General features: G+C 41.0%; 7 protein-coding genes across 9 annotated transcripts in view; all 7 read left to right on the top strand.

The window, feature by feature from the left end:
• Window positions 1–44809, top strand: part of LOC119730165 (unconventional myosin-VI-like) — a 47708-nt gene extending 2899 nt beyond the window's left edge. The window contains exons 3-27 of one of the 2 annotated variants that reach the window (XM_038202946.1): window positions 58–127; window positions 3175–3248; window positions 5714–5843; window positions 7401–7506; window positions 8350–8506; window positions 9988–10152; window positions 10725–10805; window positions 14812–14992; window positions 16832–16976; window positions 18249–18498; window positions 19663–19735; window positions 21246–21373; window positions 21516–21611; window positions 22829–22987; window positions 23700–23832; window positions 26697–26827; window positions 27799–28006; window positions 29452–29604; window positions 37346–37428; window positions 38354–38601; window positions 38866–39024; window positions 41375–41473; window positions 42061–42176; window positions 42664–42795; window positions 44555–44809. In XM_038202946.1, coding sequence (XP_038058874.1) covers window positions 58–127; window positions 3175–3248; window positions 5714–5843; window positions 7401–7506; window positions 8350–8506; window positions 9988–10152; window positions 10725–10805; window positions 14812–14992; window positions 16832–16976; window positions 18249–18498; window positions 19663–19735; window positions 21246–21373; window positions 21516–21611; window positions 22829–22987; window positions 23700–23832; window positions 26697–26827; window positions 27799–28006; window positions 29452–29604; window positions 37346–37428; window positions 38354–38601; window positions 38866–39024; window positions 41375–41473; window positions 42061–42176; window positions 42664–42795; window positions 44555–44808 — 3531 coding nt within the window. In that variant the 3' untranslated portion in view covers window position 44809. Of the gene's footprint in view, window positions 1–57; window positions 128–3174; window positions 3249–4143; window positions 4335–5713; window positions 5844–7400; window positions 7507–8349; window positions 8507–9987; window positions 10153–10724; window positions 10806–14811; window positions 14993–16831; window positions 16977–18248; window positions 18499–19662; window positions 19736–21245; window positions 21374–21515; window positions 21612–22828; window positions 22988–23699; window positions 23833–26696; window positions 26828–27798; window positions 28007–29451; window positions 29605–37345; window positions 37429–38353; window positions 38602–38865; window positions 39025–41374; window positions 41474–42060; window positions 42177–42663; window positions 42796–44554 lie in introns of those variants that run through there. The other variant, XM_038202948.1, reaches the window with a different exon arrangement.
• A 13509-nt stretch (window positions 44810–58318) lies between these two features.
• Window positions 58319–60374, top strand: LOC119730164. The gene has a single exon (XM_038202945.1). The coding sequence runs from the start codon at window positions 58514–58516 to the stop codon at window positions 59369–59371; it is 858 nt and encodes a 285-aa protein (XP_038058873.1). The 5' UTR covers window positions 58319–58513; the 3' UTR covers window positions 59372–60374.
• Window positions 60375–62622: 2248 nt separating this feature from the next.
• LOC119730163 lies at window positions 62623–64697 on the top strand. The gene has a single exon (XM_038202944.1). The coding sequence runs from the start codon at window positions 62836–62838 to the stop codon at window positions 64453–64455; it is 1620 nt and encodes a 539-aa protein (XP_038058872.1). The 5' UTR covers window positions 62623–62835; the 3' UTR covers window positions 64456–64697.
• A 3328-nt stretch (window positions 64698–68025) lies between these two features.
• Window positions 68026–70499, top strand: LOC119730641. Its single transcript, XM_038203631.1, has one exon. It carries the CDS (start codon window positions 68646–68648, stop codon window positions 70497–70499), a length of 1854 nt encoding a protein of 617 aa, XP_038059559.1. The 5' UTR covers window positions 68026–68645.
• A 10090-nt stretch (window positions 70500–80589) lies between these two features.
• On the top strand, window positions 80590–83113 carry LOC119730640. The gene has a single exon (XM_038203630.1). It carries the CDS (start codon window positions 81239–81241, stop codon window positions 83111–83113), a length of 1875 nt encoding a protein of 624 aa, XP_038059558.1. The 5' UTR covers window positions 80590–81238.
• Window positions 83114–93518: 10405 nt separating this feature from the next.
• Window positions 93519–135787, top strand: LOC119729986 (sestrin-1-like). Of its 2 annotated transcripts, XM_038202777.1 has the most exons (12): window positions 93519–93677; window positions 95059–95437; window positions 107458–107523; window positions 117629–117661; window positions 119688–119858; window positions 123724–123906; window positions 125517–125717; window positions 126220–126355; window positions 127120–127250; window positions 128952–129061; window positions 129455–129680; window positions 131976–135787. In XM_038202777.1, the coding sequence occupies exons 2-12, from the start codon at window positions 95120–95122 to the stop codon at window positions 132063–132065; spliced, it is 1665 nt and encodes a 554-aa protein (XP_038058705.1). In that variant the 5' UTR covers window positions 93519–93677; window positions 95059–95119; the 3' UTR covers window positions 132066–135787. The 2 variants fall into 2 exon arrangements, with proteins under 2 accessions (XP_038058705.1, XP_038058706.1); XM_038202778.1 differs by lacking the exons at window positions 93519–93677; window positions 95059–95437 and adding an exon at window positions 104966–105337.
• Window positions 135788–137319: 1532 nt separating this feature from the next.
• On the top strand, window positions 137320–142058 carry LOC119730638. The gene is made up of 6 exons (XM_038203626.1): window positions 137320–138157; window positions 138886–138982; window positions 139232–139528; window positions 140050–140178; window positions 140448–140653; window positions 141188–142058. The coding sequence occupies exons 1-6, from the start codon at window positions 137813–137815 to the stop codon at window positions 141356–141358; spliced, it is 1245 nt and encodes a 414-aa protein (XP_038059554.1). The 5' UTR covers window positions 137320–137812; the 3' UTR covers window positions 141359–142058.
• Window positions 142059–144179: the final 2121 nt, after the last annotated feature.

Here is a 144179-nt window from a genome sequence, read left to right as displayed (position 1 = left end):
TGGTTTGCAAATTGTTACATACATTTTAAAATTTGTATTCCTTTTTTTAACATATAGCCTGTGGTCGCTCCATATGCTCGTGTTTTCCCGGCTGAGGAAGACGAAGAAAAAACAGTGGACGACAACTGTGAGTACATGTACATATTGCAGTGTACACTTTGGAAAGAATGTTGCAACCTGACAACACTTCAGCAGTTGTGGAAAAAGTTTATAGAGAGTCAAGAAAATTGTCTGAGTAGTTCTTAACAAAACTGGGAATGTTTTTCAGTCCCAGATTCATGTCTTATCATCATTTTTGCAACGAATGTCCTGTATTGAGATGATATATGAAGAAAAAAGTGGCATCAGGTTGCAACATTCTTTCCCAGTGTTCTCCAACTTTGAAAATTAAAGGTCGGTGCACTGTCAAAAAGTGGAGGGGCGCTATAATTATGTTAGGGGCGCTATTTGCAGTCATACATTTCTTTTTTAACACATCAGTGACCAGGGACTCTGAGGCAGTTTGGCCTTGAGACTTTTGACCTGATGGATTGCTACAATGGGCAGGCTTGTCAGTTTGACAAGTGTTGCATGTTACTGCTTTTGGCAGAGTTTCTGGCCAAAATATACCCTGGAGGGTAAGGGTAGTCCCACTTGTTTGTCTTTTTTATTATTTTATTTTTTATTAAACGCATAAACATGTACATGTACACCACTGATCTCTATATAGACTGGATAGCGGATATCCATACACCAGTCACACAGTAGACTTTACATATTGACCAATTCGCCCCCGGTCTCACGAAGATGGCCGCGTATAATACGAACGTTCTACGCGTATATACAGCGCGCGTTGTATCAAGAGTTGACGCGCATTTTGGTCACGTACACATATTATGATGTTCTAAAAACGACACATTTCCGTAGTGATTATTATTTCCAAAACGCCGAAAAAGTGAATTGCGGCATTAAAAATGTAAACCAGACATTAGAAAAATAGTAAACCTTGGTCAGTGGTGGTGGTCAAAATATAAGTCAAGTGAACTGCAATGTTACAAAAGTATTCATGATGCCTATAAAGACGGCAACTTGTCCTTTGTAGATCACCAGCCGGTCTCACCAGTCTCACCAATATGGCGTCAAATTCATTCATTGTGCGGCTCTTTATCCGCTATCCAGTCTTTATAATAGAGATCAGTGGTGTACACGCATTACACATCATACATTATACAATTATATGTATACCCTATGTATGCATGTATGCATTTACAGCAGAATGCACATACTTTTATTTATCTACACTGTAGTTGTTTGACATTTTTGAAACAAAAATATCTTACACGTACATTTAACATGCCATTGAAATTGTCATTTATTTGTAAAAAAGGAATGTATAAATGTAAGATATGCACATGTGCTTTGCACTTTATGATTACGTTTACATGTACCCCCGTGTTTTAGTGAACAATTTAATGGTCTTAGCTAATTAACATATTTAATTGTAAATTTACAGAATACATACAATCACTCATGCATATTGCATATAACGTTACTGCTTGTACTGTTTCCTTAGATAAACCAAATGGTCGGCCAGATTTTCATAAATGTAGTATTTTTTTTTTACATGAATACATATTTAAGATGATGTTTAGTATCAGTACAATTGATACCGGTATTTACTGTCGTCCTTATTTGAATGATAAAATATTTTCATTTTAAACATACAGCTCGATCTGCAAAAAGATTAGCTTGATATGATTCAATGCTAGTTATTGTTAATATAATTGCATACGTAGTTGAATTGGTATGTATGTATATTTACTAAACAAATTGAATTGGTACATATGTTGTACATACAACCATACATTTATAAGACTGTGCTTATATTGTATCTATTTTTTTTTTCATTTTCATAAATTTATAAAAATATGAAAGGATCATGAACATATCTCAGTACTAAGTTGCCTTTGGAAAATCATTTCTGGCAAAATTTAATCCTCATTGAAAACAAATTTAAAAATTACCACCACCCAAAAAAAAAAAAAATACCTAAAAATATCTGATGCTGATTATTTGAAAAGAGCGCAAATCAGAAAGTAGATTTGGTAGGTTTCTGAAATTGATATTGTGCATACAATAATTAATTTTTTGGGTTTGGAAATTGTACCAGGTTGACAGATTTGCATATTGTTCATGTTGTTCACTTATTTGCCATACGGAACTTTGTAACTGGATGGCCAGTTGCCATAGCGATGTCAGATTATGCGTTGCATAAACTGCTGCGCACTCGAGCTGCCATAATATAGCGTACTGTAAAAAATTGATGTATATAAAAAAATTACGTAGAAAGTCTCGAGTAGGGAATTTTATATCGAATTGTGTCTGATTTGCTTTTCATGCGTACATAAGTAGTTAAGTTGTTAAAAAAAAGGGAAAATACAAGAAATGCTTTGATGTTTACTCTTCTGGTTAAAACCAAGTTTACTGGCTGGGACATTGTAAAACAATATTCTATTGAAATTTATTAATCAACTACAAATTTAAATATGGTCTGAAAGCTTTCATTATCATTTTTAAATCTCGTCAAAAGTTGACAGTTTTTCAAATTCCGTTGTCATTTCACAAATATTTACATGTACATTGTATGCAACACCAGACAATAAAATAAATGCATCGAATACAGTGTGGTTATACATGTAAAATGCATACACGTATATAGGATCAACATAATTAAAGTCATCAAGTAGTTGACGTCAAACATTTTTAAAAGCATGTATCCCCAGTACTTGCACAAATTTTCATAAGAAATAAAAACTGTATTTAACCCTAAAACTTACCAACTCCATCAAAATCCATCCCCTATTTTGGGGATTTTGGCAGATAAGCCATGTGTACCAAGTCCATCAAAATCCACCAGCACTAGTGGTGGATTTCAATGGATTTAGTCCTAAAGCATTATGTGAAGCAGAGTCAGTGATGGATTTTGACAGACATGGTCTTCAGCTTAGTAAACTAAGTAGGGAGTGACGGTTAATTTTGTAAATTTTTATTTTGTGATTTGGTTTGGAAACAAGTGTTTGACTGAATTAGATTTGGGCATAAATGTTGTTTCAATCCTACATATTGCCTATTCTTGGATAATTCTTCTTGTCTGCACTCAAAAACCATTTTCAATTACTTTGTTTATCCCTCCAGGTGCGTTGATGTATTTGAATGAGGCGACCTTACTCAACAATCTCCGACTGCGCTACAAGAGAGGCAAAATCTACGTGAGTACACCCACTTGATATCATGCATATTTTATTATTGGGACTAGAATATCTCATTATTCGGCAAGGTCGCTAGATTCTAGAAGGAAATATGGCTGGAGTTATTCAATATGCAGATGCTGCCCCCTGGCCATATGGGGATATGTTGCATAATACAATATAAATAGATTTATACTTTACATGTAATTTACTAAAATTGTTAAAAAGAAATTTTTAACTTGCGTTTATTAAAGTCAGAGTGAACCATTTGCAGTTTTTCAAAAAGTAACCGACCAAATTATTGTTGGAAGTCTCACTCAGTTTAAAGATAGTAATGGCAAAACTGAAATTATCCCTTGAAAAAAAATAATAAAAAGAAGGTAATTTCCGTAAGATGTGTGGCACATTTTTGGAAATTCAGGTTTAGGAATTGCCATTAGGCCCAAAAAAATAATAGTTCTGCTTCCGGTTTCCCTACCCACCCTATTCTGACAGCCCCTACCCTAATTTTTTTATTGGAAAAATGAGGAAAAAACACCCAAAACCATCACTTTATACCTTTCACCCTTGACTACACGCAGATGCCTCCATATGATCGTACACAAAAAAAATTGGCCAAAAAAAAAAATCCCTACCTACCTACCCTATTTTCGAATGCCATTTAATCGGAGGCAGAGCTATTTTTTTTTTGGCCTTATGAAAAGGATTTTCAATGTTTACTGGAAAACAGGTTAGTATAGTAATAACATTTTGGAGGGACACGATCAAGATTCAATTTTAGGTCGGCTGAAAGTTGTTCATGAAGAAAACTGCTCAGCCTAAAAACGGCAATATGAATATTAGAAATAAAGTTCCATGGAACACAAGGTACATATCTAGGATTGCATTTAAAATACCATCCATTGCGTGGCCGTTTCAATTTGTTAGATGTTTGTCCTGTATTGTCATATTTCTTCATCCGCAGTGCACATGCACCATCAAGAGAAATGTCTTTTGTATCCGTTTCTAAGCCATTCGGCAAACGTTTGGCATTTCGTTTTGTTTACAGGAGCACACACGCACATCATGAGCTGCAGACATTTCACAATGTAATTTCAGAACGTCAACGTACGTTGTCCCACATTTCACGTTCTTACCTGGCATGAGATTTGTTTTTGAAACAAATAATGCAAAAAACTGTCATTTATTATTTTTGCATGACAACTTAAAACAGAGCATTTTGATTTGTTTTGTATAAGAAACTAACAACTGTTTCTTTGTTTTGTTTTTGATATATTTATTTTCCTTTTGTTTGTTTGTTTGTTTGTTTTTGTTTGTTTTGCTGTTAAACTGTCATTGAATGTTCTTCATTGGCGTGATTGACATGCCTATTAAGTATGCATTTCTTTTTGTTAATCACATGTGGAACAGTTTGCATCCCCAAAACCGTTACCAGCATTCATGTCTTGAAGAAGCCGACAGTTAAAACCAAAATTTAGGAAGACAGCTTCCTAGATTTGATTTGATGTTAAGCATGTTTGTCTTTTAACCCTCCCGTTCTGGCTGGCAAATTCAGCCGCGCCATCATAGCAGTCAAAATCAATCAGGTCACTGTTTTTAACAGTTAAGAATTCTCTTCTTATTTGGATATAGCCGTGCTCGGACTGGAGATAATTGATATGCCAGCTGAAACTACCAGTGACCTCTTTTGTCCGTTGATGGAATTTGACTAGTCACAGTGTTTACACAAATGTGATCTGACTGTTTATTTTTACTAGCCTGTACATACAATTGCATGGCAAGGGAAGTGGAAGACATTTTTTTTACTGTCTGTGAATGATCAAACAACAGTGTACATGCAACAGTGTAACAAATATGACAAAATCTTTTTGCGTTATGACCTACATTGTACAATAATGTTTTTTTAAGATCCATTGTTCCCTCCCGTAGTTGAGTTTGTACAAGTAACTGCATGTTCAATTGCCCGATGGTCAGACTAACTCTTGGTTAATATGATTATTTGATTAAGTATAACAAATAAATCTGATAATGATTCAATTAAAGAGGTTGTGGAATGCTCGAAGATATTTCTGTCATTTTTCAGGGGGCAGCAAACAAAACATAGTAAATCGTGACGTAATAAACAGGACTCGTTTATACTACGCTGCATCGGGAGTCTTGTTTATTACGTCACGATTTACTATGTTTTGTTTGCTGCCCCCAACGCCGACTTTTACACAAATCGCACGTTCGGGTCGAAACATGACCTGAAAAACAGCTCTCAAAAGTACCTTTTGTACTCATTTCATGACAGACACAATAGTCGTTTTTATTTCATCACACCTTAGGCTACATATACCCGAAAAAATGACGGAAATGTCTTCGAGCATTCCACAACCTCTTTAACAGAAGTTTAGTTTATACATTAAAGTGCCATGCATGTTTTGGAGGATTGAGAAGTATTAGGCTTAATAATTTATTTGGTTGCGTTTTTTTTTTTTGGACAGACGTACGTGGCCAACATACTGATTGCAGTCAACCCATACAAAGAACTCCAAAACCTGTATGACAACGATACCATCAGGCGCTACAACGGCAAATCGCTGGGTGTGCTACCGCCGCATGTGTTTGCTATCGGTAAGAGAAACTTGTAAGGTTTTACACACCTTACAAGAAGACACATTGAAGTTGTAACAGCGGAGAATTGTGAATTTCGTTTGTAATTTCTAATTCTCCTGTCTCAAACATTTCAGCCCTAGTATTTCATACATGTACAGGGTGAGTAAAAAAAAGCGGAACCCAAACAATATATTTCATATTTAAAAAAATATGTAGCACCAAAAATAATAATGACTGGAAAGCCAATTTCAAAAGCTACTTTTAGATAAAAAAAAATACTGAAATTGCTTAATCCCTACAAAGAATATCTCCATTTAAACGCAACGACCCTAAAACCTGTCTCGTCAAAAAAAAAAATTTCTGTGTGTTTTGACTGTTTGGAACAACAAAGAAAATGACATAGAATACTTGTTTCAACAACTGTCACAAACTGTAGTACACAATATTTTGATTAACAACCCTGGTTAGGCAAACAATATGATTTATAAAATCTACTTTTTGAAAAGACCGGCCTTCAAAAGGACATTGTTGCATATTCTTAACGTTTAAACTAAGATTTCATCGCTGGTGATGTTTGAAGACAATTGTGACGACTATTGTTGAAATCGCATTTTTTTTGGACGAGACAGGTTTTGGGGTCATTGGGTTTAAAAGGTGATATTCTTTGAACAGATTGACCAATTTCAGTAATTTTTCCATCTAAAAGTAGCTTATGAAATTGGCTTTCCAGTCATTATTATTTTTGGTGCTACATATTTTTTTAAACATGAAATATAATGTTTGGGGTTTGGGTTTGGCTTTTTTGACTCACCCTGTATTATTGTAACGAAATGCAACATTATGACATTATGACGAAACAGTAACGGCAAGGTTAAAGTTTGTTTAATTTTTTTCAAGTGAAAAATTAAAACAAAAACCGACCAGAGATTTCAAGATTTTTGGGTTGGCCTTACTTTTAACACTTTAAAGGGTCCATGAAATGAATTTTTTGAGGATTTTTATGACTTAAATACATTTAAAACTGCTTTCTTGCCATGAAACTATGGCTTTCCACCTCCTTTGTAGCAGTAAAAGGGAGAAATTTCAACATTTTAGTTTTTATGCTAATGAAAATTGCCATATTCATGAGCCAAAGCGTGATGTCATTCAAGGCAGAATAGTAGTGTCTGCATAGCTTTGTGTACAAATTTGTGTTAAAACTTTTCTTCATTTTCTTGGAGTAGGTTCCACTTTTTACTTGTTTATCAATCGGCTCAGTGAGAACGTGTCTCGGGCGCCGAATTCAGGCCCAATTCAAAACATGATTCAGCAACTTTTGATTTGAAATCGAGATCCTAGAATGTTGTTTTTCTCAAAATATACAGCTGAAGCTGAGCTGAAACTTCATCAGGTTAGTTGTTCAGCACCCTTCTTTAGATTTTGAGCACTTTTGTTGCTTCAAACAAACAAAATGCAGAAATTACAAATGATGGACTATATCTTTAAAGGAATTTAAATATTACTCTGAATATTGCCTTCCCCTAGGAGTGGTTATGATTTCTGGTAATATGACTTAGTGAATGTTTTCTTTATCAGCGGACAAGGCCTTCCGTGACATGAAAGTGACTAAACTCAGCCAGTCAATCATTGTGAGCGGAGAGTCTGGTGCCGGCAAGACAGAGTCAACCAAATATATCCTGAGGTATGGCGTCTGTACTTCACGCAGTTAACACTTCAATACTCCTCTATTTACCTTTATTTATTACATTTTTTTTTTCATTTCTTCCAATTGAAATCCAATGCCAGTAATGATAAACAGAAACGAAAAAGCAGTGTATTGTGCGGAAGTACTGCAATATTATGCTAATTTATGCAAATTATTGACAGGTACATGGGCGTCGTGGGGGGGGGGGGGAGGTTGGGGGCAAGGGGGGCCTGTAAAAGCAAAAAAAAAGGAAAAGAAAAAAAAGAGGGTGAAGTCATATTTGCTATTAACTTATGCAGGTGTGTCAGTAGGGGTGGGGTGGGCAAATGCCCCCCACCCACCCTGGAAAAAAATGATAAATTAAGAATATGTTAGAGAAAGTACAAGGATTTGGGGGGGGGGGGAATGTGCTTTGCCCCACCTCCCCCCCCCCCCCAGAAAAAATCCTGGCGACGCCCATGGACAGGTTCACAGGGCGATGTGATGGCCAGCTTCATAACATTATATCTACCAATGGCCAGAAAGCAGACTTATTGTGCTGACTTTTAAACGAATCACTCAGGTTTCTAACATTTGACAAATAAGGAAACCCCTGTTATATGTTTTTCATCATCTCCTCGAGACTGGTCAAACTTTTTTTCGAATATTTGAATTGAAAAAATGCTATTCAGAAAAAAAAGGAAAAGAAAAAAAAGAGGGTGAAGTCATCTTTGTCTATCTGAATAGCATTTTTTTCAATTCAAATATTCGATGATATTTGTCGCAGCCCATTGAGACCAGCACGCTCTTATTGTTTGTCTTGGTTCTAGCAGTGTTCCTTTTTCTTGTACTTCCTACCAGGTACCTGACAGAAAGCCATGGGCAGGGAGCAGGCACCATCGAGCAGCGCATCGTGGAGGCCAATCCCCTCCTAGAAGCCTTTGGTAACGCCAAGACCATGCGAAACAACAACAGCAGTCGCTTCGGCAAGTTTGTGGAGATGCACTTTGGGGAGAAGGTAAGGCTGTGACTACGGCTGATAGCAACACACGTGTCTATGGGAAATGGCTTCAGCCATATCCATAGCCATGTAGTGTGGACACAGCCTAAGAGATAGACTTTAGTAGTATGAGTGGAGCATTTTGCACCCCAAATATGGAGTGTGGCTGTTCCTGCAAGCTTCAAAGCAAATAGAATTGGGAGCAATTCAGGGCCCAATTTCACAGCTCTGCTTACTATTAGCGAAAAAATCCTGTTTAACTCTTTCAGTGCCCGGGACATTTCAAAAGTTTAACCCTAAAGTGCTCAACTTCGAGCTTTTTTTCTAATTATTCAAAATTCTGTTAAAAAAAGAAGTAAATAAGTTGTAATCACCAAACTTGTATCTTGCTCTCAGGTATATTCTTGTTACTTTCAAAAGTCAATAGTAGGAAAGAACCTAGTGATACACCCTGAAACACTCTACTGAACACAGGGGAATTCTGCACTTTTTGTAGAATATACATCTGTCGTGTCTGATACCCCTCCTCATACAAACTCTGTTCATTAGCATCAATATCGTCATGATTGTCACTATTGACACTAACGTAAGCACCATCATTATCATTTGTATCGGTATCCCTATTTTCCTCTTCTGACTCACCATCCTGTTCTGAAATATCCATAGATGATTCTGAATCAGAAAAGTAATCCCTTTCGCTGTCCGAATCGGCAAAAATTTCATTGATTTCCTCTGGAGATAACACGTGAGCCTGTTTCTGGGCGCCGCCATTTTTGTCAACAAGTCGAAACTCAGAGACGGGCTGTCAGTGTTATGCCCTCTCGCAAGAACTCGAATAAAAAAATAAATACAGGTCGTACATGCATGAAAATGGTACCATTAGAAAGAGCGAGAGCGCCCCCTTTTGATAACATGTTTACCTCGTACATGTACGAGGTTTGGCGATTTTAAGCACGAACATTACCTCGTATATGTACGAGGTTGGCACTTTTGTACTAACAAATATACCTCCTACATGTACGAGTTTGGCACTGAAAGAGTTAATGCAGCAGAAAATACCGTGCTTACTGTAAGCAATTTTCACAGGTTAACTAAGAATTTCGGCTTCTGCGCATAACTACATCCCGTAACCAAGGATTCTGTGCTTAGAGGGTTAGCGCAGAGTTTTTCTGTTAGCACTGTTAGCACTAAATGGTTATCGTAAGCGTGGAATTCTGTGGTTGGCAATGTTTTCCTTCAACTAGACTCTTAGAGTCATTCCAAACAAATTCAACAGTCGATCTTACGACATAGCTGTTCGTAACTGTTTCAAAACCTCAAACCTTTCATGTACTTAAATAAAATCTATGAAAAAAATGGTTTGGTGCAAATGTCTGAAATATGTCTAAAAAGCATTCAAATGTCTGCTAACATTATGTACCATGAACATCATTTTGAGAATTTCAATTTCCCCAAGTCTCGATCCTGTGATAATTACCGTTACTATTTTTTCGTCCCAGAATGCTGTGGTGGGTGGCTACGTGTCTCATTACCTTCTTGAGAAACCCCGCGTCATCTGGCAGAACGGTGAAGAACGCAACTACCACATCTTCTACTACCTGTGTGCTGGGGCACCAGACAATGTACGCAAGGAACTCGGCATAAAGACGCCTGATGACTTTCAGGTAGGTTTTCATTTATGCAGATCTTTAAACTTCACCAGCCACTAGCCTGCAGACTTAAAGGCATATAGGATCATTTGCATTTATCCCAAAAGTAACCTACGGAATTATTAAAGATCGTTCTGGTTCTAGACTTCTCTTGAAATTATTCCATCTGGCTTGCTGTCATTTAGAAGAAAGCAAGGAACGTATAGGTGATTTCCAACGATCGGTCAATTTAATTGACTGATTTTTTTAAACATAAAAAGTACTATAGATGAAATTGTGTTTCGTGATCAATCATTTGTGCATTGTTTTTCACTGTTTTCTCAAAATGTGTAATATTCACTGAGCTGGAACTTCAACAGGTTAGGTTTTTAACACTCTTCTTTTGAGTGGTGTTATTTTTTAAACGAACAAAGTACATGAAAAGCAAATGTCATAAATAGTTTTGATGAAAATGAAAATAGAAAAAAAAATTGATTATAAATGTATACACTTTGCAAATTGCTTACTGAACAGTAGTTGTAAGTTTGGTTACTTTTTTACCCCCCCCCAAAAAATATGTTTTAATGATAAATCTTTTCCCCCCCCAGTACCTTAAGAATGGCAACACCCTGTTCTTCACTACCAAGGAAACGCACAAGAGCCTGCCTGACGACAGGAAGAGTAAAATGGTAGGTTGCCATGGTAACACATTTACATAAAGTTATCTTCTTTCTCTCGTAAACAGTGTTTAGTTTGCATCATTCATTAAAGTATGGAAATGAATAAATTGAAATGAATAAATTTTGCATCTTATACTTTTCTTAATAAATCTTTTCTGTTGCTAGTTTTTTCAATCATGTTCATGATCTGCTTTTTCAATTTCAGTTTTTATGAAAGTTGAAGTAAAGATATTTTTGTGTAAAATTTGGTTTTGTGAGTAAACAAAAATGCTTTTGTGACTAATCTCTTTCATTATATTTATGTTATTTAAACCTTTTGCCGTTTTGTCGTTTTGAAACATTTCTCTGCCGTTCGTTTGTGGTAAGGACTGAAGTTATGTTACATGCATGTCTGTGTACAAACTTTTTATTTGTTGTAAACCTAAGAACAACATTCATTTTGTGTGCACATGTTGTTAGCCCTACACGTATCCACAAAAATCTAACACAAAGTTTTGCAGTATTTTGGTGATTTCAGGACATTCTCAGTTACTGTATTAGTGGGCTGTGTTCAAAGAGTGTGACATGCAGGCCATCAGCCTCGGTCCAAAATTTTGGCCACCGGTATCAAATGAGGGGAATAATCGTCATAGCGATTTTTGGCAAGGTATGCACATCCAGAGTTGGAAAATATGTGATAGCATTGCAACGGTGGCAGCTTTTTGGGTGTTATCGCCCTTTTTTTTTTTAAATGTCCATCAAAATGCTTGTTACCACTCTAGGGGCGGTATACCTTGCGCATGCGCACTATAATCATTTATGCCGTAATTTGATACTGACCAAACCCCCAGGCTGATGGCCTAATTGTTTAATTGCACTCAGTTAAGCCGTCCTCGAGTCGACCGTGCGATGACACAGAACAGTCAGCGACTGATTTGACAGAACCAAGCTGTGCCTGAGCTGCCACTGTCGGGAACATATTACTCACTGATATTTTTTGCAACCTGAGTGTAAATGTGTCGATATTAAGATGATCGGCATCAGTTGGTGCTATACAAAAATATCAAGAGTCACAAGAAGAGTAGCAAAATGTCAACTTCTGCGCTGCGAGGGAATGTGTTCCGAACAGGCGGGTATCAATCGCAGTCGACCTGCGTGAAGTCATGTGCGCATCCAGCACCCGATTTCACGAAGCACTGCGACGCGTCGCAACTCGAGTTACGACGTTGCGACGCGTCGTATTATCCATTCCACGAAAGTTGCGATGTGTTGAATGCTTCGTAAGTTCCTTGACGACGGCTTAAAACACGTCGCAAGATACGACATGTCTAGTGGTCGTCGCAAAATAAGAACAGTCTGTTTTTAGCCAGTTTTGTGCCATAAACATTACATTAACGAGATTATATTACCGAGGCAATGTGTGTAAAGTTGTAAATTTATAGAAAATTCATTGAATAATTATGAATTAGCCTGGAATATTGCAGTTGAAATTTCAAAGTAGCTACACAGTCCACTGAGAGCTCATTTTCCTTTAAAATTGCATTGCACGGCCGCCATTTTGTCCTACGTTTTAACAAATTTCGAGCGGAGATCTGACGACTCTTTGTTGAATATCAAATGACTATTTACTGTACGCTGACTAAATACATAAAACAGTCACCGAGTTGTCCAATGTAAATACACATACGACGCGTCGCACTTACACTTACAACGCAGCTGCGACGCATCGTAGGGATAATGATGCGTCGCAGTGCTGCGATGCATCGTAAGTTACGAAGAGTTTGATGAAATCGGGTCCAGATCATCCAATTTTATTGTGAATCGTCGTCGCATTGTGGGTGATGTGAGCATGGTTGCGATTACTCTGTGTCGAGATTCCGCTTGTTCCACGATTTTAATCGCACGATTTCTCAGTTTTTGTGACCTGAGCCATGACTTTTGTGCTTGATACCGACGGTTCTGTCACAGCGCAAGCAGATCGCAAGTCGACCTGAGGCCAGGTTTAGATTTCTGAGGTTTTAGAACAGGTTCCAGGCATAAATTATGGGAGAGTTACAAATGTGCAGTTAAATATTATATAGCTGTCAAATTATCATTTACACACATAATTTTTTTTCACAGATTAAATATGGAAAACATATTTCTCCTCTTATAATTGGTTTACATAGTAACTGGTTTCCAAATAATTGGTTATTTTTTATCAAATGCACAAACACCTTGGAACATACACGTACACTCATACATTTTGCATGGAGTTGTTACTGCTGTATTCAACACAGATGTCTGTATATTATGGTTTAAAACTATGCACTGGAATTGAGTTGGTTTTTTGTCGGCTTGGGGTCACTATTTAAGTTGGTAGTCTACAAGTTGGTATTTATTGTCGGGCAGAAAACCTTTAAATTTACAGATTTTCTATGAATTTTTATTTTTCACTATTGTGATAAATGCAGTAGGGATTTTTAATCAACATTTTCTTTTTTTTAATGGAGAGGAAACGTTAATTTTCATTTCATTTGTTCAACGGAATCTTTTTGAAAGAGTGAACCTAGCTAGTTTCTTTTGTGGTTCATTTCATCATTTGAATGGGAAACAGTTACAAGATTGTAAAATGTAGCATCGATGTCTTTTCCCCTCATTTTGATAGAGTGGTGCACAATTGTCTTGTGGCACATGTGCATGGCGTTTTGCAAAGTATTGATACACCAAAACGGGGAATGAATGGTTCACCAAGTTAGCCAATAAGCCAGTTCGGTATCTCGATGAGGTAGTCCAGGTCAAAGGTCATTTTTCATGTAACGTCACATCAACAACTTTATCCCGAATGTCTTTTTCCCTCATTTTGATAGAGTGGTTCGCAATTGTCTTGTGGTACATGTGCATGGCGTTTTGCAACGTATTGATACACCAAAACGGGGAATGAATGGCTCACCAAGTTAGCCAATAAGCCAGTTCGGTATCTTGATGAAGTAGTCCAGGTCAAGGTCATTTTTCACCTAACGTCACATCAACAACTTTATCCCGAATGTCTTTTTCCCTCATTTTGATAGAGTGGTTCACAATTGTCTTGTGGTACATGTGCATGGCGTTTTGCAAAGTATTGATACACCAAAACGGGGAATGAATGGCTCACTTAGCCAATAAGGCAGTTCGGTATCTCGAATGAAGTAGTCCAGGTCAAAGGTCATTTTTCACGTAACGTCACATCAACAACTTTATCCCGAATGTCTTTTTCCCTCATTTTGATAGAGTGGTTCACAATTGTCTTGTGGTACATGTGCATGGCGTTTTGCAACGTATTGATACACCAAAATGGGGAATGAATGGCTCACTTAGCCAATAAGCCAGTTCGGTATCTCGAATGAAGTAGTCCAGGTCAAAAGTTATTCGGGATAAAGTCGTAAACATGATGTTACGCGATGTTATGTGAATGCCCATTCTGCGCGTAATTAAGGCATGAGCATATTCCGCCAGTCTCCCTGCGCATTCACGCGCTGTCGATTAGTGTTGGATTATCCTGAATGACCCATGACCCCTGGGGTGCTTGTGGTCCAATGGTTACGGTGTTCGACTCGTGTGCCGTGGTACATGGGTTCGAACCCTGACCGTGGGAACATGGTGCTTGTGCTCTTGAGCAAGGCACTTTACCACTATTGCTTCGTCCTCCGGATGGGACGTAAACCCGTAGTTCCCGTGTGATGTGTAATGCACGTTAAAGAATCAGCAACACTTGTCGCTAAGAGAAGGGGTTCGCCCCGGTGTTTCTGGCAGTGGCCGCAGCACCTTGTGAACCCTGGTGCCACATAATGGGTCTCATATCTCTCATGTACTTCATTCATCTAACAGTAGACATAACTCCCAGTGCCTTGAGTACCTCAGTACTCTGTTGCGCTAATGCCTGAATAGGTTTCTGCAACATAGCCATACAGATACAGACAGATACAGATGACCCATATCATTATGCGCATGCACAGTTGAAATAACGAACTGTTTTACTCCAAATTCCTGATTTGTACACCACACTTTTTACTCCCAGTACAAGAAACACGGAGGCCTGTATGACATCGCGCTGGACGACTACAAAGGCTACGCGCGGGTTGAGGGCGCTATGAAGAAAATCGGCCTGGAGGACAAAGAGAAGTTAAATATCTTCCGCGTGGTTGCCGGGGTGATGCATCTTGGGAACGTCAGCTTTCAAACGTCGGACGGAACGCAAGGTATGTCAACAAGTACACCTTTTGAACAATCCTATTTTTAAAGGCTTAAGGATCATTTGCATTTATCCCATAAGTATCCTACCGAATTATTATCAAAAAGCTTACTTGGATTAAAGATCGTACTGGTACTAAACACCCCGTGAAATTATTCCATCTGGCTTGCTGTCATTTCGACGGTGTTTTCACGAAGTGACAAAAACCTCAATATCATGCAAAAAGGTCATTCCGAGATAATCGCCTTTGAAGTTAATCATTTTTTCAAAACACCTTTTCGACTAGTTTTTAGTTATGGATTGAGGAAATTCTTGCATCGTCAAGTAACATATGCTTTGTTCTTTGCTTATTCAAAGTTGTTTATTAGAGAATTAAACTGTTATTCATTAATTAAGATCAATAAAGATTTTGTTCACTTTGTGAAAACAGCAAAACACAGAGGCCTCACTATTTTGTCCCATTAAGTTGTACACACGCTTCGTCACTTCGTGAAAACATAAAACGTTCTAAGAAATTGTTACATTTGCACGTCTGACGTCACTGCAGCGTGCGCGCGTCTGTTCTTTATCGACATCGTTCACGGTGTGCACGTCCAATCCCATCCTAACGTGTGTGTAGAGAAGTGCACTATTCGTCTGGCCCTGCTAACGAGGCAAGTTTTTGTCACTTCGTGAAAACAGAAAAACACGGATTTCAGGCATTTTGTCAAATGTTTGTTTACGATAATTACAAAAGTAAACAATATTTCGCTTTGAAACTCGGCCAAATTCTTCTTTTTGTCAAGTGCAATAAATTGGGCGGCAAAACTCAAAATCAAGGTTTTTGTCACTTCGTGAAAACATCGTCGATTTAGAAGAAATCAAGAAATGTAGGTGGTTTCCAAGAATCTGTCAATTGACTGATTTTTGGAAATAAAGAGTGCTATGGACAAAATTGTGTTTTGTGATCAAAAGGTTGTTCAAGGTTTTTTCGCTGTTTTCTCAAAAAGTGTGATATCCACCGAGCTTAAACCATTGCTGTGACGTCACACTATTGTTAAAATTGTGGATTCGGAACTACGAATCTCTTACACTGGTCACAAAGTGTGGATTCGGAATGACGAATCTTTAGTAAAGTGTGGCACGTCGGACAATTGTTCTTCATAATGAACCTGAATAGGACCGTCTGCGTGAAAATTTGCTTTCCGAAAATTACCGAAAATTCACTGTCAGATTCTCTGCCGTCACTGCAAAATCTACTTTTAGTCAGAAAGAAATCATCGTCTGAACTATCCATTTTGACGTAAGGAGCCTATACACACAAAATGACTTGGTTGTACGGGTGTGGCGATGCACATGCTAAACACACCAGGAAAAAATGTGGCAACCTGACGCCACTTCCGCGCTTGTGTACAAAGTCTATGGAGAGTCATTTCAAGTATTTCCTAACAAAATTGGAAACATTTCTCAGGCCCAGATTCATGTCTTATCGTCATCATGTCTTATCGTCATTTTTGCAACAAATGACCTTCATTGAGATGATTATGAAGAAAAAAGTGGCGTCAGGTTGCAACATTCTTTCCAATACTTCTGTTGACGCAATGGTTTAAGTCGAAGAATACACTCGCAAGTGTGGATTTTTAATTTACGAATTCACTCGGCGCTTCGCGCCTCGTGAATTCTTAAATTGCGAATCCACACTTTCTCGTGTATTCTCCTTAACTGAAACTTCAACGGGTAATAGGTTTTGAACAGTCATCTTGGGATTTTGAGCCTGCCTTCGAACTGCCCAATTACGTACTGGTCCCTTTTCCCGTTTTTGTACATCATCGACCCGACTTGATGTTTTTGTTTTGTTGTTTTCTAGGGGGATGTTTTGTACCAGAGACGGCCGAGTCCGAATTGACCAAGACCGCTGAGCTCTTCTCGGTTCCCGTCAATGACCTACAGGAATGCCTGACCAGCCGCATTATGCAGACTACCAAGGGAGGCCACAGGGGAACGCTCATCAAGTAGGAAGAGTGTTTCATTAACCCTTTCTTTTACCATGGGCGACTTTTGTCGACAAGAAGAACCCCCTGCTGATTCCCATGGGCGACTTTAGTCGACCAGGAAACCACACACAGAACACCCTCAACACAGATATATTTACTACTTTTCAGAAAGGCGGCATGTTGATATGTTTGGCCGCCCATACATCAACCGTATACCAACTGAAAGAGTGTTTTCGGATCGTTCTAATGGTGTAGTTATTCATAGTGGTACCATTACCAAAATTTAAGAAAAGTGCTTCAGAAGTATCCACGCACAATTTGAGGTATGGAGTGCAATTTGGTCATGTGGTGAAATGGCTTGCAGTTTGATAAATGGGACCACATGAACAAAAAGGCATAACTTTCTTATATTTGCACATTTTAACATCACATAAAAGAGCAAGGTTCAAGGAACAAACTTTACACACAACACCTATGATTTAAATCACTCCTTGGCAGTGATAATCTGGGTTGAAAAAAGTGGCTTTTCGAATTGTGGTCATTTTTGTTCACGCTCTAGTGATTTCCGCATGACTGAGCAAACAATTTGGTCCTGGGGAGAGCCAAGTCATTAAACAATGTGGTAATGAAAGGGTTAAACCCAACTCTTAAAGCACTTTTTTCACCTGATCCCTAATTGACTGAGTGTATTTTTTTTTGCCAGTTACCCAGACATAAGTGTTATAGTTGAAGGACTTGTGATGGATCATAAGACATCATAAGTCTGTCACAATTCAATCACTAGTTGATCACAAGTCAATCACAAGTCCGTCACAAGTCATCATGAGTCAATCACAGTCCATCACAAGTCCATCACAAGTCCATCACAAATTAGATTTTCATTTCTTTAGTGATTCGTTGTTGTGTTAGTACATGGCAGTAAGCCAATGAGCAAACTTTTCTCACAAATGTTTTCAATGAGCAGATTTCTCGGTTCACATTTGAACAGAAAACCCCTGAAGTGAACAGTGTCTTCCTGAAATGACATCACAGCAACAGCGCCCTCAGTTGTCCAAAAGAGCATGGAAAATTAAAGAAGTGCACTTTTGAATAAAATTAACCAGAAAGAGATGTCTGATAGTTTTCATACATTAAAGAGGAGTAGAAAGTTGCACAAAATGTGTTCCTGAAGAAAAATTCATTTCATGGACACTTTAATTTTGGCATATTTTGAGTGGTTCTAAAATATTTCCAAATCGTGGAGCATTTGGTCAGTTTTCCACTGGTATCTATTGTCTGATTACCGTGCAGGGTACCGCTGAACGTGGAGCAGGCGTGCAATGCTCGGGACGCCCTCGCCAAGACGATCTACTCGCACCTCTTTGATCGCATCGTCCAGCGAGTCAACGAGTGCTTCCCATTCAAGTCCTCCGCGTCATACATCGGCGTGTTGGACATTGCCGGCTTCGAGTTCTTCACTCTCAACAGCTACGAGCAGTTCTGTATCAACTACTGCAACGAGAAACTCCAGCAGTTCTTCAACAAGCGTGTCCTCAAAGAGGTACTTATGATATTTATTTCAGTACTTGGTTTTGCCCTTCATCGATGTATTAAAGTAATAGTCCATCATTTGTAATTTGTGCATTTTGTTCATTTGAAGCAACAAAAGTGCTCAAAATCTAAAGAAGGGTACTGAACAACTAACCTGATGAAGTTTCAGCTCAGCTTCAGCTGTATATTCCGAGAAAAACGGCATTCTAGGATCTCAATTTCAAATCAAAAGTTGCTGAATCATGTTTTGAATTGCGCCTGAATTCAGCGTCCGAGACACGTTCTCGCTGATCCGAATGCAGCTACGCGATGTCGCGCACTGATCCCAGTTATAGCAACCGGGGGAGCGTGTGCGTCGTGCCAATGCTTGCGCGCGCTTCACCGAAAAACAAAACGAACTACTAATTTAAATGTTCCTATGGTGCGTCTTAAGAAGCACCGTTGGAAAGGCCTTCTTTTGTTGATTACTTCAAAATGACAGCTTGCCAGAAAGAATAATTTCACAGGGAGTTTAGTCTCCTTACTATCTTTCAACCAAGTATGTTTTTCAACAAGAATTACGCCAGCTACTTTTCGGATAGCTGCAAATGATGGACTATAGCTTTAACACTGTGTACTCAGTGTTGTCCCGAGTGATACTGAGAAAAACAATTCACAAACTAGAAATGTGTTTGTGGACAAAGACTTCGGGATAGTGGTCTAAGTGTCTGCCAAGTCTGAAGTCATGCAATCAGACATACGAAAGTGCCACAGTGTATGGTTGGAAGAAAAACGTGTACAAAACCTATGGAAAAAATAAAACAACCTTTAATGTGACGCAATTTGACACCTGATGATGTCATCGTGACAATAATCTTCTAGGACCATCTTCAGGTGATGGTCTAAGCGTATGTCAAGTCTTAAAGTCAGTCAGACTTACGAAAGTGCCAAAGTGTATGGTTGGAAGATAAACGTGTGCAAAACCTACGGAGAGGAGTCTAAAAAAGAAGAAAAGAAAAAAAAGGAGAAAACAAACTTAAACGAAAACAAGAGCTGTTTCGGCGGTGTACACTGAAACAGCTAAGTACTCGGTACGGACTCGAACCACTGACCTGTTTATTAGTGCAGACGTCTTACCACTCGACCACCCAGCTTCTAATTCAAAGTGTTCAATCGGTGTTGCTCATTTTCACAGGAGCAAGAGTTGTATCAGAAGGAAGGTCTGGGAGTCAACGCTGTGCAGTACGTGGACAACCAAGATGCAATCGGTACGTTCTGCTTCAAAGGCAGTGAGGATATTCATTGCATTTTGTACTTTTCCAATAATAACACCACTCAAAAATCCAAAGAAGAACGTTCAAAACCTAACCTGTTGAAGTTTCAGCTCAGTGGGTATTACACTTTTCGAGAAAACATTGAATATCGTGCACAACCTTTTGATCACATAACACAATATCGTCAATAGCATTCTTTATTTCCAACGTTTATTCAATTCGGGCGATTCACAATGCAGTGCGCCACCAAGAGTTTGCCATGGAGAGTTCATTTTTCCCAGTGCATTGTGGGAGATGGTCGACAAATTCGCAGCGCGGGACATTTGAAGATGTTTGTTTTTCCGGTCAGTAGTTTCGAAAGCGTACGATTCAAGTATATGTTTGCCCGTTTGTTTTCTTTTGATCAATATGGTGAATTTTTGTAAGGCGGCAGAACGCTATGCCCCAATCTGCAACAAATTAGCTCAAGTTGTCTACTGACACTCATTCAAATGGGCCATGTTTTGTCGACCGTAAACTTGAAAATTTGACTCTCCGTGGCAAACTCTTGGTGGTGCACTGCATTGTGAATCGCCCAAATTGACTGATCGTTGGAAATCGTCTACATTTCTTTGATTTTTTTCTAAATGACTGCAAGCCAGACAGAATAATTTCACAGGGTGTCTAGTACCAGTGCAATCTGTAATTATTCAAGTCAGCTTTTGGATAATAATTTTGTAGGTTACTTTTGGGAGGAATGCAAATTATCCTGTATGCCTTCAGAGGGTTAGCACAGAAATTCATTGCCAGCGATATATTAGTACAGAATTGTGCTTATTAACAAAATGAGGATTTGTAAGAAAAACTGTAATGACAAGAAACCAATTGACCTCTTATACATGTACCTATGTGTGTGTATTTCACTTTTATCTCATGTACCTAATGCACCTTATGTAAAACTGGCCAATGATCTCACGTCTTTTAAAACTCTACCGGGCAAATAAATAGATGAAAGTTACAGGCGTATAGGGATTTATTTTTGGTTCTTGGGGAGTGGTGTGGGTTTTATATATGGTTTGTATTTTAAGAACAGTTGCCTTTTAACTAATGGACAAGGGAAAAGTGAAAGTTAATTTTTAAACAAGATAATGGAATTTTTAACTCGGGATTCGGTTCCATTTTAAATCTGTTTATCTATACATCGTCTGTTTTAATCTAGGGTTTTAATTTTGTGTGGTTTTAATTGCTTGGGTTATACATCGTTTGTTGTAATTTAGGGTTTTCATTTTGTGTGGTTTTATTTCCTTGGGTTATTTTTAGTAATGTTTTCATTATGTCTTTTACTGTGTTTTTTTTTGTAATTTTTGTCGTTATTATACCATGTTTTTATGTAATCCAGGGCCCCCAGGGAGAACAGTTCATTGACAACTGATGGGGCTACCGTGATAAAATAACACGAAATAAATAAATAAATAAATAAAATCATTGCCATATTTTCTATTTTCAAAATGCTGTCTTTCTTCAGATCTGATCGAGGGCAAACCGTCCGGTATTCTGGAACTATTGGATGAAGAGAGTAAACTGCCCAGAGCCAGTCCCAACAACTTCACTCACACAGTGCATCAGAAACACAAGAATCACTTCCGACTGGAGGTAAGACAAATTGCATCAGCGTCAGCTTTCATAAAAGTCTTTGAATGTCATCAGCTTTTCAGTTTTTAGTAATCTTCCTCCCTTTTTAAGGACAGGGCAGTTCATCTGAAGTTATATTTACGTCTTCTTCTTTTTTCTTCAGATACCAAGGAAGTCCAAGTTGACTAGTCATCGTAATCTACGAGACGACGAAGGCTTCCTCATTCGGCACTTTGCCGGTGCCGTGTGCTACCAGACGGTGAGTGCAGGGATTATTCTATATTTTTTTACATTCATGCAAAACTTGATGCATTCCAGAGAATAGACTCTGGAGTCATTCCATAGTACTGCCATAATTAATCTTATGAAGTCTTGTGCGATCACTCCAGTTTCAAACATCAAACTCTTCATGTACATAATTGGTTTGGCGTGACACTTGAATGCCAGTTCGAAACAGTCATTAGAAATATCCCACATTTGATATTTAGATCATTCTATTCTTTCTTGTCCCTGATGCAGTTACATATCCAGTGGAGGGGTAAAGGGGGCAACTTGCCCCCCCCCCCCCCCACCACCACAGCATTTGAAAGAAAAAAAAAAAAAATTCAGAAGATTTTAAGAAGGTTCAGACGGCGATACAGTAAAGTCTTAATTTTGCCCACCCTGGCATAAAAGTTGGATATGCTATTCGCTCGTACCCCCCGCCCTGCAAACAGGACGCTGGGATACTCTGATGAATTCACGCTCTGATTGGTTGGATTTTGCGTGACCTGTGACCTGCGCGTCATCAAGGTCATGACTCTGCAAGGTTTGAAACGGCCGTTAAGACTGATTCATTACTCTTTTAATTTATTCCATTCTAGAGATCTTTTTTTTCTCGTTGAAAAGCGAAAAAATGTAGGAAATTCTGTAAAACTTATTGTAAATTTACAATTCCTGTCACTTGCTCAGGCTCCGTTTATTTAATTCCGAACGGTGCGACGCTCAAAATTTTGTCCACATGGTTCGCAATGAAACAGAAATCACATCCGCTATGGAATGTGCGCATTTCTATGGGAAGTTTTCAGATACCATTTGCGCACATTGTCTAACTGCGGTCTTGAACAGCTGCAGCCAGATGCTTTATACATAGGTCATAGGCCACTTCCTTCACAAGATTCTGTGAAGCTCATCAGAGTATCCCAGCGTCCTGTTTGCAGGGCGGGGGGTACGAGCGAAGATATGCTACTGCGCTGTTTATACTTCGGAGTGCTGTGACATCTATGAATTTTGAATAAATCTGGACGCACTCCTTAGTGTATTCTTTCTCTATGAGTGATTCTGTGAAGCAAACGAAGTACTCCAAAATAGATTTTAGTTTGAAGGCATTTTTGTTGACTCTTGAATGGCAAAGTTCAGAGGTAACATGGACAAGAAAAAATGCCACACATTGGACCCTTCATTTCATAGAATGACCCGTTTGTGTTCCCCGCTCAGAGTGAGTTTATTGAGAAGAATAACGACGCCCTCCATTCCTCCTTGGAACATCTGGTGCAAGAGAGCAAGGAGGAGTACGTCAAGAGTCTCTTCCCTGGACCCCCGGCTCTTCCCTTCATCTCTAAGCTGGCCTTCGAGAGTATTGGAATGAAATTCAAGGTTGGTGAGAACTCGTGCTCATACTCGTACTCAAACACATTTTTTTGTATTCGTACTCGAACTCATGAGAATGTACTCGTACTTGTACTCATGAGAATGTACTCTTACTAATGAGAATGTACTCGTACTCGAACTGAAGTACATTTTTTGGTACTCGTAGTCATGAGAATGTACTCGTACTTGTACTGATGAGAATGTACTCATACTCATGAGAAGGTTTGTGGAGTGCTGTGGCCTCGTGGTTAAGGGCACTGGATTCGTGGTCTGTGGGTAAAGCTGCGGGTTGTGGGTTCGAGTCCAGCCGGGGTCATGGTGCGTGTGCCCTTGAGCAAGGCACTTTGTCACTCATTGCTTCTCTCCACCCAGGAGTAAATGGGTACCTGTGAGGGCAGAGATGGTTATGGTGATTGAATAAGCTTGCTTGCGCCTAACAGGCAGCATCGAGCTGTATACTCCCCAGGGAGCTGAGATGGTATTTGGAATGTTTAATTGGCCCAGTGATCAGGGGTAATAATAATGCTGTAAGCGCTGTGATTTAGTTTACTAATAAGAGCGTTCTTAAATGCTGATTATTATTATTATGATTTATTCAGTATATTCAGGCAGTGGCAGTTCACAATCCTTTCTCGTGATACAATTGCGTCATTCTTATTGAATCGGTCATTTAATGTCTTAAAGTATAATTAGTTGAATTTTTTGTTGATTCCACCAGACACAACTCAATCTGTTAATGGACAAACTGGAGAGCACCGGTTCTGCTTTCATCCGTTGCATCAAGCCCAACGGCAAGATGGTGGAGGATCTGTTCGAGGGAGGGCAGATTCTCAGTCAGCTCCAGTGCTCAGGTACGACAAGTTACCCCAGATCCATAAACCAAGGGTTTAACTCAAAAGTCACAAGTCCAGTCACAAGTAACAGATGAACGTTAACACTGGAATGCCTTTGTCACTGTTCGTTTGAATACCTATTGACTTGACTTGGGACAGGATGACTTGTGATTGACTTGTGATTGACTTGTGATGACTTGTGATTGACTTGTGATTGACTTGTGATGACTTGTGGTTAACTTGTGATTGACTTGTGGATGACTTGTGATGACTTGTGATTGACTTGTGATGACTTGGGATGACTTGTGATTGACTTGTGATGACTTGTGATTGACTTGTGATGACTTGTGATAGCTTTTGATTGACTTGTGATTGACTTGTGTGCTTAACTTGTGATGACTTATCATAACTTATAGTGATGTATAGTGACTTGTGATTGACTTGTGATGACTTGTGATTGACTTGTGATAGACTTGTGACGACTTGTGATTGACTTGTGATGACTTGTGATAGCTTTTGATGACTTCTGATGACTTGTTATTGACATTTGGTGGCTTCTCATGACTTATAGTGACGTATAGTGACTTGTGATTGACTTGTGATGACTTGTGATGACTTGTGATGACTTGTGATTGGCTTATGATTGACTTGTGATGACTTGTGATTGACTTGTGATGACTTGTGATAGCTTTTGATGACTTCTGATGACTTGGAATTGACATTTGGTGGCTTGTGCTTAACTGTGATGACTTATCATGACTTATAGTGACTTGTGATTGACTTGTGGTGATTTTGGTAGAGTCCAGTTGACTTGTGATTGTCTGATTGTCTTGTGATTGACTTGTGATTGACTTGTGATGGCTTGTGATAGACTTGTGATTTACTTGTTATTGACTTGTGATGCCTTGTGCTTAACTTGTGATTGACTTGTGATGACTTGTGATTAACTTGTGATGACTTGTGATTGACTTGTGATGACTTGTGATTGACTTGTGATGACTTGTGATAGCTTTTGATGACTTCTGATGACTTGTAATTGACATTTGGTGGCTTGTGCTTAACTTGTGATGACTTATCATGACTTATAGTGACGTATAGTGACTTATGATTGACTTGTGATTACTTGTGATTGACTTGTGATTGACTTGTGACTGACTTGTGACGACTTGTGATTGACTTGTGATGACTTGTGATAGCTTTTGATGACTTCTGATGACTTGTAATTGACATTTGGTGGCTTGTGCTTAACTTGTGATGACTTATCATGACTTACAGTGACGTATAGTGACTTGTGATTGACTTGTGATGACTTGTGATTGACTTGTGACTGACTTGTGACGACTTGTGATTGACTTGTGATGACTTGTGATAGCTTTTGATGACTTCTGATGACTTGTAATTGACATTTGGTGGCTTGTGCTTAACTTGTGATGACTTATCATGACTTACAGTGACTTGTGATTGACTTATGATTGACTTGTGATTGACTTGTGTGCTTAACTTGTGATGACTTATCATAACTTATAGTGATGTATAGTGACTTGTGATTGACTTGTGATGACTTGTGATTGACTTGTGATAGACTTGTGACGACTTGTGATTGACTTGTGATGACTTGTGATAGCTTTTGATGACTTCTGATGACTTGTTATTGACATTTGGTGGCTTCTCATGACTTATAGTGACGTATAGTGACTTGTGATTGACTTGTGATGACTTGTGATGACTTGTGATGACTTGTGATTGGCTTGTGATTGACTTGTGATGACTTGTGATTGACTTGTGATGACTTGTGATAGCTTTTGATGACTTCTGATGACTTGGAATTGACATTTGGTGGCTTGTGCTTAACTGTGATGACTTATCATGACTTATAGTGACTTGTGATTGACTTGTGATTGACTTGTGGTGATTTTGGTAGAGTCCAGTTGACTTGTGATTGTCTGATTGTCTTGTGATTGACTTGTGATTGACTTGTGATGGCTTGTGATAGACTTGTGATTTACTTGTTATTGACTTGTGATGCCTTGTGGTTAACTTGTGATTGACTTGTGATGACTTGTGATTAACTTGTGATGACTTGTGATTGACTTGTGATGACTTGTGATTGACTTGTGATGACTTGTGATAGCTTTTGATGACTTCTGATGACTTGTAATTGACATTTGGTGGCTTGTGCTTAACTTGTGATGACTTATCATGACTTACAGTGACGTATAGTGACTTGTGATTGACTTGTGATTACTTGTGATTGACTTGTGATTGACTTGTGACTGACTTGTGATTGACTTGTGATGACTTGTGATAGTTTTTGATGACTTCTGATGACTTGTAATTGACATTTGGTGGCTTGTGCTTAACTTGTGATGACTTATCATGACTTACAGTGACGTATAGTGACTTGTGATTGACTTGTGATGACTTGTGATTGACTTGTGATTGACTTGTGACTGACTTGTGACGACTTGTGATTGACTTGTGATGACTTGTGATAGCTTTTGATGACTTCTGATGACTTGTAATTGACATTTGGTGGCTTGTGCTTAACTTGTGATGACTTATCATGACTTACAGTGACTTGTGATTGACTTATGATTGACTTGTGGTGATTTTGGTAGAGTCCAGTTGACTTGTGATTGTCTGATTGTCTTGTGATTGACTTGTAATTGACTTGTAATTGTTTTATGATTGACTTGTGATTGTTTTGTGATTGTCTTGTGATCGCCTTGTGATTGACTTGTGATTGACGTGATGATTTATGCTAGAGTTCAGTTGACTTGTGATTGACTTATGATTGACTTGTGGTGATTTTTGGTAGACTGAGGAACATAATGTCTCATGATGAAAATTAAATAAAATCTGGAGTTTCTTATTCTGTTCAGGAATGGTGACCGTATTGGACCTGATGCAGGGAGGCTTCCCATCCCGTACACAGTTTTCCGATCTCTATGACATGTACAAGAAGTACATGCCTGCCGAACTGGTTCGTCTAGATCCCCGACTCTTCTGCAAGGTAAGTCAAGGGGCCTCACCACAAGGGGCCTGACCGTGAGGGGCCATGGTCCAGTGGTTACCGCGTTTGACTCACATGCAATGGTACATGGGTTCGAACCCTGACGGGAAACATGGAGCTTGTGTTCTTGGGCAAGACACTTTACTCCAATTGCCTCTCTCCACCCAGGAGTATAAATGGGTACCTGTGAAGGTAGAGACCACAATGCGCTGATCTTGAGCTGCTGCAGAATAAAAAACATTGGCTCATGGCCTGATGAACAGGGGTAATAATTGTGAGGCGTTTTGAGACCTTTGGTATAAAACACTATATAAGCACCACAATAATTTTCATTATTTGGATTTTTTTCTTTCAATTTTACTTTTGTCTGTAATTATACCTTTATTTGTTTGCAGTTAAAGGGAAAATACAACATTTGCAAACATCAAAAAAATAAAACTACCAAATCATTTTGAAATACCTTGCTGGACTGTTAGTGAATGACAGTGTAAAGCATCCTGTAAAATCATGGCACCTGGTATACTGTCATTTTCAAGAAAAGTGGTATTTTTGTATCAATTTCCAACGCTGATCGGCCGATCAGCGTTGGAAAACAACTGGCTTTTTTTTCAAATACTGGCCCCAGTTGACCATGGCACTTGTTTGCAATCGATTACACACCTATGAACGGGTACAAGCCAGCTAGACTGGTTCCCTGGCCTTACAATTCCACAATATATGTAAACTGCTCTGTTTCATCTTAAATGGAGTCAGGGAACCAGACTACAGGAAAATGATTGTTTTTATTGGTTTTTATAGCATTTTCGAACCCAAAACCTCAAAAAAGTCAGTGTTACTATATTTGCTATATATTTCCAACCCCCCTATTCCATCCATTTCTGAAAATTACAGCAAAAGCAAATGATGTATATTCCCTTTAACGATTCTTTCCAGCTTGACTAATTTTTCTTCTTATCGCGCCTCTCCCATAGGCCCTGTTCCACGCCCTGGGCCTCGACGACCGCGACTACAAATTCGGCCTGACCAAAGTCTTCTTCCGTCCGGGCAAGTTTGCTGAGTTTGACAAGATGATGAAGGGCGATCCGGACACCTTGCGGGAACTGATCAAGAAGGTCCGTCGCTGGCTGATCTGCACTCGCTGGAAGAAGGCGCAGTGGGGGACGCTGATGGTCATCAAACGTAAGACAAAATAATTAATAAACAATACATAAAAGGCAGATAGGATCATTTGCGTTTCATGCATTTTGTTCGTTTCCAATTATGTGACCCTGGGTGTTAAGATTTGAAAAGTAGGAAGAGGACTCGGCGATTTGGTTTCTGTTTTGTGCTGGTTTATTCTGCATAAACGGGAAAAGGAAAGCAAATTATGACATGGTCTTTCCTCGTCTCCGGTCAGCATTGCAAAGACAATTAATATTTACAAGCACATAATTAAATGGAATAAATAAAATGAAATAAGAGTGCAAACTTTCTGCATCTACATTATTTCTAGGAACACTTAACTATTAACGATAATGGCGGCTTTTGGTGGTTTCCCGCCAAACCGTATCGTACAGCCGCCATCTTGGAAAATTACGGTTTTTACTGAAAATAGCATCAAAATCCAAGATAATGAAACAAAATACTTCAAACTACTCGTTCCAGAAGATTGAGAAGATAATGCAATAATAATTTACAGTAAATCTAGACTGATTAAAGTTCAGAATAATTCAAAACCGAAAATAAGCGGGAACATGCTCACATGAATCTGTGCTTCGAAAGAGCAACACTTACTAGCAGAATCATTGAGAAAATTACATGTATACATCTACATAACTGTTCATTATAAATTAACTATGAAATGTAAAAGTTAAAAGTTTCAGCTCAGTGGATGTTGCACTTTCGAGAAAAACAGTAAAAAAAAACAACACTATGCACATCCTTTTGCTCACAAAACACGATTTCGTCCATAGCACTCTTTATTTCCAAAAATCAGTCGATTGACTAATCGTTGGACATCACCTACATTTCGTGATTTCTCCTAAATGACAGGAAGCCAGACGGAATAATTTCATGGAGTGTTTAGTACCAGAATGATCTTTAATCCAAATAAGCATTTTGATAATAAATTCAGTAGATTACTTTTGAGATAAATACAGATTATTATTATAATTATTATTAATCATTTCTGGTAATGAAACCAAGGATTCCTCAAAAGCGCCCTAGGCACTGTAGCTCGCAAGCCTGAAGAAACCTGTGGAGAGAAGACAATGAGAAGAAGTTACAGTTTTAGAGGTGGGAGGAAATGCCCAGAAGAATATTCTGGGGAAAACCCACGGAATCAGGCAGGGACTGAAAACCCAATCCACATATTGGCCCAGGCGGGATTCGAACCCGGGTCACAGCGGTGGAAGGCGAGGAAAATACCGCTACGCCAACCTGACTCCCCGATGATCTTATATGCCTTTAAATGTGTAATTGTGTTGTTTACATAAAAATGGCAGTCTATGTATCCTTCCTTCAACTCTGTAAAAAAACAAAATGTAAAGTTCGTTCATGCGATAATGACATGAAAAATACAAGTTTTAAAGGTATTGCTGTGTTGTTCACATAAATGTTGGGTGTTTTTTTTTACCCGAATTCAGTGAAGAACAAGATTCTGTACCGTCGAGCGTCCCTGGTCAAGATGCAGAGCATGGTTCGTATGTTCCTGGCCGTCCGCAAGCATCGCCCAAGATACAGAGGTCTGATGCAGGTCCGCAAACTGCAGAAGGAATTCCTACAGATGAACGAGATCGGTATGGAGTTCATGCAATGTATTAATTTACTGTACAATATTTTAACCAGTTCGCGCCGGGATCATTTTGTCATTGACCGGACTCAGGCGCGGGGTTGTTTTTCACGAACCTCGATGCCAGACGGGTTCAGGCCGTCATCTGCGGGTAGCACACCCTGATATTGTTGATGTACCCTAACGTGGCGCGGCCCCAACGTGGCGCACTTTGATTTTTCGCCTGTAGCGCCTGCCTAGAGCAAAAGTTTAAACTGAAATTTCACAGAAAGTGAAATTTCATCAAGTTCTAAACACTCCTGTTCATAAATCGCGAGTTTATTTACCCGTAAAAAAGTTAGAAGAAAAATTTAATTTGGCGTGATTTTCCGATTTTATTTTCAAGTGCTGAGTGAACCCTTTGAAAATGCCCTGAAAAATAAGAAAATAATTTTCTGACAAACATCTGGCTGGGTATGTAAGTAGAGATAATAATTATTTAACAGAGTCTACATCACTCTACTTACCTGTAGAGCGAATACTACATATGCATTGTTCCCTATGCCGGCAGGCAATTTGCTAAGAGTTTTACATACAATAGCGCCCTCACGTGTCCTACCCACGACGCCCTGTGACATGCGCACTACGTTAGCGTCCTCTTTTTCTCTTAGCCGCAGGCGAGGTATAACGTGGAATTTCAATCGACCTGAATTTCACTATTTTATTGGTACCTCTTTTGCTTGGAGAAAGCTATTTCGAAGAAATAAAGAGAAAGTGTTTATTGTAGAGTTGTTCTAGTGAAGTATTTGAGTGAAAGTGAAGTAAGAAATGTGTAAATCTAGGAAGTTGGGGAGGACTGGGTGTGTCGATAATGGAGGGACGTACATCCCACCAGACGAGCCCGAGTTCTCGGGGGACTGCACCGGTGATGGTACGTCACCGCGGCAGCAGTCCCCTAGTCGGCCCCTTCAGCCACTGCCGGCTGTCGGAGCTGACGGACCCGTTGACCAAGCGGGGGGCCGTACAACCCCACCGTCTTCGGTCAATATTCACGGGTCCGCCCAACTGAAGGGGAAACGCACCGGCAAGACAAGGAAATTGTCTGACGCCGGGGCAGTACCCATAAAGGGACGTACGGCAAAAGGTGGCCCCGCTACGGGGCGCACCGTGCCTGTCCCTGGCCCGTCTACGGGGCACACGCAGCCGGAGGAAGTACTCCTCCATGGCTCAGTGCACCCAGGCCCACCCAGCCCCGTGATTACCACGATGCCTGGGGATGGGCTGTTATATGGCCGGTTAATCGACCGTTAATCTACGGGGCACACGCAGCCGGAGGAAGTACTCCTCCATGGCTCAGTGCACCCAGGCCCACCCAGCCCCGTGATTACCACGATGCCTGGGGATGGGCTGTTATATGGCCGGTTAATCGACCGTACAGCACCCGCCTATGTTACCGGCGTGGGGGCGCTGTCGGCCGCCCGGGCTATTGATAGCGTAGAGCCGAATCCCTGGGATTCCCCCAGAGCGTTAACGCTACGCTCGGAGGGCCATGCCTCTACATCGGATTTTATTCGTTGTTCGGGCATCCCCGTGTCCCCGCAATCCTCGGCAACTACTCGGAGTCGTTCTTCAAAAAAAAAAAAAAAAAAAATCGAAAAAGAATCGCCGTTCTTCGACGAGTTTTAGTGAGTCATCCGATCAATCACACCGCGGGAAACGCCACAAGGGTAGCGACCCGATTTCACGCGATGATTTTTTGGAGGCTTTTCACTCCCTCGCGGCCTCATTGTCGGGCCGACAGGGAGACTACGTTCACAGCTGGATGACTCCGGGCCAAAGCGACGGCCGTGGTGGGGTGACTACAGACCAGCGGACAATGCCGTGCACGGAGAGCCGTGCACCGGCGTCACCGCCCGGTATTAGTTTACACCCATCGGTGTCACTAGAGTCCGAGCGGGGCTCGATACCGTGACGGCGCTGCTTCGCCCCCGGGGCCTGGTTCCCATTCCCCGGTGACAACTCGCCCCCGTACTCTGACAACTCGGCGGACGAGAGCGAGCTGACCCGAAAAAAAAAAAAAAAAAAATTAAAAAAAAAAAAAAAAAAAATTTTAAAAGGGCCAACGGGATATGATCAGAGTTCTGAATCTTCCTGCTGGGACCGAACCTCCTCCTCCTCCTGAACGTCAGTCATTCAAGAAGAGATCGGGACCGACGGCAGAACCGGTCCGGGCGTTTCCCACAATGCCCCTGGACCGCGTGTGCGTTGACCACATCGATGGGATAATGCACGCAAAGACATGGAGTGCCTATGCTAAGCGCGTAGACTCGTATTATCATTTTCCCCCAGGGGATTTTGAGAAATATTTCTCAACTCCAGTCCTGCCGGACTCGGCCATTGACAAACTCGCCGCTGACCGAGGGACAGCTTCATCCAAAGTTCCTTTTTACAGACAAGACCCGTGGAAAACTGGAGGATGTCACCCGTAGAATGGACTTGGCGGCACGCATGGGTATGCGTGCGACGTCCTTTCTTCTTCTCCTATCAGAGTACCTGGCACTGGGATATGAAGAAGATTCGGTGATACCAGCCGACATGATGGTGGCTGCTCTCCATTGCCTCGATCGCGGCCTGTGCTCCACTCTCGACCAGTTTGCTAGAGTGTCGACCTTAGCAACATCGTCACGCCGCGCCAATGTGCTAGATGCGCTTTTCCTCCCGTCACCGGGAGCACGTAAGCGTCTCGACGAACTTCCGCTTTCAGGCCCGGACTTATTTTCTGGTAAGTTCCAGGAGGCCATGGAGGCCGAAGCAAAGCGCCTCAAGGCCACTGAGAGAATTAATCTCAAGAAACCGGCCGAGTTGAAAACTGCGGACAAGACAAAGAAACAACCTTCTTTTGTCATTCCCTGACGCCGCCCGGTCAGGGCGGCCCGTGGTGGATTTCGTGGGCGCGCCGATAAGACGGTGGGCCCGCGTTATTCACAACCACATACCGGACAACGGCGTCCCCAGTCGGGACGCGGTTTCCGGGCGCCCACTACCCGGTACACCGGGGCGTGGCGCAAGTGACTTATGCGTCTCCGAACGGCCTCCCGTTCGTGGGGTCCTGGGTGCAGGTGACTTCCGACCGGTGGGTCCTCGAAACGAACAGCAGCAGTTACGCGCTCGAGTTTACGAGGACACCCCCCCCCCCCCCCCCCATTGGACATGCTTATTCGGACAACGCCCATACTGCCCGACACAGCAAAACGCCGCTCCCTCGAGGAGGAGATCGACGCCCTCCTTCTAAAGAGAGCAGTTCGTGTTGTCCCCCAAGGGGGGACCAGGGCAGGTTTCATGTCAACCTTCTTCTTGGCCCCCAAGAAGGAGACCGGCGTGTGGCGTCCAATATTGAACTTAAAACCCCTCAACAAGTTCATACGTCCGAAACGTTTCCGCATGGAAACGTTACGGACCATTCTCGTATAGACTTGAAAGATGCGTATTTTCACGTACCGATCAGGCCGGAGCACCGCAAATTCCTACGTTTCCAATACAAAGATATACTGTACGAATTTGTGGTGCTCCCATTCGGGCTACCCACTTCTCCGCAGGTGTTCACCTGGATCGTGAAGACGATCGGGGCGGCACTGTGGCGACGAGGGATCATGATATTCATGTACCTCGACGATTGGCTAGTACATGTAGTGGGTCGTTCTCGAGGGGAGACGGAAGCGGCGCTCCAACTAACGTGGCACCTTGCTACCGACCTGAGATTTCTCATTAACACCAAGAAATCCCACCCAGTCCCCTCTCGGGTTCCCACCTTTCTAGGTGCATCCCTCGATCTTCGCAGGGGATTGGCCCGTCCATCGGAGGACCGCCTGCTGAACCTTCGGCAGTGCGTGTCCCTCTTCCTCCCGACGGTAGTGGCTCCGGCCCGAGCCTGGCTCAGGCTGTTGGGCCTTATGGCCAGTCTGGTGGACTTAGTGGATTTTTGCAGGCTGAGGATGAGGCCAATTCACCTTCACCTGCTGTCTTTCTACAGACCCCGCTGGCACCCGATCGACCATCCGGTGCCCACTACGTCTTGGCTAGTCCCCCACCTTCGTTGGTGGCTAGTCGAGGCCAATATAATGCAGGGCCGCGTTTTCCGCCCGCCCCGCCCGTCGGTACTTATCACAACCGACGCGTCAGGGTACGGCTGGGGGGCTACCCTCCACCCGCGACAGGTCGCGGGCGTGTGGGGCCCCGCACATCAATCGTCCCACATCAACGTCCTGGAAATGCTGGCAGTCACCAACGCACTAAAACATTTCCAGTCGGACGTCAGAGGGCAAGCAGTCCTGGTACGATGCGACAACGCCACAGTGGTGGCATACATCAATCACCAGGGTGGCACTCGGTCAGGCCATCTGTGTGCACTAACGTGGGATCTCACCCTCTGGTGCATACATCACGGGATAGCACTGTCGGCAGTACACATCCCGGGGGAAGAGAACGTCACAGCCGACGCTCTCTCCGGAGGCTGGATCGCCCCGACAGAGTGGTCACTGCTCCCACAGGTGGCTCAGTCGATCTTCCGACTAATCGACCGGCCGCATGTGGACCTATTCGCGTCGCGAATGAAAATCAGCTACCGATCTACTGCGCGAGGGACCCAGATCCCAACGCGTGGCAGACCGATGCACTGTCGGTGCGGTGGGACGGCCTACTGGCCTACGCCTTCCCACCCATCTCCCTCGTTTCTCGAGTGCTGACCAAGATCGAGCAGGAGGATTGCCGAATTCTCCTCATAGCCTGTTCTGGCCCCGCCAGCCGTGGTTTTCCCCGGCTCGGCCGACTCTTGGTTCACCGCCTGGTAATTCTACCGAGGAGGGCCGATCTCCTTTATCAGCCCAGCTCGGGAATCAGTCACCAGGCTCTGGGGGATCTTCACCTGACGTGCTGGGTATTGTCACGCGATCCCTCTGCTCAGCAGGCCTTTCGCGACGAGCTGCAACAATTGCAGCTCAGTCCCGTAGAGCCTCAACCAGAAAGGTGTACGATAGCCGACTACGCCATTTCTTAAATGGTGCAGACAGCAATCCATTCATCCCCCCAATACTTCTGTAGGGGAAGTGGGGGATTTCCTCCTATACCTTTTTAACAGTGGGCTCACGACGGCCACGGTCAAAAATTATCGATCGGCCGTTGCCGTGATCCATCAGGGATTTTCGGACGGTTCCTCCGTTTCCGGCAACCCTGCAATTACCCCACTGATCAAGGGGATGTTTAATACTCGTCCCCCAGTACGCACATTAATCCCATCTTGGGACCTCTTCAGTGTATTATCTACACTGGCGAAGGCTCCCTTTGAACCAATGAATTGCTCAACTTTGTTACAACTCTCCATCAAAGTAGCTTTTCTATTGGCTGTCGCTACGTCCCGACGACGTAGTGAACTACACTCGTTATCGATGCAGACAGGACACATCCGGTGGGAACCGGGGGGTGTCCGCCTGATCCCTACGGCCGGTTTTCTCGCAGAGAACCAGTCGCAGACCTTTACACCCCCGGACATCTTTGTCCCGGACATCAAGTCTTTTTCGAACGAGACAAATGACAACTTTGGTGCCAGTTCGAGCACTTAAGTTGTATGTCAACCGTACGAAGTCACTTCGTACGGGACACAACAAATTATTCATCGCAACGACCCCGCCCCATGGGCCGGCGTCCCGCGATACAATCACTCGCTGGATCGTGACAGCTATCCGTTCCGTACCGGGCGGCTGGCCAGCGACCCAGGGACCCATTCGAGCGCATGAGGTCAGGGGAGTGTCCACCTCGTGGGCCTTTTTTAAAGGTGTCCCCCTAGGTGACATCGTCAAGGCAGCCTGCTGGAAGAACCCTAACACGTTCTCCGAATGCTACCTGAAAGATGTCCTCCAGGTAGATGGCAAGGCTGGAAGAGAAGTGCTGCTGGCGGCCAGTCGAGCCTCACGGAAGCACTAACAGGTGAGCATATAAATATACATATATATTTGTATGGGCATTAAGTTTAATTAGGTGTACCTATCATGGGTTCATCCCCATAATGGTTACACCCCCCTGACTTTTTGCGCACGAGCTCTTTGGGTTCCCCTTACGAGGTGAAACCTGGAGCGTCTGGGGTGTAGGTTTTTTGGTTTGGTGTTGTTTGCCTTTGGACACGCCTCATGTCCTACACCCCTGTAGACATACGGTAATTTGCGTATACCCACCGCCTTACTCGGTGCGAGTCTATGCATATGTAGTATTCGCTCTACAGGTAAGTAGAGTGATGTAGACTCCCCCCCACAGTAGTGTGGTTGGGGTCTACGAGCGAATACTTACCTGTAGAGCACCCCTCCCTCCTTCCCCACTATACTCGATTCCTTGAGTGCTTACGCAAGTAACGCTTGAGAAAAAGAGGACGCTAACGTAGTGCGCATGTCACAGGGCGTCGTGGGTAGGACACGTGAGGGCGCTATTGTATGTAAAACTCTTAGCAAATTGCCTGCCGGCATAGGGAACAATGCATATGTAGTATTCGCTCTACAGGTAAGTATTCGCTCGTAGACCCCAACCACACTACTGTGGGGGGGAATTTATCAAGTTTACAGAAATTCTTAAATATTAATTTGGAATTTTCCGAGATTTATTCAAGTGCGCCACGTTAGGGAACACTCCGACAATTTGTGCCCAATTCCGGACGCCACCATTTTTGAATTTCGGATTAAATTTTATGAAACTGAAATTGTTCACAGAGGTTAACTAGCAAGCATTAAAAAGGTAAAAGTACTAGCATTTTACTGCACGAATTTGAGGTTTGTCAACAAAGAAGTTTGGCAACACTACACGAGGAAAGTCGGGTAAGCTTCGAAGTGCGCCAAGTTAGGGAACACGGCTATATTTCCGGCCTCGCTCGCTGCGAGCGAGTCACAGCTCTTTACGTGCCTAGCTCTTCACATGTTTATCCGTCGTCCGTTCCGAATACTGTAAAACTTTTACATTCATTAGTCATTTAATGAATGTGACCTACTGAGGCAAAATGAGGAATGTCCCCCAAAACCTTGTTTTAAGAAATCGAAGCCTGAAGTCGGATATGCTAGAAAAATCATGTCAAAATTTATATTGATTGTTTTGTATTTTTGAGTAGCTATACGTTTTCGGAATAAATACCAACAAAAGTGGAAAAACTGAAGAACCTTTTTCACTACCGATGGTAGCACAATGCATGTGTTTTTTTCAAAGCAGTTTTTCTTGAAATGAGGTTAGAGAAACTTGGCAGGACACTGTGTTGAAGTTCCTGCGTCATATCTTTGGAATAAATTAAGCTACAAAAATACATTTGGTATCATTGGAAAGCCAATGATTTGCGCTTTAACATGATGTACAAAACTTGAAAGTCAAAGATGGGGGTTATTCCTCATTATGCTATGGCAGGTCACAAATGAACAATTGTGTTCAGATTTTATGTTCTCATAGACCATGCCTTGACGAACATTTTTGATCGTCAACGCAAAGTCGGCTGACTTTTCCTTCCTTGGTTACCAGACGGTCAAGGTTAGGTGAATTCAAAATACCAAAAGAAGCTTCATTTTTAAAACAAACAGACTTTCTGCCAAACGGTTCAAGCACTGTAGATGTAATCATCGTTCGAGGATGAACCCCTGACGACGATGTGGTAATTTTTGTGACGTCATCGTGACATCATCATATATCAAAGTTACGAGCAATTTAAGAGGTCAAATCTCTACTTTTTCTTTTTGATTTGTCCTTTTCAGCCAAGGGTGTTGAGGACGCAACCACCAGGAAGCACGCAGAGGATGTCGGCAAGGAACTGGCTGCACTCGTCCACAAGATTAAGGTGAGCTTTATTTTATAGAGGGTTGGAAGTAGGAATTGATAGGTGCATAACCAGATATCTGGACAAGCTCTTTGTAACTTTTCTGCTTTCATTTTAAAAGTCGTCGTCGGGCAATCCTCGATTCGAGGAGTTGTGACTTTTGCTGCTGTCTCCCTCACTGTTGATGACTGGTCTCGTGGCTATATAGTCCCAGCCGTGACTGTATTGGTCGTCCACAGATGGAGCAGGAGAAATGCGGGATTGAGTAAGGCTGAGACGCCCGTTCTTTCCTTCGGCGTCTTTTCTCGTCCTCCTGCTGAAGGCGTGAGGTCTTGAAAAGCTGAGCTCCACATGTGATGGTGGAGCGCCAGGTGGAGCGGATAGCTGCTTTGTCCTCCCAGGTGTCAATGGGAATTCCACAGCGGTGCAGGTTCAGTTTGAGGAGGTCCATCAAACGTCTTTTGGGTCTTCCACGTGGACGCTTGCCAGAGCTGAGTTCAACAAAAAAAAGTTGTTTCGGTAGAACGGTGTCCTCCATCCTTCTCACATGCCTGAACCACTGCAGTTGACGTCTCACAATCATGGCTTCGATACTGGTCATCTCAGCACGTTGGAGAACATCAGAGTTACGGATGTGAACAAAGAAATTGACTGGAGCGGGGTTTGAACCTGCAAGCCCCGGATTGGTGTTCCGGTGCTCTACCAACCGAGTAGTCCATCCTTATTTCGGCAGTTCTGTGCGACCTCTGGACAGGTAATACGGAGGTCCCAGGCTCAAACCCCGCTCCAGTCAATTTCTCTGTTCAATGTTAAAAACTTATTATGACGCACCGAGTCAGTTTCCCTTCTTGCTTTATTTGAAAACTTTTCTGATTTGCTGGAAAACTTTTCCGATTTCTTAGATTAGACTCGTTTCAAATATTTGGCTTGATTGATGTCTTCCCAGACAAACACCAACCTGAAACGGCGGGATATCGAGGACGCCCACCTGATCCTGGCGGAGAAAGTACGCCGTCAGATCCAACTCCTGATGCAGAAGAAAGCGGCCGAGGAGAAAGAGCGGGAACGCCTGCGCCGCATCCAGGAGGAGATGGAGCGAGAACGGAAACACCAGGAGGAGCTGGAACGCCGCCGCAAGGAGGAGGAGGCAGAGAGGGAGAGGAAACGTAGACTGGACGAGGAAGAACGAAAGAAGTAAGTGTGAAGAACGATCGTGCAAAATGAGACGGAACTGGGCACAGGCGGAAGTGGAGAAATCACGCAGATTTGATCACGCTTCACTGCTCTCCACAGTGCTGTTTCGTGTGCAGTGACTCTTTGTGTGACACAGTTACTTTAACACTTCATATCCCTTCACCTGAAACGGACCTGCAGGGTTTTAGAGGGTTATTGATATAGCTCTGAATATTGACTTCTTGCTAGGAGGGTTAATGTAGTTGGGATATTTTGTTTCGCTAGGAAAGAAGAGATGGAACGACGACGTATTGAGGAGGAGGCCTCGCTGCAGAAGCGGCTTGAGATGGAACGCAAGAAATTGGAGGAGGAGAGACGCCAGTTTGAGTTGGACAAGAAGAAACAGGCTGAGGAGACGGCCAGACTGCAGGAACAACTTAGAAAGTAAGAAAACTGTTAAACAACCCACCTCAACCCAGCCCACCCCAACCCAACCCAACCCAGCCAAGCCTAACCCAGTGCATCCCAATCCAACCATTCTGTCCCAGTTCTATACACCCAGCCCAACCCAGCACCAACTCAACCGAGCCCAGTCTAACCCAACCCAACCCAGTCAAGCCTATCCCAATGCATCCCAATCCAACCATTCTGTGCCATTTTGTACGCCCAGCCCCACCCAGCACCAACTGAGCCCAGCCCCTCCCAACCCAAACCTGTCAAGCCTAGCCCAATGCATCCCAATCCAACCATTCTGGCCCAGTTCTATACCCCCAGCCCAACCCAGCGCCAACTGAGCCCAGCCCACCCCATCCCATCCCAACCCAACCCAACCAAGCCAAGCCTAACCCAGTGCATCCCAATCCAACCATTCTGGCCCAGTTCTATACCCCCAGCCCCACCCAGCACCAACTGAGCCCAGCCCATCCCAACCCAACCCAGTCAAGCCTATCCCAATGCATCCCAATCCAACCATTCTGTGCCAGTTTTGTACGCCCAGCCCCACCCAGCACCAACTGAGCCCAGCCCCTCCCAACCCAAACCTGTCAAGCCTAGCCCAATGCATCCCAATCCAACCATTCTGGCCCAGCTCTATACACCCAGCCCAACCCAGCGCCAACTCAACCGAGCCCAGTCTAACCCAACCCAACCCAGTCAAGCCTATCCCAATGCATCCCAATCCAACCATTCTGTGCCAGTTTTGTACGCCCAGCCCCACCCAGCACCAACTGAGCCCAGCCCCTCCCAACCCAAACCTGTCAAGCCTAGCCCAATGCATCCCAATCCAACCATTCTGGCCCAGTTCTAAACCCCTAGCCCAACCCAGCGCCAACTGAGCCCAGCCAATCCCATCCCAACCCAACCCAGCCAAGCCAAGCCTAACCCAGTGCATCCCAATCCAACCATTCTGGCCCAGTTCTATACCCCCAGCCCCACCCAGCACCAACTGAGCCCAGCCCATCCCAACCCAACCCAGTCAAGCCTATCCCAATGCATCCCAATCCAACCATTCTGTGCCAGTTTTGTACGCCCAGCCCCACCCAGCACCAACTGAGCCCAGCCCCTCCCAACCCAAACCTGTCAAGCCTAGCCCAATGCATCCCAATCCAACCATTCTGGCCCAGTTCTATACCCCCAGCCCAACCCAGCGCCAACTGAGCCCAGCCCATCCCATCCCAACCCAACCCAACCAAGCCAAGCCTAACCCAGTGCATCCCAATCCAACCATTCTGGCCCAGTTCTATACGCCCAGCCCAACCCAGCGCCAACTCAACCGAGCCCAGTCTAACCCAACCCAACCCAGTCAAGCCTAGCCCAATGCATCCCAATCCAACCATTCTGTGCCATTTTGTACGCCCAGCCCCACCCAGCACCAACTGAGCCCAGCTCATCCCAACCCAACCCAGCCAAGCCTAGCCCAGTGCATCCCAATCCAACCATTCTGTGCCAGTTCTATACGCCCAGCCCCACCCATCACCAACTGAGCCCAGCCAATCCCAACCCAACCAAGCCTATCCCAACGCATCCCAATCCAACCATTCTGTGCCAGTTTTGTACGCCCAGCCCCACCCAGCACCAACTGAGCCCAGCCCATCCCAACCCAACCCAGTCAAGCCTAGCCCAATGCATCCCAATCCAACCATTCTGTGCCAGTTTTGTACGCCCAGCCCCACCCAGCACCAACTGAGCCCAGCCCATCCCAACCCAACCCAGTCAAGCCTATCCCAATGCATCCCAATCCAACCATTCTGGCCCAGTTTTGTATGCCCAGCCCCATCCAGCACCAACTGAGCCCAGCCCCTCCCAACCCAAACCTGTCAAGCCTAGCCCAGTGCATCCCAATCCAACCATTCTGGCCCAGTTCTATACGCCCAGCCCAACCCAGCACCAACTCAACCCAGCCCACCACAACCCAACCCAACCCAGCCAAGCCTAGCCCGGTGCATCCCAATCAAACCATTCTGTCCCAGTTCTATACACCCAGCCCAACCTAGCACCAACTCAACCCAGCCCACCACAACCCAATCGAGCCCAGTGCATCCCAATCAAACCATTGTGTCCCAGTCCTATACACCCAGCCCAACCCAGCACCAACTCAACCCAGCCCACCACAACCCAACCCAGCCAAGCCTAGCCCGGTGCATCCCAATCAAACCATTCTGTTCCAGTTCTACACACCCAGCCCAACCCAGAACCATCTTAACTCAGCCCAGCCCACCCCATCCAAGCCAAGCCTAACCCAGTGCATCCCCATCCCAATTTGTGTAATCACAGTATATTTTCTGCTTAATTCCAGACAAGCTCAGTTGGAGCAGGAGCGACGTGATCATGAGCTGGCGCTCCGCCTGGCTCAGGAGGCTGAGTCTCAAGTAGTGCCAGTTGAGGAACCAGTCAGGTGAGTCTAATCTCAAGAGCAGGGCGAGGCAAGCGGTCTTTGCATTGATGTAAAAAGAAGAAAACAACAAGTCTGTCTCGCACTCCTGTATCTCCAGTTTTCTTGAAATGAAACAACTGAGAATATTTCTATTTCTCATAGATGGGAAGTTTTCTATCCAATCAAATGCAGCTACCTGTTTATACTCCTGCAGTGTGAGAGGCAAATTGGAGTAAAGTGGCTGGCCCAAGGACACATCATCAAGATATGCAACGGAGGGGACCCCCCCCCCCATTTTTTGTGTTGGGCATTTTGTTCCTAGAATCTCACGACTTCTTTTGAGATATGTAGGGAGATGGTCTACAGTGTGCAAAGGGTTTGGGGACCAAAGGGGGGGGGGTGTACCCCTTGGTCTCATATGGCCAGCAGCTGGTTTCGAACCCCTGACCCTTTCATCATGAGTCACAAACCGTAACCATGAGACCACTAGGCCACTTTCCTGATACAGCTGTGCTATAAGTCAACCCTTTCATATCCAGTACTACACTAAAATTTTATTGTCTGGAAGTAAATTCTTAATTGGGTCCTGATTCTCATTTGGTCACCAGAATGGATATGGCATCTGTGGTGAACGCTGCCATGGTCGCGGCCGCACCCCAGCCCAAGTACGACTTGTCCAAATGGAAGTATGCCGAACTGCGAGACACTATCAACACATCCACAGGTAAGCTTGTCCAAAGACTTCTGTCATAAAATGGAGTCAGGGAACGACTGTTATATTTCTGTTCCGTTGACCTCGGGGTCACTTAGTTATGGGCTACAGAAACCCAATGGCATATCCTCTTATTAAAAAATTTCAAGGGGCATCCAGCTACATGTAAAGTAATAGTGGCAGGGCTCTAACTTCCTCAACCCCACAAAATCCTCCGGAATCCTACAAAATCCTACGGAGTCCTACACAATCCTACGGAATCCTACAAAATCCTACAAAATCCTCGAACTTTATCAGGAAATCAAGCCTCTTGTATAGTAATAGCGGCTAGGCTATACCTTCCTCAATTCTACAAAATCCTCCATTAACTTTCGAAATCTGACAAAATCCTATGAAAAGTTTCCTGTGGATTTTGATGGATCTGGGAGGGTTTAGGATAAATGCTGTCCATTTCTGATGCAAGAAGACAAGTCATTCATTCTTTGTGTCTGTTTGATAGATGTTGATTTGCTGGCTGCTTGTAAGGAAGAGTTCCACCGTCGTCTGAAGGTCTATCACGCCTGGAAGATGAAGAACAAGAAACAGACGGCGGTAAAGCAAGAGAGAGCTCCTGAAGCAGTCATGCAGAACAGTGAGTTATCAATCTCAACAGCTCCTTAGGGCAAGCCCTGTCCCATCTAAACAAGGCCCCCCCTCCTCTCCAAAGCTATCCCCTCCCTCTCCAAGCAAGTCCCTCCTCTCCAAGCAAGCCCCTCCCGTTCCAGGCAAGCCCCTCCTGTTCCAAGCAAGCCCCTTCCCTCCAAGCAAGCCCCTTCTCCTCCAAGCAAGCCCCTTCCCCTCCAAGCAAGCCCCTTCCCCTCCAAGCAAACCCCTTCTCCTCCAAGCAAGCCCTTCCCCTCCAAGCAAGCCCGTTCCCCTCCAAGCAAGCCCGTTCCCCTCCAAGCAAGCCCCTTCCCCTCCAAGCAAGCCCCTTCCCCTCAAAGCAAGCCCCTCCCCTCAAAGCAAGCCCCTCCCCTACAAGCAAGCCCCTTCCCCTTCAAGCAAACCCGTTCCCCTCCAAGCAAACCCCTTCCCCCTCCAAGCAAGCCCCTTCCCCTCCAAGCAAACCCCTTCCCCCTCCAAGCAAACCCCTTCTCCTCCAAGCAAGCCCCTTCCCCTCCAAGCAAACCCCTTCCCCCTCCAAGCAAACCCCTTCCCCCTCCAAGCAAGCCCCTTCCCCTCCAAGCAAACCCCTTCCCCCTCCAAGCAAACCCCTTCTCCTCCAAGCAAGCCCCTTCCCCCTCCAAGCAAACCCCTTCCCCTCCAAGCAATCCCTTCCCCTCAAAGCAAGCCCCTCCCCTACAAGCAAGCCCCTCCCCTCAAAGCAAGCCCCTCCCCTACAAGCAAGCCCCTCCCCTCAAAGCAAGCCCCTCCCCTACAAGCAAGCCCCTCCCCTCAAAGCAAGCCCCTCCCCTACAAGCAAGCCCCTTCTCCTCCAAGCAAGCCCCTTCCCCTCCGAGCAAGCCCGTTCCCCTCCAAGCAAACCCCTTCTCCTCCAAGCAATCCCTTCCCCTCAAAGCAAGCCCCTTCCCCTCCAAGCAAGCCCCTTCCCCTCCAAGCAAGCCCCTCCCATACAAGCAAGCCCCTCCCCTCACAAGCAAGCCCCTCCCCTCAAAGCAAGTCCCTCCCTCCAACAAAGCCCCTTCCTGCCAAGCAAGCTATGCCCTCTCCAAGCAAGCCCCTCCCCCTCCTAGCACCACCCCCCTCCCCGCCTCAAAAGAAGACGATAAAGTATAGTGGTGATGAAATGCCAAATACAAATGTCTCAAAACCATTCACAATTATTACCCCTGTTCATTAAGCCATTAACCTCTTCCTGCAGAAACTCCAGGTCAGCGCAATTTGGTCTGTACTGTGACAGGTACCAAATTTATACTTCTGGTTAAGGAGGTTATTGTTGTAAAGTGTCTTGCCCAAGAACACAATCACCATGACCTCCTTCACGGCTCTAAATGTCCTAGTGTTACATATTGGATTGGACATTGAATAAAGCATTGGGGCAATTCCACAGTTACTCACGGTACATTTTCGTAATGTGAGTAAACGATTTTGTGCGTCTTGTTTATCATACATAACACATTTTTCTGGATGTCATCTTTGGTGCTTAGGTAGGTCTAGGTCTACTCTATCTACCATGGGGATAACAGTTATTAAACCTTTTTAGTGAGGTAATTACAGCCCAAGGAAACTCAAAAGTACATCAAAAATGTAACGTGAATAACCGTGGAATTGCCACTTGGACCTTAGTCTCAACAAACACAAGTATCATTTCTTATAGGATTTATGCTGATGAAATGGATTTCACCAAAATTTGGCAGATATTTTCTACTAACATAACTTGTCTTTTGTAGCCATGCAAGCCCCTCTCATCCCAGCCCCATCTGCACCCCAGGTCACCAACAACGCCCAACGCTTCTTCCGCGTGGCGTTCGCCCGTCCCTCTCAGAACCCAGGGGTACGCGAGCGCAGTGTCTGGTACGCTCACTTCGACGGTCAGTGGATCGCTAGACAGATGGAGGTTCATGCCGACAAGCCGACCATTTTGTTGATAGCGGGTAAGCACACAAATAGCATCTCTTTTACATTTATAATTTTTATTTTTTAACCCTAACATACCTGAATCCATCAAAATCCACACCCCTGTTTTGGGGGATTTCGGCGGATTCAGGATACCTCCATCTTGCACAAACTGGGGGACTTTGATGGATTCAGGATTGTAAGCCTAGCGGAACTGCAGGATTTTGATGGATTCAGGATACCTCCATATTGAGCTGTTGGGAGACTTTGATGGATTCAGGACAGTAAGCCTATCGGTACTGCAGGATTTTGATGGATTCAGGACAGTAAGCCTATCGGTACTGCAGGATTTTGATGTATTCAGGATACCTCCATATTGAGCTGTTGGGGGACTTTGATGGATTCAGGATCTCAACAGATTTACTCCCGCCTAACTGATGGATTGTGATGGACTCACTGGCCACCAACATTTTTTGGCATGGCAAAATTGATGGATTTTGGTGGATTCAGGATACTTTCTAGTAAAACCGACCAAGTGGTTAGGGTTAATATGTACAACTTAAAACACCATTCCCAGGGCTATTTTTGAGTTTCACCTCAATAAAATTGGTTTGCTTTTCAATTTATATATTATTCCCAATACAGGGTGTGCCAAGAAACAAATTAAAACTGTTGAATGTTTTTTCCTTCAATGAAATTATATATTACATCAAAGCCAGACTATTTCTCAATCCATTCTTTTTTACCCCATTCCATTCGGGTCCCTAGATCCAGAAATACAATCGATTAGTGAAAGGGTTTACATTTTACTTGGGCCACTCTCTCACCAGTGATGTCACCAACTTCAATGCCTATTCAATGCTAACCCAGATTTAAAATTACCCTTGAAGGCCTGCTGAAGTCCTACTTTTATCCTGATTATGTCTTCCAAGGCCCTGCTTTTGTTTCGTTTTTTTTTTTTTTTTTTTTTTTTTTTTCGTTTTTATTCTTCTGTTCTACCACTTTTCACCTGGGTCTGCTTGAAAGAAAACTCTCGCAGGGCGGGTTCATTTTTGTGGGCGAAATGTAAAGCCCTTTTTCAGAGGGTTGCAGACGCCAAAAAATTGGGAAAGCCGTTTTTCGTAAAAACTAAATATACAAATTGAAACACCGTTAGGAGAACAACAACAAAAAAATCAGTTTTGAGAGCATGGGTGATGCAACTTTAACCCTAACCAACAACAAGCCAATTTCAAATTTCATGATTCAAACATTGAAAATTAAGAAAGAAAGCTAAAAAATTGAGTACAGAACAGTACAGTCGGAAGGAAAAGAAAAGAAAATCACGACAAGGTAAACCTAGTAAAGCTAGTTCCAGAGTGCGCAGAGTTTTTTTCTTTTGATTTACGCAATGGGCCGGATTTAGCCCATTCATTGGTGTCACAGGGTGATCCTATACAATAGCACTGCCCAGCTCACAAGTGACAATCAGTGAATCAATCAGTCAGTGAGACAAACGCAACGAGCACACTAGGCTGGCCCTCTGGGACCAGCAAAAACTTTAAAAAAAAACAGAACTTTGAAGGAAGTCATTGTTAAGTGAACATATTTGGCCTTTGTTTAGAAGTACTCAAAAGGAAGAAAATTATTCAACATTTCTCGTCAATTTAACAAGTCCACTCAGTTTGATAGAATCCTTGAATACGTAAACAGGGGAAGTCAGTGTCTTTTTCTGACTTTACTTCCCTTTTTCTCAAAATAGGTTTTTTGAAAATGTAATTGAGGAAGTCAAAGTTGTTAAGAACATCACTTCCCTTTGTCTAAAAATGCACTGGTTTTTTAATGCCCCAAAAATGGTCATTTTTGTATTGATAGTCAACCACTTCCGTGAGTTTTGATATGTCGTGATGTCTGATTGGACAAAAATATTACACCCTGGATATGATGAGAGGGGCAGAGACAAGGAAGCAGACGATTGAAAAAAAAACAATTTGGTATTCAGAATTTGTTTCTTCTTCAAGAGCTTCAAAACCCCATGTCTAATCACAGTGGATAGTACATCTTGAGTGGGGCCATGCATTAAGGACAGTGGAGCTGCAACCAATCACTTTACCTGCAGTGTCAGGTGGATTCTGTCCTCAGTGATGTACGAGCCTTCAACCTGCCAAGCTTGATGTGAAACCACCGTTGTTCTTTGTTCCACTGAACTTGTTTTCCTGTGCATCTGACCTCATCAGAATTGTGTGAGGACATACCATTTCCACACGCAATCAGCAGCAGAATGATGTCAGCCAGCATGATGTCTCCAGTTGGTTTAGTCCTTGTGATGCTTCTGTATACAGCTGAGGGAGATTTCACAAGCGATCCAAGAAGTCAGACAGTATATGAGGGGGACAATGTCAGATTAACTTGCGAATCTCTATATATGACTGAATGTCGTAATCAAAGGTTCTATTGGTATAGATCTACCACTAGTCACCCATCACAACAATATGTTTCTGGTTGTTACCAGGTCAATCATATTTTAATGAATCATATGACTGTTGAGTTTGACAGAGAAACCAGGATGTTTCACCTTGACATCCAAAATGTGCAGCTTCAAGATGGCGGACAATACTGGTGTCAATTATTCTTTGCTCAGAACAGCTACCCAAATAGAATCTCTTCAAAAGCCAGACTGACAGTAATCAAACGACCACCTTCTTGCATGGTAACCAGTCCGTCAAACACCAGAGTGGGTGACAATGTTTCATTTACATGTACCTTGGAAGAAACTGACCCATCAGCTGATATAACTTGGTACATTAATTCATCAAGTGGTCATCGTCCACTCACTTCTATCCATGAGGTCCGAGAAGGTCGCGTTTCAAGAGTAAATCGAATACTGCAAGGAACTGACAACATGAAGGAGTTTGTCTGCGTGGCTGGTTCAGATTTTAACACTGGCCCAAGATGCTCAGTTACACCTCTGCAGATACCAACGAACGTTTCCATCTCACCAACTTTTCAGTCTGTATATGAGGGAGACAGTGCAGTGTTCACGTGTAATGTAGAAGCGATACCCCGTCTGACGGGCGAAGAGTACATATGGCGAATATATCAAACTGATGGATCAGAGGTGAGAGTTCAAGAAGCTACACTGACTAGTTTTGATGGCCGATATAACATGATGGGGAATACTCTGCAGATCCTTACAGTGTCTGCTGACTTTCATAACTCTTATGTAGCTTGTAGAGCCGTTTCTCCTCAAGGTTCTTCCAACAGCATCGACAGATCTCTCCTTACAGTTCTCAGTGTTACAACTGTGCTGTCCGCTACATCATCTGCAGCCACGGCAACAGTGCAGGAGACCAAGGATCCAAGTGTCCTCCAAACGGAAGAAACTCACTTTGGGGTGAAAACTCCCGACCACTATTCCACCAGTGTCAGGACCTCAATTGCTAACGAATCCAAAGAGGATGATGATACATCTCAGATGTTAACAATTGGAGTGCTAATCGGGGGAGTGTTAGCACTTCCTCTACTTCTGGTTGTCATCGTCCTTCTTGCCAGCTTCTTGCTCAGATAAAAGAGGAAAGTCAGGAGACTTTGTCAGACACAGGCAGGGAATCCTGTTCAGATATCGGCCATTGGTTCATCAGAAGGGACGGACTTGACATACCAGAGCCTTCAAAAAGACGTCGGAAATCAGGGAGCAACTGAACTAACGTACATGGATTTGAACCTTCAACAAGGCGAGCGAAACCAAGTCAGACCACAGGCGGAGTCTGAAGTAAGGTACAAAAACATCCCAAGAAATGACCCAAGTTATCCAGACTCGTCAGCAGGTAGAGAAAGACCAGAGGACATCGCAGAAAATGAGACAGGCCTATATGAGAACATTTCTGAGTAGATTAGATGCGGAGAGGAAGACTTTGATCCATGAAGTCTCACCCCATGAAGTCTCACCCCAAACGTACTCATTTAATACCGGCCAAGCACATATTTATTCCCAATCATTAATACCTTTCAGTCAAAAAAGTCAAAACACGTCACAAATTCATCATTTCCACCGATTCCGTTCAACAAATGTACCTCCCGTTTTGTGAGACAAAGGCGGGTCTTTTAAAAAAAAAGCTGTTTACTAATTTGACTGTTTAAACAAACAAATAAGCAATGGATAAGCGAAAGACCTCATACATTAAGGCCGAGTCAGACGGCAATGATTTTGTATTGCTGGGATAGACATAAGTAAACCTTTCATGCATTTATTGTAAATAACTTTAACTAAACGGGGGCTAGAACACCCTCTGATATACCTGCAATGCATAGGTCTGTACACAGAATGACATTTATTTTCAAAGTGTCTTATGCAGAACTTGTAATTAATGGGAAAAATGTAATGAAATGTTGTTCATAAAATATCTTTCTAATAAAATGTAGCATTAAGGAAAGAAAGTAGTAATAAATTCTTGAAAAGACTTTCAATGGTGTCTCACTGGATATGTTATCACATTGCCATAAAATTAAAATAGAGTGAACAAAACGACAAGTACAGGATTCTATGAGACTGGCTTCAAACATAAAGATTTGTGACAAATCAATGTGAGCTCTTTTCGACACGGAGTTAGAATTTCAAACGTTTTATGTTTGGAGGAGGTCAAAGTTAGGTGTGCACATTTGGTGTTTGTTTTAGAAGTATTAAACAGAGGAAGAAAACTAGTCAGTGTACAATTAAAGTGATCAGTGGAAGAAAATGGGTGGGTTTTTTTCAGCTCAGTTGAATCAGTCTGATCGGTTTAATAGAATCTATGAAATTTTAAAAGTTTTGTTTGACGTTGCTTTCCTTTGTCTCAAAATTAATTTTTTTGTTGAAGATTTGAAAGGAAGTCAAAGATGTTAATGACGTCACTTCCCTCTGTCTGAAAATACACTTCTTTTTAATGCCAAAAATAGCGTTTTGTAAAAAAATTTGACCACTTCCTTGATGGTGGATATGCTGTGATGTCTGATTGGATGGATGAAACTTGGCCTCCATAAATTCAAAAGGTGGGTGGGTGGGTTGGGGGAAGCTGGTACCATCTTCAAAAAAGGGGGCGCTCTTCAAAACTGGCCATTATGCAAGCTACGCATTATGTGCCCATTTTCAGGCGCATTATAAGGGTTTGGGGGCTTGGTTTTCATATTCCTCGTTCATATCAGAACTATCTATACCACTTTGGGAAATGGTTACTGAAAACAAATTATCCGAAATTTTAGGGCCAGTTTTGTTTTCATCTCGAGGAGCACATTGATGCTCGAGGGGGGACATTTATGTCCACAAGAGGGGCACTTGGGCAAATCGGGGGGGGGGGGGGGGGGGCCTTCCGACGCCCCTGGATATTGTTAGCACATTTGTTGTCAATGTCAAGTTCTGAGTGGGGGTATGCATTGAGGCCTGTGGTGCTCAAACCCAGCAGTTGACACCTGTCCTTGCTGCATGTGAATGCTGTTCTTAGTGATACATACATGTACAAGCCTTCGACCAGAAAAGCTTAATGCACATTCTTTTGGCATATATGACCTTTTTTTTTCATTATTCTTCTAAACTACAATCCGGGCCAAATCTGGCTGGGCCCCCAACCCCCCAGCCCCTGGTCAATGTTGTCTCTCATTGCCCGGTGTGTGCTCCATCCCCTGAAGAGAACAACATTGACCGGGGAGCAGGGGAGTTGGTGACCGGGGGAGGCTAAGGTTATTTCCAAGTGTCCCAACCATTTTGGCCGGGATTGTAGCTTTGGTTTGCATCTGATCTCTTCAGACTTGTCCAAGGAAATACAATCAGCAGGCAAATAATGTCGTCCAACATGACATATCTGGTGACTTTTAGTTTTTGTGGTGTTTCTGTATCTAGCTGAATGTCAGAACTCCCAGTATCTCACACATAATCCCAATTTTGCCAGGGGGTGCTGGATTTTCTAAAGAACAAAATCAATGCGGCCAGTGCGGAGTGCGAAATCCTTACTGCGTGGGGTCCGTGGCCCACTTAAGGCCCCGGAAAATGTTGGATTCTGGATGCTATGTGGTGCAATCTGTATTTAATGGGGAAAATGTCATGAAATATTATTTATGAAATGTCTATCCGAGAAAATGTAGCATAAGGGCAATTAGTAATCATTTACTTCTCTTCCATAAGAATATGAATAATAAGTTATGAATAGAAATGTCTTATCACCTCATCATAAATAGAGTGAACAAAATAACAGTTACGGGATTTTATGAGGCTGGTTTCAAACTCTAATATTTGCGACAAATCAAAGGTAAGCTCATTGTGGCAGGAAGCAAAAACTAAAAAACAAAAAAGTTTGAAGGATTTTTGTTCAAGTGAAGATATTCGGCCTTTGTTTAGAAGTATTTAAAAGGAATAAAATTAATTACTTTTTTCTGATCAATTTAACGAGTCTACTCAGTTTGAGAAAATCCTTGACTTACGTAAAAAGAGGAAATCATTGTCGTTTTCTAACATTACTTCCCTTTCTCTCCAAATATTTTCTTTTAAAAATGTAAGAGGAAGTCAAAGTTGTTAATGACATCACTTTCCTTAAAATACACTGGATTTTAATGCCCCATAAAAGGTCATTTTTGGATTAATAGTCAACCACTTCCATGATAATTGATATGTCGTGATGTCTGATTGGACCATGATGGGAGGGGCAGAGACAAGGAAGCAGACGATTGAAAAAAAAATTGATATTTAAAATGTGTGTCTTATCAAGGGTTTCAAAACTCCGTGGCTAATCATAGTGGATAGTACATCTTCAGTGGGGCATGCAATAAGGACTGAGAAGCTGAAACCAATCACTTTACCTACAGCATAAGGTGGATGCTTGTCCTCAGTGATGTACAAGCCTTCAACCTGCCAAGCTTGATGTGAAATCATCATTGTTCTTTGTTCTACTGAACTTGTTTGCCTGTGCATCTGACTCGTCAGACTTGTCTGGGAGAATACCATTTCCACACACAATCAGCAGCAAAATAATGTTAGCCAGCACGATGTCTCCAATTGGTTTAGTCTTTGTGATGCTTCTCTATACAGCTGAGGGGCTTTTCACAATCCACCCAAGAGGTCAGACAGTATATGCGGGGGACAATGTCAGATTAACTTGCGGATCTCCATACATGACTGAATGTCGTGATCCAAGGTTCTATTGGTATAGATCTACCACTAGTCACCCATCACAACAATATGTTTCTGGTTGTTACCGGGTCAATCAAATTTTAAGGAATCGCATGACAGTTGACCTCGATATACAAACCAGGGTGTTTCATCTTGACATCCAGAACGTGCAGCTACAGGACGGCGGACAATACTGGTGTCAATTTTTCTATGCTCAGATCAGCTACCTAAATAGAAACTCTTCAAAAGCCAGACTGACAGTAATCCCACGACCTCCTCCTTCTTGCATGGTAACAAGTCCGTCAAACCCCAGAGTGGGTGACAGTGTTTCATTTACATGCACCTTGGCAGAGACTGACCTCTCAGCTGCTATAACTTGGTACATTAATTCATCAAGTGGCTATCGTCCACTCACTTCTATCCAGGAAGCCAGAGAAGGTCGCGTTTCAAGAGTTAATCGAGTACTGCAAGCAACTGACAACATGAAGGAGTTTGTCTGCGTGGCTGGTCCAGATTTTAACAATGGCCCAAGATGCTCAGTTACACCTCTGCAGATACCAATGAACGTTTCCATCTCACCAACTTTTCAGTCTGTATATGAGGGAGACAGTGCAGTGTTCACGTGTAATGTAGAAGCGATACCCCCACTGACGGGCGAAGAGTACAGATGGCAAATATATAAAACTGATGGATCAGAGGTGAGAGTTCAAGGAGCCACACTGACTAGTTTTGATGGCCAATATAACATGAGGGGGAATACTCTGGAGATCCTTGCAGTGTCTGCCGACTTTCATAACTCTTATGTAACTTGTGGAGCCGTTTATCCTCAAGGTTCTTCCATCAGCATCAACAGACCTCTCCTTACAGTTCTCAGTGTCACAACTGCGCTATCCCCTACACCATCGGCAGCCACGACAACAATGCAGGAGACCAAGGATCCAAGTGTCCTCCAAACTGAAGAAACTCACTTTAGGGTGAAAACTCCCGACCACTATTCCACCAGTGTCAGGACCTCAATTGCTAACGAACCCAAAGAGGATGATGATGCATCTCAGATGTTACCAATTGGAGTGCTTATCGGGGGAGTGTTAGCACTTCCTCTACTTCTGGTTGTCATCGTCCTTCTTGCCAGCTTCTTGCTCAGATAAAAGAGGAAAGTCAGGAGACTTTGTCAGACACAGGCAGGGAATCCTGTTCAGATATCAGCCATTGGTTCATCAGAAGGGACGGACTTGACATACCAGAGCCTTCAAAAAGACGTCGGAAAGCAGAGAGCAACTGAACTAACGTACATGGATTTGAACCTTCAACAAGGCGAGCGAAACCAAGTCAGACCACAGGCGGAGTCTGAGGTAAGGTACAAAAACCTCCCAAGAAATGACCCGAGTTATCCAGACTCGTCAGCAGGTAGAGACAGGCCAGAGGACATCGCAGAAAATGAGACAGGCCTATATGAGAGCATTTCTGAGTAGACTAGATGCGGAGAGGAAGACTATGATCCATGAAGTCTCACTCCATGATGTTTGGACCAAGCGCAGTGGTGGTTATCATCTGACATGCATGCCCAAAAGTTAGGCATGCGAGCAGTGTGGCACTAAAGACAGGGACGTGCAGCTGCCCACATTTGCAGAGGGCAATAGATTGGATGACATCAGAAGCCAACAGTGCCAATGCCATCCAAAAGCTTGAAACTCTTTTTTAACTTTTAGGTAAAACAGTCTTTGTGATCAACTTCTACCAAGTGTATAATTGCACTTTACATGTACTGGCAAGCAAGGTGCAGTTTCAACGTTCTTCCCATTGTGATGAAAATTTGTGATAGTAAAAAAAAAAGGAATAAATATGTCTTGAAGGGGATAAATACATGTATATTGTGGCGGGGTCTCCCCGGGCCAAACTTAAGTTCGTTGGGACCAAGTCTGACACCTATTGGAGTGAAGCTGATCTTCCTGAACCCAAGCTTTCACAAGAAAAGAGACCACTCAGAGCGACCTCAAGGCCTAGGGAGCAGGTCCGTTTTGGAGAAAATATACAGCCGATTATGATTATTGTGATTACCCTCTGTTAATTGCACAATAAACCAACAACAAATACACCTGGATAACAGGAATGTTGGCACCACAAATATAATCGTAATTTATTATACAATAATCAAGAAATATGCAATAGTGATTGAGTCTTAATGAGGTTGTTAATTACCAGGGTCACTTAATTACACTTGGAAGTTAACTGACAGCTCAACTAAGCAGCAACGCGCACAGCTTGAACAATGCGCCCAATGTAAACAATGCACTGCTAAGTCAACAATGTACACTAATGTAAACAATGTACACTTATGTAAACAGTGCACACTAAGTCAACAACGTACACTAATGTAAACAGTGCATACTAAGTCAACAACGTTACTAATGTAAGTAATACACAAATGTAAGTAACATACGCCAATGTAAATAACACACGCCAATGTAAGTAGTGTACGCCGATGTAAATAACACACGCCAATGTAAGCAATGCACGCTAATGTAAGTAATACACGCTGTCAGCCATTTACGCTTTACCCATGCAAGCTAGCGTCAGCATCGCACAGTGCATTCACTTGTACGGCTGCGCGTCAGCATCACACAGCGCAACTTCAGCACAGTTATGGCCAGCACCTTTACACAGTGCGCGTCAGCATTACCCAAAACACAGAGCGCGAGCAATATACGACCTAACCGTCCGCTGTCCACGACAGAACTCCCCCGCGCGATCACGTGAATAGCCCTCACGTGAACATGCATACGCCGTACAAACACATATGCATGTACTAAACCTATGGGCCTTAGGCAACCAAAAGCGTACATGTATTCAGTCACTGGGCTCTTACGTTCCGCCCAGTCACTAACACACCGTGAATTTACGTTATTGCAATAGGAATGAAGTAGTAAATAAACTAGCTATAAGTCCCTACACTTTCCGCTACAATATGTACTTGCACGTTTTTAAATGTACTCATTTAATACCGGCCAAGCACATATATATTCCCAATCATTAATACCTTTCAGTCAAAAAAGTCAAAACACGTCACAAATTCATAATTTCCACCGATTCTGTTTAACAAATGTACCTCCCGTTTTGTGAGACAAAGGCGGGTCTTTTTAGAAAAAAAAAAGCTGTCTAGTAATTTGACTGTTTAAACAAACAAATAAGCAATGGATAAGCGGTAGACCTTATACATTAAGGCCGAGTCAGACGGCAATGATTTTGTATTGCTGAGATAGACATGAGTAAACCTTTCAGGCATTCGTTGTAAATAACTTTAACTAAACGGGGGCTAGAACACCCTCTGATATACCTGCAATGCATAGGTCTGTACACAGCATAACATTTTTTATTCAAATAGTCTTATGCAGAACTTGTATTTAATGGGAAAAATGTAATGAAATGTTGTTCATGAACTATCTTTCTAATAAAATGTAGCATTAAGGAAAGAAAGTAGTTATAAATTTCAAAAGACTTTCAATGGTGTCTCACTGGATATAATATCACATTGGCATAAATTAAAATAGAGTGAACAAAACGGCACGTACAGGTTTCTATGAGACTGGCTTCAAACAAAGATTCGTGAAAAATCAGTGCGAGCTCTTTTCGACACGGAGTTAGAATTTCAAACATTTTATGTTTGGAGGAGGTCACAGTAAGGTGTGCACATTTGGTGTTTGTTTTAGAAGTATTAAACAGAGGAAGAAAACTAGTCAGTGTACAATTAAAGTGATCAGTGGAAGAAAATGGGTGGGTTTTTTTTCCAGCTCAATTGAATCAGTCTGATCGGTTTAATAGAATCTATGAAATTTAAACAGTTTTGTTTGACGTTGCTTCCCTTTGTCTCAAAATATTTCTTGTTGTTGAAGATTTGAAAGGAAGTCAAAGATGTTAATGACATCACTTCCCTCTGTCTGAAAATACACTTCTTTTTAATGCCAAAAAAAGCGTTTTGTAGAAAAATTCTACCACTTCCTTGATGGTGGATATGCTGTGATGTCTGATTGGATGGATGAAACTTGGCCTCCATAAATTATTCAAAAGGTGGGTGGGTGGGTGGGTTGGGGGAGGCTGGTACCATCTTCAAAATAGGGGGCGCTCTTCAAAACCGGCCATTATGCAAGCCACGCGTTATGTGCCCATTTTCAGGGCGCATTGTAAGGGTTTTGGGGCTTGGTTTTCGTATTCCTCATTCATATCAGAACTCTCTTTACCATTTTGGGAATTGGTCACTGAAAACAAATAATCCGAAATTTAAGGGCCAGTTTTGTTTTCATCTCGAGGGGCACATTGATGCTCGAGGGGGGACATTTATGTCTGCAAGAGGGGCACTTGGGTAAATCTGGGGGGGTGGGGTGGCAAGTGCCCCCCCCCCCTTCCGACGCCCCTGGATATTGATAGCACATTTGTCATCAATGTCAAGTTCTGAGTGGGGGTATGCATTGAGGACAGTGGTGCTCAAACCCAGCAGTTGACACCTGTCATTGCTGCATGTGAATGCTGTTCTTAGTGATACATACATGTACAAGTCGTCGACCAGACAAGCTTAATGCACATTCTTTTGGCATATATCACCTTTTTTCATTATTCTTCTAAACTACAATCCTGGCCAAATCTCGCTGGGCCCCCAACCCCCCAGCCCCTGGTCAATGTTGTCTCTCATTGCCCGGTGTGTGCTTCATCCACTGAAGAGAACAACATTGACCGGGGGAGCAGGGGAGTTGGTGACTGTTGGAGGCTAAGGTTATTTCCAAGTGTCCCAACCATTTTGGCCGGGATTGTAGCTTTGGTTTGCATCTGATCTCTTCAGACTTGTCCAAGGAAGTACAATCAGCAGGCAAATAATGTCGTCCAACATGACATGTCTGGTTACTTCAAGTGGTCTTCGTGGTGTTTCTGTATCTAGCTGAATGTCAGAACTCCCAGTATCTCACACATAATCCCAATTTTGCCATGGGGGCTGGATTTTCTAAAGAACAAAATCAATGCGGCCAGTGCGGAGTGCGAAACCCTTATGGCGTGGGGTCCTTGGCCCACTTAAGGGCCTCGGAAAATGTTGGATCCTGAATGCTATGTGGTGCAATCTGTATTTAATGGGGAAAATGTCATGAAATATTATTTGTGAAATATCTATCCGAGAAAATGAATCATAAGGGCAATTAGTAATCAGTTACTTCTCCATAAGAATATGAATAATAAGTTATGAATAGAAATGTCCTTTCACCTCATCATAAATAGAGTGAACAAAATAACAAGATTTTATGAGGCTAGTTTCAAACTCTAATATTTGCCACAAATCAAAGGTAAGCTGTTTGTGCCATGAAGCAAAAACTAAAAAATAACAAAGTTTGAAGGATGTTTTTGTTCAAGTAACATATTAAGCCTTTATTGAGAAGTATTTAAAAGAAACAATTTTTTTCTGATCAATTTAACAAGTCTAATCAGTTAAAAAGATTCCTTTAATAAGTAAAGGAAATCGGTGTTGTTTTCTGACATTACTTCCCTTTGTCTCAAAATAGTTTCTTTTGAAAATGTTAGAGGAAGTCAAAGTTGTTAATGACATCACTTTCCTTTTTGTAGAAATACACTGGTTTTTAATGCCCCATAAAAGGTAATTGTTGGAATAATAGTCAATCACTTCGTTGATAATTGATATGTCGTGATGTCTGATTGGACAATATACAGTACATGATGGGAGGGGCAGAGACAAGGAAGCAGACAATTGGACGAAAAAATTGATATTTAAAATTTGTGTCTGATCAAGGGCTTCAAAACTCCATGGCTAATCACAGTGGATTGTACATCTTCAGTGGGGCTTTGCATTAAGGACAGTGGAGCTGAAACCAATCACTTTACCTGCAGCGTAAGGTGGATGCTGTCCTCAGTGATGTACAAGCCTTCAACCTGCCAAGCTTGATGTGAAATCATCATTGTTCTTTGTTCTACTGAACTTGTTTTCCTGTGCATCTGATCTCTTCAGACTTGTGTGAGGACATACCATTTCCACACGCAATCAGCAGCAAAATGATGTCAGCCAGCATGATGTCTCCAATAGGTTTAGTCTTTGTGATGCTTCTCTATACAGCTGAGGGGAATTTCACAAGTGATCCAAGAAGTCAGACAGTGTACGAGGGGCACAATGTCAGATTTACTTGCAGATCTGCATACATGGCTCAATGTGGTTTTCCAAGGTTCCGTTGGTATAGATCTACCACTAGTCACCCATCACAACAATATGTTTCTGGTTGTATCCAGGTCGATCCTAGTTTAATGAATCGTATGACTGTTGAGCTTGATTTTCAAACCAGGATGTTTCACCTTGACATCCAAAACGTGCAGCTACAAGATGGCGGACAATACTGGTGTCAATTAGTCTATGCCATATACTTGGAGCAGCCTCTCGGATATACATGTAAACTCTTCAATATCCACACTGACAGTAAAATCACGACCTCCTCCTTCTTGCAGGGTAACGTGTCCGTCAAACCCCAGAGTGGGTGACAATGTTTCATTTACATGCACCTTGGCAGAGATTGACCCATCAGCTAATATAACTTGGTACATTAATTCATCAAGTGGCCATTGTCCACTCACTTCTATCCAGGAAGCCCGAGGTCTCGTTTCAAGAGTAAATCGTGTACTGCAAGCAACCGACAACATGAAGGAGTTTGTCTGCGTGGCTGGTCTAGATTTTAACACTGGCCCAAGATGCTCAGTTACACCTCTGCAGATACCGACAAGGGTTTCCATCTCACCAACTTTTCAGTCTGTATATGAGGGAGACAGTGCAGTGTTCACGTGTAATGTCAGAGCCATACCCCCTCTGACAGACGAAGAGTACAGATGGCGAATTTATAAAACTGATGAATCAGAGGTGACAGTTACAGGAGCTACACTGACTAGTTTTGATGGCCGATATAACATGATGGGGAATACTCTGGAGATCCTTGCAGTGTCTGCCGACTTTCACAACTCTTATGTAGCTTGTACAGTGGTTTATCCTCAAGGTTCTTCCAACAGCATCTACAAATCTGTCCTTACAGTTCTCAGTGTTACAACTGTGCTGTCCGCTACATCATCTACAGCCACGACAACAGTACAGTCACCAATTGGAGTGCTTATCGGGGGCGTGTTAGCACTTCTCCTCCTTCTGGTTGTCATCGTCCTTCTTGCCAGCTTCTTGCTCAGATACAAGAGGAAAGTCAGGAGACTTCGTCAGACACTGGCAGGGAATCCTGTTCAGATATCGGCCATTGGTTCATCAGAAGGGACGGACTTGACATACCAGAGCCTTCAAAAAGACATCGGAAATCAGAGAGCAACTGAACTAATGCACATGGATTTGAACCTTCAACAAGGTGAGCGAAACCAAGTCAGACCACAGGCGGGGTCTGAGGTAATGTACAAAAACCTCCCAAGAAATGACCCGAGTTATCCAGACTCGTCAGCAGGTAGAGAAAGACCAGAAGACATCGCAGAAAATGAGACAGGCCTATATGAGAACATTTCTGAGTAGACTAGATGCGGAGAGGAAGACTATGATCCATGAAGTCTCACCCCATGATGTTTGGACCAAGCACAGAGGAGATTATCATCTGACACGCATGCACAAAAGTTAGACATGCGTGCAGTGTGGCACCAAAGACAGGGGCGTGCAGTTGCCCACATTTGCAGTGGACAATAGATTTGATGTCATCAGAAGTCAACAGTGCCCATGCCATCCAAAAGTTTGAAACTCTTTCTGAACTTTTAGGTAAAACAGTCTTAGTGATCAACTTCTACCAAGTGTATAATTGCACTATAGTGGCAAGCAAGGTGCAATTTCAACGTTCTTCCCATTGTGATGAAAATTTGTGATAGTAAAAAAAAAGGGAATAAATATGTCTTGAAGGGGATAAATATATGTACTTGCATGTTTTTAAACGTACTCATTTAATACCAGCCAAGCATATATTTATTCCCATCCATTAATACCTTTCAGTCAAAAAGTCAAAACACGTCACAAATTCACAATTTCCACCGATTCTGTTCAACAAATGTACCTCCCGTTTTGTGAGGCAAAGGCGGGTCTCTTTAGAAAAAAAACTGTCTAGTTATTTGACTGTTTAAACAAACAAATAAGCAATGGATAAGCGGTAGACCTTATACATTAAGGCCGAGTCAGACGGCAATGATTTTGTATTGCTGGGATAGACATAAGTAAACCTTTTCTGCATTCATTGTAAATAATTTTAACTAAACAGGGACTAGAACACCCTCTGATATACCTGCAATGCATAGGTCTGTACACAGAATAACATTTATTTTTTTCAAAGTGTCTTATGCAGAACTTGTAATTAATGGGAAAATGTAATGAAATGTTGTTCATGAAATATCTTTCTAATAAAATGTAGCATTAAGGAATGAAAATAGTTAAATATTCTTTAAAAGACTTTCAATGGTGTCTCACTGGATATGTTATCACATTGCCATCAATTAAAATAGAGTGAACAAAACGGCACGTACAGGATTCTATGAGACTGGCTTCAAACATAAAGATTTGTGAAAAATCAGTGCGAGCTCGTTTCGACACGGATTAAGAATTTCAAAAGTTCATGTTTGGAGGAGGTCAAAGTAAGGAGTTCACATTTGGTCTTTGTTTTAGAAGTATTAAACAGAGGAAGAAAACTAGTCAGTGTACAATTAAAGTGATCAGTGGAAGAAAATGGATGTTTTTTTTTCAGCTCAATTGAATCAGTCTGATCGGTTTCATAGAATCTATGAAATTTAAAAAGTTTTGTTTGACGTTGCTTCCCTTTGTCTCAAAATATTTTTTTGTTGAAGATTTTAAAGGAAGTCAAAGATGTTAATGACGTCACTTCCCTCTGTCTGAAAATACACTTCTTTTTAATGCCAAAAAATGGCGTTTTGTAAAAATAGTCGACCACTTCCTTGATGGTGGATATGCTGTGATGTCTGATTGGATGGATGAAACTTGGCCTCCGTAAATTGTTCAAAAGATGGGTGGGTGGGTTGGGGGAGGCTGGTACCCTCTTCAAAATAGGGGGCGCTCTTCAAAACCGGCCATTATGCAAGCTACGCATTATGTGCCCATTTTCAGGCGCATTATAAGGGTTTGGGGGCTTGGTTTTCATATTCCTCGTTCATATCAGAACTCTCTATACCACTGTGGGAAATGGTTACTGAAAACAAATTATCCAGAATTTTAGGGCCAGTTTTGTTTTCATCTCGAGAGGCACATTGATGCTCGAGGGGGGACATTTATGTCTGCAAGAGGGGCACTTGGATAAATCTGGGGGAGGGGGCAACCCCCTTCCGACGCCCTTGGATATTGTTAGCACATTTGTTGTCAATGTCAAGTTCTGAGTGGGGGTATGCATTGAGGACAGTGGTGCTCAAACCCAGCTTTAGACACATGTCATTGCTGCATGAGGTGAATGCTGTTCTTAGTGATACATACATGTACAAGTCGTCGACCAGACAAGCTTAATGCACCTTCTTTGGCATATATGACCTTTTTTCATTATTCTTCTAAACTACAATCCTGGCCAAATCTCGCTGGGCCCCCAACCCCCCAGCCCCCGGTCAATGTTGTCTCTCATTGCGCGGTGTGTGCTCCATCCGCTGGAGAGAACAACATTGACCGGGGGAGCAGGGGAGTTGGTGACCGTTGGAGGCTAAGGTTATTTCCAAGTGTCCCAACCATTTTGGCCGGGATTGTAGCTTTGGTTTGCATCTGATCTCTTCCGACTTGTCCATGGAAGTACTACAAGAACAATCAGCAGGCAAATAATGTCATCCAACATGACATGTCTGGTTACTTTGGTCTTTGTGGTGTTTCTGTATCTAGCTGAATGTCAGATCTCCCAGAATCTCACACATAATCCCAATTTTGCCAGGGGGTGCTGGATTTTCTAAAGAACAAAATTAATGCGGCCAGTGCAGAGTGCGAAACCCTTACAGCGTTGGGTCTGTGGCCCACTTAAGGGCCTCGGAAAATGTTGGATTCTGGATGCTATGTGGTGCGATCTGTATTTAATGGGGAAAATGTCATAAAATATTATTTGTGAAATATCTATCCGAGAACATGTTGCATAAGGGCAATTAGTGATCAGTTACTTCTCCTCCAAAGAATATGAGTAATAAGTTATGAATAGAAATGTCTTATCACCTCATCATCAATAGAGTGAACAAAATAACAGTTACAGGATTTTATGAGGCTGGTTTGAAACTCTAATATTTGCGACAAAGCAAAGGGAAGCTCATTGTCAGATTGTGGCAGGAAACAAAAACTAAAAAATAACAAAGTTTGAAGGTTGTTTTTGTTCAAGTGAACATATTAAGCCTTTGTAGAGAAGTATTTATAAAGAAATAATTTTCTTTTTCTGATCAATTTAACAAGTCTAATCAGTTTAAAAGACTCCTTTAATAAGTAAACAAGGAAATCAGTGTTGTTTCTGACATTACTTCCCTTTGTCTCAAAATAGTTTCTGTTGAAAATGTAAGAGGAAGTCAAAGTTGTTAATGACATCACTTTCCTTTTTGTAGAAATACACTGGTTTTTAATGCCCCATAAAAGGTAATTGTTGGAATAATAGTCAATCACTTCCTTGATAATTGATATGTCGTGATGTCTGATTGGACAATATACAGTACATGATGGGAGGGGCAGAGACAAGGAAGCAGACGATTGGACAAAAAAATTGATATTTAAAATTTGTGTGTTATCAAGAGCTTAAAAACTCCATGGCTAATCACAGTGGATAGTTCATCGTCAGTGGGGTATGCATTAAGGACAGTGGAGCTGAAACCAATCACTTTACCTGCAGCGTAAGGTGGATGCTGTCCTCAGTGATGTACGAGCCTTCAACCTGCCAAACTTGATGTGAAACCACCGTTGTTCTTTGTTCTACTGAACTTGTTTTCCTGTGCATCTGATCTCTTCAGACTTGTCTGTTTCCACACGCAATCAGCAGCAAAATGATGTCAGCCAGCATGATGTCTCCAATAGGTTTAGTCTTTGTGATGCTTCTCTATACAGCTGAGGGGGTTTTCACAATCCATCCAAGAAATCAGACAGTATATGAGGGGGACAATGTCACATTAACTTGCGGATCTGAATACATGACTCAATGTAATTATCAAAGATTCTATTGGTGTAGATCTACCACTAGTCACCCAGCACAGCAATATGTTTCTGGTTGTATCCAGGTCGTTCCTAGTTTAAGGAATCGTATGACTGTTGAGCTTGATGTACTAACCAGGGTGTTTCACCTCAACATCCAAAACGTGCAGCTACAGGACGGCGGACAATACTGGTGTCAATTATTCTATGCTCAGAACAGCCACTTAAATAAAAACTCTTCAAAAGCCACACTGACAGTAATCCCACGACCTCCTCCTTCTTGCATGGTAACAAGTCCGTCAAACCCAAGAGTGGGTGACAATGTTTCATTTACATGCACCTTGGCAGGGAGTGACCCATCAGCTGCTATAACTTGGCACATTAATTCATCAAGTGGCCATCGTCCACTCACTTCTATCCAGGAAGTCCGAGAAGGTCGCGTTTCAAGAGTAAATCGAGTACTGCAAGCAACCGACAACATGAAAGAGTTTGTCTGCGTGGCTGGTCTAGATTTTAACACTGGCCCAAGATGCTCAGTTACACCTCTGCAGATACCGACAAGGGTTTCCATCTCACCAACTTTTCAGTCTGTATATGAGGGAGACAGTGCAGTGTTCACGTGTAATGTCAGAGCCATACCCCCTCTGACAGACGAAGAGTACAGATGGCGAATTTATAAAACTGATGAATCAGAGGTGACAGTTACAGGAGCTACACTGACTAGTTTTGATGGCCGATATAACATGATGGGGAATACTCTGGAGATCCTTGCAGTGTCTGCCGACTTTCATAACTCTTATATAACTTGTACAGCCATTTATCCTCAAGATTCGTCCATCAGCATCAACAGATCTCTCCTTACAGTTCTCAGTGTTACAACTGTGCTGTCCGCTACATCATCTACAGCCACGGCAACAGTACAGGAGTCCAAGGATCCAAGTGTCCTCCAAACGGAAGAAACTCACTTTGGGGTGAAAACTCCCGACCACTATTCCACCAGTGTCAGGACCACAATTACTAATGAACTCAAGGAGGAGGATGATACTTGTTTATGTCAGATAATACCAATTGGAGTGCTAATCGGGGGCGTGTTAGCACTTCTTCTACTTCTGGTTGTCATCATCCTTCTTGCCAGCTTCTTGCTCAGATACAAGAGGAAAGTCAGGAGACTTCGTCAGACACTGGCAGGGAATCCTGTTCAGATATCAGCCATTGGTTCATCAGAAGGGATGGACTTGACATACCAGAGCCTTCAAAAAGACGTCGGAAATCAGGGAGCAACTGAACTAACGTACATGGATTTGAACCTTCAACAAGGCGAGGGAAACCAAGTCAGACCACAGGCGGAGTCTGAAGTAAGCTACAAAAACCTCCCAAGAAATGACCCGAGTTATCCAGACTCGTCAGCATGTAGAGAAAGACCAGAGGACATGGCAGAAAATGAGACAGGCCTATATGAGAACATTTCTGAGTAGACTAGATACGGAGAGGAAGACTTTGATCCATGAAGTCTCACCCCACGATGTTTGGACCAAGCACAGTGGTGATCACATCTGACACGCATGCACAAAAGTTAGACATGCGTGCAGTGTGGCACTAAAGACAGGGACGTGTAGTTGCCCACATTTGCAGAGGGCAATAGATTTGATGTCATCAAAAGCCAACAGTGCCCATGCCATCCAAAAGTTTGAAACTCTTTCTAAACATTTTAGGTTCAACAGTCTTTGTGACCAACTTCTACCAAGTGTATAATTGCACTATAGTGGCAAGCAAAGTGCAATTTCAACATTCTTCCCATTGTGATGAAAATTTGTGATAGTGAAAAAAAAAGGGAATAAATATGTCTTGAAGGGGATAAATATGTACTTGCACGTTTTTAAACGTACTCATTTAATACCGACCAAGCACATATTTATTCCCATTCATTAATACCTTTCAGTCAAAAAGTCAGAACACGTCACAAATTCATAATTTCCACCGATTCTGTTCAACAAATGTACCTCCCGTTTTGTGAGACAAAGGCGGGTCTTTTTAGAGAAAAAAAACTGTCTAGTAATTTGACTGTTTAAACAAACAAACAAGCAATGGACAAGTGGTAGACCTTATACATTACGGTTGAGTCAGACGGCAATGATTTTGTATTGCTGAGATAGACATGGCTAAACCTTTCAGGCATTCATTGTAAATAACTTTAACTAAACAGGGGCTAGAACACCCTCTGATATACCTGCAATGCATAGGTCTGTACACAGAATAACATTTTTTCTTCAAATTGTCTGATGCAGAACTTGTAATTAATGGGAAAAATGTAATGAAATGTTGTTCATGAAATATCTTTCTAATAAAATGTAGCATTAAGGAAAGAGAGTAGTTATAAATTCTTTAAAAGACTTTCAATGGTGTCTGACTGGATATGTTATCACATTGGCATTAAATTAAAATAGATTGAACAAAACGACAAGTACATAATTCTATGAGGCTGGCTTCAAACATAAAGATTTGTGACAAATCAATGCGAGCTCTTTTCGACACGGAGTAAGAATTTCAAAAGTTTCATGTTTGGAGGAGGTCAAAGTTAGGTGTGCACATTTGGTCTTTGTTTTAGAAGTATTAAAAAGAGGAAGAAAGCTAGTCAGTGTAGGATTAAGGAAACTGATCAGTGAAAGAAAATGGGTGGTTTTTATGCCCCGCGGCGAAGCCGAAGGGGCATACTGTTTCCGCCTTGTCCTTCCGTGGGTGGGTGGGTGTGTGGGTGTGTGTGAGAATGGGTGGGTGGGTGTGTGTGTGTGTCCGGACAAATCTTGTCAGCGCGATAACTTGAGAAATACCTAATATATGAACTTCAAATTTGGTTTGTGGATTGTCCTTGGTAATCCTAAGAAGCCTTTTGCATTTGGGGCCGAAAGGTCAAGGGTCAAGGTCACAGTGGCTGAAACAATAGAAATTTTGTCAGCGTGATAACTTGAGATATTCTTTACATATGAACTTCAAATTTGGTTTGTGGATTGTCCTTGGCAATCCTAAGGACCCTATCGCATTGGGGGTCGAAAGGTCAAGGGTCAAGGTCACATATTTATTCTGAGATCATAGGGATTAGGGATTAATTCATATAAAACCTACAGAAGACACTAATGCTGTCAATGAACGTTCCATTTGACCAAGGTACATGTAAGTTGATGTTAGAGTGGTGTTATGTCATGGAAACAGTCACGGTTGCGGGGCATTTGTGTTTGTAAACACACCTGACTTGTTTGTTTTTGTTTTTAGCTCATTTGAGCCAGGCTGATGGGTTTAATAGAATCTATGAAATTTAAAAAGGAAGTAAAAGTTTTTCCTGACATTTCTTCCCTTTGTCTCAAAATATTTTTTGTTGAAGATTTGAAAGGAAGTCAAAGATATAACTGACATCACTTCCCTCTGTCTGAAAATACACTTCTTTTTAATGCCAAAAATGGCGTTTTGTAAAACAATTTGACCACTTCCTCGATGGTGGATATGCTGTGATGTCTGATTGGATGGATGAAACTTGGCCTCCATAAATTCAAAAGGTGGGTGGGTGGGTTGGGGAGGCTGGTACCATCTTCAAAATAGGGGGCGCTATTCAAAACCGGCCATTATGCAAGCTACGCATTATGTGCCCATTTTCAGGCGCATTATAAGGGTTTGGAGGCTTGGTTTTCATATTCCTCGTTCATATCAGAACTCTCTATACCACTTTGGGAAATGGTTACTGAAAACAAATTATCCAGAATGTTAGGGCCAGTTTTGTTTTCATCTCGAAAGGCACATTGATGCTCGAGGGGGGACATTTGTATGTCTGCAAGAGGGGCACTTGGGCAAGTGCCCCCCCCCCCCCTTCCGACGCCCCTGGATATTTTCTGTTTTAGCCTCTGAAGAAGAACTTGCTAAGTTCGCAACGTCAGGCCACATTAATTTTAATATTTATATATTTCAGGTCCATCCAGTCAGTAAGCAGTTTGCAGCAGTTTTACTTCTTTTCATGCCCCTGGATATTGTTAGCACATTTGTTGTCAATGTCAAGTTCTGAGTGGGGGTATGCATTGAGGACAGTGGTGCTCAAACCCAGCAGTTGACACCTGTCCTTGCTGCATGTGAATGCTGTTCTTAGTGATACATACATGTACAAGCCTTCGACCAGAAAAGCTTAATGCACATTCTTTTGGCATATATGACCTTTTTTTTCATTATTCTTCTAAACTACAATCCTGGCCAAATCTCGCTGGGCCCCCAACCCCCCAGCCCCCGCCCAATGTTGTCTCTCATTGCGCGGTGTGTGTTCCATCCGCTGAAGAGAACAACATTGACCGGGGGAGCAGGGGAGTTGGTGACCGTTGGAGGCTAAGGTTATTTCCAAGTGTCCCATCCATTTGGCCGGGATTGTAGCTTTGGTTTGCATCTGATCTCTTCAGACTTGTCTAAGGATATACAATCAGCAGACAAATAATGTCGTCCAACATGACATGTCTGGTTGCTTTGGTCTTTGTAGTGTTTCTGTATCTAGCTGAATGTCAGATCTTCCAGTATCTCAAACATAATCCCAATTTTGCCAGGGGGTGCTGGATTTTCTAAAGAACAAAATTAATGCGGCCAGTGCAGAGTGCAAAACCCTTACGGCGTGGGGTCCCTGGCCCACTTAAGGGCCCTGGAAAATGTTGGATTCTGGATGCCATGTGGTGCAATCTGTATTTAATGGGGAAAATGTCATGAAATATTATTTATGAGAAAATCCATCCGAGAAAATGTAGCATAAGGGCAATAAATAATCAGTTACTTCTCCTCCATAAGAATATGAATAATAAGTTATGAATAGAAATGTCTTATCACCTCATTATAAATAGAGTGAACAAAATAACAGTTACAGGATTTTATGAGGCGCTGGTTTTAAACTCTGATATTTGCGACGAAGCAAAGGGAAGCTCATTGTAGCAGGAAGCAGAAACTAAAAAATTACAAAGTTTGAAGGATATTTTGTTCAAGTAAAGATACTCGGCCTTTGTTTAGAAGTATTTAAAAGATACTTTTTTTTCTGATCAATTTAACAAGTCTAATCAGTTTAAAAGATTCCTTCAATAATTAAACAGAGGAAATCAGTGTTGTTTTCTGACATTACTTCCCTTTGTCTCAAAATATTTTCTTTTGAAAATGTAAGAGGAAATCAAAGTTGTTAATGACATCACTTTCCTTTTTGTAGAAATACACTGGTTTTTAATGCCCCATAAAAGGTCATTTTTTTAATTAATAGTCAACCACTTCCGTGATTGTGGATGTGTTGTGATGTCTGATTGGATACAAATATTACACCCTGGATATGATGGGAGGGGTCGAGACAAGGAAGCAGACGATTGAAAAAAAAATTGATATTTAAAAGTTGTGTCTTCATCAAGGGCTTCAAAACTACATGGCTAATCGTAGTGGATAGTACATCTTCAATGGGGCTATGCATTAAGGACTGTGGAGCTGAAACCAATCACTTTACCTGCAGCGTAAGGTGGATGCTGTCCTCAGTGATGTACGAGCCTTCAACCTGCCAAGCTTGATGTGAAACCACCGTTGTTCTTTGTTCTACTGAACTTGTTTTCCTGTGCATCTGATCTCTTCAGACTTGTGTGAGGACACACCATTTCCACACGCAATCAGCAGTGAAATGATGCTACCCAACATGATGTCTTCAATTGGTTTAGTCTTTGTGATGCTTCTCTATACAGCTGAGGGGGATTTCACAAGCAATCCCAGAAGTCGTGCAGTATATGAGGGGGACAATGTCAGATTTACTTGTGGATCTGCATACATGACTCAATGTCTTTATCCAAGTTTCCGTTGGTATAGATCTACCACTAGTCACCCATCACAACAAAATGTTTCTGGTTGTTACCAGGTCAATCATATTTTAAGGAATCGTATAACTGTTGACCTTGATATACAAACCAGGATGTTTCACCTTGACATCCAAAATGTGCAGCTTCAAGATGGTGGACGATACTGGTGTCAATTATTCTATGATCAGAACATCTACCCACATATAAACTCTTTAAAAGCCACACTGACAGTAATCCCACGATCTCCTTCTTGCATGGTAACAAGTCCGTCAAACCCAAGAGTGGGTGACAATGTTTCATTTACTTGCACCTTGGAAGGGATCGACCCATCAGCTGCTATAACTTGGTATATTAATTCATCAAGTGGCCATCGTCCACTCACTTCTATCCAGGAAGCCCGAGAAGGTCGCGTTTCAAGAGTTAATCGAGTACTGCAAGCAACTGACAACATGAAGGAGTTTGTCTGCGTGGCTGGTCCAGACTTGAACACTGGCCCAACATGCTCAGTTACACCTCTGCAGATACCACCGAAGGTCTCCATCTCACCAACTTTTGAATATGTATATGAGGGAGAAAGTGCAGTGTTCACATGTAATGTAGAAGCGATACCCCCACTGATAGTTGAAAAGTACAGATGGCGAATTTGTAAAACTGATGGATCAGAGGTGAGAGTTCAAGGAGCTACACTGACTAGTTTTGATGGCCGATATAACATGATGGGGAATACTCTGGAGATCCTTGCAGTGTCTGCCGACTTTAATAACTCTAATGTAACTTGTAAAGCCGTTTATCCTCAAGGTTCTGCGAACAGCATCTACAGATCTGTCCTTACAGTTCTCAGTGTTACAACTGTGCTGTCATCTGCAGCCACGGCAATAGTGCAGGAGACAAAAGCTCCAAGTGTACCTGAAACCGAAGAAACTCATTTTGGGGAGAAAACTCCCAATCAACATTCCACTAGCAGTAGCATCATGACCACCATTTCTTCAAATGAACCCAAACAGGACGGTGATACATCTCAGAAATTACCAATTGGTGTTCTCGTTGGAGGAGCGCTGGCTATTCTTCTCCTACTGGTTACCATCATCCTCCTCGTCTGCTTCTTGGTCAGGAACAAGAGGAATGTCAGGAGACCGAGACAGGTCGTGGCTGGGAGTCCCGTGCAGGAATCTGCAAGGCAAGACACAGTCACCGCTAGGTCTTCAGTGGAGACTGACTTGACATACTTATACCTTCCAAGAGATGACCAAAGTCACCCAACCCGAACCAACATGTCGTCTGAAGAGACCACAGAGTGCGAGACAGACCTGTACGCCATTCCAGACAAGAGCGGCAGCAGAGAGGTGAAGCATTTCACCATGACGCCACCGGCCAACAAGACCAGCACCAGCCGCAGGTTTGTCAGTCTTCCCCGTAACTTGGACCCTGCGTCTTCAAACGGCCACGAAATGGTAGTCTATGCTCAGGTGAACAAGAACATCAAGAGGTACCCCAAACCCACTGCAGACAAGCCCGCAGTTGGCGATACCCAAGAAATGGCATCATCACTCCAAGACCAAGCATCCCAAGGTGAGGACATGGAGGAACCCGAATACGCAGACTTGGACTTTAATCAAGTTCCTCAAGGAGCACCGGGAGTTGACGCCATCTACGCCAAACCCCACAAAGGCCCCAAGAAGTAGCCCAAGACAGCCTCCACTCCCAGTGACTAAGGTACTGTAAACATAGCATCTCTAACACATCACAAAGTGAATCACAACGATGAAGTCAGAGGGCAAAAGATTTTAAAAAAAATTTAAAAAAAATTATTATTAACTGGTTTTCATAAAGTGGATGTATGTACAGTACCGATCAGAGTAAACAATTCCTGGTATACGGTAAATACGTTCTTCGTCAAAGTGTTTCAGCTCTGCCCACTACGGAAGGCAGATTAGCGGGGATTAAAAAACCACAAACGATCCTGCAGTCAAGCGGCAAGTCGATATCGTTTTATTGCTGCAGTACACGTTGTTGTGTTTACCATTGAACCACAGGCAGATCTCGTGGCGGTAGTTCGTTTTTATGAGGTCGGCGAACGCTTCTTATCTGCGCTTAATCCTTAGCAAACACTGCGAGATAATAACATTGTTACCTGGAGTAATTCTGCACTCATACATGTACCAACAGGCCGCTACACTACAGTATGAGTATGATGAGTGGATACCGGTTTTCAGAACATTTCACGAAAACGTTCTACAGTATAGACTGTATAGTACGTACGTATCCAAAGAGCGGTCTAAAAAACGACCTATATAGTATCATGCTTGGGGGGGGGGGGGAATCAGGCTTCTTTCTTTGAGAGGCCGCCTGGGTATTTTTTTTGGGGGGGGATACGAAAATGTTAGGAAAAAAACATTTCCAGAGGCGAAATACAAATAAAGAAGAACTCAATCTTCTGCTAGTGTTGTCAAATATAGTGTCACTGTCACTTCAAAAATGTCTCTTCAAGAAAGACATTTTCCAGGCCTGAGGAAGATCGTTTATTTGTATTTTGTACGTAACGTTCAAGCTCAGATTATCTTTAAAAAAATTATTAAACGAAATAGAAGCCGCATCTTAGGCCAAAAGAAAGTTCTGCTTCCGGTTCCCTACCTGCCCTATTTTTATATGGGAAAATGAGAACAAAACACCCAATACCATCAATGTCTACCTTGTGCCGCATACGTCTCCATAATGATCCTACCAAAAAAAAATGTCAAAAAAAATTTAAAATACATTCCCTACCTACCATATTTTTGAACGCCATGAAAAAATAATCGGAAGCAGAACTTTTTTGTTTGTTGCCTTCACAAATGTCCCCAAAGCGTCAGCATTCGAGAAAATAGTCACACCCTCTCTCACATGCAAGATTTTCTGGCTACGCAACCGGCAGTCTGGGACATCACAGGGGAGCCTCCCTAGCAACAGTATCTCTAGGCAACCAGGTTGGAATGTGACAGTTTTGCTGCACCTGCGGCTCAGCCTAGCAAGGAATTCCAGCCATTGGCCATCAATATCCATTTGAGTGTGGAAGGCGTGTCATATTCATGAACGCATAAATGGTCCGTGAAGAAAGCAACCAATGGCGTATTTATTTGCCGGGACCGGCTCATTTAATTGGCTGAGACTGTTCATCAGACACCGTCCTCAAAGTTCGGCGGCGCCTTTTAAATGATGCCAAATAGATCTTTGTAGCAACAACGAATATGTGTTGTATCAATTTGAACAATGCGGCTATCAATCATTCTGCGGGGAAGGGTTTTTTTTGTTATATTTTATCTGGGCATTTTTTCAAAGGCCATGAAAACTTTGGAAAAAAAAAATGAGGGAAACTGAAATTTCACCCAGGCCGGTTTTGTGAATATGCACATGGCAAAATAACGAGTCGGATAGGGATATTCCAAGTCCCAAAATGAGTCATTAAATGCAGAGAGACCTCCATGTCTTTTTTGATATTATTCTTCGTTTAAAAAAACCCATAACATTGCCTACATTATTTTGTGTAGATGTTACTCTTGAATATATTTTTCACGTTCAGTATTAATAAAAGTTCAAGGGCTGTTCAGTGTTGATAATCTTGATTTTATTCCTTTAAAAATAATAAAAACTAAGCATAATTCGTATAAAATTTTCCCCAGGAATTCACAGGAGATTGAACTGACAGTTCAGAATTTAATGGGCTAAGATGTGGTGAAATCGTTTCATTTAAAAAAAAAAAGAGAATCAGACAAATTGTATTAAATTAACTCCTTAAATGTATTCGGCGTCTCTCTCTCTGAGGTCGGGTGAATAAATGGGCATGGCCTATTATTTTTGGGTCCGCTCATAAGTCCGACGCCTCATAAGTCCGACAACGGAATAACGAGGCGTTTAATTTGTCGGACTTATGAGGCGTCGGACTTATGAGGCGTCGGACCTATGAAGCGGAATAAATACATTTTAGGCCTCATAAGTCCGACGCCTCAAAAGTCCGAAATTTCGGACTTATGAGGCGTCGGACCTATGAGGCGTCGGACTTATGATACGGCCCCATTATTTTGTGGTCTTTTTATTTGACGAAATAGAAGCCACATCTTAGGCCCAAAATAGAGTTCTGCTTCCCGTTTCGCGACTTACCCTATTTTGACGGCCCCTACCTACCCTATTTTTTATGGGAAAAAAATGAAGAAAAAAACACCCTAGAACCATTAATTCCTACCTTTTACCCTTGATTACGCGCAGACGCCTCCATCAGTGTTTTCCTCTGGGTTGGTGGAAGGTGTGAGGTGGTAAAATAAATTTGGTCGAAAACAGACCCCGCGAGCGCGAAGCGCGAAGCCTTTGCGGCGTGGGGTTCGGGGCCCGCTTAAGGGCCCCGAAAAATTTTGCGTTCTAGACGCTCTGTGGTGCAATGTGAGGCATTTAAGGTCACTTTCTTCTTACTTTTTTGGGCAGTATATGTGAATAAAATATTGATATAAATTATTGAAGTTTTTTTCAAAAAATCCTACATAGGCCCCTATTTATTTGTGAAAATGTAGGCCTACCACCAGGGAGTTGAGCACTTTTTGGATTTTTTTTACAACCCTGGAAAATTTGGTATAATTGGAAAGAGAATCACACGACAAAATCACTAACGTTTAAATTAGTTTCATTTGAGCTTGCATTCTGGAGAAATAATAGTTAAAATAAAAAAATTCAATGAAATTGAAAACATGCTGAAATTTTTAGTGTCAAAATATTATTATTATTTTAACACCTCTAAATTTTCGAATCCATCAAAATGTTTAATCAGGCTTTTTATCACTCGTTACAGAAAAGTTATGATTTTTCCCCCCGTAACACTAACACCGCGCGGCACGATTGTACGGACAGACATATCTGACTCTGGGCCCACACCGCAATGCGACCACACAGCCCGCCGTAACACACGGGTAAAATACAGCTCCATTCACGGTACACACAACGCGGCAACACGGAACATGCACGTGTACGCGTAATCACGCGTTGCGGCATGCCGATAACATCGGCTGCCGGAACGGGCCGGCATTATTTTTTTTGACAAAAAAAACAACTTTCGTGTTCTCCTGAAAGTCCAAGCTTCCGAATAAACCCCCTTTCGTGGACTTCTTATGCATGTATTTTGAGGATTTTTGATTGGAAAACCGTTACTTGGTACCGTTTTGTAGCCTTCGGAAAACCATGGAGAAATAAAACGAACAAATTGCATTCACCGATCGCTTGGCAGGCTGAGCAGGGTACCAGGTCATACATAATGTACGCACGCGTGCTGTGCAACCAACGATCGTCGCATCACTTGCCCAATTGCACATGAGGAGCTCACTGCGAATCAGCCGGAACGTGCGCAGCATTCTGGGACTATGCGTTCATTTTAGGATTGCGCAGTGTATCCATAAATGGGATCATTGTCACTTCGTCACTCAGTCGAAAATCTCGAGTCGACATGCACCCAGACTCGACCAGTAATATACACACGTACACGGACGTTGAAAAGGCTCCATAGTAGCTAGAGAATTGCAGGTACATCGACTTCGTTTACGCATGGAGAAATTTCTCCATGGTTTACGGTACGAATGACGATCTCAAAGAACACTAACATTAGTCCGGAGAATTCGAAGGTGAAATACAAAGACACACACATAAAATGCACAGGTTTGATTATAATATTTTTTTATTCCTTTTTCGTACCCGTGAGGCGGCAACATTGGCCAAAAAAGGCCGAGGCGGCCTCAAAAAGTCCCGAGGCGGGCCACCTCACAAAAGAATGGGCAGGGGAAACACTGGCCCTCCATAATAAAAATGGCAAAAAAAAATAAATTCCCTACCGATCAACCTTATTTTTGAATGGCATATAAATCGGAAGCAGGACTTTTTTGGGGTTGTTGCCTTCACAAATGTCCCCAAAGCGTCAGCATTCGAGAAAATAGTCACACCCGCTCTCTCCCATGCAAGATTTTCTGGCTACGCAACCGGCAGTCTGGGACATCACAGGGGAGCCTCCCTAGCAACAGTATCTCTAGGCAACCAGGTTCGCGGTGACATGACAGTGGGCATGCTGCACCTGCGGCTCAGCCTAGCAAGGAATTCCAGCCATTGGCCATCAATATCCGTTTGAGTGCGGAAGGCGCGTCATATTCATGAAAGCATAAATAGTCCGTGGAGAAAGCAACCAATGGCGTATTTATTTGCCGGGACCGGCTCATTTAATTGGCTGAGACTGTTCATGGGACACCGTCCTCAAAGTTCGGCGGCGCCTTTAGCTGATGCAAAACTGATCCTTTGTATATAACGAGCAACAGATGTGTTGTATCAATTTGATCAATGCGGCCATCAATCATTCTGCTGGGAAGGTTTTTTAAAGATTTTATTTGGGCATTTTTTTCAAAGACCATAAAAACTTCAAACAGAAAATGAGGTAAACTGAAATTTCACACGGGCCCCTTTTGTGAATATGCACATGAAAAAATAACGAGTCGGGTAGGGATATTCCAAGTCCCAAAATAATTCATTAAATGCAGGGCCCTCCATGTGTTTATTTCGGGGCAAGACTTTCTTCTTCATTTAAACCCCCATCGCCTCCCCCCCCCCCAAAAAAAACCCACCCCGCCTACATTATTCCGTGAAGGCTAGATGTTACTCTAGAATGTATTTTGACGTTCAATATAAAAGTCCAAGGGCTGTTGATAATCTTGATCTTATTCCTTTGAAATAAAAAAAAATAAGCATAATTCGTATTTACGTTTCCCCAGGAGTTCACAGAAGATTTAACTGAGAGTTCATAATTTAATGGGCTAGGACGTTGGAAATCGTTTTATTTTAAAATCAAGCGAATCAGACCGTATTAAATTAACCACTTGGTTGTATTCGGCGTCTCTCTCTAAAATAAAATGGCATGGCCTTTTAATAGTTTTATTGTGTAAATATACTTTGACGTTCAGTATAAAAGTCCAAGGGCTGCTGATAATAATCGTGATGTTATTCCTGAAAATAACAAAATCTAAGTATCATAATTCGTATTAAATTGTCTACAGGAATCAACAGGAGATTTAGCGAAGAGTTCGGAATTTAATGGGCTAGGACTTTTGAGTTATTCTGGAAATCGCATTTTTATTGTAACAATCAAGAAATTTAGAACCAGACAAATTATATTAAATTAACCCCTTGAATGTATTCGGTGTCTCGCTCTCTCTCGCTCTCTCTCGCTCTCTCCGAGGCTATAGAAAATAAGACAAAAAAGTGCGGTATAAACCAGTCTGTGCATGTACACGTACGGTAGCTATTCGCTATAGCGCAGAGCGCTAGCATGGCAGGCCCACGCGGTGCACTGTTTACTGGTCAGTCGGATTCGACGTCGTAAAAATGCCAAGAAAACACCAATGGAGAAGGAACATTTTAGCAAGTTTATTCACAGAGCTTGATCTATCTTGTCTGTGTATGTATTTTCCGTGTTCAAGCGTTCATTTTGAGATGGCACTACTCTTACTTGGAGTGATACGATCCAGCGTGTTTCCCCAAAATTGTCCACAGTAAAAACGAGGTCTGTCGCCCGCTGGCCACACATGCATTCACTCATGAATTACGGAGTTTTGGCCAGTTTCCAGTCTTGACTAGCGTTAACTTTTTGTGGCATTTTTTGTGTAGCTTTCGTAGTGCAATGGAAAAAGTTCAGTCTAAAACTCCGCATATAATTGAATACCCCATTCAATCAGCATTAAAAAAAAAGGCAAAACAAATATTCCGACCGACCGACCCTATTTTGGAAAAGCATGTCATCAGAAGCAGAAGTATTTTTTGGCCTAAATGGGAATGACGATTTTCTTCGTTTATTAAAAAAGAACATTACAACAACAACAGCGCACGGCCTATTATTTTGTTTTAATGATACCCTAGAATGTACTTTAGAATATATTTGATTGTTCGATTAAAAGACCAAGGGCTGTTGGTAATCTTGACCCTCATTCCTTTAAAAATAAGAAAAACTTTAGAACAATTCATATTAAATAAAATCACGAATTCGCAGGATTTAACGAGGAGTTCAGAATTTAATGGGATGGGATGTAGGGAATTGTTTTGTTTCAAAAATCGAGAGGACCAGACAAATTTGTCTAGAATATATATTAAAAATATTCTTTGACGTTCAGTTAATGGTCCAAGGGATGCTGGTTACCTTGATATTATTTGTTAAGAAACTAAGCATAGTTCGTATTAAATGTTTCCCAGAAATCCACAGGATATTTAACGGAGAGTTCGTGTAGGTGTTTGTCGTTGTTTTACTTTAAAAAAACGACCAAGCACATTTTTATACATGTTCCCCGATTACAGCCGGGGAATAAAATAGTGTCCTATATATTCTTGTCTGGAAAGCCATTTCGAGACGATGATTGACAGGCGAACTTCAAAACTTATACATTGTATATATCTTTGATGATAAGCGGCCTTGGAGGTACTTGCACCATACATCGGTCAGCATGCCTTCTTGCAGCTGGAAAGATCGTGGTCAAAAGTTGATACACGATAGCAGATAATTGACTCAAGGATTTTACGACTGCATTATCTAACCACAAGTGCGTGTACTGGAACAATAAAACGATGTGTAGGCTGCTGCAGGAGGGAACGTTGTTTATAGAATCCATGAACGAAGGCAGGAAGTTTACAACCTTAGCCTGACGGCAGACTGTTTACCAATCGGATAAGCATGCCGTTTTGCGGCCTTTCGTCCAAACGCAACGAGATTATCGGGAGGATTATAGGTAACCATTGGTTACCGTTAACCGGTGGTAGGTTTACAATGATCGGTACTGTAGGCTCTGACATTTGGTAGAATGTTTGAGGTACACCAGAAATGAATGTGGATTGAGAAATGTTTTAGTATCTGCAATTTAATAAAGGAAATGATGTAATTAATTGAGGACATGTGTATCCTAAAACTGAAAGGGGAAATCCAGAGATTATGCGTATTAAATCAGTGAGGACAAGGCCGTAGGAAGCGGTACGGCAGGTACGGCTATGGCCGTACCAATAATGACAGGCATATCTTTCTTTTTAATGTATACAAGGCCTTGCATGGCCCCAAGGCTGGATTTTTCTTTTTTTGGTTTCTAGATGCTCTGTGGTGCGATCTGAGGCAATTTCTGACCACTTTAACAATTTTTTTTAAAGAAAAAGATGGTGGTGTATGCAGTACCTGCCTCTATTGCGACGAAACTGAAAAAAAAAAATGGCTTCCATTTTTTTTGGGGGGGGGGGGGGCATGGCCCCCGTTGCCCTCCCCCAATTTTTTCTTGTGTTGTTTTTGTGTTTTGTTTTGTTTTGTGTGTGTGTTTAAAGGGAAAGGGCGTAATCATACATGTCGCCACTAGGCCTACATGTTAAGTTAAACGGAATGGCGATTAGCCGCCACCATGAATTTTAGTTGTCCTCAGATTAGTACTTGTGTTTTCTTAAAAAGAAGTGGTTTTCTAAATGAGAAAATAGCAAGGAAGAACCGGTTTTGTGCAAGCAAAATTCAGGAAATAATCCGTTAAAGTTAATATCTTGTTGGAAAATTCCAAAATCATTTAAAGAAAGTAATTACCGCTGTGAATCAGAGTTTATGAAGGAACGGAAAGTGGGATTTGCTATCAACAAGACCGTTCGTCATTCTTTACCTGATGGGATGTGAATCAATTGGAGGATGAGAGACTCTGCGAGCTGATGTATTTTTTTTAGAAAAAAAAAACTTAACAAATACGCTCGGCAGTTCAATCATGTACGTATACACTGTATCCATACCGGTGAATTAAATTTCTAAAAAATACATCAGCCGGCAGAGCCTCTCGTCTTCCAATTTGATTCACATCCCATAAAAGGTAAATAATGAGGAACGGCCCTGTTGATGCTGATAGCAAATCCCACTTTCCGTCCCTTCATAAACTCTGATTCACGGCGGCAACTTTCTTGAAATGATTTTGGAATTTTCCAACAAGATATTAGTATCAACGGATTATTCCCTGAATTTTGCTTGCACAATACCGGTTCTTCCTTGCTATTTTCTCAGCTACAAAACCTCTTCTTTTTAAGAAAAACACAAGTACAAGTCTGAGGAAAACTAAAATTCATGGTTAAATTCCATTTAACTTAACGTGTAGTGCATGGCGACATTTATGATTACGCCCTTTCCCTGTAAACACAATCATGGATCAAGCTAAAGAGCACAAATCTAGAAAGAGAGTCAAGCTACAGTTTTGATGTGATGCTTGTGATGTAATTTATCATCTTTGATGACCCACCCACTAAAACACGAATACATTTCAAAGTCAGGGGAAAGTGGCCAGAAAATGCCTCAGATTGCACTACAGAGTATCTAGATCCAAAAAAAGTTTTGCGATGAGCAAATGTCCAAAACTTTTCACTACGATAGGCTAAATTTTGACGAATCCTATGTAAAGTTCATCAAGTGACATATACTGGTTAAACTTGCAGATGTGCAGTGCTCCAAAATGTGTCTTGTACAAATTACGAAGATAATATGCATGCATAGATACATGCATAGTGTTGGGGGGGGGGAGTGGCTTTTGGTTACATTTGAGAGGGATTGGGTCAAATCCTGGATCTGCCTCTGCAGGCCTGCCAACTCTAACACATTGAGCGTAAGATTATTTCAGGTTATTCTCATGCTTTAACGCCGACATGGGATTTCTCACGCAAAAAAAATATATATATAAAAAGATAATTGACTTCAAACTTGAAAATGATGTTTAAATGATGATAGCTCAAAAAAAGGTTAAAGTGGTCAGAAATTGCCTCAGATCGCACCACAGAGCGTCTGGAATCCAAAATTGTTCGGGGCCCTTAAGCGGGCTCCGAACCCCACGCCGTTAGGGCTTCGCGCTACGCGCTCGCATCAACTGAGCTCCCTGCCCTGAGATGAGCCTGACCAATAAATTTTAGCTTCCTACGGGCCTGAGTGAGGAACTGAATCAACCTATTTAGACTGTCATTGAGGCGACCAAAATCAATTCAGACCACAGGCCGAGACTGAGGTAACTTACAAAAACCTCCCAGGAAATGACCGAGTTATCTCAAGTCGTCGGCAGGTAGAGAAAAACCCGAAACATCTCAGAGAATGAGACAGTCCTGTATGAGGTGCTTGAGTAGACTAGACATGGAAAAGAAGAGCACGGAACTCCCCAATAGACATTTTGGGAAATGGTTACTGAAAATAAATTATCCGAAATTTCAGGGCCAGTTTTGTTATAATCTCAAGGGGTGCACATTGATGCTTGAAGGGGGACATTTATGTCCGCAAGAGGGGCACTTGGGTAAATCTAGGGGGGGGGGGCAACCCCCACCCCAGATTTACCAAAAATTTATGCGGCCAGTGCGGAGTGCGAAACCCTTACGGCGTGGGGTCCGTGGCCCACTTAAGGGTCCCGGAAAATGTTGGATTCTGGATGCTATGTGGTGCAATCTGTATTTAATGGGGAAAATGTCATGAAATATTATTGATGAAATATCTATCCGACAAAATGTAGCATAAGGCCAATTAGTGATCAGTTACTTCTCCTCCATAAGAAAATGAATGATAAGTTAGGAATAGAAATGTCTTATCACCGCATCATAAATAGAGTGAACAAAATAACAGTTACAGGATTTTATGAGGCTGGTTTCAAACTCTATTATTTGCAACAAATCAAAGGGAAGCTCATTGTGGCAGGAAGCACAAAATAACAAAGTTTTGTTCAAGTGAACATATTAAGCCTTAGTTTAGAAGAATTTAAAAGGAATAAAATAATTACTTTTTTTCTGATCAATTTAACGAGTCTACTCAGTTTGAGAAAATCCTTGACTTACGTAAAAAGAGGAAATCATTGTCGTTTTCTAACATTACTTCCCTTTCTCTCAAAATATTTTCTTTTAAAAATGTAAGAGGAAGTCGAAGTTGTTAATGACATCACTTTCCTTTGTCTTAAAATACACTGGTTTTTAATGCCCCATAAAAGGTAATTTTTTTAATTAATAGTCAACCACTTCCGTGATTGTGGATGTGTTGTGATGTCTGATTGGATAAAAATATTACACCCTGGATATGATGGGAGGGGCAGAGACAAGGAAGCAGACGATTGAAAAAAAACTGGCTATTTAGACTTTGTGTCTTCTTCAAGAGCTTCAAAACTCCATGGCTAATCATAGTGGATAGTACATCTTGAGTGGGGCTATGCAATAAGGACTGAGAAGCTGAAACCAATCATTTTACCTGCAGTTCAAGGTGGATGCTGTCCTCAGTGATGTACGAGCCTTCAACCTGCCAAGCTTGATGTGAAACCACCGTTGTTCTTTGTTCTACTGAACTTGTTTTCCTGTGCATCTGACCTCATCAGAATTGTGTGAGGACATACCATTTCCACACGCAATCAGCAGCAAAATGATGCTAGCCAGCATGATGTCTCCAATTGGTTTAGTCCTTGTGATGCTTCTCTATACAGCTGAGGGGCGTTTCACAAGCCATCCAAGGAGTCAGACAGTATATGAGGGGCAACATGTCAGATTTACTTGCGGATCAGCATACATGATTCTTTGTCATTATCCAAGTTTCCGTTGGTATAGATCTACCACTAGTCACCCATCACAACAATATGTTTCTGGTTGTATCCAGGTTGATCCTAGTTTAAGGAATCGTATGACTGTTGAGCTTGATATACTAACCAGGGTGTTTCACCTTGACATCCAAAACGTGCAGCTGCAAGATGGCGGACAATACTGGTGTCAATTATTCTATTTTCAGAACAGCCAATCAAATAGAAACTCTTCAAAAGCCACACTGACAGTAATCCCACGACCTCCTCCTTCTTGCATGGTAACCAGTCCGTCAAACCACAAAGTGGGTGACAGTGTTTCATTTACATGCACCTTGGCAGAGACTGACCCATCAGCTGCTATAACTTGGTACATTAATTCATCAAGTGGCCATCATCCACTCTCTTCAATCCGTGAGGTCCGAGAAGGTCGCGTTTCAAGAGTTAATCGAGTACTGCAAGCAACCGACAACATGAAGGAGTTTGTTTGCGTGGCTGGTCCAGACTTTAACACTGGCCCAAGATGCTCAGTTACACCTCTGCAGATACCAACGAACGTTTCCATCTCACCAACTTTTCAGTCTGTATATGAGGGAGACAGTGCAGTGTTCACGTGTAATGTAGAAGCGATACCCCCTCCAACAGGCGAAGAGTACAGATGGCGAATATATAAAACTAATGAATCAGGTGTGACAGATCAAGGTGTTATGCTGACTAGTTTTGATGGCCGATTTAACATGATAGGGAATACTCTGGAGATCCTTGCAGTGTCTACTGACTTTCATAACTCTTATGTAACTTGTAGAGCCATTTATCCTCAAGGTTCTTCCATCAGCATCGATGGGTCTCGCCTTACAGTTCTCAGTGTTACAACTGTGCTATCCCCTACATCATCTGCAGCCACGGCAACAATACAGGAGACCAAGGATCCAAATGTCCCTGAAACCGAAGAAACTCACTTTGGGGCGAATACTCCCAACCAACGTTCCACTAGCAGTAGCATCATGGCCACAATTTCTTCAAATGAACCCAAACAGGACGGTGATACATCTCAGAAATTGCCAATTGGTGTTCTCGTTGGAGGAGCGCTGGCTATTCTTCTCCTTTTGGTTACCATCCTCCTCCTTGTCTGCTTCTTGGTCAGGAACAAGAGGAATGTCAGGAGACCGAGACAGGTAGTTACTGGGAGTCCCGTGCAGGAATCTGCAAGGCAAGACATAGTCACCGCTGGGTCTTCAGTGGAGACTGACTTGGCATACTTAAACCTTCCAAGAGATTACCTAAGGCAACCAACCCGAACCAACATGTTGCCTGAAGAGACCACAGAGTGCGAGGGGGACCTGTACGCCATTCCAGACAAGACCGGGAGCAGAGAGGTGAAGCATTTCACCATGACGCCACCGGCCAACAAGACCAGCACCGGCCCTGGGTTTGTCAGTCTTCCCCGTAACACGGAGCCTGCGTCTTCAAACGGACATGGTAGCCACGAAATGGTAGTCTATGCTCAGGTGAACAAAAACATCAAGAGGTACCCCAAACCATCTGCAGACAAGCCCGCAGTTGGCGATACCCAAGAGATGGCATCATCACTCCAAGACCAAGCATCACGAGATGAGGACACGGAGGAACCCGAATACGCAGACTTGGACTTTAATCAAGTTCCTCAAGGAGCAGCGGGAATCGACGCCATCTACGCCAAACCCCACAAAGGCCCCAAGAAGTAGCCCCAGACGGCCTCCACTCCCAGTGACTAAGGTACTGCACACATAGCATCTCTAACACATCACCAAGTGAATCACAAAGATGAAGTCAGAGGGCAAAAGATTGAAAAAAAAATAAAAATTATTTTTAACTGGTATTCATAAAGTGGATGTATGTAGGCTCTGACATTTGGTACAATGTTTGAGGTATACCAGAAAAGATTGTGGATTTAGAAATGTTTTAGTATCTGCAATTTAATAAAGGAAATAATGTAACTAATTGAGGACATGTGTATCCTAAAACTATAAGGGGAAATCCAGAGATTATGAGTATTAAATCAGTGTGGAACTAAATCAACCTATTTAGACCGTCACTGAGGCGACCAAAATCAATTCAGACCACAGGCTGAGACCGAGATAACTTACATAAACCTCCTAGGAAATGACCGAGTTATCTCAAGTCGTCGGCAGGTAGAGAAAAACCCGAAGACATCGTAGAGAATGAGACAGTCCTGTATGAGAAAGTGTCTGAGTTGACTAGAAATGGAAAAGAAAAGAGACCACGGAACTTCCTAATAGACTAATCCATTATGCTCCTCCCCATGATGTGTTGACCAATCACAGTGGTGGTTACTGTCCGACATGCCGCACAAAAGTCTGACGTGTGCATGTGTGTACAACGTGTGCAGCTGGAATATATGCAAAAGCGGCATTGAAGTCAGGTGCGCATGTTGTTACCCACGGGCCGGGCGGGGCTAATAACCCTAATCTTCCTCAACCTTCCAAAATCAACCAGGCGTTTTGTGGGATATTTTAGGATTGAGGCTGTATGCTATTTTTGTGCCAGTTGATTTTCGAGGATGCTTTGTGTCAAGGTTGTATAAGCTGCACCCTGTGTTGTTTATGCCTAGCCATGCATAAATGATGCCTAGATTATACTAGATACCATCCGCACTGCTTCTGGATATCGGCTGATTTCTCATCATTTTTTTTGTGGCATGCCAAGATAAAATTCTAACATGAATGTTTCTTGTGGTGACTACGGTTAAGAAATTCTGTCAAAAATCATAGTATTTCCCCCAAAGTGTGTAAACCCAAAGTGTACTTTTTCAAAGCAAGTTGACATCTGTTTCCAATATGGAAGTTAATCTCACTATTATCATTTTATTGAAAGGTTTTGGTCGTAATAACTTTATCCTCACAGGAAATTGATGTCAATACCGCACAGTTGCAATTTCTGAAACACCTGTTTGGTTTACATATTTTTGTATTCATCATCATCATCATCATTAGCCTAATTCAATCCACTGCTGGATGAAGGCCTCTCCACTAACTTTCCATGCTTTTCGATCCCTTGCCAGTTGTTTCCATTTCTTCCCTATGAAGTCAGAGATTTCATTTCGCCATCTCTTAGGCTGTCTTCCTCTTCGCCTCTTCAATGATAATGGCGTTCAATCCGTTACTTTCAGGGTCCATCTGTGGTTGTCTCTTCTCATTACATGCCCTGCCCAACTCCACTTTTTCTTTTTGATCTCAACTATTATGTCTTGCACCCCTGTCTTTCTTCTATGATCTTCGTTCCTTATTCTGTCTCTCTTTGTGACCCCAATCATTATTCTTTCCATTGCCCGTACGGTGACTCGCAATTTTTGCTCTGATTTCTTTGAAGGTGCCCAAGTCTCAGCGCCATATGTTAAAACCGGGATGATGCACTGGTTGAAGAGTTGACGCTTCATCTTTTACAGTATTTTTCTGTCCTTGAATATGTAACTCAACTTGCCAAATTTTGCCCATGCAAGTTGTATTTTTGTATTAATAAGTTCTAAATTTGTATGTTTTATTCTAGCCCCCAAAACACCTTGTTTTTTTCCCTTTTACAGACATCTGTAACCCTCTGAACAAAAACAACGGTTTTTCTTTTAGGCCCAAACAGATCCACTTTGCAATAAGACTGGCTCCCGTTTCGTACATTATCAATACTAATTGTGGGACAGGAACCAGCCTCCCCCACGAAAACGAAATTATTTTCTGATAACCAATAATTCAAAATTTAAACAATAATTAAATTGTTTTTTGCAAATGTGTACCATTTTTTTTAATCGATTTCTTGTTTAAAACTTCATTACTTTTGTATTGCTTGAAAAATAGCAATTTAGAAAAGGAATCTATTTTTTCAAGATTAAACTAGTGGTGGGATTGATATTCGGTTTGAATTCCACTATTCGGTTTGGATTTTAAAAACCGGATATTCGAAACATTCCATTTTTGGTGACATGGGCTAAAGGAAACAACTGGAACATCCCCCAATGTGCTCCATGGTCTCTGATTGTGACTGCATTCACTTGTTAGTGGTCTTCTTGCTTCATGAATTGCCTGCCCATTTAACTGTTCAGAGAGTTCCCACCCGTATTTTTTTACCATTACAGCTCTGGGAAACTGTGTTGCGTCACATTTTTTTGGCATGACTGTGGGCTGAATGGAAAGTTCCATTGAAATCTGATAACAGTTATTCGGTTTAAAAAAAAATATTGGTAATTGGATTTTAAAATCTCCGATTTTTTTAAATTTCCGATTTTAGGCCGAAAAAAAAAAGAAGTTTCCCGTCCGGGTTTTTGAAAAAAAAGGAAGCGAGGCTTTTTATTTTTTTATTTTTTAATTTTTTTCAAGATGACTGCCATTTTTAAATTTCCTGCAACTGTTGGTGTTTCCACTGTTCAAAGACACTTCTAAAATGAAAGACAAGTTGGACAAGAGAACTGAACATATTTACAGTGTCATTAAGAGTTGTATTGGTATTGGTATTTATTTTCCAATGAATTTGTGGACTTATTGGTGTTTTTTTACTGCATTTTCAAAAATAATAAAAAAATCCAGGCGACCTCCAAAAAGGAAGCGGGCGGGGATGAGAAATATATTTATTTTTTACTTTGCCTTAGCAAACTAGCACTGGGAGTGCAACTTTAAAATAGTTAAGATTGGAAGAGAAGGTGGCTTTTTATTGAAGTTAAGCAACCTTGACTTAAAGCAGCAGCAGGATAGGAACCCAGACCACTTATTGCTGGTTATATCCATAGCTGGATGTGCACGATTAAAAAATTTACACCTTGAATAAAGACTACACTGAAACTGGTACTCATCTTCAGTATCTAACGCCGTTAACCCTGCTGCCAGTGCCCTCAGTATTAGTACATCTGAGGGTCCCCATGCAAATAGACACTAGAGAGTTAGACGTCACAAATCTACAAATATGATTGTTAACAAACAGAACGTAACGCCTTTGTTGAAATAGTGCATAAAGTTCATTGGAAATATTGTTAAACAGCTAATGCATGTGTTTGTACGTCACTGACATTATGTTTGTCAATACAACCTCGTGCCCAGGGGTTAATGTATTGTCAACCTTGTTTCCAAGAGTTACCCCTGGTATGGAAACTTGCTTCCTGTCGATACAGCAATAGCAAGTAATGGATTTATAACGTGTACTTGGTGTTTTTATTTCCAACGTGTATAACGTAAAACGTGTTTTAACTATCAATGTGGATTATTATCTCCACTCTGAAATAATTGATTATCTCTCCCCTACGCCTTTTCACCATGCACTGCCAGTACTAATACATGCATGTGTATGCCCCCCCCCCAAAAAAAAGCCAACGCCCATCATGATCAACCCCCTTTTTTTTTAAAACATAGCCAACCAGTTCAGATATTATTTTTTAACTGTTTTTGCTTTCAAATTTGAATAACAAAACATGAAAATGCAGAAAATGTTATGGAAATGACTTTTTCTTATATTGCTATCAAATTACATGTAAATTTACCCTCCCCCACCCAAAGAGAAACATGAAGATTTTTTTTTAAAATGTAAAAAATTAAACCCTTTCTTCTTCCATGTTTGCGACAGGGAAAGACGATCTGAGCATGTGCGAGATGAACCTGGAACAGACCGGTCTATCGCGCAAGGCCGGCGCCGAGATCGTCCAACGAGAATTTGAAGAGGAGTGGAACCGACATGGTGGGCGCCAGCTATTAATGGAAGGGATACGCATGGGGCAGGCCCGCAAGACCTTCGCAACCGAGTCACTACGTATGTAACGCCACTCTCGTTGGGCTGATAGCTAGATTATCAAAATCCAACATTAATTGTAGAATTTTTGTTTCAATTTGAGCGTTGCCGTTAATTGTTGCAATGGTCTGGTTTTTTTAACAGCATGGAAAAATAGTGTGCATAGAATAAAGCTGCTGTGTGTTATTTCAAGGCGTAATAGGATCATTTTCATTTCATCAATTTTGTTAGTTTTTAATAATAACACTGGAAATATAGTATTCAAAACCTAACCTGTTGAAGTTTCAGCTCAGTGGGTAATACACTTTTCGAGAAAATAATTTTAAAAAACATTCACAGCCTTCCATCACGAAACACAATTTCTTCATTAGCGCTCGTTATTTCCAAAAATCAGTCAATTGACTGATCGTTGGAAATCATCTGCATGTCTTGAATTCTTCTAAATGCCAGCAAGTCAGACAGAATAATTTTGTTGGTCTAATATTGTTAAGCCCAACCATAGCCCTGAACCACCCGAATCCGTCAAATTTTACCAGTAGGTTTTGAAAGATTTTGTGGGTTTGAGGACGGTAGAGCCCAGCCACTGTCTGATAACTACATGGGTCTAAAATTCTATGAAAGTTGACTACAAATAATTCATAGTTAGTTTTCGAGGACTTTGTGAGATTGTGTGGGATTTGTGATTTTTTTTGTAAGATTTGTGGGATTTTGTGGGATTTTTGTGAGAATTTATGAAGGTTCTCAGCACAGTGCCCAGAAAGTTTGTTTTAATAGCTTACTACAATCAAGTAAATTGGTGTGAATTGTTCTCCACTTTCGTTGCACACTCGCACACAGAAATTAAACTGTATTTTTATGGAATAACCTTTTATATTAAAAAAGGTTGAAAGATTAAAATGACTTAAGTCAAAACAATTTTCACAGGGACTCAAAAACCTAAAGAATTCTACATCGATTCCTTCTTCCAAATTGTTGAGATCCGCGCACTCAACAAAATAAAATGCATGTGCTGTTGCCATGGAAACCATGACATTTTGTACAACATGGTAACTCAAATATTTCCTATCAATTTGTTTCATTCTATCAATGATGACAATTTGGGTTTTAATATGCGTTCTGACTAGACATGTGTGATGTGTGTTGTTGTGGAAGTCTTTAAACACATTTTGTCTTTCACATAACTCACTATATACATGTAATGGGCTATTTATGAAATGTATCGATATTTTATCATTTATCAACATATTGATGTAGTTTTAGCACAATAACAGGATTTTACATGTTTAACCTAAATCTGCACAAATCACACAAAAAAGTTGGGGGAAAACTTGAAAGACAAGTTTTTTGTGAAACTTTTTAAAAAACTAGGAATCAAAAATTGGCAGTATTTGCTCAGCAGAACCAAAGATTTTTGTTTGATTTTTGTTATTATGTACTATATATTGTCTGTAGTTCCACGCATTTATCTGAATTTGTATAGAGGAATTTTACGAGTGAAATAACTTCAGTTTTTCTTTCTGTTTTATCAATAAGGTTATGTAACCCCTTGTGTAAGACGTACTTCTGATAATTCTTCAATGCTGTAATCTATTTAACTGTTACAAAACAAGTGAACCTTTTTTTTTAACAGAAAAAGGCATTTGGAAATAGAATTTGTTTTTTGCAAATGTGTACCAAAAACATTTGTGAACGTTTGTGCCGTACAATCCTTTTTCCCAGTTAATAAATTAAAAATTCTTGGATATTTTGGACAATATATTGAACAAGGTTGAATGGTAAGGCTAATGTTCTTTTTAAGGATAGAATATGGATGACAAATCATTGTTTTGCAAATGAATCAATTTGTAAAGTTTGATATTCAAGGTATGTTCACTAAAAACACATCAGAATGTTTGTGAAGGATGAAGTCACATTTTGAGAATGTGACAAAAATAGTTCATGCTTTGTAACAAAGAGTTATTTTGTCTCTACATCCACTTTTAAAAAGTGGGGAAATTCCTGTAAATGTACCCGTATTAGGAGACATTTTTTTCGTCCTACGTTTATACCTAATAGACAAGGTAGATTAAGGAGACATTTCAATGTCTCCCTGATGTCACAACTCCTATTTAGTGGCAAAATTTTGTCGCCGCAAATAGGCTAGGTCGATTGCTCGTGGTCCCAAACAGAAATATACCAACATTCGTGGGGGTAGGATATCAAGGTAAAATGGGGGTAACAGGTCATGAAATTTTGAATATTTGTGTCACAACCCTATGGGAACCTCTCTTTAAGGTACCATTCTCGGTAATAATTAAATGTTTATGTATCCTTATCACTTTGTATTCAAGGTTTTAGTTTTTCATTGGCTGTAAGTTTTTGCTGACTTGTCATTAATTAAAAAAACTGGCCAGTTTTCAAAAGAATATTCATTCTTTTGTATCTCAAAATTGAAAGCACGTTAGAAAAATCAGTTTGAAATACTGAGATTTACTTTTCAAAATAATATATAAGCACAGTATGCTCTGTGTGATCTGAGAGATTTTTTGAAATAAAGTCACAGTAATTCTCGTGTGGGATTCGAACCCACGATCTCCTGCTTTTCCCGTGCAGTCGTCTTACCGATCAGCCACGAAACTTCCTGGGGTTGGGTGGCAGGTTCGACAAACTTATCAAAAATATTTTGCATAATAACAAACTTTGAACCGCTAACCTGTTCTTCAATACAGTTTTGAGAATCGTAATTATTGTGTGAGGCTTTTCATCCAGATTGCTCTTTAAGCGCACTCTTGTATATAGCTATGGTACAAATGTAAGATGCGACTATGGGGAAATATAAGCTACGGCCTTTAGGTAAACAAAAGTTTGGTTGGCGCACTAGAATTCCACTTAGAAAAGTCCAAAAAGTAGTGACAAATATGGTAGTATTTCAAATCACAGCTCTGTTGGTTGCAATGTGTATGTATATGCAAGATGGAATTTAGAATAAAAACTCGTAAATACAAGAAATAATTATTAACATCTTGTTTTAGAATGTTGTGCAACTGGTGTAAAGTATATTAAGGAATTCTTAGTGGGATATAATTACATGTTTAATATCTAGAACAAGTAGAACTCAACATATTTTTGCATTCTGGATCATGTTTTCGATTTTCAGCTCTATTTTAAGTGATTATCTGTATATTTTTCGTACACTTGCAATATATAGGAATAAAATTGAATTAAATTTAGGAACTGACCAGGCAGCTGGGATAATGAATTATATTTATATTCAACAATCGTACTAAAAAGTGTAATAATAGTTTGTAACAGATGACTATTTGAAATGACCATGGATGCATCAAATAAGATTGGCCTTTTTGTATATTTTCTCAAACATTTGGAAATATTGAGCCTTCTTCATATGATGAAAAGAAAAAAAATTCATAACTAGCATTATTGTGTGTTCAGCATGGTGCCTTGGTGTTCATTGCACAATATGCACATTGATATCAGTCTGGAGTCCAGACTAAAAAAAAAAAATTGCAAAACTTGACAGACGTATTGTACATTTGTGTGTTGCAATGTTCTTTGTGCCTTTGTTGTAAGGGAGAATTTTTGAAACGTATTGCCTTAGCACCAGTTTTGCATTAAAACCTCATACAGTCGAGTCGTTAACCAGTGACGCCAAAAAAAAAAAGATTTTCTGTACTCGCATGTAATGAAAAAATGTCAGATGGCTGTTGGGTTTTTATTAGGCTAAGTAAAAAAAAATAGAGAGTTTCTCGTCAGGCCTTTTTGAAAAAATGAAAGGGGCGGGCACTTTTTTCCCCCTTTTTTCTCAAAGATGGCAGATTTTCCAACATGGCAGATGGATTCTTTGTTTTGCTCGACTGTTATGCTGTGTCCTAAGGAGCCCAGTAACTTCTTCTATAGCAACAATTTTGTTGGAAACAAATAAAAAGACAATTATTCTATACATCTATTGATAGTATATGTGCAAAAAATATTGCAAATGTATGAATCAAAGAAGAAAAAAGAGGGCATGGACGAGAAACTGGTTTATCTTTTTACTTGGCCTTAGCTAAAACAAGGTGTCACTTTAAAAATGTATGCACAAATATGGTTGAACATTTAAAACACGTGCAACAATCTTTATATAATTGTATAATTGTATTGCAATGGTTAACAAGCACACATTTTTGGAACTTTTCTTAAATTTTCGGTAACATTTCAGTTGTTTATCACTTCCAAAAAGTATATGCTTTGGTTCTTTCTCATAATTTCACCTATAATTTTTCAAGTGGAAACAGTAAGTGCACTTTTAGACAGTTTATCAAGCGTTCAGATTCTGTATTCAGCGCACATTGGCTGTTTTATGGGTAAAGACTCTTTCATTTGTAAAGTTGCTTCAGATCCAAATTCAATATCGCTTTTCGCTTTTTTTTTTAACTGCCTACATGACTAGTGGATTAATTCTTTTTGAAATCACCTGATAGATCAAAAGTGTATTAACTTTGTTGCTACAGATAATGCTATGTTGATAATTGTTCCATCTTAAATTCTAAGTTGCAAACATACTCATTTGAAACTAATTTTTGCAGTGTTTGCCACTATCCTTTTGTATTCAGAAAATACCTTCAAACTAAAGTCTTCATTTAAACGTTTCAACTCTTACCATTTTATTTATGATCAGTAAAAATCAAATACTGTTTTCATTCGTGTACATCATAGGTTATTGACATTTTCGAATTTGTTTTTAGCATTTATTGTTCCACATTGTGATTTCTTTCAATAGAAATTTAAGGAATGGTTATTTATTTAATTTACATCTTCAGAACTAATAAACAATGATTAGGCACCGAATATCTCTATGTGTCATTTTACTTTGTAACATTTATTTCCATCAGTACATTTGATAAACTTGCTTTTTTTATTTAATTTTTTTGTGTGTCTTAGGCGCTTTATAACTTTGCTTGCACCTGGTGTCATATGAAATTTTGACTCGCTGTGAAATCTTGCCTCTTGTACTTAATAGAATTATAACTCACGCATTACTGTCCTTCACATTTTGTTCTTAAGCATGCGCAATACAACCAACAATTCAGTATTTTATAGATTCCAAGTTTCTGTACACCGGCGCCGCTCACCAATTAAGCTATCATTTTGGCGCCCTACATGATCTATTTTTGCAATTGTGTGTTTTAGGAAAGGGTTGTATTTCCACGAAAATTGAAATTGGACAATATTAACCCATGCATTAAACTACATATAATACGGGGGATTTTATATTGGAAATGTAGTGGAACAGGAAATGAGTATAGCAAGCCTGTAGCGACAAAATGTTTTTGTGTCATGATCACCGACTGACGTACATCACCGGCATTATGATTCGCAGAAAAGCCTGTTGCGCGTACCGCCCCCTCCTCGCAAGCCTTCGTAGTTTAGCACCTTGCCAAGTTCATTGGAAATCGAAGCCGAATTTTAAATTTAAAAAAAATATATAAGTAAATAAACAGGTGCTTAAAAATCTTTAATTCCTAATGCAACAAAATGTTTCCTGTTGCGAAGAAACAAAATGATCAGGGAACAAACAAATGAAAGAAAGATAATGCAAAATCATTCAAATCGTTTATTAATAAAATTGTGAGTTATGATTTTAATTAATCCCCGAAAAAAAGCTAGAATTATTATCCACAATTGATAAAAACACTCACTGAAATTCATTTTAATCTCGTGAAAAATACACACAAATGATTTCACAGAAAACAAGGAAATATTTTATTTTTCTGGTTTATTTAAAAAAAAAAACACGAAGTAGCAGCCACTATTTTTGTGGCTGATGAGACCGGCTTACTAATATATATAGTTAAAAAAGATTTGTTTAAAAAGTACAATAAGATGTGAATTATACCATATTTCCATATAAATCCTAGTTTTTAATATACCTTTATAAAATAATAGGAATTATAAATTATGTATAATTATTATTATTATTAATCTATCTCCGAATAAGAACTAAAATAGAAGTTGCCCTTTCTTTAATTTATAATTTCCAGATGTTGTTACAATGGCATTTCAAATGCTAGCGTATTAATCCTTCAGTAACTCCTTGCTCTATGAGTAACAGCAGTGCAGAATAAACAGGACTTTTCCCGAAGGAAGGCCGCAAATATTTTCGCGCAAACTCATGGTCATTATGAATGAACGTCAAAACCGCAGAGCGAATGATGAAATCGCACACGCCGAGGTCACGGGTCACTAGACGCGCTGATTACGAAAATTTGATTGGTCAATATTGGAGGTGTGTCTGGTAAAGGTCGCATAAATTATGCTAATTACCGGCAGAAACTCTGCATGTCATGTCAGCTGTGTGCGCGCATGCTGTACAGAAAATGCGTACGTGAGATTTCGTGTGCTGAATACAAATGAATGGAATTTTCCGTTGTCAATGTGCGCGAAACTGAACGGTGGACTTTGTTGCCGGATGATTTCCCTGCGATTTCAAGCTGCAGAAAAGTGGAGAAATTCTCCGTTTTTGCTCCAGCTTTGACCACGGAAGGCAAGGTGAGATATTATTCTGTCAGAATTTTGAGTCAGTTAACCGGGGATGTGAGCATTTTTTATAGTAAAGTGTGGGTTTCAGCGTGGTGTAATTTTGTTGAGTCATTTTTTTTTTTGCGATGGACACCCGTACGTACGGAGCACGCTGATGTTGCCGCACCGTACGCGGGTACGCGTTGCCGGTTGTTCGGGATGCCGGTGCGCCACCCGGTCGGCATGATTCCCCGCAAAATTGGTAGACCCGGTGTTTGTCCACGTCCATGACGTCCGGCCTTCTAAAATCTTGTTTTTCTTTCCAAGGAACATGTATTGAGTTATTTGGAAAGAATTTAGTATCCAGACGCCGCCCAAGTCTGCTCCTTTGGTCATGTTGGTTGTGTGACTGTCATGAGTTGATTGAGTGCATTTTCAAAGTGGCCTAGGCTAGGCCTATTTCGTTTCTAACAAAAGTGGAAATGTTCCGCATTCCCAAATTCATGCCTTTTTAACATGTTTATAATAATTGACCTTCATTTGGATAATATAAGATGAAAAAAGTGGTGTCAGGATAACCTACAACATTCTTTCCAGGTATTTGTACCTACTCCTAGAACTATGAGGCTCCCACTACCATAGTTCTAGGAGTAATTTGTACCGGCAAGTAATTTGATATAAATTAGAATGAATTTGGGAGGAAACTACAATTTTTCAATTTATTCTTGATAAATTTGGTCAAGTTCTTGTCTTTGCAGTCTTTCTATTAATTATCTAACATTAGGCCTAAATTACGCTAAACAATAACATGGTTAAAGATGCATACCCCAGGCTCTTAAAAAAATGGACTTTTTCTCCTAACGAATGCTCAATTTGTATGTATGTTTTGTTTCAACAACAAAAACCACTTTATTCTGATTTTGGGCATATCTGCAGCCCTCTGAAATTTGCGCATAAATGAACCCACCTTGCAAGAACCGGCAACCAATAATTCAAGTTTCGTGAACAAAATAATCAATAACTATTCAAACGTCAATAGATATTTTTGTTCAATGTCTCATTCAAGATGGAAGAGTGAATAACTTTTATATTTCGAGGTAGAAAGCAAAAATTTAAGAGAAAAAAATATAGTTTTCGAGATGAAACTCACAAATAGCACGGAGAACGTATCTTTAAATAGAACTTTGACAAATTTGGTGCTATCAGTGATTCTGAAAAGTAAAACAGGCTAGAAAGTAGAATCATGATTCCCATTTGACCAACGGTTGGAAAGTTTCTTTCCAATCTTTAGTTGGGGTTTCAAATAGCCTTAATCTTTTTGTTGCCTGAAAACTTAGTTTGAAATCACTTGCCGTACTGCCTACCAATTTATAGGACATCCAATAACATTCTTCAAATTGGACTTTTTCAGGAACATACTTCGGAGGCAGCATCCTCACACGTAGTGATATCTGTAAAGACTTTGCTCCAAAATGGCGGTCCAAGAGGGCTCTGTAGCCCAAGCACGTATGATGCTACAAAGGCTGTCCACTAGAGACAGTGCCTGCCGACTCAACACCTTAGAACAACTCTGCTCCTGCATCGCTTCCCTCCACGAAGACGTCTTGGAACAGCGCTCCAACAGTGTCGAGGAAAGCGACGCTTACATCGATGGCTGCTTAGCCACAAACTGCCGGGACGGAGTCCACGAGAACCTACTGCAGCCACTGACCAGCGTTCTGCGCTTGGCTGTCCAGTGCCCATTTAAGGATGTGCAGGAAAAATGCAGTAGTCTTCTGAGTGAATACAGGGTGAGTTTCAACACTGTTCACTTTCTCGGCGGTGGTAAAATTTTTAGTCAAAGTCTCATTCAAAAGTGAATAACTTTGGTCTTGCTAGAAAAATTTGCAATTTAGAAAAGGAATCTAATTTTGGGGATTAACTGGTAAATCGCATGGGGAATGCAACTTTAAAGGGAATATACATCATTTGCTTTTGCTGTCATTTTCAGAAATGGATGGAATTGGGGGGTTGGAAATATATAGCAAATATAGTTACACTGACTTTTTTGAGGTTTGGGGTTTGAAAATGCTATAAAAACCAAGAAAAACGATCATTTTCCTGTAGTCTGGTTCCCTGACTCCATATAAAAAAAAAACAGAGCAGTTTACATACATTGGGGAATTGTAAGGTCAGGGAACCTGTCTAGCTGGCTCGTACCCGTTCATAGGTGTGTAATCGATTGCAAACAAGTGCGATGGTCAATTGGGGCCAGTATTTGAAAAAAAAGCCAGTTGTTTCCAACGCAGATCGGCCGATCAGCGTTGGAAATTGATACAAAAATACCACTTTTCTTGAAAATGACAGTATACCAGGTGCCATGATTTTACAGGATGCTTTACACTGTCATTCACTAACAGTCCAGCAAGGTATTTCAAAATGATTTGGTAGTTTTATTTTTTGATGTTTGCAAATGTTGTATTTTCCCTTTAACATCCTCAACAGTATTGACTGTGTATTTGATAGCACTTCACAACTGTTTATTCATCTTGCGGTTAGATAAATACCTGAATGCTGTACACAGGTCACCCAATAGGGATCTGTCACTACATGATCAAAATCAAAAATGGAATGTCGTGACTTGTGAACATTTTGCAGCATGGCTCAGTGATTGCAACAACCCAGAGGCCAGAGCGAGTCTTTGAATAAACATAAATGCTTTCAAACGTTTCCAATCTCTTTGCCTTTTTGTGATTCGAAACAGTCTGGTGCACTTGCACAGCATACAAAACGTGAATAGACCCTAAAAGTTTATCGGCACTAGCGCTAGCGACTCACAATGCATCGATGCACGAGCAAACTGAGTTGATGGGCTGTGATCGCGCTCACTAGCGCTGAGCTGCGCGTCAAGTTTGCCACTTGTCCAAGATGGCGCCGATGGCCGGGAATGAGTCTGTTAGGGAGCCTATTACTTTTATTTGTATTACTCAGACTACAAATTGTGTTGTTTTTTTTACACATGACTTTGGACCACTCCTCCGTTGCCCCCCCCCCCCTCCACCCTGCCCCCCCTCCCCCTCCACCCCACCCCTCCCCCCAAAAAACCTCCAATCCCTAGTTTTAGCCCAGAATTATGCAATAAATCGTTAACTGTCTTAGTCTAAGGAATTACAATAACAAGTATTCAAAGTTGGTTTACAAAAACAAGGTACGGTTTATAAAAACCATATAGATTGATTACACTTCTCAGTTGTCAGTTTGGTCACTTAGGCTAAAAAAAAGTGTCCTGTTTCTGGTATGCGCGCGTCGCCCTAGCCATGTGCGTCTCAACTGGCAAAATGAAAAAGGTTTTTTTTCAATGAAAGATGATATCTCAAAACCGCCAAACTCACTGGTTTGACTGGACTCCCATTGCACTAGGTTTAGTTGGGCACCATTTGCAGTCATCAGCCGACATTTGAAGGAAAAAAAACGGTAAAAAAAAAAAAAAAACGCGTCGCCGCACCACTGTTTCGGCAAGCTCCAGACCAGAAACCAGATACTTTTTTTTTTGGCCTTAAGGTGAACATTTTATTTTAGCTTCTCCTTATCAAACCAATGTGGAAAGACTTTCAAAAACAATTGTGTGCAATACATTTTGTACATGTTGTGGTTAGGGATGTGTAATTTCTGTAGTTTTGAGAATAGTAAGACATTAACCTCGCATTGACCCCATATGTACAGGAAGTGCCCACAAAAACCTCACGCTGGGTACTGCATGCTTTAGTGGTTATTTGTCACCGCCTTTCTTCACAATACTCTCATTGTGATGTTCTTCAGGTGTAAGTAATGAGACATTCATCTTTTATGAGTAATGCTCCCATACGTACATAATTTTTGTAAAGTGTTCCAGTATCAGTGAGTTTAATGAAATGTGGGTTTTTGGAGTGAGTGATCATGCTCTTTTGTGGCTTAAAAGGATTCATACAGGCCAGACTTTTTTGTTTGTTTGTTACAGAATCTATTTTTTGATTTCTCAGTTTGGTATATTAGGCCAAAAAAAAGGTTCAGGTTTCTGGTCTGTGCACGCGTCGCCGTAGCCATGCACGTCGGCAAAATCAGAACGTTTTTTTTCAATATATGATGATGTCTCAAAACCGCAAAACTCATTGACTGGAATCCTGCTGCTGCACAATTTTAACGTGTTTTTAGATGGGGTTACGATCGAGTATAAGCTTTATGTGGCCTCTCTGGGCTCCCATACATTTTGCACTAAATTTAGTTGGGCACCATTTGCAGTCATCAGGCGAAATTTTAAGGAAAACAAGTAATGAAAAAAAGCCACGTCGCTGCACCACTTTTGGGGTAAGCTGGTGCAGCTTATTCGACTGCCAAATTGAATGTGCAGCTTATTCGACTGCCAAATTGAATTCATCAATTTTAACTTGAATTGTTCATGTAACGCTTTGTGCTGCCAATTTGTTTGCAACAATTTGAACAGAAGCAACTGTTGCAGAAATATTCACAAAAATAACCAACAATCAATAATTAATCCATACATAAACATGATAGGAATGTTTTTTTCATATTAAAGGGGTACTAGGTCCTGAAATCCCCGAAAATGTCATGTTTTGGATTGTTTACTTATCCTATTTCAAACATGTGGTTGAAAGGAAACCAACCTAATGTCTTACCATTTCCGAGAAAAGACGAAAAATCCCCGGTTGTTTACATCGGACACGATGGAGTACGAATACGTTTTTCGTGTCGTTCTCATACAGTGTACGATATGTACGTTGTGTGTCTCGGGAACAGCGGTGACCAATCACCAATGCAAACAAATGTGGATTCTTCAACGTCCGCAAAAGGCGAACACTATGTTTCCCATAAAAATATTAGGGTAGGGGCTGTCAGAATAGGGTAGGTAGAGAAACCGGGAGCAGACTTATTATTTTGTTTGGCCTTACTTATTCTTTAGAGTCAAAATGTTCTCCAACGAAATTCATTCTCGCAAGAATAACACAAAAACTGCCCATTTTGTTTTGTGTTGTAAATGTTTATAAATATTCTGCTCTTAAATACTCTTTCCTATAATTTCATTTCGTTTACAACATGTTTTGTAGCCCAATTGGGCATTTTCCAGGACGCAGTGTCCCTTCAAAGTTTGAATGCATACTCCACGAGGGGTAAAATAAAATCATATATTTTAGGTGTGGCTAACTTGGTTCATCAATGCTTGAGCGAACATCAAAATATTTTTTTGACATCGACACTGACAGGATTGAGTAATACTGACCTAATTCTACAGGTGGGGTGATCAGCATTTGTCGTTCCCTTTTGTTAAGAAAATAATTTGCATATAATACAGACTGCGGTTACCGTAACTAGAGGGAGAGAATATTTACAAATTGTTTGGTAGGCCTTGAAGTTACCGGTAATAAAATATATTACATTGCAGATGGTTTTGAAAATGCTCTTAAAGGGAATGTACAACATTTGCTTTTGCTGCGGTTTCCAGAAATTAATGGATTGGGAGATTGGTATGTTATAGCAAATATTGTTACACTGACTTGTTTCATGTTTTGGGTTCGTAGATGCTGAAAAAAAAACCAAGAAAACCAATCATATTCTTGTAGTCTGGTTCCCTGACCCCACTCAAGATGAAACGGAGCAATTTATAGAATTCAGGGAATTGTAAGTTCAGAGAATCAGTCTAGCAGGCTTGTAGTCTTCACAGGTGTGTAATGTAAAGAAAATGCAGACGAACTACCTTTGAAAATTAGAAACACGTTTTGAAAAAAAAAACAGTTTTTTCCAACGCTGGTCGGCCGACCAGCGTTGGAAAAATACAGTTTTTCTTGAAAATGTCAGCACACCAGGAGCCGCAACTTTACATGATGCTTTAGACTGTCATTCCCAAACAATCCAGTAAAGTATTTCGTGATAATTTGATCATTTCGTTTTTGATGTTTGCAAATGTTGTATCGTCCCTTTAAATAAGCGTGTACGTAATGGAACGTTTTATGATGGTTTAAAGGTCATTTGCATTCGATGCATGTTTTCTTCGTTTCCAATAATAACACCAAGTGCTGAAAATGCAAAGAAGAATCCTCAAAACCTAAGCTGTTAAACTTTCAGCTCAGTGGGTATTGCACTTTTCGAGAAAACAGTCAGATCTAGAACTCGAGTGGATGCAAAACCACAAGTGGAACAGTGAGTAGCACAAGCTACTCGTGAGTAATCGAGTAATCAAGTCACGCCCAGCCCTAGTAGTCTCCAGTTAGACTTGATGTTGTTTTTCCCCCCAAGTCTTCAGGAAATTGCATCCTTGCCTGGCATTTGGCAGTTTTTCATTAATACTTCTCAACCACAGCAACACCTAAATCTCTCCAGTTTTCCTTGGGGGGAATTTTCGTCGCCTTTCAGTATTTGGGTTTTTTTTGGCAGTTCTCCGATCGTGTCTGTAAAATATAAGGAGCCTTTTTTTTTGTTTTAATATTGCACTCAGCGATGACATACGATCCAATGTTTGTACTCGGCAGATGAAAGATGTTGGCACAATATTGTTTTTAGGCCTGGGCCAGTTGGCCAGTTTCCTGCCTAGAATGTGTTGAATACCCAGGCAACTTTTTTTCCCCCCCTCTTTATGTTGGAGAGATTTTTGTTTTGTTAATTTTAAAAAAAATGTATTCAGTGGAAGAGTTTTTATTCAATAATACATCATTTATTCACAGAACTTGTCTCAAATTTTTTCTCCTTTTCAAAATACTCCTCTCTTTTTTTTTGGGGGGGGGGGGGAGGGAATGAGGGCTGCAGACTTACCGGTAGAAGTTAATAATCTGTAATCCAAATTATCACAAAAATAGCCTCAGGTTGAAATTTTTTAAAGAAATTTGTCAAAGTACATACACCTGTAGCCATGTTCAAAGTTGTTCCTGGCAATTTTGACTGCGATTTGTTTTGCCCGAAGCTGCTAGACGCTGTCACTGCACTCTTGGCGGGCCATTGCACTCTTATAATTCAAGTAATGAAAGGCAAGTTAGTCTGGATATTGAGGTTCATCCATGAGGACATCTAAATTGATCAAAGTTTTGAGAAAAACGTAGGGAAGCAGTGGAGCACCAAGGATTTGGCTTGGGGGGGGGGTGTTCACAATTCGTTTCTTAATAATTTTTTTAGAATTTTAAATTTTTTACAAAATATTTCCCAAATTTTTGGCCGCAGAAAAATTAATATTTGGGGGGAGGGGGGATGGACTGTTTTGACATTGGTGGCGCCATTTACACCCTAATTATACTACTCTAAAATAGGCCACATGTGTGGTCAACGTTCGTGATGTCTGAAAACTGACGGTGGTGTGTAAAATCTTGGGTGTACTGATTATGGCGGGGAAATGTTTAGCCTTGGTGGAGGTTTGCGCTCTCTGAATGCTTTCTAGTTTTCAACGTATCAGAATTCTTTTTTGCTATATATAAAAAATATACGTATCAGAATTGTTTAGCTATATTTAAAGCCTTTTCAAATTTTAACTAAATTTTAACTAAATTTCAGCGAAGTCTTTGAGGGTTTTTCCTCCTTCCTCTTAATCACAAAAAATTTATAAATCCAGGATTAAAGTTGTGTTCACCGTGCTTCAACAAATTCAATAAATGTTCAATTTGTATGTCTTATTTCCACCAAAAATAACCTTTTTTCTTTCTTTTTTTTTGACGTTTGCAACCCTCTGAAAACATAAAATTCCTGGTTTGGGCACAAACACGTCCACTGTGTAAAGATTGCAAGCAGACTGGTTCCCGGTCCGTACATTATCGATACTGATTGTAGGGCGGGAACCAGCCTACCCAACGAGAATGGAGTCATTGTCTGGCAGCCCATAATTCAGTTTCAAAGTTGTAAAGTAATAATTCGACATGGGCCGATGTCTCTTTCAAAAGTGAATTCAGTTGTAACTTTTGTATTGCTAGAAAAAAAATATCAATTTAGAAACTGAATCCATTTTTCAGCATGAAACTCAAAAATAGCTCAGGGAATGCAACTTTAAAGCCAGAGTCCATCATTTGCAGCTATCCAAAAGTAACTGGCATAATTATTGTTAAAAACATACTTGGTTGAAAGATAGTAAGGGGACTATAAACTCCCTGTGAAATTATTCTTTCTGGCAAGCTGTCATTTTGAAGAAATCAACAAAAGAAGCCTTTCCAACGGTGCTTCTTAAGAAGCACCGTAGGAAATTCAGATTTGTATTTCGTTTTGTTATTCGGCGAAGCCCGCGCAAGCATTGGCACGATGCACACGCGTGCGCGGTTGCTATAATTCGTCGGATCAGTGCGCGACATCCCGTAGCTGCAATCGGCTCAGTTAGAATGTGTATCGGACGCTGAATTCAGGCCCAACTCAAAACATGATTCAGCAACTTTTGTTTTGAATCGAGATCCTAGAATGTTGTTTTTCTCGAAATATACAGCTAAAGCTAAAGCTGATGAAACTTCATCAGGTTAGTTGTTCAGCACCCTTCTTTAGATCTTAAGCACTTTTGTTGCTTCAAACGAACAAAATGCACAAATTACAAATGATAGACTTTACCTTTAACTTAGGTTGTTAGTTTTAAAGAAGACTTTCCTTTGAGTTTATAATGTCAGTTCTGCCCCTTCATCTAAATGCCAACCTCTTAATGAGGAGTTTTGATTAACGAAGCCCTGAATATAATTGCATTGCATTGGGCACCGTGTACATGTATTAGGCCTCTTCAACTTATGTGGGGGTAATTTTAAAGGTCTTAGCAATATTGTGAGCATTCTGATTTTGCAATGGTTCTCTGTGAATAAAAATCACCAGACATTTTAATTTTTGAAATGTGAGGCGCTCTGGCAAAATGAGACAGAACTGGGCACAGACTATAGTGGAGAAAAATTGGGTGATTCTTTTTAATATTTACATTCATTGATGTTTGGGCAATTCCACATTTAACTAATGGGCCCAAAAGTGTGACATTTGAGAAGACCTTTCAGTTTTGATGATAAAACTGCAATCTTGGTCTCTCAATTTTTGATGTAAACATTGCAAGCTTCAAACAAATATCCTCACCTGCAAATGATATAACTGGTTTTGTATTTTAGAAAATATAGTGGACAGACATTTTAGATAAAGTCACAAAGTAAGCATAAAGTTTAATGATCCCCTAATGTTGACTTATTTAAGAAGATGTACCCTGGAGGAAACCTAGAAAACTCAGAGTCAGTGTGAAGAATTATTTGATATTTTATAATCAGGATTTATACGTACGAACAGACTGGACATTTGTCACAAAATGTCTGTCCCTGTTCATACGTAACCCTAATCACATCATAAATTTGAAGCCAGTGTGAAAACTGTTATATTTTTGCTTGATAACAATGTAAAATGGCTTAATATTGTCACTGGAAGTGCCTATTAGAAACTGAATTTGTCCTAAGCACCCTTTTCCTAGCAGTGTGTCTGTCCACGTTACATACATTGTACATGTACGTATCACACAGAAAAGATGCCTGTTATTTTCTCAAATAAAACAAGGTATCATCTTTTGTCTTGTCTTGTCCTAGTCACTTTCAACTTAGCAAGGTAAAGGAAAAAACTAAAAAAACTCAAACTTTAAACGCCTTTTTTGGCAGTATTTTAATTTTTTAACATGTTTATAAAATGCAAACTTTAAACAGCCATAACTTGTCCACAGAATGTCCGATCGGAGTGCAACAAACAGTATTGACTGGACTATAAATTCTTTTTCCTAAAACCTGCTTACAGAACACTCATGTCGACCTCTGCCCAGTTCTGTCTCATTTTGTCCAGAATGCGTCATAAACATGCCTATGAGATAAGAAATATGACTCAAATGCTGTGAATTTACAGCTGTAAAAATATCTCACATTGCAGGAATTTTCATTCTTTCTCTTTTTCTTCAATTAGTATTAAATATTTGCCGCAGGAAAATAATACATTCCCTGTTTAATTGACTGTGAATTGAGCATCTGCAGTTTAAAAAAAAACTCAGAAAATGCGAAATTTCCAAATTTTAATGAGGTCAGTTACAAAAAGTGCTTAGACTTACAGATCAATTACATCGCTGCTTTTAATTTTATTGTGTTGACCAACAGTCATTGGCCCCTACAAAAAATTTTAAAAACCAGTGTAGGGCTTGCCTATCCTGAACTGGTACAAAATTCATAAACGTTCCTCCTCAGAAAAAAAATTATATTGTGTTGACTGATAGTTGACAGGTATAAGGTACCCTCCTGGTACTTTTCCACTCGCTACACTTTGACCCCCAGTCCCCCAGGAATGTATACATCGCACCTGCAAAATGTTTTCAGATACCAAATCATAACAAATTTTGATTTTAGAGCCAGCTTGGATTACTGTTGTGAGGTTGTATTTTTTTTGGGGGGGGGGGGGTTGGGATGACAAATGGAGTGACAAATAGGGTTACAAGAAGGTGACACTTGTTTGCAATCCAGATTGACCCCTTATTGTCCAACAAAAACTTTGAGTCCTTTTGTGCCTTTTGTTGCCTGTTTGTTAACTCTCTATGTGGCCTTATCGACTTACCAGGTTTTATGGAGGTAAACCCCTCTACATGGATCTTGAAAGTTTGTTGAGGACACCGTTTGTTCCCCTGCTGTGTTTTTCTTCACAATAGACATGAAATGATGAATATGCAATAGTTTGTGAATCGCTGAATCATGCACTTGTAGGCAGCCTGTAATTGTGGTCATGAATATTCAACAGCTTGTTACAGGGACTTGATTTATTGGCTATTTACAGTGTATTGTGAATATTCCTCGGGCTTTTAAATGCATTGTCCAGTTATTTTCATTGTTGTATTCCCCCTCCCCAGGGCATCATTGTTCAGTGTATAACTGTCTACAGCTGAACAAAAGATATGTTAGTACTTCACTGATCCACTTGAACATTGATTCCTTATCAGGCAATTCATTATTATGCCATCTTCATGTACATTGTACGTTGTCATTGTGATAGATCTTTTACTGTCAGGTTCCATCATTTAATTGTTAACAAGTAAACAGGCATTGTATGCCTAATGTCCTGTCAATTTCTGGGCCCTGCGACAAACACCTCGGCCCAGATGTAGAGCTCATGAATATGTATTGAGTTCCGTCCACCAATCACCGCTAAGTGGGTCATCCCAGCCCAGCCAAATATTGCATCATCACTGCCTTTGTATCCAGGCGCACAGCAACAAAGATCAGCTGATGTGCTGAGGCCACAATTCAACATGAATAATTCATGAGTTGGGCTGTGAGGTCATCTGTCAGCGTTTCTGCTGGCAACTAGCCAGGCTCAGCTGGCCTGATCCATCCACAGCTGGTTGTTTGTTACTCACAGTGTGGACTGTGAGTGCAGCACACATGTGTTTGTGGTTTCTGCAGGGGAAAGAGTGATGCAATACAGGGAGTGAATTGCTACAGGGAAGGATCCATCAAACAGGAACCAAATTAAGACGGGCGCTAAAGAGAGTAATGTTCAAGGTGTGCTCCAGTGGAGCCGGTACATGTGGTGTGTTTCTAGGGCAGAAGGATTCTAAACATTTCTGTGGTACTAGCTGCGCCAGCCAAGCCGAGGTCCGAACTATGGGCAAGCGGGTACGGGCAAACAGCCCTCTGAACGAGTTACAGAGATATTTTTTCGAGGATGGGCAAGTGAAGACGAGGCCGACACTGTGTATAAGGTGTTTGCAGGTAAGACGCTGCGCATTACAACAAGGGAGTTTTCAATTTTCATATATGACATTTAAAAACCGACAGATTTATTTCGAGTCACCTTGAAATTATTACAGACTCGTTTGCGTATTCTATTTTCAAAAGAGAAATTATCAACTGTAGTTAGCAACTGATTTACTTTTCCATTGAGCATCACTTAAAAAATATTCATGATTTCCTTTGTATTTTTTAGATGTTGTTTTGCACAGAAATTGTAATATATAGAACAGTATTAAATTTGTCATTTGTTACCGTTGAAATGAAGAAATAACTGTTACAGTGTACACGTGTAAGTTGTGATTGAAGTCAGATAGGATGATTTGATTTTCACGCATTTTGTCTGTTTTCAATTATTAATAACACCACTCAAAATCCAAAGAAGGATGTTCAAAACCTAAAGTTTCAGCTCAGTCGATATTACACTTTATGGAGAAAACAGAAAAATCATGCACAACTTTTGATCACGAATCAAGATTTTGTCAGAACTCTTTATATTTCCAAAGATCCGTCTAATCACCTAGATTTCTTGATTTCTTCTAAAAGACAACGAAGCAGACATAATATTTTCTCAGGCTGTTTAGTATCAGTGCAATCTTTAAATCCTAATAAATTCTTTGATAATGATTGCTACATTACTTTCGGGATAAATGCAAATGACCCTATGGCTTTGATTAAGTACCAAATGCATGTCAAAATAATTGTTGTAACAAAAAGTTTCTGCATTACATCTGGCAAACTTTTCAAAACAATACCTCCTGTTTTTGTGAACTTCCTGTGTTAACTGTCAAATCAGAAGCATTATACAGTCGATTCACGTTAATGCAAGCTGTATTAGTTAATTGGATCAACAGAATGTGCAAATCATTGAATACACATATGTCATGTTTCTGAGAAGAAAAAAACTGATGATTCGTTGATTATGTCATACATGATTTTGGGGGGGAAAAGGGGACAGGATGTACCAGGACAGAAAGGATATCCCCTGTCCTGTTTATTGAGTAACCTGACTCCAAATCCTGGTAATATAAAAAAAGTAACCACAAAATTGTCATCAGATTTTTCGACAATCAGAACGAATTGTATGCTTCAGTAATGGACATTTTATGGTTCAGTGGTTTCATTCTTTGGTTGTGGTTGTGCATGGTTGAGTTTGCGGACAGGATTTTGTGGCGTTTTGGTGTGTCCCACTTGCCTTGGAATATGGCATTCTCCAATTTTTATTTCCAGTCCGTTATTCTTGCTTTTATGCCGACTTTGATTTTATGAGAAAGTTTCGTTTGACAAAAAGGGACAATATTTACCATATTTAGGAAATGCTGACCATACAGCACAGTACATTTACATGTAGAACTAATGTACAGGATAAAGTCATTCTCCTATTGAAAAGTTTGAAAAGTGTTTTTGTGCTATTTTCCAAAATAAAAGTTCCTGGAACAGACCCAAGTTATAACAGGTTGATTCCAGCAGATACATACACATGATGCAACTTTTAATGCAAACTGCATGATCAGATGTCGTACATGTACATACCGATTTGACCCAGAAACTTTTCAACGCACCCATTGGACAGCTGTGCGTCTCAGGTCACATATGGAGTGCTGATCCTCGCAAAATTTCGTGCTAATATTTTTGATTTCTTAACTGAAATGATGCAACTTTTCAAGTGTACGTTAATCATTAATTTATCCAGTCCCCCATCTTTGTAGTACAGAAAAGCTCCAAGTCTAAAGACACCAGCATGCCAGAATCAAGTCATTTCATTTGTCCTTTCTGCTCAGGTGTGGTGAATATGGAATGTAGCTAGTTTCTGATTCAGGTGCTACCGGTAGTCCATTTGAGATAAATTTACCAGTAGTTAAGAAAACTTCCAAATTGTAAACGGTTTTAGGAGGCAAAGTCTTGGATTTCATTGGACAAATAGTTTGTCCACAACTGTTTATATTATAAGATACATTTTTGTTTTCAGTGTGGTGAAAGCTTGCTTATGATATGCATATAACTTCATAGGGATGTGAGTCCAAGTACCAGACTCTAACATGTACATTTTCCCCCTTTTCAGAAATAAAATATTTAAATTTGTATTTTTTTTTTCTCTACAGGAAAAAGGAGTCAAAGTCCCCAGGCAATGTGGCAACGGTCCTTCAGCATTCATACCAAGATCAGAGGTGAGTGTGGTGTTTGAAATTCTAGAAAAAAAAGAAAACTTCACAACCCAAAATTTAAAAACTTACAAACTTTCAGGGCTAAGATTGAATTACGTTTGGCTTACCCAAACATACCCAGTGCAAAACTTTGTTTACTTTTGTACATTACAAATTCCAGCAACTTGTCTTGCTCATTACTTCCCTCAGTAGGCAATAACTTTTCCGCCCATGTACCGAATCCATTAATGTGACAACTTTCACATTGCGTTGTCATGACACACATGCACACGCACACCTCAGTCATTCCAAACTTTTTCACTGAGTCATTTCACAACACTTCGACGAGATGTTGACACAGTGAAAGCCCTTCCTGTATTCAAGCTTGGAATTGCGTAAAATAAACGACCATTGTTAATGGGTCAGCTCATAGGATGGTCCTGATAAAACACCAGAACACCTTCCTGGATTTGTTATCTTAGTAAAGTTGTTTGTCCCAAAAGGAAAAGAACTTACCTCTCAGGGACTTTGAAAGAATTGTCTTTGATGGAAGTGATTACAAAGTTGCGGTGTTTCATTGTGTTGTAATCTACCACACAAATCTGCATGAATTTTGAACCCATTACCCTACAATGGCCAACTCTCTCCAACAAACAGCAGTTTGGGATTTTGTTGACTGGTTCAGTGTGGTGATTTTTGCAAATTAAGAGTACAACAGACAAAATCATGTTTCCTTTAAAAAGGTTGTGCATGGTTTTCACTTTATTCTTGAAAAGTGTAATTTCCACTGAGCTGAAACTTCAACAGGTTAGGTTTCTGAACATTTTTCTTTGGATTGCGAGTGGTATTATTATTAGAAACGAACAAAATGCACGAAAAGCAAAAATTGTCCTCCGTTTAAAGATTTTAACGCTCCCTTTCGAAGCCTCATTAACATTGAATCTCACAGCTCCCATTCTTGTACTAGTGACCTTTCACATCGACTTATCAGTCCACTTTTTGTTGTGGTAAATATTTAACAGGAATTAGATTCAAATCGTTAAAATCCTCTTGAGCAAATTTGAAAATACCTGGATGAGATAAAGGGTTGGGCTGAATAAGCCCTTGCACAAATACCTGTACACGTGTGGGTTGGAGACTGGCCTTATTTTGAATGAGCGTGTCCGTACATGTTTTGAAATTACAGTTCAAAGACAATAAAACCATTCGTATTGCATGCAGTTGCCCAATTTGGACGGCGTGGCACTGACAATGTGCAATCTTTTTTTATTCAATGTACACTGTAGAATCTGCTGTGCAAACTAGTTTTGGAAAGCAGAAATCAATTGAGATTAAGCAACAATCAGTATATATTTTTACATGCTGGAAATTGAAGGATTTAGTAGGATTGAGGATGGTTCCTAGCCAATTATAACATAAAATGTTCTGACAATTGAATCATTGTCCAAACTTACAGGGTTTTAAACAACCACCAACGAATCCAGTCTGTAAACTTGATTTCAAACTCCACTTCTTATCACAACACTGTAAAAAAAAAAAAATCTGTAACAGTGGCGCACCCAGGTTTTTGGTTTTGGGGGCCTTACATTTTTTTTTCACATTTTTTAGAAGTTAACAATTTTTCAAAAAAATGTTGCCCAAACTTTTGGCCCGCAGAAAAAAATTGGTTTTTTTTTTAGGGGGGACGGACTTTTTTGACGTTACACCCCTATTCTACTCGAAAATAGGCCACATACATACATGTATATCACCAAGGTCAAATCGTGGATGCATTACTGGTCTGTAGTTTCCTCTATACTGCCATCATTCGGTTTCCTGTTTTTTTCCCCAGTTTACAATACCGTATGCCAAGATTTCCCCACTGCAAGATTTTAAGTTTTCCCTCAACACAGAGGGAAAAAAAACCACAAAGGGGCAAACCTTTTCCCCACCCCCTCCGCCGTCCAATCCTTGTCCAGATCAAAACCACACTTACTTGGCATTGTTAGAATGATCTAGTTTGTTGATGATTCACCGAGCAATCCCCCCCCCCCCCCCCCCTTCAACCAACGGGTTTCCCAGCTCCATTGTTCAGCGATTACAACCAATCACTAGCGACCAACGCCGGCCGGGCACATCACGCCACACGGGTAATCATTAACATAGGTCAGAGCTGAGGGCGCACGTACTACACGTTGACAAACACACTAATATCGTCCGGGCTTTTGTTATCTGTGTTCAGATAGAAGACTTTTAAAAAAGCAATTGGTTTTTGAACTGATGTTTCAACATCACTGAGCCATTGAAATTCTTCGTGATGTCCCTGTTAGTTGCTTTTTGCTTGATGTTATCTTTCAAGTTATCGCCGCTTGCGGTTTTAAACACGTCGGTGTTGTATTTGACCTTAGTGTCATTAAACGTCCCCCCCCCCTTAAAAAAATCATTCAAAGTGCTACTTCTGGTTTTTGAAGTATTTTCAAGGATTCACGACTGAGAAAAGAAAAGTCACATTCTTCAAACGGTTACTTGTATTTTACACGTAGTCCCAATTTTGTATTTTACTGGACTGACTGTATGAATATGTGTGTTTTCAGAACAAATACATGTGTTAAAGTATTAAAGACAAATAACACAGATTTTTTGGTTTAAGAGGTGGGAAAAACTACCAGTATAATGTGAGAGTGTATTTTTTTTTCGGTCGAGTGGATGCCTTATGGTCAAGTCAAAACAGGAACCACACCGAGACACTTAACAGCCAGATTAAACTTGACCTCTCAAAAATTCCATTCGGTAGATTCCGACGTGATTTATTGCAGATGGATTGGTTGAACGATAGACTGTTACTCCTTGAGCAGTTATGTTGTAGTGTACAGTGCATCGTTGATCATAGATACAGAAATGAAACTTTCGTAAAGCTTTTTTTTCCTCCGAAAGTAGGCATTTAAACCTTTGTTCAGATCAAGTGCCATTCGTATCTCGACAGTGTGGTAATTTTCGGAATGATTTCGCAATTAATAAAAAATTTATCGAGCGCAGTCAGACTTTGTACCTGTTTGTCTCAATTTCTTGACTTCTTTGGTCAATGTTTGAAAGGATCGCCAGATTTTTTGGGGAAAAAGAAAAGGTCAAAATTGTGGGGTGATCTTGCGAGTCAGTGTTGGGGCGAAAGGCTGAATAAGGAAAAGAAGGGCAAATTAAAATTGGAAAATCAATCTTGGAATTTAAACGTCACTTTAAAATTGATTTAGTCAAGATGACAAAATTTATCACAGTTTCTGTCAGTTTTTGGGTGTTTTTTTTGTGGTGAAACAATTGAAATGTCAAAATTTATCACAGTTTCTGTCACTTTTTTTATGGTTTTTGTTTTGTGATGAAACAATTGAAGTAGCGGGTAAATGAAATGTGACGATCCTTGCACAAGAAAAAGCCTTTCAAACCTACACATTTATTTTCAAATCTTGCAAAAGGAATAATGACTAATTACACATTTGAAATTTGCAAATCGAGAAATAAAAATAAGCCAAGGTCGTGTGCATTTGTCTGTATCTTATCGGAACGAAACTGTGAAATGTTTTTCTCGATTAAAACTTTTTTTGATTTAACAGTTTTTCTTGGTTTTGGCCCCCTAAAAGTCGACTGCTGCAGTAGGCTTAGAAAATTGGTGTAAGTCTAAAAAAAAAAAAAGAAGTTCTTTCCTGTTTAAAGTCATATGAGTGGTTTTTTTTTCCGAAATAAATTATAAAGGAGTTTTACTGCTCAAATGTTGACAAATATGGTCTTGTGCTTTGTTCATTATCCTTTTATCAAAGTGATCGAATGTGCTCTTAAAATTGAACAGGATGTTGGGTGTATTCGCGTTGGGAGAGCTGGATTAATAAGGAAACCTCCATGCCTCAAACTCGGCTGTAATTTTCCATGACGTTCAACCAGGGACCGTCAGTGACCTTTGTGCTGCCGTTATTCTCAGCTGTGGATCAGGCAATGTTTGCGTTAGCACTCCGTGTGTGTGTGTTAGTCCCCATGTTTTTGTCTTTGCATAAAGGCCTACAGTATGCTGTACGTGTGCTGGTACATGTATGAATGTTCGCGGACTGGAGTCAGGCCTGATTAAGGAAAGAATATTATGTCAACTTTATTAACACTACCTGCTGAGTTTTGCTAAGAACAGTACCAAGTGTGCCAAAATCCATCACTGACTCTGCTGCACATAATGCTTCAGGACCAAATCCATCAAAATCCACCATTTCCCCATGTATTTGGTGGATTTTAATGGACTTGGTACGCATGGCTTGCCTGCCAAAATCCACCCAATTAGGGGATGGATTGTGATGGAGTCAGGATGGTTAGGGTTGATATTCTTTATTCATACTGGATTTCACTTTCGTTACCAATTATTTGGTTGTTCCTTTTTCTTGGGGAGGGGGGGGGACATTTTTGTGAATAAACTCTTTTTTGGGGGGGTACAGTACAGGAGTCGATTATATTAAGCGTGAATGAAGAGTCGGGAGAGAGTTTAATCTATTTTTAAGTATAAATTAAAAGAGTTTATTAAAATTAGGTATAAATTAAAGCAAAATGCCAAATAGTTCCTCAGCTACAGCATTTTACCACAGTGCCCTATTCATCCATAGATTAGCACGGATCTATGAAATAAAAAATTCAGCACAGCCAGACCTTCCCCCGGACCCTAGGGGGCCGAGTGTCGCTCGCGTCATCACCATTAATTAATAGATTACGCGGGACTTTGTTTCTAATCATCCCATCATGAACGCGGCTGAGTCCATCCGGTTTATTCATGGGATTTCAACGATACATCTCCACGGGAAAGAATAACACCTCTCCTTCCCCGCCTCTCTCCCCCCCCCCCCCCCCCCCCCAAGCAAAGCAAGCCCACTTAGGCACAACCGTCAAAGCGTAGCGAGAAAGAAAACACAGAGCCATGGTTTAGAATTCCCTCCCACTGACGTCGGTTTTGCAATTACGCTCCTCGGCGCACCATAGTCTCGGAACTGAAAATCCCCCATTAGACCGGCCATTATTCCCATTGCCCTAGTTTGTTTACTGGAGCGTGGTATTTTCTCGCTATAAAACACACACACAGGACAGGGCGTTGCTCTGTAGAGTTAGTTACGGTTGAAAAGTCATCAATTTTAAAGTCACAAAACCTGCTGGTTTTTGACAATGTTCCACTTAGTGAAAATGTGGTTCTTATTCCTCCATTGTGATAATTCTGTAGTCACGATTTTAGATCATAAATCTACATGTTGAGAATTTGAGATAAACTGTCTTACCTTTTAGAAAGAAGAATGTGTGTCGAAACTTTCGAAAGATTTTTTTGAAAAAGCCACTGAGGAATAACCTTGTCATAAATAATGGTGTGATGTCGTCGTCAGAGATAGAAAGGAAAAAAATTGTCAAAGTGTCTGTCAAGATTAACTCTACCCAACGTTAACATGAAAGCAGCATGAGTTGACAGTCTTGTCAAGATCACTGACATCAAGACTTGGGTGAAATGAAAGGGAAAAAACGATCAGCCTAGGATGTTGTGATATCCTTGGCCAAATTAATTCGACCTTGGCCTATTTAACGGTGGGAACCTACATACATCAAACCCCATCATGCTGAGACAGGGAACATCGATTGTTGACATTCAGCTGTGCATTCATGCAACAGTATAAGCAAGGGCAAGGCCGACATGAATGGAACGTTGCTTTTTAATCAGGTCTGGACAGTTTTTTTGGTCAAAGACCTTTCAACTTTGCTAAAGCTTAATGTCTTTGAGAGGCCAGTTTTTTCCTGGTATCATGCAAATTTGCTGTGACTTACACGTACAAAAAAATATAGGGTTCATTTGAAATGAACTTTTGCCAAAAAATACTGGTGGTAGTCCAGTGATCGAGGTAGACCCAAATACCCCACTTCGACATCTCGTTTTGTCATATTTCAATTTTACATGAGACCCGATGACCCAAATTGTGTCAAGTTTAAACTAAGACATTTGCATTTATCCGTGAAGTAACCTACCAAATTATAACCAAAAAGCTTACTTGGATTAAAAGATTGTACTGGTACTAAACACCCTGTGAACTTATGCCATCTGGCTTGCTGTCATTTAGAAGAAATCAAGAATTGTCGTTGATTTCCAACGATCAGTCAAGTGACGTTTTGGGAAATGAAGACCTGGTTATTGACGAAGTTGTGTTTCGTGATCAAATATTGATCATGGTTTCTCACTGAAACTTCAACAGGTTAGCTTTTGAGCATTCTTCTTTGGATTTTGAGCGGTGTTATTATTGGAAATGAACAAAATCCATTGAAGAGTAAATGATCCCAAATGCCTTTCAATGAACAAAAGCTTGACGATTCAGAAATATGTAGCCAGAACTGAAATCATGGTCTGTACAATGTACTTTATAGCAGCTATAAAATATGATGATGCAATACTCGCAGCATTCCTTTGTATCCATGTTCTTTTCATTCCGATATTTCTTTGTTGCGGGCCAGGTATGCGTAAACGCAGCATATCACCTGATGTGCGTAGACAGTAGAGGGTCCTAGTTAAAAAAAAAAAAATAAGGACACACCCCCTGGTGGCCTAGTTTGACGTAAACACGGGGTCGCTGACGATCGAAGCTTCGTCCTAATCGTTAGTTAATCACGGTGATGTGATTGCATCATTCCTTCCGGGGTTGTGCCTTGGAGAAAAAAAAAAAATCTACCCAGATGCCCAAAGAACACCTGCCATGGTTTTGTACGCAGCCAGAGCGATTGAGATAAATGGAAAGAATGTTGGCTTGGCATTCGACCAAGAGAAATATTTTTGGGAGGGCGGAGATATGGTGTCATGAAGAAGTATTTTGTTGGTGGCCAACGTAGGGAAAACAGAGCCTCGGGGTTTATCGGGATTAGGAATTTGATCCGGTTGTGTGTACGGTATGTACTTACAGACTTGTGCTTGTATCACGTTTTGCGGTTTAAGAAATTATTAAGTAAAGTAGCCATTTGAAAAAATATCAAATTATTATGACATGTAATACCAAGCTTGTTACAACAAATCCAAAACCAAACCATGGGAAGGGGCCATGCAACGTAGTTTTTTAATACTATCCTTGAAAATGCACCTTTGTGTCCCATTTAACCTTATTTTAAATTCTCGTTTTGCCATTTTGAAGAATATGTACTTGTACTTGTAGTCTACAGAACACAGAACATTGTCTACAGATTCTAGCTTGGTTCATTGTTTTTTTCTGGGTTTTTTTTTCTCCAAAATCTTGTATTTTTTTCTTTTGGTCAGAAATCTTCCCAAATCTTTCAACACCACCACTTGAACAGGAATCAAATGAAACATAATTTTTCTGCTTTATCCAAAATTGTGTTGTTTTTTTTTTTTGGTTTTGGTCAAAAATCTCCCCAAATCCTTCAAAACCGCCACTAGGCAGGAATCAAAGGAGACATTCCTTTAAAGCCCCACTGTAGATTTTGAAAGATTTTGGAGGTTTGAGGTTAAAAGATTCCTTTTTGGCCCGAGCAAAGCAACAGTTGCTTTTTTTTGCTTTGACCAAGTTGCGGAAATCTGCTCGTCTCCAACAGCTGTTCAGGCAGCATTCAAATGCCAACTCTTGCGGGATCTCGCCGCCTTTCCTGTGCGGTTGACTTTATTGGCCTCACTCATGCGTGGGATAGATTAACTAGTCCCCAGTTTCAACCAGGTTCCCCCTTTTTCCCTACGCTCCCCTCCCCCTAGCAAAGTTGACAATGCTTATTGTACCGGTATAAAAGCCCATATGACCAAGCATTTCCTTGACATTTGCCGCTCATCAGCTGTTCGGGCCGGACTTTTTTTTTTTTAGTGGTGGTTTGTCCCGAAGTCAACTTCTGGCAGTTTTATTTTTAATCCCTCTGCCTTGTTTTAAGACGAGACCTGGACGGGGAAAAGTTTGTCATCTTTGGCTTTGTCAGTGTGGCCAACTCTCTGCTGCAGTCGTGATGTAGAGATTTTATACTGACTGCGAGTCCGACCGACATGTAACATTAATGAAAATGACATTAGAAAGACATACGGTTGTTGCGACGAGGCACACTAGCTCCTGGATGCATACTATTTTAAAATTGGTGAGTGTTTTTTGTCGAGTTTTTCGTTCGATTCAGAAATTCTTCGGGAAGTGGGCTAGAGTATCTGTTCCTTCTTGACAGAATTTGTAAAAGACGTTTTGCTAGCATTTTGTCTGGACAGTGTGTCTTCTACCCATACTTGTGTATGGTGGTGACTTTACATTGTATATATTGTAATTTGATAAAGCACTCGGTCCATTAGTGAGACTGCTTCTTCTTTTTTGCCGTGGTCCAAACAAGATTCAGGGGATGAATTTGATACTGTGTTGCGTCAGGTTGCGATCTAAGTTAACTGCCAACAATTTTTCAAGAATGTGATCTTTTTATGTTTATACATTTTTGTAAATAGTGGTGCAGTGAAACTATTTATTATTTGATTTGCCTATTTTCTCTATCAGCACGATCAGATAAAAATTTTTGCGTGTATTTTTTTATGTGTTTATGATATTCGACATTGTTTCTCTTTTGTGGCTGTGTTGTATACACCCGTAAGTTTCAACAATGCATACTTTCTTCATAAACTACAGATAAAATTTATCTTACTCCGAAACTTGAATTGTTTAGTTTCATTTTCAACTTTATTTTATTGGTTTGTTTGCAACATTGAATATTTCAGTTAGCATTTCCAGTTCCCCCAGCATTGTGGAGAACATTTTTAGAATTAGGTAATTTACAGCTATTTCAAAAATGTTCGTGTGAAAGGTAACCTTTTAGCAATTGTATTAAAATGTATTACATTGTATTTACTCCTCCATAAAACCAGAGGTTGTATAGTGAAAAGGTTCACACTGGAGCCTCTCTACCCGGGTTGAACTCAACCCTGGGTGAACCTTGTGCTGCCCCGGGTTGAGTTTTTGAGTTTCAACCCTGCATTCAACCCCGCACCGTTTCCCACTTGTTTCGTACAAACCAAGCTTACATTATTTCGCTCGGTTACTATCGTTTTTGAACCCTGGCGAGAGTTTCAACCTGGATAGAAAATCTCAACCCTGTTCTGGAGCAGGGTTGAGTTCAACCTGGAGCAAAATCGATCTCGGGGTTGACGCGGGGTTGACCAATTTTCAGTTTTTGAGGCGATATGAGGAGTAACAGGAAGGGCGCTTTGGGGCAGTAAATTGGGCTATTGGGTCAATCAGCAATTTTCAAGTTGAAAATGTCAAAAGGAAGCGGACAGAATTTCCCCACAAAGTTTCCGGTGTGGTTTTTAGTACCATTTCCTTAACTCACTCGATTGTTCTGATTGTACCAGGACCTGACAAGTTACAGGGTTTGGTTGTTAACACCCCTGTCAATTTTTGTGATGGCCCTCACTGAATCTAGAAGAATCGAACAACAGCATAGCGTATACCGGTACCTGCTGAACAGAATCCAGTATCGGGACAATAAGGTCTAATGTTCACCTTATTATCAACAGAGACCAGTTTGTATTGCTCATTGTCAGATATTGTTACATATAAATTTACGTGTAGCATGGTTTGGATTAAAGGTAATATGTATACAACATTTGCAAACTACCGGAAAAAAAACCATCACCGAATTATTGTGAAATACATTGTAACTTACTTGACTGTTATAAAGTTAAACTTAAGCATCCTGTGAAATCATGGCTCCTGGTGTGCTGTCATTTTCAAGAAAAGTGGAAATGTTTGTATCATTTTCCAATGATGGTCGGCCGACCATAGTTTGAAATTTTGTTCAACTATTACCTCCACAAAATTTAGTTTAGTCCACATTTTGTTTGCAATCGGTTACGCATCCATGATCAGGCGCAAGCCAGCTAGTCTGGTTCTACCTGTGAAGGTTGTTAAAACTTGACTTTTTTTTATGTGACACGTACTTTACATCCTGAAAGTGTACACGTACGTACCGTACCGGGCATTGTTCCTTTCAGTACATATCCACCACTATTACATAAGGGGAAAGACCTTGATCAACACTCGAAGTTGCGCAATATGGTATTGCAAATTTTTAAACTGGATAGGTTTACATGATGAGATTTGAGAAATTCAATCATTCTGTTCTCTATCCTCCATTGCAGTTTGCAGCTGCGCAGAACGGACGAGATGAAAAGGTAAGACAAAAACAATATTCCAACTTTCTTTAAAAATGTTGAAAAACAATCTAGTTATTTACTCCAGCATTGCCAACAATGTAAAATTTAGCAAGAATTCTCTATTAGCATTGTCCATACAGATATAGATGCCCTGGAAGTTTGGGTTGAAATCGGCTAATAATCGATTGTAATTTTGTTAACTCATGTATTCTTGACCTTTGTGTTACAGCCAACATTACATTTTGATAAAAAAAAATTATCTGGTGAATCGATACTTTTTTAGTAGACAATTTCAATTACGATAATTGTTGTCTCATCGAAGTACAAAGGGCTCACTTTGATAATTATCGTTTTTAATTCTGCTAACTCATGTATTCTTGGCCTTTGTAATTACGGTCAAAATTACAGCCTTGATAAAAATATTAATCTTGTGAAAGAACTCTCTTTTTTTAGTTATCAATTTAAAGTGCGTCCAAAAGTTGTCTCATCCAAGTACAAAGGGCTCGTGATAAAACTGAATTAAGATCTACTCTAATTTGATAATATTAACCCGTCTCGGAACTGGGCCATGATTGGGCACAAAGTCTGCGAGTTCCATCGCGCCCCAAAGATTGTCTAAGTCAAAAGGAGTTTATTATCTACAAAGTTGACAGGTGGGCATTAGACTCCTCAGCTGTCTAGCCTCCAAAATGTGACTACCGGTAGATGATCGTATCAATGTGGCTTGTGCATACATAGGCTTTACCACTCTTAGTGCTGCGTCATTGTTACAACCATACATCAGTAGCTGCAATATTGGCCATTCTCTATATTGATTTAATACAAACAAACGATGCTTGTAGAGTGTAGCATAGATCTATAGGGCCATTGTGTTTGTCAAAACGACATTAACGGGGACCTGACAAATTTTCATAAAAAGATATATTGCCCAACCGCAGATCTATGCCTTTTACCCGTGTGCCCAAAATAGCCGAACACACTTCTAAAGAGGTTGTGGAATGCTCGAAGACATTTCCGTCATTTTTCAGGTATATGTAGCCTAAGGTGTGATGAAATAAAAACGACTATTGTGTCTGTCATGAAATGAGTACAAAAGGTACTTTTGAGAGCTGTTTTTCAGGTTCCTGTTTCGACCCGAACGTGCAATTTGTGTAAAAGTCGTCGTTGGGGGCAGCAAACAAAACATAATAAATCGTGTCGTAAACAGGACTCGTTTATACTACCCTGCATCGGGAGTCCTGTTTATTACGTCATGATTTACTCTGTTTTGTTTGCTGCCCCCAACGATGACTTTTACACAAATTGCACGTTCGGGTCGAAACAGGACCTGAAAAACAGCTCTCAAAAGTACCTTTTGTACTCATTTCATGACAGACACAATAGTCGTTTTTATTTCATTACACCTTAGGCTACATATACCCGAAAAATGATGGAAATGTCTTCAAGCATTCCACAACCTCTTTAAGACTCTGTTGTTAATGGTGGGTGGAATGCTGAAGAGGGTGGTTGGAATGTTCAAGAGCCGATTATTTGCGATGGGTCTTGCTTAAAAATTAAAGCCAAGAATGGAATTCAGTTAAAAAAAAAAAAAGGAAAGTTTTGAAAGGACTCAGATTACAGCAATGTACATATGTAGGCATACTCATAAAACAGTCTTGACTCTTTGAATTTTTTTACCCTAAAAATTTGAATACAAGAGTTGCTTGTATTCTTTTTATTATTGATTCACAGCAAAATACAAACTTTTCTTGACCTTCTGTAAATTTAGTCCAATGAAGCATTACAAGTTCAATATTTTCCTAACATACACGTGACATTTGTTTTTTAGGTGAATCATAAAACAATTACAGGCTGTTATTTGCCTTATAAACCTAAAATCTCAAGTAACGAAATCAGTTTCCAAAGGCTCCTCAAATGAACTTCAAAAAATGTCCACCTTATTACAAGTAAGAGAAGCTTTCAGCCCTCACAAATTGATACCAGTAGCAGCATGTAAAATTGTTTATTTACATATTTGTTTGTTGTTTATTTGTTTATTTACCAGGCGAAAGATTTATTCATCGACGTCTTCCTTCAGAGCAATCGGTTAGACCATTTGACGACGGTCATGGGCTTACACCCCAGCTACCTAGAAGCGTTCCTCCGGACCCAAGACTTCATGTTACGGGGGGACGGCCCCTTACCGTTTCACTACAGACACTTCATCGCAATAATGGTAACTATAATTTTTCTTAAAAATTGAGCAAAATTTTTGCAATAACCATTTTTTGTTACTTTTAACTAGAGACACTTCATCACAATAATGGTACAGTAACTATTAAAAAACCTGTCAAAAAAAAAAGAATAAATCTTTGCAAGGTAAATCATATTTTATTCTTGACTCAAAAGATGGAAATTCTATACTGAAATTCTATACTGAATTTAATAACTACACTGAAAGTATTCAGTGTAGTTGTTACACCCCAAATTCAGGCTTTCAAGTATTTTTACTTTTTCGACTTTTTTGTTTGTTTTACCTTGCTTCTACTTTTCCTACTTTTTCTTGAAATTGCTACTTTTTTCCTGCTTTTTTGTCCACAACTCCGAAAAATAAAAATCTAATTTTTCATCTCAGTGTTACACACTGTTATGTATCACAAAGTCCTCCAAAGTCCTACTTATGTCCTGTTGTTGTTGTTGTTGTTGTTGTTGAAGAAAATGTTGATCCTACTGTTCTTCTACTTTTTCACCTGGGTCTGCTTGAAAAGCCTGTGAATTTCTCAAGGGTACATGTATAGATAAAGAATCGGCAAAAAAAAACCCCAAAAAACAGAAACCACAACAGCCCTACACCCTCTCCATCGATCAACTTTTCTTTTCTTTTTTTTGGACCGAGAAACAGATCACAGTACGACCTTTATGTAACCTGTTGAAAGTCCAGGTCAAACCACTGCCCCCATAAAATGGCCAATTATTTGCAATTTGTAGATTCTCTGGGGTAGATTTCACAATGGGGGCCACTTTTTATTTTGAAGTTTCTAGTTTTGTCCCTAACCATTCATTCTGGTGCATTGTTTGTGTGCGCCAAGGTCATGTGTCCCCCATGCGTGACCGACTCTTCCAGTCAAAGCAAAGGTGCCCCCTATTGTTTGCTCCAGACGAAATCCCTGGAACACTGACATCGCTGTCTCATGATGCTTTGTTAGGGTTTTTTCCTAATTTTTTTTTTTTCCCCTTGTTTTTTTTTTTCAGTTTTAGAATAATTTGTTATCTAGTCCTGAGCTTTAGTACGGGTCAACTTTACTGTAAATTTATTTTTCAACCTTGGAAAATCTGACAACTGTACGCACAATTGCACAACTAACTCTGTGTTTAAATGATAGGGTATTTTTTAGTGCAAATGGCATATTTTGCCCGTTTATACAGCTCTGCCTAGTATCTATATAACTGTTGGAAAAAGAAATTGGTTTTCAACAGACAATACTACCATGAACAAAACAGTTAGAATGTGACCATTTGAATTTTAATATTCTTCATGTGTTCAAATTGATATTTTTATGTATATTTTTCTTTAAATCATACATCCTTTGACCTACATGTAACATTTTTACAGCCCTATGTGAAAGTGCTGGCAGTCTGGCCCGTTTCAAATTCATCAACCCCGATATTTTCTCCATTTTTTATTTGTGCTCTGTATCGGAAAGCGGATATTCTATTAGCAGTTTACGAGTGGGCGGTCCCGCTTTTTGTAAGAGATAATTCTTTACTTTGCCCTTTTCGAAATCATTATACATTTATCCTCGGGACACATTGCGTCAGGAACGTGCATGCGATCGGGGAGAGGAGTTTTAACTTCTCCCCCGTTCCATCGATCCCAAGGAAGCTTCTGGGAAGTTCAGAGAGAGAGAGAGATCATGAATTTTTTTTTCGTTTTCTCCCAACCGTGTCTTCTGTCATGCTCTGCCTAGGGCTTCATGAAAGGCTTGATAAAGAAAATTCATAAATCCAAAATTGCTTCAGATACGCCTGTGATCGCACCTGTTTTTAAAACACTACTCTGCAATTTTCATAAGGACAACATTTTGTAGCAACAGTTTAACCCTGAATGCACAGCAAAAGAAAAAATATTGTGTCGGTTCAGTATGGAGGTTTTGATATATCTTTTATTTGATGTCAAAAAAAAGCTTTGAACCAAATTGAAATGTCACTGCCAGCAACTTAATATTGCCTTCGAGAAACTTCCTGTTCGAAAGGGGGCCTGCCAGTAAATATGCTCGCAATAAAACGTACCGGCGGGTTATCATGTTATCCTTTATTTTACTGGTACTTTGTTACTAAAAGATTATATTTCCTCCCCACGAAGTCATAAATCCCTCCTATGATCTAACCCTGGTATTGGGTTATCATAGCAATGACGTCCCCGGCAACGGGGATCAGGGACCCGGGACACTGAGCATGCCCAGTGAAGCGCGGCCTCTGATTGGCTGGCCGGGGTGGGCTGGTAGTGGGCTGATCCTGTGCAGTGCAAACAGAAAGAGCCACCGGTATTTGTGTACGTGTGCATGTACATGTACAGTACATGAACATGTGCTGCAGTACAACGTGTACGTGCATAGCGCACTGTAGAATACTAAGTTAGAAAGGTCGGTTGACCCTTGTGGCAGACATTGCCCGAGTGCTGGAATGCACGTGCGCAACCCAGAATGTATTTCTAATGGAAATGAGATTGGCTCCACACCAGAAAGTCTTGAGCCTTGTTGTTACATCTTGCCCCGACCTACCGGGACCAAGGGAGCTAAAAATAGCCCTGCACTGACACTTCCATCTGTAGAAATAAAATTCTGATGTCAAAAACAGTCCAACTTTCAGCTGACAATCGATCAAGCAACTACAGATGTTTTTCTGCTATTATCTATAATTGCACATTAGTCAGTTACATGTAATTCAGCCTACTTTGTTTTACAGATGTTGTACATGTAATTCTAAGCTTTCTGCCAGTAACATGACCCTTTAGTTGTTGGCATGGCATATGCTTGTTAATATATGTTTACTATTTTTATAAAATATGAGGTCAACGATAACAAGCGCCACCAGATCAGTCTTACTGATACTTGTACAAAAAAACAGAAAGCCAAATAAATCTGCTTAATCCTGACCATTAGCTGTCAGGAATGCGATGAGGTCAAAGTACCGGTAAGCTGAAAATATCATAAAAATGATTGATTGATTGAAATCAATTGATTGAAATTTTCATAAGATGGAATTTTGCGTTGGGGTGATGTAAATCAAATAAGGTTTTGCCCTTCACCGACGTATAAACACTGTATACTCAGTGTGTTACCTCCCGAGTGAAAGTTGGAAAAAATCACTCGGGCAGGACTCGAACCCGCGACCTCCTGCTTTCTAGTGCAGATGTCTTACCACTCGACCACCGAGCTAACGGAATCGGTTGGCTGGTTCAAATCTGATGTACATAGCAGCGGGTACCGCATTAAATATTCATAAGATGGAATTTTTAAGATGGAATTTTCAGGAGGTAGCACACTGAATATACAGTGTTCATACGTCGGTAATGGTTTGAAATTGATGGTTTGAAAATGATGGTTTAAAATTGATTCTTTGATATTGATATTCTCTGAGGGTAGTTTACTGCATGTCAGTTGGTTATGCCAATGCCCTCCAGCTGCAGTTTTTTGGCAGATAGTTTGTCTTAACAGTGAAGGCTCCAATTGGCAGGAGTTGGAGGCCCTGGAGGGTGCCTGATACTGACCAGCTGGGGGCACTTGATTGTTATCAAAGGACTCTCATTGTTCTCTGTGGCATGTATTGGAGTGCCTGTCCAGTTACCCTTGAAATGACATGGCAGATATTGGAGGGCCATGCAAAAAACATAGGAGATTTTCTTGAGGCACATATTGGCATGCGTTGGAGGGTCAAGTAGGGTAAGGGTTAAATGTTGGATTGAAACTGATGGATTGATTGAAATGAATTGATGGAAATGGACTGATTGATTGAAATCAATGGACTGAAATGGATTGATTGATTTTGAGTGATTGGTTGATCAAAATTGATTGTGTGAGTATGATTTTGATATTTTGCAGGCCACAGCGCGACACCAATGCAGCTACATTGTCAGGTTACAAGAGAACGAGTTCCTGGCTCAGGGGGGAGACCCAGACTGGCTGAGGGGGTTGACCTTCATCCCAGACAAACTCCGACGACTGGCCGAACTCATCAAACTTCTGGTGCACCAACCATGGCTTATCACCAAAGAACACTTAGATGTAAGAGCAGACTACCTAGGCTAATACAGATTTGTACCTATTTGGCATTTCAGTCTACTTAAACTCTTGGGAGCGAGGTGTTAAACAATCCATTTTATCAGCAGCTTGTGGGGTTTCTTCCAAAGTTTGGTCATATCCAGTAGACGTATCTAGGCTCTGTCATATGGCTGTATGCACGGTCAGAGTCGTTTTTGAGAAAAGACAAAAAACGTGGACCGACCAAAAGCTTTCTGAGTAATTTGCATATGTTCCACTGATATCCTTTGAAGTGTGAAATCGGATGTGGAATTAAAAGGTTTTCGGTTTTTGAAAACCTAATTTAATTATGGAGAATAAAGTTCTTAAATTGTTTTCTCCACGAACATGAGCATCACATTTTGGATTGCAGATTGCCAGAAAATGTAGAAGTTATCAAAATGAAAGAGGTACATACATGTTCATGTATGTTTGTATATGATTCCAGTATTGCATGCATCAAAACCATGCCATTGCTCAGTGCTGTGTGGTTTTAACAATCCCAACACATTACTACAGAATGTTGAACACTGCATTGAACTGAAAAATGTACATGCATTATATTTACATACAATGCACTGAAACTTTTATGTTCATTTTTCTGTGATTCAGATTTAAGCACATTCCGCATTCTGTAAATTTCCATTCCCATATTAAGGAGCGCGCATTATGACGTGTGTTTTTCGTCCTTCTCGCACTCGGCTGCATATAATCTGTTTGAGTGTATGATTGCCACATGGTCTGCTCATGCCCCCTGATATTTCCAAAGCTTTCATTAGATTTACCTCTCATTTAAATTTATCAATTTATCTTGCCAATTTATTTCCTAATGTTGCAGAACCTTTGGCACATCAAAAGGTCACACCGGTATTTCTCGGAAGAGAATTAGAAAATGATAGCAATATGGCTTGTGGGGGTGTTATGACTTTTTAATGACATCCGGAGTTTTCACATCTAGAAATTTTAACAGCTTAAGAGTTTTTTCTTTTGCCGCTGGGAGTGTTTTGCCAGTCATTAAAAAAAAAATGCAGGCTTGATTGTCTTAACCATTGGCACATGGATTTGGAAGGATCTCAGAAGGTTTGGGTCATATTTTGTTTTTTATTTGACTTTGGGCATGTTCCCTGGCTACATGGCATACGCACATGGGTTTATGGCTTCTGACTAGCGCCCCTTGACCACATACATTGACTAAATGGGGAACCGCCAACATAGGGCTGGATAGCTCAGTTGGTAGAGCACCGGACCTGCAATCCAGAGGTCACAGGTTCAAACCCCACTGCAGTCAAATTTGTTGTTCAATTTCAAAATAAGTTTTTAAATTTTGTAAAATTCTGATGACTTCATATACAGCAAGCCATCTCTGAGAATGGGCCGTTCCAAATTTGGCCGTAAACTCCGCCCTTTTTTGGTTTGTGTACATCATCACAGTGCTTGTGACTGAGCTTGATCGTCACCTGACTGTCACCTGACCGAAACTGCTGATCTTATTAGTCAATATGCACCGTTTGATAAACAAGCAGGAAGGTTCATTGATGTCAATCTGTAGGGGTTTTTTTTCCTAAATATTCTTTGCTTTTTGCTTCCATCTTCAGGATCTTTTGAAGGGTCCGTCGAGTTGGGCGTTATCGGAGCTTGTCCAGGCCATCGTACTGACCACCCACTTCAGCTCCCTGGCCGGGATGGTCTTCGGCTGTGGGGTCAACCCGGAGATCGACATGGAGGGTGGACACACCTGCAGACCACCCTCGCTTGGTGACGACCCGAGCAGTCCGTCCAACAACAACTATTCAGATGTGAGCGTTGCCTTTTGTTTGTAATGTAGTTCTTGGCCCATTTTTAAGATTGCCTGATATTTGAATGTACATGTAACCACTCTTGAAATCGGGGAAAATTTTGAAATTAGTTTTTGAGAATTTGGGGAAAAAACACCAAGAATCGGGAAAATCTTAGGGAATTTGACAGTGACCCAGAAGGGAAAGGTTTTCGCCAGTTTGGCATATGTGCGTCTCGTGCCATGTGTCCAACTTGTGTCCGTTGACTGACTACACGTAGCATACAGGGAGAAGGGAGGCCCTCGCTTGTCAACCAGTTGCCTGTGTATTATCAGCATCTTAGTAGCTTTGCTGCAACCACATCTTGAATTCAAAGCAGCCTCGTTCAAGTGCAAATATTTCTCATGGAATTCCGGAAATCTCTCAAGGAAATATCGAGGACAACTCAGGGAATGTTGTTTTCATAAAGTGCTGGAAACCCTGATCCTAATTTTTGGTTTGTATTTTGGGACTTCTCTTGCAGGAATCGGAAGGAGCGAGTAGCAACATTGAGGCGCTGATGCAGAAACTGAGGGAGCTGGAGGAGCAATCGGAGCCCGACGAAACCCAAGAAGAAAAACTGAAAAAATTTGAGAAGGTGGAGAAGCAGAATGTGGAATGTAAGTTCAGATACGGAGTCCGAGAACGATCCGTGCATTTGTTAGCCTTACTTCAAAAGTTACTTCATTAGGGACCGTGACCATTCAGCCCTGGTATGAAAAGGGCCCCCCGGTACCCCATCCGGTCCAAAGCCAGTCCGGTCTTCAGCCCAGTCTCGTCCGGTGCATGGTCCTGTCTGACCAGAAGTTTTGAAGTCAGTCAGGCGCATCAATTTATTGCCCTTCAGAGAACGTCCAGAGCAGAACAATAGCAGACTTACTGGATTAAAGATAAAATCCTTCCATAACGCCTTGGTAATTTACGGTCCCATTGTGCGCGAAACCACATGGTAGGGGTTTTGATCTGTGCCGACGAAAGTGTTCTATTGTTTCGCACTGAGAGATGAAAACCACAAGCGGGTTTCTTCTGGGATATATTACATGTGTCAATACTTGCAAACAATAGACCCCAGGATAGAGGAGTTCCTGATTAGCAACCGGACCAGCTCCTGGGCCGGTAGCTGGGACGGTACGAGAGGACTTCTTGGGAGGGGACGAGCTTACCGTATTGATGAATCTGCGCCGGAATGATGCTAATACAGTATTGGGTTTTGCCCTTCACTGGCGTACTTACTTAGTCCCGAGTGATGGTCTAATTCCATTGAATTGAAATTTTTCGGCTGAGCTTTGACATACAGACATAGAGATCATTTGTGTACCATTAATATTATTGTCCTAGATTTTGAGGGATGTTTGAATTCATAAATGAATCTGTTATCTTACAGTGTCGCCACCCTGTGACGATCCCTGCCAGGACACGTCGGATCTGTCCCACTACCTTATCGAGCCGGACTTCAAGTACAAGGACTTTGCCAAGCGAGGAGAGGTCTCGCAGATACCCACGTTCAAAGCACAGGTGCGGAAAAAAAGATAATCTTGTTTTCTTAACAATTTGGTGCTTAAAATGTACTCTTGACCAAAGTTTCAAAATGGTTCCCAATTATTACCCCTGTTCATCAGGCCATTAGAGCTGTTTTCTGCAGCGGCGTGAGATCGGCACAGTCTGGTCTCTAGCCTTAAAGCTATCTTTATTTCTGGGCGGAGAGAGGCTATTGGAGTAGAGTGTCTTGCCCAAGAACACGAGCATAATGTTGCCTGGCCTGGGTTTCGATCCCACGTACCATCACACATGAGTCAGACGCCGTAACCATTGGTCCGTAGTGCTCAACCAGGCATTTGCAATAAAGTGGCTTGCCCAAGAACACAAGCATAATGTTGCCTGGCCTGGGTTCGAACCCACGTACCATTGCACATGAGTCGGAGACACCGTAGCCAGTGGTCCGTGGTGCTCAACACAGCCGATTGTAGTAAAGTGTCTTGCCTAAGAACACAAGCATACTGTTTTTCTGTTAGGGCTCAACCCCATGTGCCATTGCACATGAGTCGGATACGTAACCAGGGGTCCATTGTGCTCAACAGAGGCAATTGTAGTAAAGTGTCTTGCCCAAGAACACAGGCATCATGTTCCTGTTGGGGTTCAAACCAACGTACCATTACGTAAGAGTTGGACACCGTAACCATCGAATCACACTGCTCTAAAACTCATTCTCGTTTTTATAGAATATAAAAAAAAGTGCAGTTAAGTTGCAAACAGGGAGTTTTACGAAAACATTAATGTTGGTGTTGTATGTCTTCACATTTGTGGATTTCTTGCTTTTTGTCGCTGGAGGTCACTTTGATAAAGAGATAAAAACTGTCCCTGCTTCATGTTGGAATCGGATACTTGTGACTTTATGGGACTGTCAAGTTTTCCTGGGCCCAATCTGCAGCGTCACTCGCAAAATTGGGCCATTCGGTCCCAAGAGGGACTTGGCGTTAATCAGAATCATGTGGGTGTTTACAAGGAAAAACGAAACCGGAATCGAAATTGCAGAGTTTGAGAATTCGCTGAGTAAAGGTTAGGTCCTTCGGGGAATCAACATCAACAATCGCTTGCCCTTGACCTGGGCTTCTTCCCACAGCCTTGAGGGTAAGGGACTAGGGGCGGAGTGGGAGTAGGTTAGGGGAACACTTAGTCATGATCTGAAGGTGGAGAGGGTATGACTTAGCAAAAGGATTGTAATGACTTTAGTCATCTGTGACAAGAGTTGACACAAATTTACTGTCAGGTCCAACGTTTGAGGCGATAAAGCTTGTCAGAATTTGGGGATTTTGAAATTATTTTTAATGGCTTGTGAGAGCAAAGCATGCCCAGAGATTTTTGTTGTCGGATGTTCGTCCGATACGGTAGAATGGTCAATGCCTACTTTTGGGTCTTTTACAGGGAATGCCTTGTCACCTGTGTCGTCATGCCAACAGGCAACAGACAGGCATCTTTCTTGAGTTCTCTTTCCTATAAAAAACATTAAAAAGTAAATGTTCACACTCATAATTCAAGATCTATACACGCAAGTGCATAAAAGAACAGTTTGCTGAAAGTCGACATCACATGACCCCGGCATTAAGGCATATTTTGCGTCCGGTGATGGTGAAGGGCAAAACATAGTATTGAGGTTTGACATAGTCTATAAGCATAAGGCAAGACACTCAATGATTTTTTTAATATTTTTTCTCATAGGATTATTCTTGGGAGGACCAAGGCTTCTCGTTATTGAATCGTTACTACCCAGACGTGGCGCCTATGCTGGATGACAAGTTCAGGCTCGCCTATAGCCTGACCTACAACACGTAAGTCACAAAATTTATGTTCCTTGTTAAACAAAAAAAAAACAGTTTTTTTGCAACATGCATTTTTCTAACGTAATTAAAGCCTGTCTCACTTCATATCCTGGACGAATTCCGGACAAGTCGCGGGTAGAATTATCCACTTTGTTCTGGAGAAAATCTGCATTTGTCCCGGACATGTTCCGGGAAAATGTTCATGAGCAATGTTTGACTCACCAATACTGATACCGTCATTGCGGGAAGATTGCAGGGAAGTTGTTTAGAATCCTGCAACTTATACCCGTTACAATGTCCGCAACTTGTCCGGAGCTTGGCCCGGATATGAATGGAGACGAGCCCTAACCAACTCTAATCATGCAATTCATTTTCCCCAATTTGATTTTGTCCTCCGCTCAGTATGGGCAAGAAGGAGCAAGTCGACACGTCCCTCTTACGACGAGCCATCTGGAACTACATCCACTCGCTCTTCGGCATCCGGCACGACGACTACGATTACGGCGAAGTCAACTCACTGATGGACCGTGCCCTGAAGACCTACATCAAGACGGTGTGCTGCTACCCGGAGAAAGTCACCGTCAGTCACTACGAGTCATTCTGGAGGGATTTCAAACACTCGGAAAAGGTACTTGCCAAAATCTGGAACTTCAATTTCTGATTGAGCTTGCTAACCCATTAGTACCTGAACTACAGTGTATTAAGAAAAGGTACTTATCAAAATCTGGAACCTCAATTTCTGATTCAGCTTGGTAACCCATTAGTACCTGAACTACAGTGTATTAAGAAAAGGTACTTATCAAAATCTGGAACCTCAATTTCTGATTCAGCTTGGTAACCCATTAGTACCTGAACTCCAGTGTATTAAGAAAAGGTACTTATCAAAATCTGGAACCTCAATTTCTGATTCAGCTTGGTAACCCATTAGTACCTGAACTACAGTGTATTAAGAAAAGGTACTTATCAAAATCTGGAACCTCAATTTCTGATTCAGCTTGGTAGCCCATTAGTACCTGAACTACAGTGTATTAAGAAAAGGTACTTACCAAAATCTGGAACCTCAATTTCTGATTGAGCTTGGTAACCCATTAGTACCTGAACTACAGTGTATTAAGAAAAGCTACTTATCAAAATCTGGAACCTCAATTTCTGATTCAGCTTGGTAACCCATTAGTACCTGAACTACAGTGTATTAAGAAAAGCTACTTATCAAAATCTGGAACCTCAATTTCTGATTCAGCTTGGTAACCCATTAGTACCTGAACTACAGTGTATTAAGAAAAGGTACTTATCAAAATCTGGAACCTCAATTTCTGATTCAGCTTGGTAACCCATTAGTACCTGAACTACAGTGTATTAAGAAAAGGTACTTATCAAAATCTGGAACCTCAATTTCTGATTCAGCTTGGTAACCCATTAGTACCTGAACTACAGTGTATTAAGAAAAGGTACTTATCAAAATCTGGAACCTCAATTTCTGATTCAGCTTGGTAGCCCATTAGTACCTGAACTACAGTGTATTAAGAAAAGGTACTTATCAAAATCTGGAACCTCAATTTCTGATTCAGCTTGGTAACCCATTAGTACCTGAACTCCAGTGTATTAAGAAAAGGTACTTATCAAAATCTGGAACCTCAATTTCTGATTCAGCTTGGTAACCCATTAGTACCTGAACTACAGTGTATTAAGAAAAGGTACTTATCAAAATCTGGAACCTCAATTTCTGATTCAGCTTGGTAGCCCATTAGTACCTGAACTACAGTGTATTAAGAAAAGGTACTTACCAAAATCTGGAACCTCAATTTCTGATTGAGCTTGGTAACCCATTAGTACCTGAACTACAGTGTATTAAGAAAAGCTACTTATCAAAATCTGGAACCTCAATTTCTGATTCAGCTTGGTAACCCATTAGTACCTGAACTACAGTGTATTAAGAAAAGCTACTTATCAAAATCTGGAACCTCAATTTCTGATTCAGCTTGGTAACCCATTAGTACCTGAACTACAGTGTATTAAGAAAAGGTACTTATCAAAATCTGGAACCTCAATTTCTGATTCAGCTTGGTAACCCATTAGAACCAGGGCCCAATTTCATAGCGTTGCTTAACAGCCGACTTTGTGCTTACCGAGCCTCCATCTATTTCATAGGGACCGTTAAGCAGTAAGCACAGCAAAAGCACGCTTAACCCCAGAAGAAAACTTTGCTTAAATCAGTGACGTAACAATAGAAATCTCCATGTGCGCGCAAGCGTTAGCATGAAATTTTACTTAAGCAGCAGCAGGATTTTCTGTTATAGTAAGCACAACTTTTCTGCTTACTGTTAAGCAGCGCTATGAAATCGGGCCCTGTACTACAGTGTATTACATTGTGTTTATTCAGTGAAGTATTAATACCATAAAGTGCTTGGGCCGTTTCAGGCACTACAGTGAGTAATATGCAGGCCGGTTTTGGGCGTTACAGTGAGTAATAAGCAGGGCGGTTTTGGGCGGTGCAGTGAGTAATATGCAGGGCGGTTTTGGGCGGTACAACGACCAAAGGGTTAAGCACAGGAACTTACTCAACTCACAAAGTTTGCCCAGCAAAAAAAACAGGATACCATTTAAAATGTCATGCATACGTATAGATTCCTCATCACTGGTTCTCAACTGATTTTTGGTTTTCACTCACCAAAATATATGCTTTACAATGTTTTTCTACATTGAACACCCCCCCCCCCCCCCGACATTTTCATTACAAAATGTGGTTATTTGTAAGGAGTTGAGCTGCTGTATAGTGATACATTTCCACACTCATTATAAATACAGCGACAGTACAAAATGAGACTAGGCATTTCCCTTTTCATTGGGACAAAATGCGGTGTACAGTTAAGTGATGTCTGATTTCAAGACCGATTTTTTAATTGATTGTGATTCCTGCTTATAGGTGCATGTGAATCTGATGGTGCTGGAGGCCAAGATGCAGGCTAGCCTCCTGTACAGCCTGCGCGCCGTCATGTGGCTCTACACAAGATGACCCGGTCCAACGCAGAACAAGACTACTGCCACCCGCCGCCCAATCAAAGTCTATGAAAACCTTCCACAACACAGCTGAGTAATTGCTGCCCTTCTTACTCCAGCGGGGCAGCATATCTGCCCTTCTTAACCCAGAGGCGGCAGCATATCTGCCCTTGTCAATCCTGAAGGGGTAGCTTATCTGCCCTTCTCAATCCAGTGGAAGCAGCAGATCAAACATAAACCTGCCTGAAAAGCAATACTGTGTTCAGTAGTTTTAAAAAGCCTGAGCGTTTTATTCCTCCCTCTGCAGGGTCAACGGCTGCTTACAAACCAAACAGGTTTTAGTAAGGGTTTTGGAAAAAAAACATGTATAGATCTTCCTTGGTGCTTCTTCTTGGATATGTAGTTGTAAAGCTTGCAGTTGGCGTGGCAGAGTAGATGGTATTTGTGTACATAATTACAACAGTTCCACGATAAATCGTGTTTTCACAAACGGGGCATTAGTTGGAATATATACCGGTACTGTTTAGACCAAAGGATTCATATTTGCCCATTTTAACTGAGTATTATCGTGTTCTGTCTGTGCTTTGCCATACCACTGCAGGCTTAGCAATCTATCTGGGACTCTTTGTGACTACGAAAGAAAAAAAATGAATCGCAAATTTAAATAAATATGAGTTTGTGTGTGTGTGCTTGTACATAGTCGGTGTTCCTTTACCTTGGTCAAACCAAAAAAGGAACAACGGTCAGCTGTAGAGTCAGTGTTGAATGTCTGTACATTGTTGAATTGAAAAAAAAACAAGAAAACTGGCACTCTAAATGATGATATCGTTGAAAAAATTATAAAGTCTTGACTTGTGCTAGTTTTAGTTTTCTGTGTTCCCCTGGTAGATTATCACTTCCTGTGTTAACAAAATCCAAATAAATAGAAAAAAATTATGTAAGAAAGCCGTAATACAAGCTCGTTGGTGTGAAAAAGCTTAACAATGACTAATCAATCCTAGGTTAACGATTTCCAAATGAAAAACGAAAGGAAATTTCTAATATTTGAGAAAATCTCCTGTCATTTGTCTTGAAATGTGGAATTGTGTATATATGCAAATATCCCGTAAGTGGGAAAAAAGTCTGGATAATTCCAAATGTAACCATTGTACAATTGAATTGGCTTTGCAGTTCTAAGTGATTCCCCACGTTTCCCCAAATATGATTGTAATTGAAGTCTTGCAAGCACAAGTGTTGTATGTTTTATCAGTGCCAGTCCATGTACAAAGTAAACGGTCAATAGCATTGTACTGCTGTTGGTGTTTCTTGATGATTATTACATTTAATGCCTTTTTGTTTTGAAATTTGTTACTTTTTTTTGACTGAAAATTCTCAAGCAGTGAAGTTCAAATATTTGAAGTAGGGCTGTGACAACCCCAAGTTTTTGAAGACATTCGGGGAAATTTCTCTGTTGAAGATCATTTTGCCATCAGTATTTTCTGTCAAAAAATAAGAAGTCATTTTTTTTTTGAATAATGAATCAGATTATTTTTTTTCCGTCGAATGGTGCATATAAACATGTATTATTTGTTTGTATATAGGTGTACAGTGTTTCTGCATGCAGATTTCATGTATAGGGGATCTATTTATACCCATTGTTACCGTGGTTACAATCAGCATTGCGTTGAGTGTTTATAGGCAAGAGAAATTGGGGGGGGGGGGCGGAGCATTGAAGTTGAAGGTTTATTTATTGCCAAAATGCTTGATTTCAAGAAAACTGATTAATTTTAAAAGTGGTGCAGCTGTTTGAAATCGTAAGCGTTGGTTCTTTTTGATAAAAAAAAAAGTGGTTGTGATCGATTTGACAAGCTGAATGAACAAAACATTTGGTTTTTAGGGTCGAGTCGGGTTAAGTATTATTTTTTGGCGTCTGCGTAATGTAGCTACTTTGGGAATTGGATGTAAAATTGCGCTGCAGATTGGTTTTTTTTTTCTTTTTATGGTTTGTAACGGAAAACCAACATTAATGGGAAGGGTCTCGATGCTGTCACCACGTGCTGTATTTTCTGGGCTAAAAACACCAACATTCACCGAGCTGAAATATTTTACTGATGTCGATTGCTGAACAGATTGATTCTCTGTTGCGAAGCAAGTGACAAATGTTGGTTTTAGGCCGACGAAATAGCTTCGTGAATATTGGCAACCGATTTTGGAATTAGCCAGAAACCGAACTGCGAGGCAAAATTTGCTCAGAGATTTTTTGAAGAACTTTCGAATGAAGAAAGTGAGGTTGATCAATAGTAATTAGCTCTGAAATGAATCAAGCGTTGTTTTGAAAACAAATGTTGTGTTTATTTTCAACCCCCAAAAAGACATTTTGGGTTGAGGTGTGGCTTATCACAGACTTTACTTCACATTTAGAAGCTTTTCTGGTGAAACTTAGAAGAAACACCAACCTATCATTCGCAGTGTACCAAGATGTATAAGCTTGCAATCATACAGACTTCCGAGTTTTCTGTGTGCATGTTCCATTTAGTTCATGAAAAGTTGCTTCGATGTATGAAAAAGAAAAAAATTGATGATAAAATCCGTTCCCGATAAACATATACTTATATTTATGATTGTGAAAAACTAATTGCAATACCAAAGATAACTCAGTAGTTGTGTTGTTGCAGCTTTAGACTTTTGCTTTAGCAGACCGCTTCATGTCATTGTTTGTATTATTTTGTTGACGTCTTATTCACATTTGGTTTTGCTTGTTGATATTTTTACACATACCCATTCCATTTACAGAAAAAAAGGGCATTTTGAAATAGATGTCGGGATTTTTGGGTTGGATTTCTCATTCATTCTGCAAGTTGGCCTACTCATTTTCTCCAACAATGCGCTGACAATATATCGTTGAACAGGCATATATTTTTTTTGGAAATCGGGGGGGGGGGGGCAACATCGGTAGCCTTAATTCAAGGCTGTCTGTTTGTGTGAGGCATAAACTAGCTGTAAATGCTGAGGAACACCAAACTTCAGTAATAATAAAACTGTTGTCTTTTGGAATGTTTAACTCTTTACCAGTTGTGTCAAACTTGAACCAGGCTTTTCAGTACAGGGGGTGATGTTTACGACTTATCCAGTCAGCAACTTGCAGATTGGAATAAAGTCTACACCAAACGGCCAGTCGAATCTCAGTTATATTTGCGAGTGGAATTTTTAAGAACAAATTATCAATGGAACGCTCGCGTGAGTTTTTATTACAAAAATACATGGTGTTTGTTTGTTTGTTAGGTTGTTTGTTTGACTTGATCGAATGTTTTTAACGTGGCATTTCTGAAACTGCAACATCAAATTATATAAATATATATATTTAATATTGTTTATGAAAATGTTATTTGCTTTGTATGTTTGATAATGATTTAAAGTGTTCTTTTTATATGTTGTTGCATGACAAAGCCCACTTTCTCTGTGTACGCTCATTTAATTTGGTTACCATTATTAACTAGTTAAATATTCATTAAAGTATGTTGTCGGGTTTAAGGCATGTTTTCATCAGTTTTAGCAGTATTCATCAAAAAGATAAACTTTTAAGCTGGATATCTTGCTCGTTACCAATGGAAAATATTTGGATTTCTCACAGCCGGGTTTATTTTGAATTCTTTTGAAATGTTGCTCTGGTCCACCATTCCACCCAAAATACTCTGCTTTTCCCGGATTATTCCTAAACCACTACTGTGAAATAAAAGTTATTTGAGGCTAATAATAGTCCATCTCGAGTCAACACTTGTCCGTTTGTATTGGTGTTTTTTCATTTTTCAAAATGTTTTCTTATTGCAAGAGATGATCTTCATCAGACTGTTATCGATGCAACTTCACCAGCTGCTTTCAGTGACAGCTATAGGCAACTAAAATGAACAATCCATTCAAAATAACATCTACAATCCTGGCCAATTCTCGCTGGGCCCCCAACCCCCGGCCCCGTTCAATGTCTCTCGTTGCGCGGTGTGTGCTCCATCAGCTGAAGAGAACAAAGTTGACCGGGGGAGCGGGGGAGTGGGTAACCGTGGCAGGCTCAGGGAAGTGTCCCAACCATTTTGGCCGGGATTGTAGATTCCACTACCCTGGAGGCCTCTTAATCTCCCCAGCGGAAATTGAGGATGTTTTTTACCCAACAATTGTCTACCAAGTTCCCATGGTGTGGAGCAGTGCGCTCCCACCACTACCTGCTCTCCCTCTCTATTGGATGCGAGGTTGGAAATTAAGTAACCCCTGGGGACAAGGTTGGTTCCGTACAGACTGGTTCCCGGTCCCGATTATCCTTCGGACTTCGAATAAAGGGACCGGTAGTGGGCAATAGATTAGGAAACATTTCTTTGTAATGTATGGAAATTGGATGCAGGACTAGGAAGATATACCCATAATGCTACCAGGTATGATTCCCGGTCCCTGAATACAAACATCACAACGATAATGTAAGCGTGGAACCAGCCTATTGCAAAATGGCAACAAGTTTGTGGGGTGGTGATGAGTTTCGATTTTCACTGAATTCGAAAGCGTCTCTGGCAACTATGAGGGGCACTGCTTTTCAGTACTTGAAACCTACATGTGTGCAGTTAATGCTTGACAGTTGGTTTCGTGCAGACACTATGACGATTGTGCCTTCTACATTTGTAGTTAAGCGTCAGCAGTAATGATGGCCATGTGTCCAACTCGTCTACGCGCTCGTATTGTCTGTCGCAAGGTAGCGCCCTCTGTCGTTGGAAATAGGCCCAGGAATTTCAGATTGACGATTGCTACAAATTGAAGAAACTGAGCGTAAGTCGTTCTATTTTTAACTGTTTCCAAAGTTTGTTAATTGCATGTCAACATAAAGTTTGACCAGCTCAGGTATATAGAACGTAGTGGCCATTGAATTTCTCCTGTACATGTATCAGACTTAGGTTATTTCAGGAAAGCTACAAAATATAACAAAGATTCCAAGATGGCGGACTGCATACGCGCATCTGCACTTTTTTGTTTAAAGACATCGAGCGTTATTTAATATGACGGCAATATATGGATGGCGGAGTGACGTCATGCGATGAAAACATCTATTCATTTGCACACCGGCAGATTTCATTAGTTGCTATGTATTACCATTCAGCACTCCAGACTCAAGAACCATTGAGTTTCAAGAAAATAGGGCTATGTAAACGAATTCCCCGATGTCCACGCCCACCCACCGATACGTCTATTAAAGTTATAGTGCAGGCCTAAATCCGTTATTTAGAGAAGCATAGAGAAGCATTTGAAGGGCTTTGTCATTATTTGATAGTGATACTGGTAGTGTATTGTTTGAAACCGTTTTGTGAATTGGATAGCCCATGTAGCCGACATTTTCGGGCGCGAGCTATACACATGTATTGGGCAGTTGGCCACCCGCAGCCACCATTTTGGATGGTCCTATAAGAACGTACACATATAAAGTACGTTGGCTTCAGTTGCTAACCTTTTTATCCATATTTCAACGAAGGTGGCGCCACGTCCACCCCGTGATAAATGAAGGTTGTCAGTCGTACCTAATTAACGCTCGCGTTTACTAATAACCGTGGTCACACCGTATTAAACGTTAAAATAGTGCAGCAAGCGAAAGATGCCGCCTTTCATCAGTCGGCAAGGTAGTGAAGACGTACCACACAACTAGCAACGTACAACAAACTGCCACAGGCTAGCCGCTGGGCGCTGTGTGAATGAACAGATTTCGTCCTGTGCTTCGTTGCATCTCGCGTTTTCTTGAAATTGGTGTTGCCTGCCATGGAGGGTTTGGGGTTGTTAATTCTCACGGTGCTAATCACTGCACGACAAGCATGCGTTGCGGCGAGTGGGACCCTCTACGTCGCCCGGGAGAACCAGGCGTTGGTCGGGCACACGTTCCTCAGCCTACACGCTACGCCCCTGGTCAGGTGCATGGTGCTCTGTCACCGCCACCGTCGCTGCTTGTCGTTCAATCACGGCGACACCGATGGCACGTGCCAAATGAACGGCGCAAGGGCCGAGGAAAACCCTGAAAGTTTGCAGCAAAAATCAGGCTTCTTGTACTTCGGCGGCTTGGAAAGTGACACGGAAGGACCGATGGAAACAACGACTGAAACAGTCCAAGTAAGTTTTTTTTTAACCTTAAAATAAATAAACAATATGCTATTATAGTATACACTTCAAAACTAGAAAACATGGGCGTCGCCAGGATTTTTTCGATCGATGTCTCATTGAAAAGTGAATAACTTTTGTGGCTATATCATTAGAAAAAAAGTAGTTTAGAAAAGGAATCTATTTTTGAGATGGAACTCGAAAACACTCACGGGCCGGGAACACATCTCTAATCTATAATCATTATGATAGGCCCATTCTTTTGGCACGATGTGAGAAAATAATGTAGACCGAATGAGAAGTTTGTATACATCAAACAAACACATCAAACAAAAAAAGTTACAGAAAAAAACATATTTAGTGCGATAGTCAACCTATTGTAATTATATTATTGTCAGATTTGATTTTTTTTTATTTAGAACCTTATAATACCACCACAAATTATGTGAGGATAGGCGTAACACGAGGGTTAAGGTCAATGTCTATGATTGGTTGCAGAAAAAAAATATATTGCTGGCAGGTGCGCAGCAGCAATATGCGCGGCTAATACTGCCTTGGTCAAAGCTAGACTCACAGCTTAATTACATGGCCTTGTAAAAAAAAAATACACATGATTGATCGAATTAATCAAACTGACCATTAAGTTGAGTAATGAGAATTAAAATGCAATTATCGCGTGATTATTATCCATGATAAACAAAGGGCAATAATTTGTAGGCATATTCCCTTTTGTTTTTCAGGTGAGTACAAATTCCCAAGGACAAGGGTATGAACTTGATGAAAGTGCAGCAGCCATGTCGACCGTTCTTGTCCTCGGATCACAAGACGTGCCCGAAGGTAACTCTTTTGACGTCACGATAATTATTGTCTGGCAGCCAATAATTCGAAATTTGTGAAGAAATTATTCACTTACTATTGTCAGATTTGAGTTTTGATTGTCTGTGGATTGTTTTGTTCAATGTCTTATTCAGAAGTGGATGACTTTTATTATATTGCTAGAAAAGTAAGTTAAAAATAACATCTTTTTTGCAGGTGAAACTCTTTGAGACATTTGTTAAACATTATTGAGTAGAACACTCTTTCCAGTTGTAGGAGTATCGCAGCCTTCTCCTGATTTTGAGGCTCCAACGGTCACGTGCCCCAATGCCGTATGGAGCTATACCAATGGAGGAGAAGCCCAAGCCAAGCCCGATTGGGCGCCCCCAACGGCCGTAGACAACCTGGACGGGGAAATACCCAGCTCCGAAATCACGTGCGTGAACGATCTGGGATTAGTCGTTGGCCCTGGGGACGGGTTCTACAAGGGGGTCACGACCGTGTGGTGTGAAGCATACGACAGTGTGCGCAACATGGGGACGTGCCTTTTCAACGTTTCTATCATAGGTATTTAGCTCTGATAAATATCGGGATTGCTCATGGCGCTCGCGAGCTGTGCATGCACAGTGCACACATTGAAGTAGCCTTTCGACAAGGTCATCGTGGCTAGTTGTGGCGGAGCTGCGAAAGTACGAAGCGACATGAGCAAAGATTAAGTCAGCACGCTTCGCCACTCGCGTGTGTGGTCTCCCGCTCTAGTCGCTTCACAGCTTCGCCGCTTTGTCAAATGCTGGCAAGTTAGGTCACGATGGCCTTGGCGAAAGGCTAAAATTGAAGCTGCCCACTGTTTCCCAGCCTCTCAATTTGAATATGGCCGGCACGGAATCCCGAGATAAACCAAAGTTCGAAGGCTAGTGTATTTCAGAATAGAATGTTTAAAAGAATTAAAGTACATTGTATAATGAAACAATTTCTATCTCAACACAAAAAGAAAGTCACAAATTAATTAGTATTATTTAAACAATGAATACAAAAGTCATACGGTTAAGGATCGAAACTCTGTTTTTTTACATTCATTTCCTCTGCAGATTGCGGTGGTTGCGCCCCACTTGGCATGGAAGATGGCACTATACCAGACGATCATATCGGCGCCAGCAGCGTCTTAAACTCAGACGATGAAAACTATGGCCCTGGGCTAGCCCGTTTGAATGGTGCAAGTAAGACAGTTTTAGTTTATGAAAAGACACGTTTATAAAAAGTTTGTAAATGGAGGCAAAATAACAATGTGCAGTAATGTAGTCACGTGGTATTTTCTGTAGTGGTTGGACGGTTTCCAGAAGGAGGATAATGTTCCCAAAATTGACCCAAAAAGTGGTGTGCCATGTGCCATCATCGGCGTCGCATATTTTTTTTGTCAGAGACTATTGTGCAATCGCACTTGTTTCCTCTTATGCTGAACACATTTTTATTGCCAATTTTATCGCAGAATCCTGGTGTGCGCGGACGTTTCAGTTGGATGATCCATTGCCGTGGATCCGGGTGTTTTTGTCGCACCAAGCAGACGTGTATGGCGTGATTGTCCAGGGGCGCCCCTCCAGCGACATGTTCGTGACCAATTTTATCGTGTCTTACGCAGATGATACTTCGCAGTTATGGAGCAAAATTAAAGAAGACACAGGATTTATAACAAAGGTAAAAAATATCCTTCTGAGTGACATTTTTTCCTGGACATGTGAAATTCGGACTCAAGATAAACTCGGAACTATTGGTTGCATTGCGCATGTTTAGCCTATAAAGTCACGTGTGAGGTCACAGTCCATATAAGGAAACGTTTGGAACCTAAATCATGAAGCGTTTCAAATCACGTGACATATTATTCAATCACGTAATATGTTTCAAGCATGCGTAAAATGACTTTACTATAGGCTGCAGACGAAAACATACATCTCAGTTGAGAAGATGTGCGGTCTCTGAAAAGAACCGGTTGGATGCAGTAAAACTCACCGTTCCGATCAGTGTGCTCTGATCGTCTTCAAGACATACAACATGAAGATGATCAGAGCATTATGATCGGAACGTCGAGTAAGAACATGGTGTTACCGCAAACCCTCACTATAGTTAAGCTACCGACAAAGAATATCTTGAGATTAATTCGTGTAAAGGAACACGATTTGCCCGCATAATGGATAATTCAGTGTCTTTACTATTTTTTTCTTCTTATCATAGTTCGATTCCTCTAAGTCCGGCGAAACAGCGGTCCACGTGCCGTTTCAATCAGCGTCGCGGGACTACATCCACCTCGGGCACCTTCGCATCACGCCCATAAAGTGGCAGACGGCGGTCTGCATGCGCTTGGAAATCATCGGGAAAACTTCGCCTTTTTCGGTAGACGGTTAACTGCTGCGGGGGAAAAGAGCCTGAAAGTTGACCCCGTCAGGTGGCGCGCTTCCGGACCCCACGAATAGGAAAATGAGCGTGTAAAACTAAAAGTCGGAGTTTTTGAAATTATTTTAGGGACATTGATTTCTTAAGAAAATCACCCTCAAAAAAGGCTTTTGTAAAATTGTTACTAGCATCTCAATTTATGGAAAACTGAAAAATCGCATGACGTGAAAGAAGTATCGTGCCAAACTTGGACCTCTCACTTCCAAAAATCTAAAATACATGTGGACTGGTGGAACTCGGAGCACTCGTGCAATGATGAAAATTTAGAGCCTATGAAATAATTTGGGGCAGTCATTATTTTGGGTAAACTCTTAAACTTCAATAGGAGACGAAAATGTCTTTTGGGACACACATTTTTTTTTAAAATAAACTTAAAAGAGTTATTCTCATTTACATTTATATGCGACTGCGGCGGCAGAGGTCGCTATATCAAAAAGATGAATGAAATCCAGTCTGGAACTTCGGCACAGTCGAAACTAAAAAAAAAATAATCATACACATGTACCCCATAGCATGATGCTTGAATAAACCGCACCTGCAATTTTTTTCGTAGTATCGGCGTGACTTGATTCATCTTGTCGATAGCGCCCTCCGTAGTACTGCCGCGGCGACCAGGCCGCGCTTGCCATAAAACCAGGTATCGCGACTGGCCAGCTAGTGTCCATGTGGACTAGTATTTTCATGTAAATCCTTTGATTGGATCACCGTTGCGCGTGCGCAGTATGATTTTAATTTTTTTTTGCAAAAGTCGTGCGCATGGACGACACTGAGTGTCATGGCTATCGGAAACTCTTACCAGTAGGCAAAATCGCCATATGTCTGCACGAAGGCAAGTTTCAAGCATTTTAACTGCATAGGTTTCAAATACTGAAAAGCAGTGCCCCTCTATAGTTGCCAGAGACCAGTGGCGAAGCCACGGGGGGGGGGGGGGCCGTGGGGGGGGGGGGGGGGGGGGCGACAACAGCCCCCCATGAAACCTTGTCGCCCCCGAGTCGCCCCCCCCCCCCCACCCCACTGAGATTTTGAGTTTCTAAAAAAATTATCATTGATCTACATGACGCCCCCCCCCCCCCATGAAATGTTCAAGCCCCCAGCCCCCCCCCCCCCCCCCCACTGAAAAGCAGTGCCCCTCTATAGTTGCCAGAGACCAGTGGCGAAGCCACGGGGGGGGGGCGTGTGGGGGGGGGGGGGCGACGACAGCCCCCCACGAAACCTTGTCGCCCCCCAGTCGCCCCCCCCCACTGAGATTTTGAGTTTCTAAAAAAATTATCATTGATCTACATGACGCCCCCCCCCCCATAAAATGTTCAAGCCCCGGCGGCCCCCCCCCCCCCCCCACACTGAAAAATTCCTGGCTACGCCACTGCCAGAGACACCTTCAAATTCAGCGAAATTGAAACTCGTCATCACACAAACTGCGCATCAATGATAGCCAAGGCTCAAGGCTGGTTCCCGCTTGTCATTATCGTTGTGATGTATCTACAGGGCGGGATTCAGACCTAGGTTAATTAACATACACAGGAAGGAATTCCTCCAGGATTCGTTGCCCGCTACCGGTCCCTACATTTGAGGGACCGGGATCCTTGGATAACGACTGGCAAACTGGAGGTAGATATAAATATAATTATAGGTTTTGCCCTTCACCGACGTTTAAACACTGTTTACTCAGTGTGGAGGTAGACATAAATAAAATGATAGGTGAATGGGTTGTAATCTTTGGCTTATAGTACGAGCTGCACCAAACTTTTCATGAGCTGCTAAGAAAATTGTATTGCTGTATTTGACAGATTTATTTGTCTAACGAGAACCAGGCACGAGCCATATAGATTGTTTGCGATTTTGGCTGGTAAACCGTCTCTGCTTAAAACTTTTTTTGCTAAACAAATTGCTGTGCCCAGTAGCTCCATGTAATTCGTCCCCGGTCTTTTCAAGGGGCCTTTTTGAATGTGATAAATAGACATATATATATAATTATAGGTAATGATGTATTAATCTTGTCTTTATGAAAGGCATGTAGGATCATTCGCTTTTCATGCATTTTGTTCGTTTCCAACGATAACACCACTCAGAATCCAAAGAACATGCGTTCAAAACCTAACCTGTTGAAGTTTCATCAGCTCAGTGGATATCATCACTTTTCGAGAAAACAAGGAAAAACCCATGCACTATACCTTTTGATCGCGAAACACGATTTCGTCTATAACGCTCTATAATTCCACAAATTAGCTAGTTGACTGATCGTTTAATCACTTACATTTCTTGATTTCTTCTAAAGACAGCAAGCCAGACGGAATAGTTTCATAGGGTGTTTAGTACCAGTACGATCTTTAATCCAAGTAAGTTTTGGTTTAAGTTTGGGGATAAATGCAAATGATCCTATATACACGCCTTAAATATAAGTCTTGTTGATATTAAATGTTTCATGATTGTATTTAACCAAAAATATTTAACAAAAAAAAAGTAATCGACTTGTGATGTAGTAACTGCACGTACTTAGCCTTAACAAATTATTCACTCATTGTGTGTTACAGCAAAAATATTATAAAGCCAATTTAAATTGTTTGTTGTTTTATTAAATAGCAGTATATACGTGTAGTTTATATATAATCGAACATGCCTATTTATTTCAGCTGTATAAAGTTCTGACTTATAACCGTTAACTTCTATGTTAAAATAACTAGTCTTACTGAAGTCTTTGTCCAAGAATAAATGTGTTCTTTTTAATATTATATTTGAAAAGATAATGATACAAAACTCCGAAAATGTATAATGA

This window comes from Patiria miniata, unplaced genomic scaffold, assembly GCF_015706575.1.
Source record: "Patiria miniata isolate m_02_andy unplaced genomic scaffold, ASM1570657v1 HiC_scaffold_22, whole genome shotgun sequence".
NCBI classification, from domain to species: domain Eukaryota; kingdom Metazoa; phylum Echinodermata; class Asteroidea; order Valvatida; family Asterinidae; genus Patiria; species Patiria miniata.
The sequence above is the reverse complement of the archived record's forward strand: the minus strand, read 5'-3'. Positions and strand labels throughout refer to the sequence as shown.

Bases quoted from the DNA above. Each gene is read 5' to 3' on its own strand.
- LOC119730164 (XM_038202945.1), top strand. From the start codon at position 58,514: ATGAAGGAGTTTGTCTGCGTGGCTGGTCTAGATTTTAACACTGGCCCA.
- LOC119730163 (XM_038202944.1), top strand. From the start codon at position 62,836: ATGATGTCAGCCAGCATGATGTCTCCAATAGGTTTAGTCTTTGTGATG.
- LOC119730641 (XM_038203631.1), top strand. From the start codon at position 68,646: ATGATGCTACCCAACATGATGTCTTCAATTGGTTTAGTCTTTGTGATG.
- LOC119730640 (XM_038203630.1), top strand. From the start codon at position 81,239: ATGATGCTAGCCAGCATGATGTCTCCAATTGGTTTAGTCCTTGTGATG.
- LOC119729986 (XM_038202777.1), top strand. From the start codon at position 95,120: ATGGCGGTCCAAGAGGGCTCTGTAGCCCAAGCACGTATGATGCTACAA. The intron at 119,859-123,723 runs GTAACTATAATT...GATATTTTGCAG, and splicing joins GACACTTCATCGCAATAATG to GCCACAGCGCGACACCAATG. The intron at 123,907-125,516 runs GTAAGAGCAGAC...TTCCATCTTCAG, and splicing joins TCACCAAAGAACACTTAGAT to GATCTTTTGAAGGGTCCGTC.
- LOC119730638 (XM_038203626.1), top strand. From the start codon at position 137,813: ATGGAGGGTTTGGGGTTGTTAATTCTCACGGTGCTAATCACTGCACGA. The intron at 139,529-140,049 runs GTATTTAGCTCT...TTTCCTCTGCAG, and splicing joins TTTCAACGTTTCTATCATAG to ATTGCGGTGGTTGCGCCCCA. The intron at 140,179-140,447 runs GTAAGACAGTTT...ATTTTATCGCAG, and splicing joins AGCCCGTTTGAATGGTGCAA to AATCCTGGTGTGCGCGGACG.